We start from the raw sequence: 103,968 nt of genomic DNA, 5'->3' as shown, positions 1-103,968 counted from the left end.
GCACCAGATTGGGCGAAGCTGTTGTTCTCACTCCCTCCCTGTCACCTTTACATAGGGGTTGCCATAGTAGTGCACTTTCTTACACTCTCTTCCTAACAAGAAAGTAAAGGGAGCAGCAGCATCTTCAAGGCTTGTGTGGGTGCGGAGTTCTGCTTGCCCTTCTGTTCTTTTCCCCACAATCTGGAGAATTTCAAGGGCAGCATATTTAAAAATCATTGAAAGATGGGATAAGCAGTAGAACTTATTGGAGCGCATTTAGGTGATGGTTTTACAAGATTAAGTGTGGACTGAGTATCCTAGGATATGGAACTGGATGTTCAACAACTTTCATTTGGGATTGGCTATGTTCAAACTAGGAACCTAATAGCTAGCCAGCAATCTGATTCCTAAACCACTTCTGCTAACCCTTGATTGTCTTGAGTGAAGTTCTGCGCCTAGTGTGATCTTTCTCATTGGACCTAGTTGGGTTATTGGTAACTACAACTGTTTCCAGGTTTTCCCTTCTGTTCTTGCTTGAGCAACAACTCAACATCTCCAACTGGGGTCCAGGTTCCTGGCTCACTTCCCTTGAGTATTCCAGCTCCCTCCCTCAAATGAACCTGCCTAGCCCTATTGAGCTTACTTTGCCCATACCATTAACAGCTTTTAGCAGGCTGAAGGATTTTGAATCTGGATCCTCCTTTGGGCTGGTCGCCCTGCTCTTTCTCTCCTTAGGCTATCTTCCCAGCTTGGCTTACTATTCACCTCTGGAATGTATAAGCTGTTCTGGCCCTAACTCTGCAAATACTCACAGACCTTCCTTTCCATCAAAAAGGTAATTTGGTTTGCATTTGTACATCTTTCCCCAAGGGACTAACATCTCTAGAGTCAGAATAGTAATCCCTTCATAGAATGAAATTTATTTTATTCTTGGAAAGGGATGCGTGGATATCGTCGTAAGGCTGCGCTAGAAAATTTTCTCCTTTAGAACCAAAAGAGATTTTACAGTGTACTCCTATGCATCCTTGCTCTGAAGTAAGTCTCAATGCGTTCAAGAGGGCGTCTGCACTAGGGTGGCCATATCTCCTCTTTTACAGAGGACAGTCCTCTATTTGAAGGGCTGCCAGAGGACCATCCTCTATTTTGAAGGCGTCCTCTACTTGAAGGGCTGTTCAGTCCAAGTCCAGTTTAAAGATAAAGAACCATCAGAAGGAAGAGCCGGGCCTTGGAGCTGCCCATCAACAGCACCTGGACAGCAGACTGAACAGGCAGGCACCCAGGTCACCTGGTCACAGTCTTCTACACAATGGTGAAATGTACTGTACTTCTATTTAAATTATAATAATTATTTCCAAATCTGCATCTATATAAATTAGCACATGCAAATTTTATGCAAATCAGAGTCTTCTTTTGCCCTCTTTTTTTTAGTGATGCATTTTCTCTTTGGGGGCAGTTCATAAGAGCCCACCCTTCTTACAGTGAGGCAAGTATACATAGGATTGCAATCTGTTTATTAATTGCAGTCCTAAACAAACTTACCAGAGAGTAAGCTCCACTGGACACAATGGAACTGATCTCTGGGTAAATATGCACATGTAAACATGCACTATAAGCAATACTATGCACTTACTTGGGAGTAACATATTCCCAAGTAAATTCGCATGGTACAGATATTCCCAAGTAAATGCAGTTAGGGCAGCGTGTTCCTTTGGTATGTTTTGTGAGATAAGGGAACTCATTTCCCCTACCTGCAGAAATCTAGTACTTCTCAATCAGGGACAGGCAACCTTTTTAGGCCGTGGGCACATATGGCAATTTGAGAACCTGATGCGGGCACCGGCACAAAATGGCTGCCATGGGAGGCATGGTGAAGGACAAGTAACCTGCCCAAAAGACTGAGTACAAGGTGGTGGTGGGGTGTGAGCCCCTATAGTTCCATTTAACCCACCGTTCCCAGTACCAACAGAAACCTATTTCACAGCAGTCACAGCTGCTAGTAAGAAAATGTGTCAATTATTTTTTAAAAGTGGGGAGGGGGGAGGGGGAGGGCACCTGGGTGGGCACCGAGAAAGGTGTGCAGGGGCACATTAATGCTCACAGGCCCCATGTTGCCTATCCCTGTTCTAGATGCTACCGGCATTGGAGACCAACAAAATAAAATTACTTTTAAAAATGGGATTGGGAAATAATCCTGTCCAACCAGGAGCTCCTATGTAACCAAGGAGATTTTAGATCTGTCTGTAGCAATATGGAAGCAAAAACACCAACCTTTCAAAAGAATAAATAGTGTGAAGGATGGAACCTTCAGTCTTCTAAACAATGGCTAATTTATCCCTCCACCCTTTAGAAAAGAATGTGCCAGGGTTCAAGCCTAAATAGAGTCACCAAAAGCCACCCTCCCTCGTCCCTGATTTGTGAGGGTGGGCTGCAACCGCTCTCTGTTGCACTCTGCACACGCTAAGATCATTTCTTCTCTAGCATTATTGATTCTTTCCCATGACCCAGAACTGAGCTCTGGCACCAAAACCAGGTTGGCGGAGCCCTTACTTTGAGGCAGTATATCGCCTTTGCTTGACCCATGGAGGTCAAGGAGAACCCTGCATTTACCTTGAGGTGAAACTGCCTCACAGAGTGGAAAGGCTGAGATTAAGTACTGGAGGAACAGTCGGGCTGGAGAGGCCTCTGCTGGCGTCACAGCCTGTGGGTTTTCCAGCTGGCAAGGCCCACCGTAACTGCAGATGTGCTGGATGCCAGCCCAACTATCTGCGAGGGAGGGGGCAAAATGGTTGGGAAATATGTGGCCAGTTTGTTTTGGCTGGATGACAGTTTCTGTCCAGGCTAGGGGATGGGAGGCGCCTGTTTTGCAGCGACCCCAAATGGCGACTTCCAGGAATTGTAGTCTTTGGGGTATTTGAGGAGCTGGCCCTCCAGGGTTTGCGTGTGTGTGTCTGTGTGTGTTTTAAGGAGCCACTTTACTGTGAAACAGCAGCATCAGAAGCAAATGTGCCACTGTTTTTATTTAAACCGTCCTGCACAGCACTAAACGTGAGTCAATTCCAGTTAACAGAATCCACTCCAGGAGTTACCTGCTACTCTCTTAAAAGTTTATCATTGATTGTCTGAATTTATTTGGAGTAAGAGAGGAAAACCCAATGTGTGCGCCATAGTCTTGCCTGCGATGGACTTTCCAGGCAAATTCAAAAAGATGAAAACAAGCAAAGTGGCCAGCATAAAAAGCAATAATGATTCGTCTTTCAATACCTTTTTCACATCTTCAGCATAGAAGTAACATTATTTGTACATCATTTGCACTAAAATGATCTGAATGGTATCAAAATCTGGAACTACTGAATAGTTTCTGAATTGGGGGAGCGGGGAGAAAAGTTTCTTGGATTGACAAGTGGGGGGGCGGATCCAGTCTAGCCTGTTCTGGCACCTTTAAAAGCAGCTTCATGCACAAAAATCAGCAGCTGAAGCATAGAGGTCAATGTTAACACTAGCTAAGGTCTGCACATTAGACTGCTGTTAAAAGTTGGAGCTAGAAAGGTTGGTTGAACAGTTGTCAATTCTACTTGATTTAAAGGTGGTTTTTCTACTTTCCACCCCTTTCTAAAAGTGAATTAGAGCTGTTTGAGAATTCTAGATGTACTTCTATCAGGTTGTGGCCTGGAAATAAAGAACTGTGAGTTGTCCCTATTCCGGCAAGGAGGAGAAGCTAAAACTTAATGGGAGTAGGATTAGAGCCAGGACCACTGAGTTCTTCCATCCTTGTTCATGCTGTAAAGTCCCTTGATGGCTGGCCAGCTTCTCCGGTCACTGATTCTTCAATGCTATAGCAGCAGCAGCAGAAAGACTCATAGAATCATAGAACAGTAGGATTGGAAGGGGCCTACAAGACCATCGAGTCCAACCCCCTGCTCAGTGCAGGAATCCAATCCAGAGCATCCCTGACAGATGGCTGTCCAGCCTCATCTTGAAGGCCTCCAGTGTGGGAGAGCCCACTACCTCCTTAAGTAATTGGTTCCATTGTCGTATTGCTCTAACAGTCAGGAAGTTTTTCCTGATGTTCAGCCGGAATCTGGCTTCCTGTGACTTGAGCCTATTATTCCGTGTCCTGCACTCTGGGATGATCAAGGAGAGATCCTGGCCTTCCTCTCTGCAACACCCTTTCAAGTACTTGAAGAGCGCTATCATATCTCCCCTCAGTCTTCTCTTCTCAAGGCTAAACATGCCCAGTTCTTTCAGTCTCTCTTCACAGGGCTTTGTTTCCATTGCCCTGATCAACTTTGTTGCCCTCCTCTGAACCCTCTCTAGCTTGTCTGCACCTTCTTAAAGTGCAGTGCCCAGAACTGGACACAGTACTCCAGATGAGGCCTAACCAGTGCTGAGTAGAGGGGGACTAGTACTTCCTGGGATTTGGAAACTATGCTTCTATTAATGCAGCCCAAAATAGCATTTGCCTTTTTTGCAGCCACATCACATTGTTGGCTCATATTCAGCTTGTGATCTACAACAATTCCAAGATCCTTCTCGCTTGTAGTGTTGTTGAGCCATGCATCCCCCATCTTGTAACTGTGCATTTGGTTTCTTTTTCCTAGGTGCAGTACTTGGCATTTATCCCTATTAAATGTCATTCTGTTGTTTTCTGCCCAGTGCTCCAGTCTATCAAGATCACTTTGAATTTTGTTTCTGTCTTCCAAGGTATTAGCTATTCCGCCCAATTTTGTGTCATCTGCAAATCTGATCAGCATTCCCTGCACCTCCTTCTCCAAGTCATTAATAAAAATGTTGAAGAGCACTAAGTAGAACTCGGATCCTTCTACTCGGGGAAAGAATTTTCTTCTCAGCTTCTGTTAAGGGCAAACTTAATTATTAGCCAACAGTATTCAGCTTTACCTTTTAAAATATTTACATTTCTGACAATGTAATCCTATGCATGTTTATTCCCAAGTACATCTCTCTGTGTTCAATGGAGATAACTCTCTAGTAAGTACGTTTAGGATTGCAGCCTAAAGGTGCAATCCTATGCATGTTTGGCTGTGGATGCTGGGAGCATGGCTGTGGATGCTGGGAGTTGTAGTCCAACACATCTGGAAGGCCCCAAGTTGGGAAAGGCTAAACTAGGGTGTTCACTTGAACTTACTCACATGCTGAAAGAATATGTGAGGGGGTTGCACTATGTAGACCTGCCATCAGGATGTGTGCTGGATATATGCCCCTACCTGCTGGCTGCAAGTTCAACAACCGTGTGAAAGGGCCCTACACCTGACAGCAAGTAGCTGGCAGGGAACATGGCCAATGCATGCCTCAGAGATGAGTGCAGGGCTATGCCTAAGATTATAAGAAAAGCTGTGCTGAATCAGACCAAGGACCTATCTAGTCCGGCATCCTGTTTCCACAGTGGCCAACCAGATGCCCCAGTGGGAAGCCCAGGAGCAGAATACAAACAGGGCCGGCCTGCGGGGCAGAGGCGAGCTGGAGCTGGGCGGTCACCTGGGGCACCAAGCTGAAGGGGGCACCAAGCTGAGCTCAGTGGCGGTGTTTTTTTAATGTACTGACTGTACTGAGCTAGGATGGCAAAGAGCAAGTTTCTGTAAGCTTTCTTTCAAAGTTCTACAGGTTGTTTTGGTACTAACCAGAAAAATGGTCTTCCTTCAATTACCTTGAAAGTATGTTTCTTTTTCAGTTTCTACTTTGATGTCATATGCATGAGGTAAAAATCAGTGGAACATGGCTTGACTTTGAGGCAACGTTACTGAGCACTTGGCACTTCAAATACCATCAGCACTATAAGCGCTATATAAATAATAATACAATTAAGCCGTAAGCTGTAAGAGGTGAGCTGGATAGCCTTTTTTTGTTTTCTTTATTATTTTTAAAGATAAAAAATGGATATTCTAAGATAAAGCATGCTTACCAAAAGATAGGAACTGCTACAAAACAAAAAACATTATAAGTAAAACCTGTGATAGTTCAGTTGTGTTGCATAGCAAACTGCTCAGAATGTGGCTTTTCGCACTTGGGCTTGTGCAAACTGCAGCACAGTGGCTGAGAGATCAAGGTTTTGAGCAATGTCATTCTCAATGGCCATTAGACCTGCACCAAGCCCTATAAGTCCTCTGTGTGGCCCTGCAAAATTGACTACTGGGCGGGTGGCGGTAGAGAGAGGGACACCAAAGGCACTTCTCACCCAGGGCACTATTTATCCTAGGGCCAGCCCCGGATACAAGGCCAACAGCCTGTTCCCACTGTTTCCCAGAAACTGGTATTCAGCAGCATACTTTCTCTGATACTGGAAGTAATATACAGCCATCATGACTAGTTGCCATGGATTGCCTTCTCCTCCATGAATGTATGTAGTCCCCTTTTAAAGCTGCCCAAGTTGGTGGCCATCACTACATCCTGTGGTGGCAAATGCCATAGTTTGACTATACACTGCGTGAAGACATCCTTCCCTTTATCTGTCTTGAATCTTTCACCATTCAACATGGTTGGATGACCTGCCTAGTGTGGAGAGAAAAACTTTTCTCTATCCACTTTCTCCACACGATGCATAATTCTATACTCCTCTATATCCTCTCTTCCCCATGTTCGGGACCCCTGCCCTACTGGTTCTAGGGATTGGGGAAGAGATGTGATGTGATTAGCTCTAAAATGGCCAGTTTATCAGTTCATGCTGCAAACTTGCAGAACCGATTTTTCAGAGCTCACCCTTGAGAAGAAAAGACATGTTTGTTTTAGGCGTGGTCAGGGCACTTCCAAACCAGCCCCACAGCTTTAACAAAGTGACATCTGTCTTCACCCTAGAAAGTGCTTAAAGTAATACACAACCACATGAGACCTTACCATGAGATAAGGTGAGGTAGCCAGAGGCAGTGAATTATGAATGAAGTTAAGGGCAACAGAGCAGATCCACCAGGAAGTATTGCACCCTTATGATAATTTAGGTTGGGTGTTAGAATGCCAGTTGATTTTTCTCCCTCAGGCACCTAAAGATCTTAGACTGGCCCAGAATACAACAATTGATAAAACAACCCCTTTCCCTTCATCTCTGTCTTATCTCCCTTTCCCGTGAAATTGTTTCCTAACATTGCTCTCCTCAGTAGTATTTTTATTTAGTTATGTTTTTTGTATGCTCTGTGTGAGTGGTGGTCAGGGGGCGGGGAGATCTGCCTATTGCAAAGCCATTTGTAATATTCCATTCTGACATTCCAGTGTTTATTTTATTTTACTTTATTTTACAGTAAACATTTGTATCCTACCTTTCCACTGTCTAATCTTCAAGGGACTAAGGGTGCAATCCTATGCATGTTTAAACAGAAAAAAAGTCCTACAACTCCCAGGATGCCCCAGCGAGCATGGCTGGCTGGGGAATCCTGAGAGTTGTAGAACTTTTTTTCTGTCTAAACAGTCATAGGATTGTGCCCTAAAACAAAGTTGTTGTTGTTCAGTCGTTCAGTCGTGTCCAACTCTTCGTGACCCCATGGACCATAGCACGCCAGGCCTTCCTGTCCTGCGCTCTCTCCCGGAGCGTGCTCAAGTTCATATTCATTGCATCGGTGATGCTAGCTAGCCATCTCATCCTCTGCCGTCCCCTTCTCCTTTTGCCTTCAGTCTTTCCCAGCATCAGGGTCTTTTCCAGAGAGTTTTCTCTTCGCATTAGGTGGCCAAAATAGTTGAGCTTCAGCTTCAGGATCTGTCCTTCCAATGAGCACTCAGGGTTGATTTCCTTTAGGGTGGACTGATTTGACCTCCTTGCAGTCCAGGGGACTCGTAAGAGTCTTCTCCAGCACCACAGTTCGAAAGCATCAATTCTTCGGCGCTCAGCCTTCCTTATAGTCCAGCTCTCACAGCCATACATTACTACTGGGAAAACCATAGCTTTGATTAGACGGACCTTTGTCGGCAAGGTGATGTCTCTGCTTTTTACTATGCTGTCTAGGTTTGCCATAGCTTTCCTCCCAAGAAGCAAGCGTCTTTTAATTTCATGGCTACAGTCACCGTCTGCGGTGATCTTGGAGCCCAAGAAAGTAAAATCTGTCACTGCTTCCATTTCTTCCCCTTCTCTATGCCAGGAAGTGATGGGGCCAGATGCCATGATCTTAGTTTTGTTAATGTTGAGTTTCAAACCAGCTTTTGCACTCTCCTCTTTCACCCTCAACAAGAGGCTCTTTAGATCCTCTTCGCTTTCTGCCATTAGGGTAGTATCGTCTGCATATTGGAGGTTGTTGATAATTCTCCAAGCAATCTTAATTCCGACCTGTGATTCATCCAACCCGGCGTTTCTCATGATGTACTCTGCATATAAGTTAAATAAGCAGGGTGACAATATACAGCCTTGTCGTACTCCTTTCCCAATTTTGAACCACTCGGTTATTCCATGTCTGGTTCTTACTGTTGCTTCTTGACCCTCGTACAGGTTTCTCAGGAGACAGGTAAGGTGGTCTGGTACTCCCATCACTTTAAGACTTTGCCACAGTTTGTTGTGATCCACACAATCAAAGGCTTTAGCATAGTCAATGAAGGAGAAATAGACGTTTTTCTGGAATTCTCTTGCTTTCTCCATGATCCAGCGAATGTTGGCGATTTGATCTCTAGTTCCTCTGCCTCTTCGAAACCCAGCTTGTACTTCCGGTAGTTCTCGGTTCGCATACTGCTGAAGCCTAGCTTGTAGGATTTTGAGCATCACCTTGCTGGCATGTGAAATGAGCGCAATTGTGCGGTAGTTTGAACACTCTTTGGCCTTGCCCTTCTTTGGAATTGGAATGTAAACTGACCTTTTCCAGTCTTGCGGCCATTGTTGAGTGTTCCAAATTTGTTGGCATATTGAATGCAGCACTTTAACAGCATCATCTTTTAGGATTTTAAATAGCTCGGCTGGAAGACTGTCATCTCTGCTAGCTTTGTTGTTATTAATGCTTCCTAAGGCCCACTTGACTTCACTCTCGAGGATCAAGTTCAGTGACCGCACTATCATGGCTATCAGGGACATTCAGATCTTTCCTGTATAGTTCTTCTGTGTATTCTTGCCACCTCTTCTTAATCTCATCTGCTTCTGTGAGGTCCCTGCCTTCTTTGTCCTTTATCATGCCCATCTTTGCACAAAACGTTCCCTTGAGATCTCCAATTTTCTTGAAAAGATCTCTAGTCTTTCCCATTCTGTTGTTTTCCTCGATTTCTTTGCATTGTTCATTTAAGAAGGCCTTCTTGTCTCTCCTTGCTATTCTCTGGAACTCTGCATTCAGTTGGATATATCTTCCCCTTTCTCCCTTGCTTTTCGCTTCCCTTCTTTCCTCAGCTACTTGTAAAGCCTCATCAGAAAGCCACTTGACTTTCTTGTATTTCTTTTTCTTTGGGATGGATTTCGTTGCTGCCTCCTGAACAATGTTACGGACCTCCGTCCATAGTTCCTCAGGCACTCTGTCTATCAGGTCTAATCTCTTAAATCTATTCCTCACCTCCACTGTATATTCATAAGGGATATGATTGAGGTCATACCTGAATGGTTTAGTGGTTTTCCCTACGTTCTTCAATTTAAGCTGAAATTTTGCAACAAGAAGCTCATAATCTGAGCCACAGTCAGCTCCAGGTCTTGTTTTTATTGACTGTATAGAGCTTCTCCATCGTTGCCTGCAAAGGACATAATCAATCTGATTTCGATATTGACCATCCGGTGATGTCCATGTGTAGAGTCGCCTCTTGTGCTGTTGGAAAAGAGTGTTTGCTATGATCAGCGTTTTCTCTTGGCAAAACTCTATTAGCTTTTGTCCTGCTTCATTTTGTACACCAAGGCCATGCTTGCCTGTTATCCCGGTGATTTCTTGACTTCCTACTTTAGCATTCCAATCCCCTATGATGAAGAGGGCATCTTTTTTTGGTGTTAGTTCTAGGTGTTGTAGGTCTTCATAGAACCGATCAACCTCAGCTTCTTCGGCCTCAGTGGTTGGGGCATAGACTTGAATTACTGTGATGTTGAATGGTTTGCCTTGGATTCGTACTGAGATCATTCTATCGTTTTTAAGATTGTACCCCGGTACTGCTTTTCCCACCCTTTTGTTGACTATGAGTGCTACTCCATTTCTTCTAAGGGATTCTTGCCCACAGTAGTAGATATGATGGCCACCTGAATTAAATTCGCCCATGCCTGTCCATTTTAGTTCGCTGACTCCCAAGATGTCGATGTTCAATCTTGCCATCTCATGTTTGACCACCTCCAGCTTACCTTGATTCATTGATCTGACATTCCAGGTTCCTAAACAATATTGTTCTTTACAGCATCGGATTTTCTTTTCACCACCAGACACATCCACAGCTGAATGTCCTTTCGGTTTTGGCCCAGCCGCTTCACTCTTTCTGGTGCTACTTGGAAATTCCCTCTGCTCTTCCCCAGTAGTATATTGGACACCTTCCGACCTGAGGGGCTCATCTTCCGGCATCATATCTTTTAGCCTTGTGATACATTCCATGGGGTTTTCTTGGCAAGAATACTGGAGTGGGTTGCCATTTCCTTCTCCAGTGGACCACATTTTGTCAGAACTCTCTGCCATGACCTGTCCGTCTTGGGTGGCCCTGCACGGCATAGCTTATGGCTTCACTGAGTTACACAAGCCCCTTCGCCACAACAAGGCAGTGATCCATGATAAAACAAAGTAATAAAATACAAATGCAAATTTAAGTTGCAATCCTATACTAGTTTAGAAAGAAAAATGTCCTACAACTCCCAGCCTTCCCCAGCCAGCAGGGAGTTGTAGGACTTTTTTCTGTATAAACATGCATAGGATTGCACCTTTAAGGGAGCAATCCCATGGCCGCTAGTCAGCAGCTAGACAGCCATAGGATATCTGGTTTTCTGGGAACCGACCTCAGTGCCCGCGTTCCAAGGTTGGTTCTCAGAGAACCGACCTTTCCCCCCTTCCGCGCTGCCTAACAGCCCCGCGCTCTGAAGAGGAGCGCAGAGCAGCCAAAACAGGGCGTTCTGGGGCAGGGAAGGCGGAAATGCAGGTACGACACATCCTACGAGTCATCTGGCAGCCTCCTCCTCCGCTCCGCCTTTCCTCAGCTAGACAGCTGAAATTGGCTATCTAGCCGCAAATGCAGGGCAGGAGAAGCACGGAGGGAACAATCCCCTCTGTGCTTCTCCTGCTCTGCATTGGATAGGCGGTCGCCTCGAGTTCGGAGGCAGCTGCCTAACCCCATAGGATTGCACCCTCAAGCGTTAAAATAGCAGGGAGACAACAAGCAACAACTCCATCATCAAACATACAGGCAAATAAAACATGGAGCCTGTAAGATAAACATGTTGGCACCACATGAATATGCCTGCGGAAGCCAGTCCACACATTAAAGTCCTCTCCCCAATTGTTATCCACCTGAATTGTTATCTGAAAGTGGTGGCACCTAGAGCAGGGCCTTGAAAGCAGTTCTTAGAAGATCAGGCAGGGTGATATGGGAAAACATGTTCCATCTGAAACCTTGGTCCCAAGCCATTTACAACTTTGTCCATCAAAAACAGCACTCTGAATTATGCTCCAAAACAAGGTGAAAGTTAGTGAAGACTTTTCATCCCACTTATGCAATGTAGCCTTCTCCAACCTCGTGCCCTCTAGATTTTTGGACTACAACTCCCAGCATTTCTGATCATTGGCCATGCTGGTTGGAACTGATGGGATTTGAAGTCCAAAACATTGGAGGGCATCAGGTTGAGGAAGGCTGATGTAGTGGGACTTGTTCTTGTTGTTATTCCTACCCTGCCTTTTAGGGCAAGATCTCACAAGGCAGCTTACACTAAAAATGTTTAATGCAATATTTATTTATTTGAAGGATTTTTACCTCACTCTTCAGCCAAAAAAGGTTGCCACAGTGACTCACAAAGATCAATAGTAAGACAGTCCCTGTGCTCAGGTGTATAGTCTCAAAGATGCCACACAAAAGGAAAAGGGATTGGGAGGGAGGAGGAAAAAAGAAACAAACCCAGCTGCTACTTCTTAGTTACAAAGTTCTTGTAATTACCAGCCGGAGAATATGCAGTTGGGAGGTGGGGGGCAAAAGTTGCTGGCCTCTCCCTCTAGCCAATGGAGTGGCTCTACTTCTCTCTCTCTCTCTCTCTGTTGTAGCCTGATGGAATTTAGTTTATGGTGATAGTTGATGGAGTTGATGGAGGGAAGAGCTTGGTGGAGGTGAATTCTAAGCAAAGCTAATGGTGGCACTGCTTTCCTTCACTCTCTCTCCTACAGCCTAATGTAATGGCTGCTGCTGGATAATATATAATACAAACAGCACCAGAGCAAATGTTAGACAGGGGGATGGAGAAACAGATCCCAGGACAGGATAGGCAGATAGAAGCAAGGTTGATTCCCAGTGACTACGGTCACAAGAAGCAGTAAGCAAATTTCATTTCCATCCCAATGATGTCACTGAATACAGTGGCTGCCATTTGTTGATGTATATGGACGTACAATGGTGCACTCACTCATTTGTTCATTTTATGAAGCACTGCACAGAGGGAGCACTGCAGGGGAGCAAATCCTGCCCTATGACAAGGGGTAGTCCATCCTTCGCTGAGAGATGCCATGGGACGGAGTCAATGCCTCTCCTTTCCCACCTGAAGGGAATTCTGGGTTTCAGAAGCAGGAAGAAGGAATACAGCTCTTAGGCTGAGAGCAGGAATATCAGGGCTCAAAGTGAGTGGGATGCCACCTTTTTGCTTTTTAAAAGGCAACCCTGAAGACACCCTTCATCTTTTCAATAGTTGTAATAGGGTCTGGCTTAGTTTGAAATAAGCCGCCCATCCCACTTCCTTTTTTTCCATCCCACGTTGAGAACTGAGGGCGGGACAGTATTCCTCCCTCACTTGCTTTCTCAGGGCCTGGAGAACATGTTTGTTTGGGGGTACAGGGCCAGGTTTTGAAAAGCATGCCTGGCCCTGCCTCTTTGCTCCAGCCCCTAGCAGTTGCCTTTCCTTCCCTTCCTTCCTCCCCCATCATACCATTTGCTAGAGCTTAATGAACACTACTACACCATGGATCATTTCCAGCAGATGGCACCGTAAATATGAACCCCAGTCAGGCTGGACATGCGGTGAAACTAGAGATATGAAGGCCTGGGTTGGGAGAACAGAAAAAAGGGTGGGGGAGACAGAAAAATATGGAAACCCTCCCCTGCTTTTTCAATTTTTGCCCAGAAATTTCTTTTTGAAAATTGGAAGTGGGGGGATGGGGTTTTGCCCTGAACTCTTCTGGTTTCTTCCCTGTTTTTCCCCCAAGCCTTCACATCTCTAGGTGAAACTGACTTGCTGAGGTAAGGAAACACACGTGCTGAGTGTTCATATTTAAGTGCCTTGGGAAGGGCCTAGTGGCCTCTCCCTTCTGTAGCTCTGTAACTGGGGGCTTCTCCACATGGGGCTTTTATCTTGCAGTCGATATAAAATTATTCATGGAAGTTTGCGGGTCCTTTACATGATGTCATCACCCTCCAGGATCTCTCCTCTCCTTTCCAGCCATTTCTGCAGCGTTATTTGAAATGGAAACAATGAGCTAATAAAAAAATGCAATTTGAATTTGTCTGTGTAAAAAGGGAGTTGTGCTATAAGAGCAGTGCCATCTAGTGTCTGTATAATAAAACATATAGAACTTGCAGATAAAGGCAATGGGGGGGGAAAGAGGAAGTGCATGTCAAGGAGCCAATCCTAATCCTGCAAAGAATCTGGAAGCAGAAGCCCCAGTAAAGTAGTGGGATAAAAAGCCAGGTGTGGAGAAGCCCTAAGAGAGGCAATCAAGCCAGCTGGAAAAGCAGTCCCTAATTTTCTTGAAAAACAAGAGCCTGGATTAGAGTAAACACAACAGGACACATGTGTTTATTTTTTAGTAACAGTGCTTTCATTGTGAAGCACTAACAATGTCAGAAGAGTTCTGTTGGATCAGACCAAAAACCTATCTAGTCCAGCATTCTGCCCCCACAGTGGCCAACCAGATGCCCACGAGAAGCCAAAAAGCAGGACATGAGTGCAATAGCACTTGCCTGCTCATGTTCCCCATCAACTGGCATTCAGAGGCATACTACTGGTACTGGAGGTAATATATAGCCATCATGACTAATAGCAAATTTATTTTTATTGCTTTTTTATCATGCTCTTCAGCTGACAAGGCTCCCAGAGTGGCTTAGGTAAGGTCAACAAAAACAATACTCTGTCATTAATAGCTTTTCTATGTGAGGTTGTTAATCACTGTAGCTACTTTCAGTTTCTTTGCATAATTGAGGTCCAAGCTCTACACAAAGAGCTTTTCTTTTCCTGCTTTTCTGCTATGTAACCTCTAGGTGGCACTGTGCTATACTGGAATAACACAATAACACAAGCAGAAGAATACCTTTACTTTTGCTTTTGGAAACAATACTCCATTTTCCCTGCTCTAAAAACACCTGGGAAAGTGCTCTTTAAAATCATAAACAAAACTGGAGGATCACAACATTGTCTAAGGAACCCATAAACATCCATGAGTAAGGAATCACACATACACAATAAATGCCTTGTGTAGAAAAGCTCTAAAACAGTAGGCATTTTAAAAAGGTAGCAATGATGACAGTTGGCTTCTTCCTCTCCTGCTCGCTGGGCTGTTGGCAACTACTGATAGCCTTATCCTTCACGAAAATACCTTCTCTCATACACGCGTGCACACACACACACACACATGCAAGTCCCCTAATGGCCAGCACTATATACACTGCAATCTGGAGAGGTCACTTTTCTCAAAGCTGAGAAGCCAGGCCTTTAGCCAGGTAAGCTGTCTTATTCCAGGTTAGAATATTTGTCCATCTAAAGTAGTCTTGTCTACTCTGACAGGCAGAAATTCTCCAGCATATCAGGCAGAGAATCTTTCCTATCACTTGCTTGCTACTTGGTCCTTTTTACTGGAGATGGCAGGCAACGAACTAGGACCTTCCACATGCAAAGTGTGTGTTCTACCACTGTGCTAGGATCCCCTGCAGAGCAGCAAAGAATTAAAAACAAGTAGCCTAATAGGTTTAAAGTTATTTATTTAAAAAATAATTTTAATAAAATACATTATATTTAAAACTGATATCAAGCCCAAGTGCTTGTCTGTTATTCCAGTGCCTTTCTGTTAATTAGTCCAAATACTGGAAGTTAGTGGGAGGGTTTCCAACTCTTAAAGTGTTAAAATCTTGCTTTGTTGGGGCAGAGCCTTCTGGGTTAGGCAGCAGAGCCCAGACTGCATCCAAGGGTAGGAGGCCAGATGCAGAAGAGGGCCTGGCTATTGCACATTTAACTGTTGCGTGGAAGAGGGAATTTCAGCAGGTGTAGCTTGGCAAGCAAGCCATACCTGCTGATATGCCCTCTTTCACATAGCAATTAAGGGTGCATCTGACCACCCCAGGCTAGAGCCAGGGGACACCACGAGCCTTATCCTGGGGTCTCCAACGTGGTGCCTCTGAGTGCCAATGTATCCACAACCACCCCTCTTGGCCTCTGCCAGGCTCTCTGCCTCTCTGGATTTTTATTTTATTTCTTAAATTTTGTTTTAGTCAAAACATTAAAAAAAATGGAGTCTGGCTTGCTGCAAAGTGAAGTGCTGCCGTCCAGCATCATCCTTATTTGATCTGAAGAGTATTTGTTTCATTCTGGAGTGCAGACCCCACCTCTTCCTTGTACTTAGGTTCTTGGGCAAGTGACTTTTTAGTCTCACCAGTTTGGCTTCTGGGAAACAAGTGTTTTGTGACTGGCCGTGCGCACTAGGGCAGCCATTTTATGAATGGGCAAGCCCCACCTCTATGGCTGCACCCATGACATTCTCTCAAAATTCCAAATGTGCCCACTGACCCAAAAAGGTTGGGGACCTGTTAGGCTGGGCTTGGGGGAGGGGACTCAGCTGAGGCCTTGCGGGCTGGATGGGTTAACCTGGCAGGTCAAATTGGCCTGTGGGGCAGAGGTTCCCCAACCCTGTCCTAAAGCATGCTTACTCAGAACTGAGTGCCACAGTATTCAATGAACCTTACTCATGAGAGTAACCATGCATAGGACTGTCACCACAGATGTGTTTTCCCCCAGCCTTTAGGAACGATGCTTGTATTACCTTATATTTTTACAGAGCATACAAGGAATCACTGGGAAAAAGAGACAAAACTACACTTGGCCCAGGAATTTAGGCAATATCATCTTTGGGATGTTTAAAAATGTGCAAGGCCACACAGTATGTAATGTGCAGCCTGATCCTATGCAGAGTTAGCCATACTAAGCCTGTTGAAATCAATAGGCGTAAGCAGGCCTAACTCTGCATAGAACTAAGCTATTGGGTATCAATCGCAGAATTTATTGGCACTATCTTCTCTCCAAAAAGACAGAGAATCTGTTTTGTTTTTTAAGGAGGAAGTTTCTAGTCCTCATGAGTATCATGAGAAAGCAACATCTATAAAAGGACTCCCATTCTTACTTTCTGTTCAGTACCTGGAATTATGAGTTTGTGTATGAACAATGGTCTAAGCTGATTATTCCCCTGAGAAATCTCTTTGCGGAAAAATGTTGATTCTGTTGGGAAGGACGAGAACTATTGCCACCTAGTGGGATGTCTAAACATAATCCTTGTAGCTAATGACTTAAAAGCATGAGTTAAAAAAAAAAAAATCTAATCCAAGTGGTTTCAGAAAGTGATCTGTTTATTTTATTTATTTAAAATATTTGCATCCCATCCTACATGATTAAGATCTCAGGGTGGTTTACTCCCACTCCCTCCATTATTGTGACCAGTTGTCACAATATCTTTGGCTGATTTTCCTGCAATAGACGTATGACCTGCAGGAAAAAAGGATCGTAGCCTAGATCGACACAAGCAGAACAATTAGATGATTTTAGACAGAGATGATAGAATGATAAACTGCAACATGTCAGACTGAAGGTGGGGAATCACATTTTTTAATGCTTCTGGGTTTTTCTGTTTATTTGTTTTTGTTTTTTAAACAAGCATCTCCCTGCAAGTAGAAAACTAGCACAGTGGCAAGAGGCTTGGGCTAGAATCTTTCTTCTTGCAGAGGATTTTTTACATGGGGAGCATTCAAAAATTATTACCCTCATGCCTACAGCCTTCAGTAGTACACAACATCCTACTACTTCAGGACTCATTGTCTATCCTCAAAAGCTTATGCCATCATAAATCTGTGAATCTTTAAGGTACCACAAGTCTCCTTGTTGGTTTTACCACAACTGAAGAGTTAAAAATGCAGTGTCTTCTTTCAAAAAAGAATTCATCTGTAATGCCCTAGTACTGACCTACCTCTAGGTTGTTGTGATGTATAAGGAAATATTCACACTAACCCTTCATAAGAGCCTGAGTTATAAATTTCAACAAATAATGAAAGCATGTGCTTCCAAGTCATCCAGAAATCAAGAGCAGCCAGTTGGAGGATGGAGATGTGACTGGCACCTAGATGACTGAAACATTCCCTTGCAGCCTGTTCCTACAGATGTTTACTCAGAAGCAATCCGACTGAGTTCAGTGAGGCTGAATGCCAACTAGCAGCCTAATCCTATGCAGAGTTAGGTGCTCCTAAACCCAGTGATTTTCAGTGGGCTGAGGCACACCGAACTCTGCATAGGATTGGCCTGTGTGCATGGATAGGTTTGCAGCCTACGCAGGACTGAAGGAAGTTAGGAAACTGTAGAAATAAGGATAAACTGGAACCAGTCTTCCAGGAATCTCACATTTAAGCAAATGATATGTGGGAATGGGGGACTGGACTCCCTTTCCCAGGGTACTTCTAGATGAGGCTTTTATTGCACCATTCTCTTGCCTCATTCACAAAATGTTACTGGGATGGTAGTGTCCAGATGATGACATGTCCCACTCGTCCCTCACTGCGTCTTTCATCTTTTTTCTTAATGCAGAAACCCCATTAAGGAAAAAAAGATGAACAAGCTGCGCAATACCTTCTGATTGGTAGCATGAGGAGCCCTCTGTCTGGAGGCACCCATACTGAATTGCTACGTATTAAACTGGAGAGTCAAGGGTGGGTGGGTGAGGGATTCCTCTGGCCCTAGGTTCAAAAGCCGGCAAGTGATCAGTTCAGACATCTGGCAAGAGTGATCGGTCCCTTTCCCAGCAGCCCACTGGGTTTTGGCCTCGCCAACTGTCAGCATGCAGATTTATCCTCCCCACAGAAGGGAATGCTGCCCTACATGGAATCACCATTGGTTTAATGCAAAGATGGGGAACATTTTTTTTTCTGTCAAGGCTTCACATAGAAAATACTCCCCATCCCTGCATTAAACAAATAGTGATTACATGTCTTTAGAGAGTGGCCCCCGACCGGCCAGACAGAAAAGACTTTTGAATGGCCATTGCAAAGTATTGGCCTAGGTTGGATTTTACTAAATTACCCACAGGTTTCGCTGTCTGCCACGTAAATCAGCTGAGTTTCCAGATGCGGAATATGTCTCTTAAACAGGACAGCTAATTTAAGTTGGTGCCACATGACACCACTCAGATGGAGCTTCCTTTTCAATGCAAGCACAGTAAGGGTGCAATCCTATGCATGTTTAGACAGAAATAAGTCTTACAACTCCCAGCATTCCACAGCCAGCCTTGCTGGGAGTTGCAGGACTTTTTTTCTGTCTAAACATGGATAGGATTGTGCCCTAAGGAGAGTTTCATTAGAACCAACTATGGGTTTTGCTTCGTTTTAAAAAGACATATACTTTTTTAAAAGGAACCCCAGCCCATTGCACGTCAATATTTATGACTTTCAAAATACATATTTGTCTGCATTGCGCATTAAGTTTTTAGAGAATATGTGCTTAAAAATGCAATATGATAAGTCGCCCTAAGAAAGCAGGCCCCAATGTGAGGCCACATCGGCCTCTCTGCCTGCGGTATATTGGAAATTGAAAGGAATTATTTCCTTCCCCTCCCCCTGGCCTCTTTTCTCTTCCAAAATAAAGGGAGAAATTCCATTGGATTCTAGGAAATTGTAACACATACTTCACTGGAAAGCAATGAAGAAAAATTGGGTTTTGGCCCAGTAGAACGATGGAGTGGATGTTTTAGTATTCCCAGTTCATGAGTTTAATTCAGGGGAAAGAGCTAAGAACGAGTGGTGCTTCCAGACAGATGGCTGTTAGTGCCACCAATCAAAAGACGTGCAGCTATTCAGTCTCCTCCTTAACAGATTTTTTTTGTGGAAATAAACAAAGATGGAAGAAATGGTGGGAAAACATGAGACGGTTACAAATGAAGATAATATTGTCTGGATCACCCCTCCCCGGCCCCACATAAAGTCCTGGGAATGAGGCAAGGTGATTGCTCAAAAGACTTGTCCTGAAGTATAGAAAGACTCCATATAACAGCAGTGGGGAACCTGTAGCCTTCCAGATGTTGTTGGACTTCAGCCCCAGCCAGCATAGCTAATGGCCAGGGGTTGTGGGAGCCATAGTCCAACAACATCTGGATGACCACAGGTTCTGCCGTATAAGAAATAATTAGCTACCTGAAGAAGAATATTCTAAAATGAACCATACATTTATTGAATTACTTTAGCACACTCTTAACTATCAAGTATGCCTGGTAACAGGCTAAATGCTTAAGACTCAGAAATTTTACAGAGGAAGCTATTCCCGTATGTAGTTTTTAAAATGGTAGATAAAGCTTCATCAGCTACATTTTGGTATGTTTACTGCAAAGGATCCCTGCCAGAAACCAAGTTAACAACCCTATAATTACCCTCTTGAAAACACAAGCAGGATGATTAAACAGTGATTAAGGGGCAATTTTAAAGTTTTAAAGTGTGCCATTCTCCCGCCCCCATGTTTCTGAACAGAATAGTGATTCTCATCTGTGTCAGTGACCAGAATGATTCCATATTATTCCATATTCACTCAACCAGAGAGTGTTTTTTAAAGTGTGTTCTCACGGACGCAGATTGAGAAACTCAGATGCCTCTCAAAGCCGAAGCAGCCTTCTCCAACTTGTAGTGCAACACAGCTGGAGGGCTACAACTCCCACACCTGGAGGGCGCCAGGTTGGGGAAGGCTGGATCACAATAAAGCACCGTCTGCATCTCCTTATGACTCACCGAGAGGAACAAACTGGGAGAGCATACAAAGACCCACCCTCCCTTCCCCATTGGTTTTGTTCCCTTTTTTTCTTTTGCTGCTAGGCTAGGGTCGCTGTGCCTCACCCTTTCCCCACTCCCCGCCTTGTCACTCCTCCCGACCGTCTGAGGCTCTGCTTTTAAAGGGCCAAAAGGCTGCATCCTTGTTACTCGCCCCCGCCTCCCGCATCTCCACTGCTCTCTCCTGCTGGTTTCAGACGCCCTCAAGCCCCTGAGCCTTAAAAGAAGACACATTGTCTGCAGCCATGCACTCCATCAGGATTGTGCCAGGAGTTCTGCAGCCTCATGGAATTCAGGGCCAGTGGAGAAGAGGGGCAGGACACCATTTGGAGATGGTACTTGCCTTGGGCATTGGCAAAGCCAGCTACTCCGCTCAAGGCAGAGAGGCAGCAGCAGTGCTGAATGGCCGTCACCAGCAGCAGCAGACAGACCAGTAAGGGATGCATGAGCCATGTGTCATATCACTGTGGTGTGGTGATGTGCATCAGTAACCATGTCCATGTGGGGATTCGGTTCACCCAGGAACTGTGAATTGTGTAGATCACTTTAAGCCCCCCTCCCACAATTCATGGCCTTTCTCTACAATGCAACCCTTTGTTAGCAGCAGTGAACACTGCACATGTTACAGGCGCAGGTGATACTTGTTCCAGTGAGTACACGACTAGTCAATCTGACATCCATTATTTCTTTGCATAACCAGCCAGCAAATCTTACCATTTTTAAGTGAATTGGTAAGTCAAAGGAGGTGCAGTGAAAATAAAACCTGCACACACAGAGAGTGGAGCATCATGATTTTGAATTATGACACACTTAGGGTTTTGCACTACCTATGCCTTCCACACTCAAGAGTTTTCTGTCTGTGCAGAGGCAGAGAAAAGAAGATGCCAGGAGGGTTTCAAACTTTCAGGAACATACATTAAACCAGTCGCTCTCATTCAGTTAGTGTCCCTTGACATTTGTTGTTTTCTTGCTCCACACTGTTAGCATTGATGACTCTCCCCATTATGAGACACCTTAAGATGCTAACTATCTCCCTCCACCCATTTCAGTCTGAGGACAGGTTCTGATGCTGCTCCCAGCAGATATTCCCATAACAGCAGAATTGCATTCAACCTGGAATGCAAAGGAAGGGGAGGGGGATTAGGCTTTTTTGTTGTTACTTTGTGGGACAAAAATTGATTTGTGATACTTTGGGAATAAAATTATTCTAAGGCAGAAAATATCTGTCATTCCTAGATGGCTGTTCCACCACGCAAAGAATGCAAAATGATTACTAAAATGACTAATCCTTTTTCCAGATAGTGTAAAGCCGGGGATAGAAACACACATTTTCTCCATTTTGTGCCAACACAAAAACAGCAATTTGCTGTTGGTGGGAAGGATGGTACCTCCCTTGCCATTTGATGTACAAGGCTGCTATTGGCTCTTATTTCCCAGTTCCTTATTCCTAGATTCTTCATTTGACACTGAGCAGATGAACAGCCTGAATAAGGACCTGAAGTTTATATGCCTCTGCACTGTAAAGTAAGCTTTGGGCTTCCAAATGGTCTGATATGCCATTTGGAATATAGATACATGAGTGTCATGGGCATGTATTGGTTAGTGACTGAGTTCTCACTGTTGGCCCGCTGCATAGTCCTTTACCTCACAGTGTGTGTTGTGGAGAAAGATTTAGACAATGCAAAACTGCCAAGATATTACTTTACTCAGTAAAGTACTTTAAAGTGAAGGTACTGTGACTTATCTTCACTTCGATCAGGGATTTGGTACTGGTGAGTTAAGAAGTAGAATACCACTAAAGACAAGGTAGGCAGAGTGAGGCAGTTACCTCAGGCGGCAGTTGTGGGGTGGGTGGGGCAGCACAAGTGAAGCAATGAAACATCAACTGTTCTCTATGGTGATCCTCATCTCTCCCCAGGGATCTGTCAGAAAATGGGATGCTATCGCGTCTTGGTGACCTGCTCTTCTACACAGTCGCTGAGGGACAGGAATGCATTTCTGTTCATAAATTCACCAGTGTAAGAAGCTCTCCTACCAACAGCCCTAGGGGTGGGGTGGGGGTGGGCTTCTTGGCTTGCAGAACCCACTATTGCTTGGCATGAAAGAGTTATTGATGTCACTTCAAATGCCTTTCTCGTTTGCAATATAACCTTTTACATTCAGCCAAATATCCCTTTAAGTCAGGTGTGGGAATCATAAAACAGCCCCTTCCAGACAATTGGTTACGAACACTACCAATCAAAGAACATTGTGCAGTCATTCTGTTGTTTTCTCCTTAACAGATTTTCTGTGGTAAGAAAAAAGATTGGAGGGTTACAAATGGAAGATGATATTGGGTATTTCCAGATGGAGGGCTCCTAGCACTACCGATCAGGAGGCATTGTGCAGCTGCTCTGTCTTTTTCTCCTTAACGGGTTTTCTGCTGTAAGGAAAAAGACGGAAGAAGCGGTGAAAAAACACAGGAGGGTTACAAGTGGAAGACAACGATGTCTGGACCTTGCAGAACATTCCGTGAATGGGGCAGGGTGATGTCACAATAGAAGCCTCATCTGGAAGCACCCCCTCTCAGACCTTGTTCATACATGGAGCTGCCCACAACTGGTGACCACTTGAAATGTGACTATATGGGTAGAGTTCCACATAGTAAGCCACGTGCCTGAAATGTCTCTGTATGTGGCTGTGATAGTTTCAACCAATTATTAGTTAGCAGTTTGCTGGAAGAGAGGATTTGTAATGGATGTTTAAACTGCTGAAGCCGAAGGGGGAGAAACCCCAGAAAGCATAATTTGAAATGGCAGGGACATTCAAAATGGTGAAGATAAGTAAAAGAAGCACCTCCTATATTGTTGGAGGAATTAACTGGTTCTTTACAGAAAGCTAAGCCTACTACAATAGATGTTTATAGATATCTTTTGGAGTGTAGTAAAGTAGATGTGCGGAATGACAGAGAGAAATGGAAGAAGGACTTGGAATGCTCTATACAGCCTGACCAATGGAAAGTTGCCCTAGCTTCCATATCTACTATTTCTGTAGATTTGAAATTGAGGCTGATTCAACAAAAAATGATGGTTGGGGTATGTTGCACACCGCAGTGGCTTGTTAAGAAGAAGCTGGCTAGCTCTGCTAGATGCTGGTGAAGTAATGTGGACAAGTGAGGCACATGATGTGGGGATGACCTGTGGTGGATTCTTTCTGGTTGGAAGTCTTTGTTCATGTGGATTTTGTTCTTGAAAAATCTGTAATAATTGTGGAAGTTCATGCACTTTTAAATTAGGTTCCTGTGATGTGAGGATTAACAGATAGACAGCAAAAGTGGACTTTGAGAGCCCTTATGATTGCAAAGAGCCTCGTACTTCGAGCTTGGAATGATAAATACCCACCACCTATCATTCTGTGGTCTGAAGATCTTACTGCTCTTGCTGCATTCAGACATATAACACACAATCATCAATTTCATCTGGATACTTATTTAGATATAGGGACTGCTTATATTAATGTGTATATATGAAACAGAAGTGTCAAATCATAGAATCATAGAATAGTAGGGTTGGAAGGGGCCTACAAGGCCATCGAGTCCAACCCCCTGCTCGATGCAGGAATCCAAGTCAGAGCATCCCTGACAGATGGCTGTCCAGCCTCGTCTTGAACGCCTCCAGTGTGGGAGAGCCCACCACCTCCCCAGGTAATTGGTTCCATTGTCGTATTGCTCTAACAGTCAGGAAGTTTTTCCTGATGTTCAGCCAGAATCTGGCTTCCTGTAACTTGAGCCCATTATTCCGTGTCCTGCACTCTGGGATGATCAAGGAGAGATCCTGGCCTTCCTCTCTGCAACACCCTTTCAAGTACTTGAAGAGCGCTATCATATCTCCCCTCAGTCTTCTCTTCTCAAGGCTAAACATGCTCAGTTCTTTCAGTCTCTCTTCATAGGGCTTTGTTTCCAGTCCCCTGATCATCTTTGTTGCCCTCCTCTGAACCCTCTCCAGTTTGTCTGCATCCTTCTTAAAGTGTGGCACCTAGAACTGGACACAGTACTCCAGATGAGGCCTAACCAGTGCTGAGTAGAGGGGGACTAGTACTTCCCGGGATTTGGAAGCTATGCTTCTATTAATGCAGCCCAAAATAGCATTCGCCTTTTTTGCAGCCACATCACATTGTTGGCTCATATTCAGCTTGTGATCAACAACAATTCCAAGATCCTTCTCACTTGTAGTGTTGTTGAGCCATGTATCCGCCATCTTGTAAATGTGCGTTTGGTTTCTTTTTCCTAGGTGCAGAACTTGGCATTTATCCCTATTAAATGTCATTCTGTTGTTTTCTGCCCAGAGCTCCAGTCTATCCAGATCACTTTGAATTTTGTTTCTGTCTTCCAAAGTATTAGCTATCCCGTCCAGTTTTGTGTCATCTGCAAATTTGATCAGCATTCCCTGCACCTCCTCCTCCAAGTCATTAATAACAATGTTGAAGAGCACTGGGCCCAGGACTGAGCCCTGCGGTACCCCACTCGTTACCTCTCCCTAGTTTGAGAAGGTCCCATTGATAAGCACTCGAGTCCGATTCTGTAGCCAACTGTGGATCCACCGGATCGTTGTTTCACCTAGCCCACTTTGAGCTAGTTTGCTCATCAGGATATCATGGGGCACTTTGTCGAAAGCTTTGCTGAAGTCGAGGTATATTATGTCTATGGCATTCCCAGGGTCCACAAGGGAGGTGACTTGATCAAAAAATGAGATCAGATTCGTCTGGCAGGACTTGTTCTTGACAAATCCATGTTGGCTTGGAGTAATCACTGCATTGTTTTCAAGGTGCTTACAGATGGATTGCTTTATCATCTGCTCCAGAATTTCCCCAGGGATTGATGCCAGACTGACTGGTCTGTAGTTCCCAGGTTCCTCCTTTTTACCCTTTTTGAAGATAGGGACCACATTAGCCCTCCTCCAGTCATCTGGTACTTCACCCGTCCTCCATGATTTCTCAAAGATAATAGACAGCGGTTCTGAGTGCTCTTCTGCCAGTTCCTTTATTCCTCTAGAGTGCAGCTCATCTGGCCCTGGAGATTTGAACTCATTCAAAGTAATTAGGTGTTCCTTCACCATATGCCTATCAATCTCAAGCTGCAATCCTGCCCCTTCAGCCTGTACTTCGCCTTTGCCAGGAGGGTCATAGACCCTCTTTTGGGAGAAGACTGAGCCAAAGTAGGAATTGAGCACCTCTGCCTTTTCTTTGTCATTTGTTATCGTTCTGCCGTCCTTATTTAAGAGCTGAACAACCATTTCTTTCCTCTGCCTTTTACTATGCACGTAGCTGAAGAAAGCCATTTTGTTGTTTTTAGCATCCCTCACTAACCTCAGCTCGTTCTCAGCTTTAGCCTTCCTGACGCCATCCCTGCAATTCTGGGCTACCTGCCTGTACACTTCCTTTGTTACTTGGCCTTCTTTCCACTTCGTATATGTGTCCTTTTTTGTTTTCAGGTCATCTCTAAGCTTTTTGTGAAGCCACATTGGCTTCTTCTGTTGTCTTCCACCTTTTCTTCTTGTTGGAATTGCTTGTGATTGTGCCTTGAGAATTTCCTTTTTTAAAAGCTCCCACCCATCTTGGACTCCTTTTCTCGTTAGAGTCACTTGCCATGGGACCTTACTGATCATTGTTCTGAGTTTATTAAAATCAGCTTTCCTAAAATCCAGGGTATGCGTTTGACTACACTCGGCTTTTGCTTCCCTTAGAACCAAGAACTCAAGTACAACATGGTCGCTTTCCCCCAGAGTTCCTGTAACTGCTACTTGATCCACTAAGTCATCTCTGTTGGTTAGGATCAAGTCAAGGATAGCCGATCCTCTAGTTCCTTCCTCTACTTTCTGTAGGAGGAAGTTATCCGCCACACAAGTCAGGAATTTCCTGGAGGGGCCATGTTTTGCAGAATTTGTCTCCCAACAAATATCGGGGTAACTGAAGTACCCCATTACTACTACATCATGCTTCCTTAAAACATTGGCTATTTGTTTTTCAAAAGTTTCATCCTCATCTTCTCCTTGATTGGGTGGCCGGTAGTAGACTCCGACCACCAGGTTCCTTTTATTCTTTGCTCCATTTATTTTGATCCAGATGCTCTCGATGGGGCTACCAAGCTCATCCTCCTGTATTTCTGTGCAGAGATATGTATTTTTCACATACAGTGCAACCCCACCTCCCTTTCTGTTCTTCCTGTTCTTTTTGACCAAGTTACATCCTTCAATTGCTGTATCCCAGTCATGAGAGTCATCCCACCAAGTCTCAGTTATACCTATCAGGTCATAATTTCCCTCCTGTATTAAGAGTTCAAGTTCGTTCTGTTTGTTTCTCATACTCTGGGCATTAGTATATAGACATCAAAGACCATGTGCTTCATAGTCTGGCTTTCTTCCTACATGTGTCTAAAGACTATTATTGGGCGCTATTAGAGCTGTTCTCTCCGTTGCAATGCATGCACCCACATCCATTGTTACCCCCAACTTTACATCTCCCTTCCCCGTAGGATTCAGTTTAAAGCCCTCCTGATGAAGTTCTTCATGCTGTGGCCAAACACATCCTTCCCATCCTTTGTGAGGTGCAACCTGTCCCTTGCCAACAGCCCATCTTCCAGGAAGTATAGCCTGTGATCCCAGAATCCAAATCTCTCTCATCAACACCACCTTTGTAGCCAGTCATTCACCCGGAGTATTTTTCATTCCCTTTCTATCCCTCTTCTAACTACTGGAAGGATGAATGAGAAAACTATCTGGGCCGCAAAGTTCTTGAGTTTCCTTCCCAAAGCTTCAAAGTCTGACATGATTTCTTCATAGCTCTGCTTGGCGGTATCATTTGTTCCCACATGGATGAGAAGAAAAGGATACCTGTCAGTGGGCTTTATGAGTGCAGGCAACCTTTCAGTCATGTCTCTAATCCGTCCTCCCGGGAGACAACATACCTGGCAAGTCCACAGGTCTTCGCAACATACTTGGGTCTCAATCCCACGCAGCAAGGAGTCTCTCACTACTACCACTCTTCTTCTTGTTGTAGGCCTGGGTTTCATCGCCTCTGTTTGACTGACCTTCAGCCTCTTGCTCACTCTCATTGTCAGGGTGGACACTGAGCCCATAGAATCCCAGAGTAGTTCTGATTCTGAGGAAGAGGAGTCGCTCCTGGGAGAGGAGCGCGCTCCTCTTTCCCAGGGCCAACAGCTGACAGAGATTCCTCCCACCAGCATTCCTAGCTTAGATAGCAGTCCTGGGAGTGACAGAGCGCGGGAAGCAGACTTGATGGACGTGTGACGCCGACACAGAGAGCGGCGCCAAATGGAGGGCGCAGAAAGGAGGCGTAGTGCCCGGTTGGCGTGCAAACAACGGCTGCGCCCAGAGGATCCAAGGGAAAAGGGGAGGGACTCTCCCTAGTCCTTAAGTTCAGGGGTCTGCCAGTAATTCCCTTTCAAACAGGGACCAACTGTTCCAACGTAGGGCATAGGTACTCTGCTGCTCATATCTAGTTGCTAACAGTAGAGTTGTTAAGTTGTAAAAGAGGAATAAAGCTTTGAAAAGAATCCATTTGTCTGTGTCTGGACTTGGCTACTGGATTAGACTGAGAGAGGCCTCCAAGGAGCCCTTCACACTCATGTAGGTTCCCCTGTGATTCTTCCTCTGCAGGCTGTCCTCCAGTCTCATCCGCACGTACCTGGAATCGGTTCCACAGCTCCACTGCTTCCACTGATGCAGAGTGGCGTCTAGTTCTTCTTCTCCTAACTGTCACCCCTTTCCAAGGAGTATCCTCTTCTCCATTTTTCTTCTCCGCAGCATTTCCCACTTCTGCCTCATCTTGCTGTTGCTCTTCAAGCTTCTGGTCTTCCCTTTGCTGCTGTAGTTCCCCCATTCTGTCCAAGAACTCTTCGTGTTCTCTTATTTCCCAGAGGGTCGACAGTTGCCGCTCCAGTCCACTTTTTCTTCCAGCAGCGTGATCAACTTGCACTTGTTGCAGGTGTAGGCCATGTTGTTCTCAGGCAAGAAAACCAACATTGCACATACCTTGCAGGTCACCACCACTGGAGAGTCTTGTCCTTCCATTGCCTCTTTTCCCTTTTGTGTCTAGCTTTGTGATTGTTCTAGACTAGCCTGTGCCTGCTCCTCTACTCAGTAGAGGTTAAAAGCAGAGTCCCACTGGTGTGGAAGTGTGTGTTACAAGACAAATAAATGAAAAAAAGTTAGTTAAAAAAGAAAAAAATGTTAGGGGCCTCCCCCTTGACCTCCCCTGCTGAACTCCCCTGGCCAACTCCTGTTTGTTCCTCCTGTTTGCTTGCTCTGGTCGCTCGCTCTCTGGGAGCTTGCTTGCTTCTGTAGTCCCTGGACCAGCTGGAGCAGCTTGCTCTGCTCTGCTCTGTTCTGCTCTGCTCAGCTGGGAGGCACGAAACAGACCGAAGCTTCCCGCCCACTCAGCTGCTGGGAGTACTCAGGCCACCCCCCGCCCAATTCAGTTGGAGCTCTCAGAAGCACCTGGTGAGCTCACAGCCACTCAGAAGGATAAAGGGCAGCCCCCTGGGCTTCCTGCAGACCACTTACCTCTTAGCCTCTGTCTCCTTTGTCTCCTTTGTCTCTTCTACCACTGCAACTCCCCTGGCCAACTCCTGTTTGCTCACTCCCTGGGAGCTTGCCTGCTTCTGTAGTCCCTGGACCAGCTGGAGCAGCTTCCTCTGCTCTGCTCTGCTCTGCTCAGCTGGGAGGCGGGAAACAGAATGAAGCTTCCCACCCACTCAGCTGCTGGGAGTACTCAGGCCACCCCCCCCCCGCCCAATTCAGTTGGAGCTCTCAGAAGCACCTGGTGAGCTCACAGCCACTCAGAAGGATAAAGGGCAGCCCCCTGGGCTTCCTGCAGACCACTTACCTCTTAGCCTCTGTCTCCTTTGTCTCTTCAACCACTGCAACTCCCCTGGCCAACTCCTGTTTGCTCCCCCTGTCCACTCGCTCTCTGGGAGCTTGCCTGCTTCTGTAGTCCCTGGACCAGCTGGAGCAGCTTCCTCTGCTCTGCTCTGCTCAGCTGGGAGGCGGGAAACAGAATGAAGCTTCCCACCCACTCAGCTGCTGGGAGTACTCAGGCCACCCCCCCCGCCCAATTCAGTTGGAGCTCTCAGAAGCACCTAGTGAGCTCACAGCCACTCAGAAGGATAAAGGGCATATTAAAAAAATCTTTTTTTTTCCTTTTTATTTATGGTGTTGTGAATGGTTATTGTGAATGGAAATGCTGTTTTGGCATGTTTTTGCTCTCCCACCCCATTTGTCATTGCTCTTTTTGTCCCCCTGCCCTTTCTCCTTTTTGTTGTTGTTATAATTGCAAATAAAAAGGAATTAAAAAAAGAAAAAGGGCTTGTGGCATGACTTGCTGTGAAGCTCTAGGCGTCCTCCAAAGGGTGCTTCCTCTGTGACACTTTTACAATTGCTATCCCCATACAGTGAAGCATGACAGGAATTGGTGGTCATGCTTCACTGATAATACGGTTTTATACCACTTTAACTGTCATGGTTAAGAATCCTGGGAAATGTAGTTTGCTATGGGTGTTAATAATACTTTCTTGGAGATTCCTACCTCTCCTCACAAAATGACCGTTCCTTAGGGTCCACGGGGAGAGGGGATAACTATGGAACCATTTTAAGGCTGTGATGTAGCTATGCCCACAATTTCCCAGCAACTCCATGTAGTGTTTTGAGTGCTGACTAACAATAATTCCCTCACAGTGGAAATACTTGCTTGGACAATGTTGCCTGGGTAGATTAGTGGTAGCTGCATAGTCCCCCCTGGAAAAACAGTGCCTGGAAGTTACACACCCACCCACCCACCAAAATAATATGCAGTTCCAGCTTTCATAACCTCCTTCCCATGTGTTCATCCATGTCCTCCTCCTCTTAATTCAGGCCTTGCAAGGCACTGGCCTTTGGACATCAGATCCACGCCTTCGTGACTGTATGACTCTGATGCAGAAGGCAGTACAGGAGGCCAGCTCTGGAGGAACACTGAATCGAGAACTTTTCCGGAGGTAGGAATTCCAGTAAGGTGCATTGTGATGGGGGTAGGGTTCGAAGGATGGCCCTTCGCTGCTGGAATGTTTATTTAATAAAGCACATCAACAAAATTCAAAGTGATCTGGATAGACTGGAGCGCTGGGCAGAAAACAACAGAATGACATTTAATAGGGATAAATACCAAGTTCTGCACCTAGGAAAAAGAAACCAAATGCACAGTTACAAGATGGGGGATACGTGGCTCAACAACACTACAAGCGAGAAGGATCTTGGAACTGCAGATCGCAAGCTGATTATGAGCCAACAATGTGATGTGGCTGCAAAAAAGGCGAATGCTGTTTTGGGCTGCATTAATAGAAGCATAGCTTCCAAATCCCGGGAAGTACTAGTCCCCCTCTACTCAGCACTGGTTAGGCCTCATCTGGAGTACTGTGTCCAGTTCTGGGCACCACACTTTAAGAAGGATGCAGACAAACTGGACAGGGTTCAGAGGAGGGCAACAAAGATGATCAGGGGACTGGAAACAAAGTCCTATGAAGAGAGACTGAAAGAACTGGGCATGTTTAGCCTTGAGAAGAGAAGACTGAGGGGAGATATGATAGCGCTCTTCAAGTACTTGAAAGGTTGTCACAGAGAGGAAGCCAGGATCTCTTCTTGATCATCCCAGAGTGCAGGACACGGAATAATGGGCTCAAGTGACAGGAAGCCAGATTCCGGCTGAACATCAGGAAAAACTTCCTGACTGTTAGAGCAATACGACAATGGAACCAATTGCCTGAGGAGGTGGTGGGCTCTCCCACACTGGAGGCTTTCAAGATGAGGCTGGACAGCCATCTGTCAGGGATGCTCTGGATTGGATTCCTGCACTGAGCAGGGGGTTGGACTTGATGGCCTTGCAGGCCCCTTCCAACCCTACCATTCTATGATTCTATAGGCAAGCACAATTTCCCTCCCCCATCATCATGCGGTTTAGCAAGTTACACTTTGGGTGCTTCCATATGAAGCTTTTATCCTGCAATCATCCTGCCTCAAACACAGGACTTCAGGGGCTGGGGTGTCTAGATGGCGTTGTCTTATATTTGTAACCCTCCTGTGTTTTCCTAATGGTGTTTTTTTTTTGGCTGGGGTGGGGGGTGGTACTTCCTATGCTGACCCAAATGTCAGTAGAATTCATTTATAGGGAAAGGTGACTGCCCTGGTATTTTCCTTTTAGCTTCGCTTGTAGGGATGTCACAAATTGCAGGGGGCTATCTATGGAAAAACAACAACAGAGTACGCTTGAGTAGGTGATAAAGCAGCTATTGCTTAAAGAACTGGAAGCACGTTTTCCAGACTTCCTTAGGCACAGATGTTCAAAGTGCAAGAAAAAAAGGAAACTTTGTAGAGTCAGCTGCTTTCCAGGGCAAAGAAGCAGGAAGGAAATTAAAGTGCGCACTGTTTAATAGATTACAAATAGATGTTGCAGTTTCCTATTCCTGTCAACACATTACTCCACCATACACATCCATGTACAACACTTCATCTATCCCTTCTGCCCTCAGGTGTGTGAGCAGCAATATTGTCCTGCTGACTCAGGCCTTCCGGAAGAAATTTGTCATCCCTGACTTCCAGGAGTTCACAACTCATGTGGAGCAAATTTTTGAGAGCACCAAAGGACTCCAGGAGGGCAAGGTAGAAAGAAAGCACTAGCAGTGTGGGATAGAGGCTAAATAAAAGCAAGTCAGTCCTTCTATCATCTTCAAGAGATCCTCTGTGAACAGCAGCTGAAGCACTCAGGTTGAATAGGAGAGAGTGGGGAAGAGAGGAAAGCAGGTGGGCTAGCTAGCTGGCTGGCCAGCCTTACTGTTAGCCTTACCACTCTGTGGGCTACTGTTGTAGGTGACAAATTTTGACAATACTGAGCTAGATGGACCAATAATCTGACTCAGTATAAGACTCAGCTATGCCTACAACAGTGACAAATTTTGATACCATTAAAGGGTGTCAAATAGCCATTTGTTTGTTTGTTTATTTATTTAAAATCAGTGGGGGCACTTGGAATTTGGATACCTAACCCCAAGCACCGAAATGTCTTAAGGTGGTCCTGATAAAAGTTGTCATCATCTGTGTTTGTGAAACATTGATTGTCCCCTGGCCGTTTTATGTGGCATTCCAAAATGTCATCCACTGCAAATGGCTTAGCTCATCATTGCATTGTTTACAAACAGCACTTACTCTTGCAAGTACCAACCATATATAATAGACAGCGTGGGATGATACCCATGTTTCTCTTCTGCCCCTTTAAAAAACAAACAAATTCCTGACTAGATGTGTGTATTTCCACATAGCTGCAAGGAGTTTTTGAACGCCCTTCCCCAATGCTAAATAAGAGGTTCATAAAAGAACCAGGCATTGCTATGGTAGAAAGGGTGGCAGGAAAGGTTGCCTTATTTTTCCCTTGAAAATGGTAGACAGGCACTTGTGTGCTGGGATTGTACTGCAGGGAGAGTGCATAACCTAGGAAGCTGTCTTATACTGAGTCAGATCATTGGTCCATCTAGCTCAGTATTGTCGACACTGATTGGCAGCAATGGCTCTCCAGAGATTCAGGCAGGAGCCTTTCCCAGCCCTACTTGGAGTTGCCGGGGATCGAACCTGGGATCTTTTGCACACAAAGCAGGTGCTCTGCCACTGAGCTATGGCCCCTTGGTGGGGTTAATTTGTGGCTTTTGTTACTAATCGTGTTGCAAAAAATATTCACTGGGTGCCTGGGTAAGACACATGTGCAGCAACATCCAACATGACAATCCCAGAAGGAAAGAAAGTATTATTTGGAGGCATCCTATTTCTACAGGTGGAACATTGTTGAGTGTTGCAAAAATGCAAACACAGTGGAGCCATGAGGGAAGATGTAAAAACGATGTGAGCAACAAATGGTGAAGAAATGCACATCTGTGGCACTGAAAACTGGTTGTGTGGAAAGGCCCTAAAAGTCAAGCTTCACAGTCACCAGAATCATGTGGGTTAGCTCCTACTGGACTGTACCATTTCAGGCTACAGAAAGGGAAATCCCATGTTTGAATGTGAAAGTAAAACATTCTCTGCACATAGAAAACTAGAATGTCAAGAAGAAGAGTTCCGTCTGACATACTAATTTCCCAACGTGCTAGTTTTCTTTGTGAAAGGACTTTTTATGCAGAGGAACATTCAAACTTGCAATTCCTCTACTGTGGCTTGAAGTAGGACTAATCAGCAAGAGCAGCACCATGTTAATCTTTAGGTTGCTAGATATGCAAAATGACCTTCTCTCAAGACTTTTGAATATGGCCAAACTAGATGTGATTTTGTGTGGATGCAATTAACTTGCATGTTTTAAAAGTGCAAATAGCAGCTACAGCTGCTGCCCCCACACCCAGGAGTGACAGATGCAAGGAGGGTGGGGAGGGAGAGTTTAACCCTATACAGAGAGAGAGAGAAAGCTCCTGGAAAACTGCCATTTTCATCTGTGGGGAGGCCTCCATTGATGCCAATGGACAGTTTGCTCTCTGATAGTTTGATGGGCTTTGATGGCTGGTGGCCATTAGCTATCAAAACATATGGCACATCTCCAATTGCTGCAAGAAACAGTTCTGTAAGTTTTGAACGTAGCTACTGCAGGAGAAACAAATTTGAATGTCTGCAGCTGGCTGCCAAGGAACAGCTCTGAAAGCTGATTCTGCCTTTGGGGGAACTGATGCCTCTTTAAGGACTAGCCATGCTTCCCCATATTCTGTATGTTTGCTTGTAAGTGAACAGATATTACAAAAGCCACCACACATTTCCAATAGACTCTCCTCCCAAGAAGACTGACCCTGTAAAAATCCCCCCTTGGAACTTCCTGCTGCTTGGAGAAATAAGGAGTACAAAAAAGGAGACTCTTTGTTGTTGTTTTCAAAAAACATGGCCACTCCTGGGGCTGTTAAGGGCTTCCTCACACAGAGCTTTTATCCTGCGATTGAGATTGCTCCTTCATGGAAGTTTGCAGGCTTTTTACATGACGCCGTGATCATTCAAGGCATCTCCTGCACTAAATGCCCTTTGTTCCATTTTTAAATTGATCGCAGATAATGAGCTATCAAATTCCCCTGTTGTGTTGCGCTTCAGTTTCCTTGATGAAAAGAGGAAAAGTGGCAAGAAGAAGAGCAAGATCAATGAAAGATCATGGAAGACTCAGATAACTAGGAGAAGGACGGGGGAGGGGGTGGGGGAGAAGGAAGCACGTGAAAAAGGGAGTCATTGTGATCCTGCATTTAAAACAGAAGCAGAAAGCCCTGTTTTAAATGCAGGATTTTAGGCTGGTAATCAAGGGAAGCTGCCTGAGCTGTTCTCAAGTTGAATGGGCAGATAGTTGAGATGTGGACAGATGATTATTGCTCACTGGTGCATTTTCCCCTTCTATAGGTAGCAGACTACATCCCACAGCTGGCAAAGTGTAATCCAGACATCTGGGGTGTGTCCCTTTGCACAGTGGATGGACAACGGTGAGCAGAAGGGATCTGAGTCTAAGATGTGGGGCTAGAAATTAAAGGATCAGAAATCAAAGAGTACTGTGTCTCTTCTGCTGAACCTAAGCATGCAGAGAAAGACTTCTGTGGAAGGCTAATGTGTTTGTGGACCACAGGGTAAAGGTCATTGTATCCTACAGACCAGAGATGGTCAACTGGTGACCTGCAAACCAAAGAGAGCAGGGGTGGGCCAGATGTTTTGGCCTACAACTCCCATCATCCCTCAGCATTGGCTACACTGGCTGGGGCTGAGGAGAGCTGTAGGCCAAAACATCTGGAGGGTCACAAGTTGCCCACCCCAATATAGAGCCTGAGTTACCCACTTGCAGCATGGGTGCCACAGGTGTCACGGTCAGTTGTGGGTTTTGTGGCACTCCTGGAGAACTGTTGTGCCTGGTTGTGGCATGGAGTGTACAGGCCTATGCTCCTGCCTACTTTCCATTACTGGGCTGCTGCCTGCCCTTATTTGTTTTTATTTATTTATTTTAAATATTTCTGAATCACCCCTCCACTCTGTGAGGGGCTCGAGGCCATTACAATAAAATCATAAACACAGTAAAATACAACCATTTCAAACAAAGTAACATACCTAACCACAAAACAGGGAAACCTTCTCAAATCAAAGAGCAGCTTTAATCAGTAAACGCTTGGCGGAAGCAGAATAGTATAGGTTTACTAGCCATCTGAAGGTTTGCCAGCCATTAACAAAGGAGGCAACCTAACCTCCCTGCAAAGGGAGTTCCATAACTGGGATGCTGCTACACAGAAGGTCCTGTCTCGGGTCATAGCACTCCCATGATCCTAGATTGCCTAAAGATTGATCAGAAAACAAGTTTCTTTAGCTAGTGGGAAAATGAATGGCAAGGGAGGGAAAGCAACATTGTCCTTATATTACGATAGCCCCATAGAACATGACCCTTCACTCAGCAGACTAGAAGTAGAATTGCACAAGGCATGGGAAATGAACTATGTACTGTCTTCTACCTGGGACTTGGAGGAGGGCTGTAGCTCTGTGGCAGAGAACTTGCTTTGTCTGCAAAAGCTCCCTGGTTCAATCCCTGGCATCTCCAGCTAGTGCTGGGAAGGAGTCTTGTCTGAAAAATCTAGGGAGCTATTAGTCAGTGCAGACAATACAGAGCCAGATGGAGCTAGCTCAGAATAAGGCAGCTTCCTATGTTCCTATCGCTTATGGCACATTTGCCAAAAAAGTTTGACCACCCTGCCATAGAGCTTTATCACCAGATTACTGAAGGGCCGATGGGGTGGTATCCTCTCTCTTCATTCTTTCTTCTCGTCTCTGCCAGACATTCCATGGGCCACACCAATACCCCCTTCTGCCTGCAGTCGTGCGTCAAGCCCCTGAAATATGCCATCACTGTCAGTGAACTGGGTACCGAACAAGTGCATCAGTATGTGGGCAAAGAACCCAGCGGGCTGCGTTACAACAAGCTGTCCCTCAATGAGGAAGGTAAGAGGGGCAAATCTCCAGATAAAAAAGGATGGAGGAGTGGTGGAGAGGAGCCCTCGTGTATTTGTCTGTAAAAGACCAGGGTTCAAATCCTCCCTCATGAAGCTCACTGAGTGCCTTTGGGCAAGCCACTATCTCTTGCGGGGTCGCTTCACACATTACATTTTTAAGGTGTATGCTGCCAAAAATGTCATGTGCAAATGAGACCATCACATAGGTGAAAGCATATCTCTTGAAGAGGTACCCTCATCAGAAAGCCAAGATGCAACTATCTCTCAAGTGTACACTCAGTAGCAAACCCAGGTTTGCTGTCATGTTCATGCATGTGGAATGACTTGGGTTGTGATACACCTTGTATAACAGCCTTCCCCAACTTGATGCCCTCCAGATGTCCTGGACTGCAACTCCCATAATTCCCAGCCAGCATGGCCAATGGGAATTATGGGGGTTTCAGTCAAACCCTTATGGAGGGCACCAGGTTGGGGAAGGCTGTTGTATATTGAAAGATGCTGTAGAAATGATAGTAAAATCTCTCTCTTCAGAGATGACTACCATCCTCCGATAAACAATTCCCTCAGTTTTCCCCATATCCTCATGAAAAGTAGGCAGCCTTTCTTTGACTCTTGACCTATCACCAAGGAGAATGGTGCTCTGTGATCTACAGCAGCGGTCTCTCCCAATAATGCTTTGTATCTCCCACACTCCCCCTTAAACCGGGTTTTTTGAAATGCAATGCAGACCTTCGTGGGGATACATTAATGTCATTACAGAACAGTGTGTGTGTGTTTTTCCACCTTAGGCAAAGCCCCAGTAATTGTGGCCAAGCTGAGGCATGTTAAAAGGCAATGATCCAGGGTTGTGCTCCACAGTGTTTCTAACAGTTTGTCTGTATTGCACACTTGGACAGGCTATAAGTCAACCTCCCCCAGTCCGGTGCCCTGCAGGTGTTTTGGACTACAACTCCCATCACCTCCAGCCAGCATGGGAAATGGTGGGTATGATGGGAACTGAAGTCTAACACATCAGGAAGGCACTGGGTTGCGGGAGGCTGATATAAGTTTGGTCTTGACTTGGGTAGGCAAGGTTTGACTGACACTTCCCTAATAGATTTTTTTTTTTTTTGCATCCAGGGATTCCCCACAACCCTATGGTGAATGCGGGAGCTATTGTCATCAGCTCTCTCATCAAGGTAAGGTCCCTGCAGCTACAGTCCTGCTACCACAGATGGGCTTGAGTTGCACTGCACTGCATGGCTTAGATAGAAGGAGGCTCATCAGTCGTATTCCCCACTGAGCTTGGGGTGGCATCAAGGGTAGGCATAGTCAGGCACCTGCCAAGAGCCCACACCCCAGCAGGGGCCCACTGACAAGAGCCCCTTGGACTTGCTCCTCCTCATCGCCCTTGCAATCAGCTTGTTCACCTGCCTTTCGCTCTGGCCCAGACAACAGTGGTGGCAAGGAGGAGGATCAGCAGATGTCACTGCCTGTTTGCGCCCTAGCTCTAGGCCTGTCAAGCAAGCAAGCGGTCACAAGGATGAGAAAGAGCAATAACAGCTGGTGATGATGGTCGGGAGAAGGTAGTCTCACTGAGGGAGGGGGCCCAGTGAGGGTGTCTTGTCCAAGGGCCCTCCAGAACTGGAGCCTGCACTGGTCAGTTGTGAACTGTCTCATAAAAACACCAGTTATCAGAATTAGATGGATCCCCCCAAGAGGACTTCATTGTTTCTTGGGCTCACCACCTATCAGTTTCTCTCAACCCATTGGCCCAGAAGTGATTGCTCCACTATGCTGTGTCATTCCCAAGGAGACACTTTCAGCAGGCTGGAGACCCATGCACAAAGCTCCTGTGAGTATCAGCCCCACCACTGGAGAATCATTGACCAGGTTCGGATGATATCTGCAGCCCATTGTGGGTTATTTAATCCATGATGAGCTGTGGCTCGAACCTATAAGAGGCAGTGAATCTACCAAGTGCAGTCTTTCTTCCTCAGTATGGTCAAGCCAAAACCTTGAAGATTTGACTGGACTGGGCTCTCTCCGGCCCAAAGTGGGGATCCCTTCTTTCATGTTCAGAAGTGAAAGAACTCGTATGTCAGAACCATATATAGGGCCAGTTCTAAGCCACTACTCACCCACACCCAAATCCTCTCAAGGATACAAACCTCACACCATCCTTGAGTCCTTGCCTGCTACATAAGATCTCAGTCCAGCTTCATGGCTCCTTATGTCCATTTGAAGACTCAATCTGGAATCCCCATGGCTGACCTGAGTTGGAATTTGCCAAGAATACAGTTTTTCAGAACCCAGATGAGTCCTGTTTTCTTCATTTCAGATGGGGTGCAAGAAAGCTGAGAAGTTTGACTATGTGAGTGTGACCTTTACTTTTCCCTGCTTGAAGACTCCATTTTACACTTTCTCAGAGACCAGGGCCTGGGTTGGGGAGGCCTAGCATTCTTCCAGTTTAGATGAAGGGCTGCTAGGACTACCAATCAAAAGGCACTGTACACTTATTCCATCTTTTCCTCAACATATTTTTTTCTGGAAAGAAAAAAGATGGAAGTCGTGGTAGGAAAACATAGGATTACAAATGAAAGACAACGATGTTTGCACCCCCAGTAAAATTTTGTATTTGAGGCAGCGTGATTTCACAATAAAAGCTTTGTCTGGAAGAACCCCTAATTCACTGACAACATTGGCCAATCAAGCCATTTATTTTGCAATACAACTCTGACTTCTAATTAAGCCTGTGCTTCCAGAATCATGTAGAGGAATTAGTGCTGAAGAGGGGCAGGGGGGAATGAGCAGAACACAGTGCTGTCCCTTCAAACATCATTTGCCCCCACCTAAGAGCGCAACCCTATTGGATCCGCCCTTGATACTCATAAGCCTCCAAACCTGGAGGCTTACAAGGATTCAAAACAGAGCATGAGGTGGACGTGCCTCTGGCTCTGCAATTTAGCTCCACAGGTGTTTTCGCCTGCCTGAGGTGTCGTGGAAGGGGAACGAAGGAGACTGAGGAGGCCTGGGGATATGGCGTAAGCCATCCTCTCCCCTCCCACTGGCATGCCCCCTTTCCCTCCTCTCTGAGCTCGCATTTGTGAGCTCATAGAGGCAGCCGGTGTGGTTCTCTCTGTGCTGGCTGCAAGGGAGAGTGGGTGGGGAGTTCGGACTCCTGGGTCCAAGGTTGGAGCAGTCTCTGGCCTCAGATCCAGGAATCTGAAAAATCCCGTGGCCCCCTAGACACTGTCTAGGGGCTACAGGATTGCTCTCTAAATTGCAACGTGGCAAGACGGCCTTTTCAGTGGTGTCCCCACGCCGCTGGAATCAGCTTCCAGGAGGGGTTCATCATGCCCCTTCTTTACAGATCTTCAGAAAGGCTCTGACTCACCTGTTTTCGCTGGCCTTCTCATAATCTGTGGGCTGCAGGTTTTATTGGTGTAATGTTTTTATAGAATTTTATATTATTTTATTGCATAATTTATTGCCTGTTTGAATAGTTTTGTATGTTTTTTTTTTATTCTGTGCACCACCTTGAGAGGGTTCTACCCTTAGAAATTATTTTAAATAAAATAAATGTTTCTGAAAGATCCAGTTAGGGTTTGGCTTGAGGCAGCTGTGTGATCAATGAAAAATTATCTCTCTCTAATATGGCAAGCCACTAAAGATTTCTGTCACAGGAGACATCCCAATCTACCTGCTAGTACTTTATGAAGACATCATCATCATTATTCCTAAGTGCCCTAAAAATCAAGACACTGTATAATTAGATGTAACTCAAAGTTAACAATGACAAAACCGTGTTCGCAGGCTAAATCAGGGGTGCAGAACCGCAGGCCTGGAGGCCAAATCTGGCCCTCTTGGGGTCCCAATCCAGATCTCCAAGTTTCCCCAGATGGCTTTTGCTCAGCCACTGATCGTTTGGTGGTTTTTTGCCTTTGTGCAGTTTCCCCCTATTCTCAAAAGTTGAAACGCCTCCCCTAAGGCTTAGCTACTGGCAGGAAGAGCTTTAAACTAAAATATGCTAGTAGCTTTTGTATTTTGGCCCCACCCAGCACTGGAATGCGGCGGGCCCAGAGCTTCATCCAAATGGAATTCAGTCCTCAGGATGAAAGAGGTTCAACACCCCTAATCTAAATAAACAGATACAAGAGGAAAATTAAGGAAGAGAGGAGAAGGAAAGACTGGGAAGGACTGAATCATGTAGCATATCTGGAAGCCTTCTTTTTATTTTCTCTTCTAGGTGGTGGATTATTTGAAGAAGGTGGCAGGAAATGAGTATGTGGGATTCAGCAATACCACGTAAGACCAGTGCGGGGTCGGGGGCTGTCAATGTTGCTTTCATAAGACATGCTAATCATGCTTGTTTTGCCTGGAACGTGGTTTGCTTTGAACTTGTAAAGCTGATTAATGCAGCACGTAGGGCAGTGTCAGGCCAGACTTCCTGACACCGTCTGGCAACCTGTCACAGGACACAAATAACAGCAGAAGTCTTTATTGCAGCAGCTTCCAGAGCTCACGGCAAAGCTTACAGTGTTTATAGATCCCAATAAATCAGATAGCCTAGGGAGAGGCTATCAGCACATTGCTTTGTTCAAGAGAAAGTTCCAAGGCTAGAATCCACACAGAGTCGCAGTCAGAGTTCAAGTCCAGCAACAGATTCCAAGTCAAGATCTCAACAGTACAGGATTCAAGGCAAACAAGAGTGCAAGTTTCACAAAAGTCCAGACAAGAAAGAATTCTGGGCAATTAAGAAGTTGTTCCCATCAAAGACTCTTTGGTCTCTTAAATACAGGGCTTAAATACAAAGGAAGGGCTGCTAGAGCTTCCCTTCTGATGATTTATCCTGACAGGGGAATCTGGCCCGTAAGCATGCACTATGTCTCTGTTCTGCCCTCTTTAGTTGACGCCTTGACCTGGGCGACACCCCCAAGCCACCCTCCCCTGTGGAATCTTCCTCCTGCTCAGCTCGCTGTAAATCAGAGGCCTCTCTGAAGGCCAAATCTTGCAGCTGTGACTGATAGGGAGTATCCCCCTCCTTCGGCCTGCAATCAGCTGGGAAGCTAGGCAGAGCCAAGCTCCTGGGCCCCAAGCTTCCCATGACTATACTGGATTCTAAATCATCCTGGTCTAACTCTGAATCAGACTCTGGCTCCAAAGCTGTAGGGCCCACACCCTGTCCGAGGCTGATGTCCCTGTCCTGTGATTTGGGGCTAGGCCCGACAGGCAGGAATATTGCCATTTTTCATTTGAATTATAATTCTAGAAGTGAGTCTGGAGAGAAACAAGGGCGCATTCATGTCTTTTTGTAGGTTTCAGTCAGAGAAAGAAACGGGAGACCGGAATTATGCCATTGGCTACTATCTCAAAGACAAAAAGGTAACAAGGAAGGAGGGAGGGGAAATGGAAACATTGGCCTGGTTCACACATAACACTAACCCATGGTTTCTTTAACTCATGGTTTGTTGCGTTACATAGGCTTGTCTGGCAGACAGTTGAACAAATCATAGTTTGTTTTCTCAATCCCTGGGTTGTTTGTTTCCATCTACCTTTGCCTGCTCCCCCCTTCCCTGTATCCCAAATGCCTTTGTATCACTGTTGTACTGGCATGCAGAGCACCTGGTTTTTTTTTACTAGTCTTTCCCACTGTAGTCTGGCAAAACAACCCATGAACAACCTACAGTTATGGGTTTCACATATAATGACAAACCATGGTTTAAACAAGTCAAAGTTCACAACCCAACAACAAACCATGGGTTATTTGCTGACCCAATTCGCACATAGCAACAATCCATGGTTTAAACAACCCATTGTCGTGCATAAGTGGGAGAGAGTGAGCGTGTTGCCTCCCACATGCCCATCACTTCCATTTTTATACTCAACAACCTACAATTGGCTCTTTTGTAGATTGTTGAGCATGACATGTGAACCCAGAGTGATGGGTTGTTTAGGGGCTAAACAACCCCACACTTAACCCAGCAGTCCGGGTTTGTACATCACACTCATCAACCTACGAACAAGCCAATTGTAGGTTGTTGATTAAAAGTGGCTCTCCTGCTCAGCCCTGACAGCCCACGTGAGCTGGCATTATGTGCAAACTGCCCTCTGGGTTGTTTGTGGTTAACAAACCATGGTTTCTAAGTGCAGCCGCATTCACACTTTGTGATAATCCAGAATTCAACAACTCATACCAAGGATTAGTGTTACATGCAAGCCAGGCCATTGTTCCATCCAGCAGACAAGAGACTGCTGGAAGCCATTTTTAGTCACCATCTTGGGTCACTGGATAAAATGTCCCAACTTGGGATAAAATATATCGGTCCATCCTTGCCAGGGTCTGACGTGGCTTTCCTCTTTTTCATCCTTGCACCACAGTGCTTTCCGCGTGGTGTGGACATGATGTCAGCCCTTGACTTGTATTTCCAGGTGAGCTGCTTTTTCGACCCCATCTCAGCTAGAGGTAATCTTCTGAGTTGGTAGGATTGAACCAAGAAGAGAGTAACCCATCTGAGGATGAATAATTGAAATCTTTCCACTAAACTTGGCAGGGCTGGACTTGAATGCAGTCATGTCCGAGGCTGGTGTCCCTGTCCTGTGATTCTTCTTCTATGAAAGTCTGGATCTGTTCATTGAGATGTTTAGCCTGTATCTCAAAGCTTCAGGGAAACTAACAATATATTTAAACAATTTCCAGAGGGGTGGCTGTGTTAGTCCACTGCAGCAAAAACAACAAAGAGTCTTGAGGTATTTTAAAGGCCAAGGGTCCAATCCAATGCATGTTTAGACAACTCCCCGCAAGCTTCAGTCAGCATGGCTGGCTGGAGGAATGCTGGGAGTTGTAGGACTTTTTTTTCTGTCTCACTACGCATAGGATTGCACTCTAACAGATCTATTATGGCATCAGCTTTCATGGCCTGTAGTCACTGGCAGTGATGGTCCCAACTTGGGATAATGCTTTTTTTCCCCCTATGTTAAATCCGCTCTGAGTATGGACCCTCCAGTGCTAACCCAAAGCAGAGTCCAGGCTCCATTTCTGGGTTTTATTCATAGTCCTGGATCCTGATTCTCAGGCTGTTCTGATTGTGATATGATGGCAACCATATTAATCTCTCTCTCTCTCTTTCTTTTCCCTCCCTCCCTCTGTCCCGCAAAGCTGTGCTCTGTCGAAGTGACTTGTGAATCCAGCAGCGTCATGGCAGCCACACTGGCCAATGGCGGCCTCTGCCCCATCACTGGCGAGTGTGTGCTGAGTGATGAAGCCGTCCGCAACACTCTCAGCCTCATGCACTCTTGTGGCATGTATGACTTCTCGGGGCAGTTTGCCTTCCATGTAAGTTTCTGCTGTATCTCCTGGTTGGCTGGGAGTGGCAGACGGCGGTGTGCTTCAGTTCTGGGGGAAGAGCTGCGATCAGTGGCGGCGGCAGAGGGACCTCTTTCGTTAAAGGACTGCTGGACTCCTTAGATCAGGAGTCAGCAACCGAGTGCCCTCCAGATGTTTTGGACTACAACTCCAACCAGCCCCAGCCAGCAAGGCCAATGGTCAGGAGTTATGGGAAGTGTAATCCAAAACATCAGGAGGGCACCAGGTTGCCTACTCCTGCCTAGGATGAGCAAGATCCCCATTGCCTTCTGGAATAATACTGAGGGTTACAAAACAAAGCTTAGCATGCCTACATGCGCGAAACAGGTTAAAATCTATGTGCTGGGTAGCTTAGACACTTGCAAGCGCATACCTCACATACTACATGTGCTAGCCTGCAAGCCAGCGCATAGTCAATTTATGTGATCCATTGATGGCCACCAATTTGGATGGCTTTAAAAGGGGGTTGGACAAATTCCTGGAGAAGAAGGCTACCAATGGCTACTAGTCCTGATGGCTCTGTGCTCCCTGCAGTACCAGAGGTAGTATGCCTGTGCATGCTAGTTGCTGGGGAATGTGGGCGGGAGGGTGCTGTTGCCCTCATGTCCTGCTTGTGGGTTTCCTGTGGGCAGCTGGTTGGCCACTGCATGAGCAGAATGCTGGACTAGATGGACCTTGGTCTGATCCAGCAGGGCTCTTCTTCTGTTCTTATCCTACACTGTAATTTGGATGTTCAAGCAAAGCAGGAGATGGAGATGGCAGTCTTCCAATCCGGTATGGTTAATGTTCATGCTGAGCACTTGGGGCTAGAGGAAGACATTTTGCTATCCCACACTGCTGAGAGGCACACCAAAGGGCCCCTTCCGACATTGCGTAGGATGCTAGAGAGCACTTCTTGGCTTGCAAGTTGTGTCTTCCAATGCCAGCACATGAGCTGGGAGTTCAACCACATCATTCTCTGTGTGACATCACATGATTCCCATAACCAAGCGCATTTCTCAGATGTGTGCAATGTATCCTCTGCCCTTGGCCACCTCTTTCTGAAGGGCAAGTACCGGCTGGGCCACGTTCTTCAGCTACTGAAGAACATGAGGAGGATGCAATCGAATGTGAGAACTGAGAACATGCCATCCATAAGAATACGCAGCCCAGAAACCCTGCTTGGAGTACTTGCACAGATGGGACAGCCCAGTCCTGTGGCTACTGTTGTGCAAAGCCACTCTTGCCCTCAGAGATGCAATGCATATCTTGTGATCCCTTTTTCCTGCTGCATCTGAGTGGCAGTAGCTGAAGATGCAGACACAGTTCCATCAATCTGCTTCTCTCCCAGTCTACCCCAGTGCAACTTGTGTTTTTTTGCACTGGGCACAATCTACTCTTGATTAGTCTGCAACGAACTTCCTGCACTATGATCTTAAGATGTTAATATAGTGCAGACGGGGTTTCCACCATGCCCTTTCCCAGGATCCATTTTCTCCTCCCCCTCACCAAACTCCGTTTCTTTTTTTTGGTTTAGCACGGAGCCTGTAGAGTTCTGTGATACTCAATAGCTGGTTTGCTGCACCCTTCGGCTAATCCCCACCCTTCCTCATCCCCAGGTTGGTCTACCTGCCAAATCCGCAGTTTCTGGGGCTATCCTGCTAGTGGTGCCCAATGTCATGGGTGTGATGTGTCTGTCACCTCCCCTGGATAAAGGTGGCAACAGCACAAGAGGGACTGGGTTTTGCCAGGTACGTTTCCTAGGTTCATAATGTGGTCTTGCTGATAGGAGCCAGTATAAAAAAGCCAGGGAGAACCACTGCTCTGAATGGGGGTGGGGGGCACTTTGTGCAAGTCACTCCCTTAACCTCATATCCTCCTTATGAGTAGAATAACAGTAAACTTTCCTCACAAATAAGGATGAATGAGGCAAGAATGGTCATGCGCTTTGCACATTATAAGTGTTGCAATCTGAATGTGACCAAAAAGCAAATTTGACAACAGAACCGTTCCAAATTCTCCCTTCTTGAATCTGCTGATCTTAAGAAAACAAAAAATTGGCATAGGGGCTCTTTTATACACATTTGCATGTAATATGTAGTTAGCCCCTGAGGTGGTAAGAGGCAGAATAAATTGGGAGATCAATAATGCCATTTGCTGGTGGCACATTTGTCCTCTGCCTCATGAGGCAGGCAGTTAATGCTACTCAAGTTTTGTTCAGGTTACCTGGGGGTGGGGGATTGTTTTCACAATAACAGAAGGAGAAGTGAATGGAAGAGTCCCAGATTTTTTTTAAAAGGAATTAGCTTTGCTGCGCTTTGGTCCGTGCAGGGCTTCACGAGTGAGTGCTCCGCACCAGTAAAAATCGCTTCACAGAACATACACCCGGGTGAGGGTTGGAGTGAACATCATCTGACTGGCAGGGGCTGCTCAACCAATAGCGAGTCTCTCCCCCGCCCTGCTCTCCCACCCTTTCTCCTTTCCCCTGAAGCTCCAGATGCACCTGCATTTCAGGAGCAAGCCCCATTGAGCACAATGGGAGTTACTTCTGAGTAAATGCACATATGCTTGTGGTGGGAAAGTGGGAGGGGAAACCAGCCCCCTTTCTAACCCAATGCTGTGCAGGAGCTCTATAACAAAGGCGTAAAGTAGTTACTTCCTAAGGCAATAAACCAAACAATGGAGAATCAGAGCCTCAAGTTCGGCACTTTAGAGCATTTAGGGCATTTGAGCTTTAAACTGCCGTTTCAGTTGAGGGGAATCTCTATAAATTCTGATGTGGGCATTCAGGGGAAAGCCTCATTGAGCACACTGGGAGTTAGTTCTGAGGAGGCACTAATTGTGCAGGGATAGGAACCACACAGGAAACATCCCTTGACAGGGGTCACGGTGAAAGGCACACCCCTGGGCAAGGCTAGCGTACCTGAGGTCAATGCGGGGTTGGGGCACACAGCAACTATACCAGGGAGAATCCGACCTAAGGAAAAGAATCGGACTTTAAGTGGTCTCAAGAAATTCATTTTTCCCCCGATAAGCTCTGGGGTGGCTGCTAGATGGCCAGGACATCATATACCCCTAACAACCTCCAAACACAGCCAGCTCGGAGCAAATCACTCGTGGAGACGCTCCCCTGGTCAGCTACAATGTGAACTTCCTCCGTTAAAGTAATTAATCCCAGTTCCTTTTTATCTTGTGATCTTCAGGCTCTCTCTGTAGCATATATTTTTAGCTGTGTATTACTTTATATCATAGATTCTACAAAGAGAGAAACTTATTTTGAACACAAACATGTGAGCACAGTGAGAATCTCAGCTTGCATTAAAAACAATGTAAGTCTCTAGGCCTTAAGGCTGTGAACATCTCCATACACTTTTCAGATAGTGTCTGGGGAAATCTCAAAAGCAAGTGCAGAATACAATTTCCAAGTCGTAAGTCTTCAGTGCTCTCCATAGCTCTTTGCCAACCCATGACTAGAAAAAGCAGGAGAAATTGTGCAAAAGAAGCAAATGTCCATAATCCATACATGTCTGGAAGTCAGCTTTTTCTGGCGCAGGATTTGGATTTTATTTTTTTCTGCAAAGTATACAGAAGCTGTGGGAGTAATGCTATGTTTAACCCTTATGGTGTCCATTTTGAGACTCCTCACTTCTATCTTCTTTGCCCTGCCGCCGCCCCCCCCGCTTCCCCTGTGCTTTCTCACTCAGCCTGCTACTTTTCAATTCTAATTTCCCCAGGAATTGGTCTCGCTCTTCAACTTCCACAACTATGACAACTTGCTGCACTGTGCCCGCAAAATGGACCCCCGCCGTGAAGGCGACGAAGTTAGAGTAAGGAAACAAAGTGTTGCCAAGACTGAAAGACCCTCGCAGATTTGGGTAGAGGAGATGGTAGAGAAGTTCAGGGGAGGAATAAAGAAAACGGCAGGTGGAGTTAGAATGGCTGGAATGACATAGCTGGGAGAATAGTCCAAGACTGCAGGTCTGGATTGCAATGAACTGGCAGAAGTATGTGGGGGTAGTGCTTGAGTTAAGAGAGAGGGGACAGAGAAACATTGACAGACCTGAAGTGCCCAATATATGTAATATAATATAATATAATATAATATAATATAATATAATAAATATAATATAGTGTGTTCTGCATTCTAAACCCAATACTGGAGTATTTTTGTGTTAGTGTATGCCATGTTTTTCATATGAGTGTTTTTAATCACCTCCAAAATCAGGACTAGAAACCATACAGCAGATAAAGCATTCTGAGTACTTTTCAGGTGAAACACAATATGAACAACCTTAGCTGTAGGGAAGACCACACAGACACCTCTCCGGTTCCATATTTTTCAGAACAAGACAGTCGTGAACCTCCTGTTTGCTGCCTACAGTGGCGATGTCTCTGCCCTTCAAAGGTATGAGCCTACTTGCCCTGGAAAAAGACACTGCTGGGGAGAGACTTCTGGAGGTGATACTCATCAACTAATCTGAGCATAATTGGCATTACCCTGCACCAACTTTGACTTCCCTTTCCTTGGCTTCCCTCTAGATTTGCTCTGTCAGCCATGGACATGGAGCAGAAAGACTATGACTCCCGCACATATAGCCACAGCTGAAGGTAGCATGCTGGGGGCACAACTGTGTCCCAATTCCTATACACCTGAATGAGGACCACATTTGCACCTGTAGGGTTGTCCACCCCTAATGCACATCAGACTTTCTGCAATGGGTACTGTGCCATGCATCTCTCTGGTGTCCATCTGCACTGGAACTGCGGTGGTGATGCTACAATGGGCGTGATGAAGTGTGGCTTTGGTACAACATGCCGCAGCATTTCTGTTAGGTACAACATCATGTTCCTCTGTAATGATCACACCCAGTGTGCACTTGGAGACAGAATGGCATCATTGTAACCAAAAGCTGACAAGGGTTTTGGATCTAGAGGGGAATTGATGGAGAGGGATTTGGCATGGGGACAGTTAAAACTGCAAGTCAAAGATGGGAGGCATCCAACATACGAACAACAGAAGCGTGTGGTTTGCGGCTGAAGGGGAGTTGGGAATTTCAGAGCCCTAAACTTTCTCTGAAATCCCAATACAAACTACGTCCCCAGCACACAAATTCTTGAGCTCGAAGACAATTTTAATGCCCAAGGTTTTGACTAAGGAGGAGGTCTAAATATTTGTTCCACCTCTTGGCTGGAAAAAAAACACCAGGCATTAATGCAGCACAAGGTGTTTTGTTTTGTTTTTTAAGAGTCTGGCCTGGTTTGCATGTAACACATCTCCAGAGTATATGTTGAGTATGGATTGTCATTCAAGGGGCTGTCATTGAATAACCCAGATTTTACATCCCAACAACAAAGCATGGGTTCTCTTCCTGGACTGTTCATGGTTAACAACCCATAGTTAAACCATAGTGCAGGATTTGCATGTAACAACCCACAATTCAACAACAACCAAACTCAACCCGTACTCTGGGTTGTCGTTACATATGAACCCGGTCTCTGTCTTAACAACAAGTTTAAATCAGTTTTATACAAGTCTCACTGTCAACAACTTCCAAACAAGCAACTCTTTTTAATTCAATATTGCATGCTTGCCATGAATCCAATCACATTATACTCCCCAAATTATAGTTTCTAGTGGGGTGATTTTGGAAGAAACTATGATAATTAGCCAGTTTAAATACTGTTTAGGTGTGTCTATCTTTGGCAATACAGCAACTCATGCACAAGGCTCCTGCATTCCACTGGTGGGAACCAGATTATTTGCAAATATGTGCCCTAGCATTTGGGTTTATATAGTTCAACCACACACACACCTTTCTGTTTCTCAGATAATTCAACATTGCTCTTAGTGTGCTACTTGCTCTGTAATAACTTTTCGGCAACCCACCTACATTCTGCTTAAAGATTTCTGTGATCTAGGTTGCATAGAGTAATCCATTGAGGGTGGGGTGGGTTGCAGACCTGTCTCTGGGAAGAGGTTGGGATAGTCCTTTTGAATCCTTCCAATTATATGATTCTCCCTCAGGACATCTGGAAGTCGTGAAGTTTCTGGTGAAGGCCTGCAGAGTCAATCCCTTTGTCAAAGACAGGTGAGGAGTGGTAGGCTGAGGAACAATTGCAGGGAGGGAGTGGGTCCTGCTCACCCCCATCAATGGCCAGTATTTCAAAGACATGGTCACAAAACTACAAAAGCCTCAGCCATGCCAACACAGCCCACCAGCTGTGTATATTACCCTGAGGATTAAATAAGTCATTTTCCTGCCTGCTGGGAACTACAAGAGGATCTTGTTATGGTGATACTCAGAGAAAGGCATGGGCAGTTGCTATCCCCTTTCCTCGGACATCAGGGATTGGCACAGCTAGAGACAAGATGTTAAAGTGGCCTGGACAGGTGCTGCATCCCAATCGAGTTTGCTTTCAGTTTAGGAAGACTGTGATCAGTTTTGTTCCACAGATCCGATAGTGGCTCTGAGAAAGATTTCTATTCAGTTAAATCAGCCTTCCCCAACCTGGTGCCTTCCAAATGTTTTGGAATACAACACCCAGAATTCCTGATCATTGGCCATGCTCGCTGGGGCTGATGGGTGTTAAATTCCAAAACATGTAAAAGGCACCTGGTTGGGGAAGGCTGGGTTAGGTTTTCCAGTGATCCCCAGGAGTTCCCTTCGCCTACAGCACGTGGGGTGGTTTGGTGTGACGTGCCTGCACCATCTAACATGGCTTCTTCCATAGGCCCGTTCTCAGTTTGTAGTGCAGTAGACTAGATTGTCTAGATTGTTTTCATCTTTAGCCTTGGTGAGCATTTGGAGAAATGGCCTACGAACATTTAAAATATAGAGGTTGATCTCTCTGGTGTTGATGGTGGGTGATTCTCTAGTCTCCCATTGTCCCCCAACCCCCTAGATAGTAGCTATAGGTGGCTTCACGACTTGTCTTCTCTGCGGGTGGGGGAACATTGCCTTGGATGATGCTGTCCAGTTTAACCACCTGGAGGTGATGAAGTTGCTCAAGGATTACCAAGATGCCTGCAAACTGGGAGCCAGACAGGCTGAGGAAGCAGCTGAAGACCTCTCCAAGGAGAACTTAGAAAGCATGGTGTGAGGATGATGCAGAAAGAGTGGAAAGTTGCTATATCACCTGCATTTTCCCCCACAGATTTAACTAGTCACTTGCTCACATGTCTGAAAGGAGATAGGCATAATGATAGACTTACTGCTGCTTAGGACTTGAACTGAAATGGGGCGGAGGGAGAGATTACATCCCAATTCTTCCAGGCTCCTACTTCATGTTGAACCAGTGTTTGGTCATATTCTCACACCTCTCTTGTGCAAAACGCCCCCCCCCCCCCGCCCGGTTAGTTCCATGCACAAGCTCACTCAGTTTTCATTCAGTAACACAACAGAAACATGATCAAGTCAACAGCCACTGAACTAGTAGCCCTTGGAAAGAGACCAATGAGGGGGAGCTCAAGTCTCTCTCACCTACCATTTCAGGCTGCCTAGGTCAAAGGCATTTAACGGCCAAAGTAATGAAGACACATGATCTCCAGTTCAATTATCTGTCCTGGGTTTTGGCTAAAACTGACTGGGACCACTGCATGGGTCCCCAAGACACATCTTCCCAATGAAAATCCCAACCCCCCAAGCAGCTATTTGGTCCATTAAGAAAAATATACATGCACACTTCCCTGGTGCTGCAATTTCTGCTATGTGACTGTTGAGCTGCTCCCTACCTTTATATATTAGAAACTGTAACACGCTTTCCAAGTATTTATGTAACCGGGAAAAAATGCTTCCAGGACGAGGCTGTGCAATTTACCTACCTGACTTTTTTTTTAGTAGCATCATTCAATATACAACAGTCAGGGCAGTTTACAAAAGCTGAATAAAAATACACTACAACATAAACAATGAAGGGCAAACAGACACCCACTTCAAGCAATTTCTTCTATGCTGGTGAAGAGACTGAGGGTGCTTCTAGAACAGGCTATGGGGTCATGGTATTATAGTGGAAATTGTTTTAGCTGTTTTAAATTTTGTATGTTTTAATCTTGTTGTAAGTCACCTTGAGGCTTTTTTTAAAGGCAACTAAAAATCCTAATAATGATAATTGTATGATGCAATCACACAGCCTCATTTGCAGAATTTATGGGGAGTCTTTGTCTTCTATTTTAGCCCTCCCTTCCTTGTAGCCCTATCACCTCTAAAGCAAGGATGGAAAACTTTGCCCTAACTTTCAAGGTGAGTCTAGGGATAAATATGGTAAAGAAAAGGAGACAGTTGAATGATATGGCTAATGAGGTGGACCATTACATCACAAATACTAAGCACATTTACTCAGTGCTTAGGAACTCCCCTTCATTTCCATGGGCCTGATGTGTGTGTACTCAGAATTGCAACCTGGAATGAATAGTCTGCAAGAGGGGAAGAAGTTGCCTCAGACTCCCAAGTGGCATTGACTTCTCCCTCAAGCCTTCTCTCCTTTCAGAAGCAACTCTGTTGCTCCGAAAGAACATCCACACTGTTACAGTAAATGCTCAAACCCTGAAGCAGTGCAATGCTACATAGCTGCTGTACAGCTACATGGATACCATTGCAGGCTTTGTATGTCAATCTGTACATCGAGACACCGTGTTTTTATTTTTACCCAAGAGCCCCTTCCCAACCATGGATGTTCTCTAGAAAAGGACCGGTGAGTCCAAGCAACCTAGGAGAGAACCAATCGACAGGACATCGTTTTAAATAAATACATTTTTATTTATTGTAATAGTTGCACAGCTGCCAGCACAATACCTGGAGCTGCTCTTCCTGGATTCAAAAACAGCGCCTTGTGTCTCAATTATATTCCATAAAATAAAACCTCTCTCTAGAGAATTTGCCAGTGTGCTATATCTCAGATAACTGTGACTCAGGTGACTGTGGTTCATTATGTCAAACCCCTTCATCTGCCAGCCGCCTTCCCCTCAAGTCTCCTTGGTTGGATGTAGCAGGAGACCAGAATTGGGTTGACCCTTATTTCTGCTCTACTAAATATTTTAAAAGACTGTATATACAGCTTCTTGCCAAGCCAGGGAATCACAGAATGAGATGGATTCTTGGGCTGTATGCTAAGAAAGTAATTCCTATGAAACTTATGTACAGCAACATTTGTGATTGCAGGAGGGTTAGATCTCCACTGGGCCTGTCAATTAAATGCCATCTGCTTAGCTGTAGCTCCCACTGGACCAGCAGGGGGCAATGGTGGCTATGTATTATATGCAGAGGATCGGATCCTATCAAAATGGAAATTTCCTGTCTTCAGACATCTGAAGGCGTAGGCAGATACTTCTGATGGGAAGGGAGTCTCTTCACATAATCAAAAGACATGGGATAAAAGCACCAGAGGGTGCAATTAATCTCACGCACTCAAAATAGCTGTCAAGAAACAAACTTGCTTCTTTCAAGCCACCATGGGGCAACTTTCTCCCCAGCGTATTTCCCTGTAAAGAAAAACCCACAAAACAAATGTAACCCAGATGTGTCCCAATTCTGTGGACAGCAAACCTCATTTGCAACAGGAGACGAGGGAGCAGAGGCAGAAAGACAGAATGGGGTCCGGCCACTGAGTGCTTTGAGTAAAATCTTCATTGCAAACTGGGGTAGGTTTCGACTGACCTTTTCCTAAGGCTGGACAGTGGAAACCTCAGGCTCCTAACATGGCAAAGGTCAGTCCTCTTGATTCCAGGTCGATTCCACTGTTCAACCTGCTTCCAACTGCTATGTACTCTGATCCCCCAGGTAGAGAATCCATCTGAAGAAGCAAACTGGGCTTAAGAAGTTCTCAGTTTTTGTTGAGCTTCTCAGGCACATCGAGTCCTGAATGAGTTAGCAGTTCACCATCCCAGAGGGCAAAGGCAGGCACCACAGGCCCTTGGAACTCCGCAGACATGCTGTGAATGAACGCGTGTTCGCTTATATCCACCAAGCTGAGTTTCTTGCTGTCAAAGTCCAAGAGCAGACCCACTCTCTCCGGCTTGCCCATGCCTCTGATGGGAGCGGTCTCACTGGCAAACATGGCATTCCAACACCGGTTAGCATAGGTAAAGACCCAGGAATGAGCATCCATTCCAATGCAGACTTCCCGGGAGACATCCACATCCGCCACCCCAATGCGGAACTGCTGCGATCGCTTGACAGTCACTTCCCAGTAATGGCAGCCACTGGACATGGCAGCGTCACCCAGTACTACAGCCCAGTCCCTGAAGCGTTCAGGGTTCTGGGGAACTCTGGAGGGGTCAATCCCCAGCACACGGTAAATGACACCAGTGTCCTTTTTGAACAAATCCAAGGTGCTGTGGGCTGTTTTCTCATCTAGTTTGAAACTGATCTCTGCAATAAGAAATATATATATATCTATACACAAGCAATGACATTTTGCTGCTCTTCAGAAATGAACCCAGAACGTTAACAGAAATGTTTTACTTTGGAATATCCAAGGAATTCCACCCGCTACATACATACACACACACACACACACACCTGAACCCTTTGCTGTTGCACTAAGAGGTAGATACATGCAGTTTACAAGATGCAATAAATACCTCTATCACAACAGGAACAGATGGTATGTATACTGGCATAAATGGTACAAACACATGAGGCCCTAAGACATTCACTTTGGGGCATAGGGCTGTCACCAAATTAAGGATATCTTAGGTGATAGCTTAAATCTGCATCTGTTTGTATAAGAATAAAAAGCAGTTCTATAAACAAAACATTATCTTTTTTCAGATTATACATGTACATGTTATAGGAGGCACTATTTTAAAAAAGGTGTTCCCCTCTGTATGAGAGGAGAAGGAAGATGCCTATTAAGATGCTGTTTCTACCCAAGGTGTTTTGTAAAATTTCATATTTAAAATACTTCAATTTTTTTTAAAAATGCTGTCTAGTTAATTGGGGATACTGTTTTAGTTTAACAGCATAATCGTATGTCTACTCAGAAGTAAGCTCTATTCAATTCAATGGGACTTACTCCCAGGTAAGTGTGTATAGGATTGCACCCTAATTGATCTGACAAATCACTTAAATACAGTAGACTTAGTAGGAAGCTATTCTTAAAGACAAAGTGAACATTTCAAGTCCTTTCTTTGTTGATTCACTAAAATTGCTGGATAGATATGCAAGTTTTATGTAGGTAAGCAAAACAGAGCAAACAACAGTAATTAGCTGTGTACCTGGAATCAACATTAAGGCTTAGTGACAGTATGCTTCGATCTGGGCCTCATATATGAAGGATGCAATCCTACAGACACTTACCCAGAATTAAATCCCATTAAACTCAGCAGCGCTTATTTCTGAACTGATACATAAAGGATTGCACTGTAAGTCACAGAGATGAACTAGCCGGGACTCTGAGGAAATCAGTGATGATGTTAAAAAGATGGAATGGAAACCTCAGTTCTTCAGATTTCCTGTGCCAGCCTATAAGTGTTTATGATGGGAGCCTTTGCCAGCATGTCATCCCCAAACATGACAATACTCCAGCTTTATAATAATGTTACAGAAAGATAGTTGGGTACAAAATGTAGGAGACATTTGTTAAGAAGCAACACCTACCTGGCTACTGCTTGTGCTGTTACTGCCTCTTGAGGGAAGTAAAACAGACACTAGATAGAAGTTGTAGCAGTATAGATTTAGATTAACTATTAGGACAAGTACAGTTGAAGAATGGATCCAGTTTCCTCCTCTGTATAATATTTTGAAGAACTTTCTGAATGAACATTTGTCAGAGAGAACTGCGGCTTAAAAATCCTTCAGTGGAAAATATGGGGTGGGGGTTGACTTAAACAAAAAAGCACAAAGATTCATCTTTATGAATCTACAGTTCTGGCTCTAACTTCAAAGAGAAAAGGACCATGGGAAACATTCCAATAAATTACAAGCATTACAGCAGGCATTTATAGGTTAGCTTGTAATGCATCAGGGTAAGCACTGGCTAAAGTGTATCTTTTTGAGTAAAGAATATGGAGGATCTCCTCTGTTGAATACTTCTGTTGCAGGCATATTATGTTTTCTCAGCACTCCAACCACAGCATATTTTCTACTGGAAAATTGATTCCCACAAGTTCTATAGTTGCTAACACAATAATTTGAAAGGTAGTTGGGTAGTGCTCAACTGTGCCATATTGTAATTGGTTAAAAATATTTTGCTGCATGAGCACCTTCCCACTTTATAGCCAAGTGTCAGACAGCAATTCTTCCCCACAGGTTCCTCCAGTAGCTATGCACTCCCCTGTCCAGCACAGAGAGGGAGATGAGCAGGAGCAAAGCTGTGCCTCCCCAGTCAAGTCCACACTACATAGCATAGTATCAAGAGTTTGTGGAAATACAACTCTATTGGCAAATCATGGTAGGGCATTCATTAACTGATCATCTGGACAAGCTCTTACTGTTAAATGTGGCGTTTGTTTTATGTCTTACTCGATTTTCACTTTCTACTTTTCTTCACTAGATAAAATACTCCTTTGGTTGTCATCAGTACTTCTCTAAGACAGTTTATATATAGCAGTGAGTTCAAGGACACTCTGGAGCAGATTTGGAGGTGGGAAACTGGGAGAGGATGACCCATTGTGTGAGTGTAAGTCTGCTTCTGTGACATTGATGGAGTCCTAGGTGGATAAAGAGTGAGCACTAAGTAAAAAGAAAAACATACGTCAGACATGAAGGTACGTAACCCTGGGAAGGAGAACGATGCCTATATATGTAGCTGCAAATGCCTGTAAGCTGCTTCCAGGGAATTACAAAGTACAACTTGCAAGCAATGCCAATGTTGTATGCCTTTCAATATCTGTCAAGTGAAAATAGTTATACCAGTTATTATTGATTTAGATTTAAATTTATGTCCCATCTTTCTAGGCAAATTGCCACTCAAGACAGTGTACAAGATCTTAAAATATATAACAATACAAGAAACTGTACAATCAAACAAACCATCCATTAAAAACAGCAGGAAGTGAAGTGCAAAACCAGAGGAAAACTCACTAAAGATGTCGACCAAAATAATAGTTTTCAATGCCTGCTTAAAAGCTATCTGAGAAAAGTTATGTGAGAATGTGGCTGTCATCCTGAAGAAGTCTTCGGTATGAATAAGCCACTTCTGCTGCACTAAATTGCTGGCAGACCTGACTAAAGAATTTTGGAAGTACTGAGTACCTAGGTATCTGAAATACCTTTCCTCCCCCCAGCTGTATATTTCTCAGTGTATATTACACAGATTTTGTTTAAATACTGTAATATTATTGCTACCAATCTAAGTAAATTTGGAAGTAAGCCTCACTGAAATATGAGATGTTTATGATCAAACATAGTTAAGATCTGGCAGAGGCTTTCCACATATACTTCCAAATTAGGCACAGGCCAAAAGCTACCATTGTCCCTGCTAGGAACAGCTGCAGATATTGAATTCCTGCCTGTTTAATTACAGCGCTCTGCGAAACCCATAATACTCTCTACTACTACAAGAAGAAAACTAGTATTCACCAAATCAAATAGATACTGTTGGCCCAGAAGCTTTAGCCTCCGATACATACTAGGTTCATGATGTGGCTGATTCCAGGGCGAAAAGAGGAAAGGATCAGATTAGGTAGAACCCCGGCACCTTTCACAACAACGTAACAGACAGAAATTTAACCGATGCAGCTTTTCCTGCTGTAGAGATGGGAAAGCCTTTACCGACTTAATTTATTCTTGTCACTGCAGCTACCAAAGGCGCAGAAGCCTGGCCAAAACAAAGCTAGCACTCCTAGAGAGGTTACCAAACCCTCGGCTAAAAAACCTCGTGGAGGAAGGAAGAAATATCCATGGCAGCCCAGGGGTATTTGGTTGCTGTAGTGGCCTTTCGTTGCGATGCTTTCTCTTCTACTGAATTCCAAAGAGCCCTACCTCTCCGAGGTACTTCGCCCACGAAACGATGTCCAATGCTGCACAAGGTCCAACCTTGCCGCCGTACACCCCTCAGTATGGGCGCCGCCATCTTAGAATAGGACGCTTGCGTCACGTGAACCGATTCCGCCTAAAGACAGCTGAGGCCGCCATCTTGGAGAAGGGCATAACGGCCCCAACCCATGGGGGCTTCCGCCATCTTGAAGCCAGGAGGTTCGCGTTGCTGCCAGCGAATGCAACTTCAGAGCCGCCATCTTATCGTAGGGCGCGTTTCCTTCGGAAAGTCCCCCCCTTTCGCCGCTGGAGCCATCTTGAAGTGAAGTAAAGCTTCTCGCGTGGTTGGACCGTCATTTTGTACGCTTGAGGCAGAATATGAATAGGTAGGACCCTGAGGGCGTTGAATGTGATCTGGATTGGAAACCCAAACTGCTGGTGCATGCGCGCGCGCGCCATCTTTTCAATATCTATATAGCTATGCGACAGGCAAACACTCAACCGGTTAATCTAATCTCCCGTCGTGCATCGCCATGCTGGATTTTGCAAGGTGGATTTTTACCTGCCTTACATTTCTGAAACTTCGGCGCAAGAATCTTCCTGTTTGGAAGGTGGCAACCCTATTCCCTAGTGTTGTCTGAATACCTATTCACATAACTGCCTGGCTCTAATGTCTGGCTGTCCATACGGACTTTTTGGTGTACTGCATGGTTAATGTGGTCCGCTGGGCTGATTTAAACAAGCAGGGAAATTAAGAGTTAAAGCTTTTCCTGGGATGTAGCATTTCAAACAGCAGGGGCGACGTTGCAAGCTAATGCTCTATGCCCTCCCACCAGACAAATAAATAATCCTGTATGTAGGAAGCTAATATATTGGCAGAATTCAAGCTAGCTCCCCACCCTTTTTTTTTTTAATGCAAGGAGTTTCTTTAATGGGGAGCATTCCAACTCCATTCTTCATTTGCCAACTAAAGTAGTACAGTCCAGGAAAGGCTTTACCACAGTTTTGTGGCATATATAAAGCACACACACACCCCTCCATAACTGCCTACCAGCATATGCAGAACTCTTTATAGATTGGCTTTTATTGCTTGGAATACCTGAAAATTGCAGTAGTGATCAAAATTCAATACACAGAGAAATTACTGGGACAACACAAAAAAGTCACATAGCTACCAGAGAAGCCATAGGCATTGAGAACCACTGGTTGATTGACCGAACTTCAGACTGATAGCTAAAAATACATAATCCAATACCTCAATTTCCCCTTTGTAACAGGGTTCAGGGGTGAGCAATAAACTAATCTGGGATTGGGGGAAAGTTGTTGTTCAGTCGTGTCCGACTCTTCGTGACCCCATGGACCATAGCACGCCAGGCCTTCCTGTCCTATTGGGGGAAAGAGGAGGGTCAATTTTCCTTCCCCTAAAATACATTCTATTCATAGAGTTAGCATTTGGGATAAATTACATATGTACTGGGAAATCCAGGATCAGGTTTTCTGAACTTATTTATTTAAAATATTTATATACTGCCCTTTATCAATTCACAGAACAGTGTATTATTGCTTAGAAGCAGCTGCAACAGGGTCTGAATTGAATAAGAGCAGCAGTGCTGAGGGAGAGTTTTTAACTGTCTCCTGTACTTTCTCTCAATATGAATCCCCACTCCCTCTCAAAGTTGCTCACAACCAAAAAAAATATATAGATATCTGCATTTCCCCCCATCATGTGACAATTGGAGCTGGGATGGGTGATCAGGAGTGCTTCCGGAAGAGGCTTTTAACACGCTATCACATTGCCTCATTCACAGAATTTTATGGAGGGGTGGGGTTTCCAGACAACATCATCTATAGCCCTCCGGAATTTCTCCGTTACTTCTTCCAACTTTTTTCTTGCCACGGAATATCTGTTAAGGAAAAAAAGTAGGAATTGCTGCGCAGTGCCTTTTAACTGATAGCACTAGGAGTTCTCCTTCTGGAAGCACCCTTAGATTGGAAAAATTAGGTTTAAATTGAAAATATACACACATAGCACTGTTGGTTAAAGTCATTTTAGAACTCTCTCTGACTGTTTTTTCAAGTAAAAATAGAATAAATACGTCAAAATAAATTTTGGGAAATTCAATCACCAAATTTCCACATCATGTGCAGCTTCACCTTGTTAACTGTGCAGATGCTGATCTTTTTGAAAACGAACACCTTCCAGACTCTACATAATTTGTGCAAATTGTCTGCTTACGTTTAAGCTGCTATAAGCACTTCCTTTGCAGGTAAATTAAGATAAATCTATCAGTTGGCACACTGGAAATTCGGTCATGTGGGACACAATGAGCGAGTTCACATGTTAACAATAAGTGATTGGGAATGATTATCAGGAGTGAGCAAGCATGCAGGTGCACAGTTGTTCCCACTTGGCTCATCTTGCGGGAGCAGCTAAACAAACCAAGAAGCCTCCATCCATGGCTTGTTTAGTGTTATATGCGAACCAGGATCTCTGGCTTGTTGCTCTCCTAATAACCCAAGAACAAACCCTCGTTTATGACTCTGGCTTGTTAGGAGAGGAACAAACCTGAAATCCCGGTTTGGATATAATACTAAACAAGCCTTGGATGGAGGCTTCCTGATTTGTTTAGCTGCTCCCACTTGGCAGGAAGAGTCAAGCAGGAGTGACTGAGTAGCATGCACCAGCAGGCTTATCAGTACGTGTGATCCAAGCCAATGAAGCAATGTAGTCAAGAAGACAAAAACACCACTTTCTGCTTTCATACAGAAATCTTGCTGGATTCCAAGGATGCAATTGAACTGACAGTTTACGACTGATTTATTATGAGAACTAATGCTGGCTCTGGTGCCACCAGGGTGGAGTTTGCCCTTGACAAGCAGTTCTTCTGAGTTAAATTACTACTGAAAGATTCAGCAGTAGTTTATTGCTGTTCCGCCTGGGCTGCATGAAAGAAATAGTGCAAATAGATCAGGAATGAATTACTCTGTCATCTTGGGAAGAAATAGTTGGGTAGAGTGTCCTTTTCAAAAGGAGAGTTGCCCATACTTCATTACTCAGGGGATGGGAATATGGAATAGCAGGTAATTTACTTGTCAGTCTGGGGACAAAGCAGAGAGGAACAGCAGTAGTTCTACTCCCTACTGAATTCAGTGCAGACAACACAGATTGCGCTATCTACTGATTAAATGAATGTAGGAGTAAATTACTACCATTTGAAAAGGGAGGTGTAAAGATATCCCAGGGCAGGCCTACACTCAATATGCCAACAAATTTGGAACACTCAACAGTGGCCACAAGACTGGAAAAGGTCAGTTTACATTCCAATTCCAAAGAAGGGCAACGCCAAAGAGTGTTCAAACTACCATACAATTGCGCTCATTTCACATGCCAGCCAGGTTATGCCCAAAATCCTACAAGCTAGGCTTCAGCAGTATGTGAACCGAGAACTACCGGAAGTACAAGCTGGGTTTCGAAGAGGCAGAGGAACTAGAGATCAAATCGCCAACATTCGCTGGATCATTCGCTGGCAGAGAGCCAGTGTAGTGTAGTGGTGAGAGTGACGGACTGGGAGCCGGGAGATCCGGGTTCTAGTCCCCACTTGGCCATGGAAGCTCACTGGGTGACTTTGGGCCAGTCACAGACTCTCAGCCCAACCTACCTCACAGGGTTGTTGTTATGAGGATACAACGGTGAGGAGGAGGATAATGTAAGCCGCCTTGAGTTCCTTGCGAGAGGGAGAAAGGCGGGGTATAAATGCAATAAATAAATAAATCATGGAGAAAGCAAGAGAATTCCAGAAAAACGTCTATTTCTGCTTCATTGACTACACTAAAGCCTTTGATTGTGTGGATCACAACAAACTGTGGCAAATTCTTAAAGAGATGGGAGTACCAGACCACCTTACCTGTCTCCTGAGAAACCTGTACGAGGGTCAAGAAGCAACAGTAAGAACTAGACATGGAACAACCGAGTGGTTCAAAATTGGGAAAGGAGTACGACAAGGCTGCATATTGTCGCCCTGCTTATTTAACTTATATGCAGAGTACATCATGAGAAACGTGGGGCTGGATGAATCACAGGTCGGAATTAAGATTGCCAGGAGAATTAACAACAACCTCAGGTACGTAGATGATACCACCCTAATGGCAGAAAGCGAAGAGGATCTAAAGAGCCTCTTGTTGAGGGTGAAAGTGGAGAGTGCAAAAGCTGGTTTGAAACTCAACATTCAAAAAACGAAGATCATGGCATCTGGCCCCATCACTTCCTGGCATATAGAAGGGGAAGAAATGGAAGCAGTGACAGATTTTATTTTCTTGTGCTCCAAAATCACCACAGACGGTGACTGTAGCCATGAAATTAAAAGATGCTTGCTCCTTGGGGGGAAAGCTATGGCAAACCTAGACAGCATAGTAAGAAGCAGAGACATCACCTTGCCGACAAAGGTTCGTCTAATCAAAGCTGTGGTTTTCCCAGTAGTAATGTATGGCTGTGAGAGCTGGCCTATAAGGAAGGCTGAGCACCGAAGAATTGATGCTTTCGAACTGTGGTGCTGGAGAAGACTCTTACGAGTCCCCTGGACTCAAGGAGGTCAAATCTTGTCCTAAAGTCCTAAAGGAAATCAACCCTGAGTGCTCATTGGAAGGACAGATCCTGAAGCTGAAGCTCAACTATTTTGGCCACCTAATGCAAAGAGAAAACTCTCTGGAAAAGACCCTGATGCTAGGAAAGACTGAAGGCAAAAGGAGAAGGGGACGGCAGAGGATGAGATGGCTAGATAGCATCACCGATGCAATGAATATGAACCTGAGCACACTCTGGGAGAGAGCAGAGGACAGGAGGGCCTGGCGTGCTGTGGTCCATGGGGTCACGAAGAGTTGGACACGACTTAACGACTGAACAACAACAACAACATTTTCCCACTGAAGACAGTTTGAGGTGGTCAGGTTTACAAAGCCCAGTCTTTCGTTTCCAAAACTCAAATTCCAAGTAACTTCAAATGTTGACAGATTTCTCATGCACCAACTGCCACTTGCCCCTTGCCCCTGTGAATTCTGGATGCACACAAAAATTGCTGAATTTCAGGAAATCAGATGTTCATTACACAAGCTAGTTCATTTCACATCATTTACAGCAAGGGTAGGAACAATCAGGACCCAAATCAAAGGGAAGTGTTTGCAAAATACTTCTGTAGCTTTTCCAGTCTCACTTTATCCACTTGATTGCTTATCCTCAAATGAGGAATGGGTCAAGGTTTTTTGTCCCCATAAGCTGGGTGCGGTTATCCCCTTGTGAGTGTGCCCTAGAACAGGGGTGGGGAGAAGGTAGATCTCTAAATGATCTGGATTTCAACTCCCAGAAGCCCCTGCCAGCATAGCCAATGGTCAGGCCTGCTGGGAGTTGAAGGGCTCCTTCACATGGAGCTTTTATCCTGCGATTGAGATTGCTCCTTCATGGAAATTTGTAGGCTTTTTACATGATGCCGTGATCATTCAAGGCATCTCCTGCACTAAATGCCCTTTGTTCCATTTTTAAATAGATCGCAGATAATGAGCTATCAAATTCCCCTGTTGTGTTCCACTTCAGTTTCCTCTGTGAAAAGAGTAAAAGTGGCAAGAAGAGGAGCAAGATCAATGAAAGATCATGGAAGACTCAGATACACGGAGAAGGAGGGGGAAGGGGGAGAGGGAAAAGGAAGCACATGCAAGAGGGAGTTGTTGTGATCCTGCATTTAAAACGGAAGCAGAAAGCCCCGTTTTAAATGCAGGATTTTAGGCTGGTGTAGAGATGCCCAAGTCCAAAACATCTGGAGATTTACTGTCTGCCCACCCCTGCCCTAGAACTCCCTGTGCCATCGTAGAGGATTATGGGATGCACTACGCTTTGCACAGGGAACCTGTCATCCTGGAAATCAGATTTGCATGCTGCTTCAGACATGGCAAGTGTCCCTTGAATTGGGCCACCCCTTGGTGGTTGCCTAGCCTGCCTGTATGGTGAAGCCTGCTCTGTTCTAAAACTCAGTTTTGACCACCAGCTGTCAGTACAGAACTGTTTCCTTCTCTCTTCCCTACACACTCTGAGGCCTTTTTGATAAGATAAGTGTCACTCAAGGAATTGGCATGTGAGATGTGGATGATGGTGGTGTCATTGCTAACCCAATCCCTTGGGTGAGAGTTGGGTCCACCCAACATCCCAATCTAGCACAGGTCTTGTGAGCCCATTTCTGTCTTTCAGTAAAGCCAGTCCAATTGCAACCTACACTTTAGGAAACCCTACGCTTTGGATATTTATAAATAGGATTCATCCCCCCCGCCCCCCGCAACTATTTCCTCTGAGTTTATCTGTAATCCTCAGTGTAACCAAAGGGAAAATGGATATACTGTTCTGAGCTATCGTAATACATAGTATTTTGGGGTGGCTTGGTCTTCAATTGGTAATTTCATACCTGTTAGCTTTACAAAACACCTACAAAAGACATACATAAGCCTGCATTTTTGGACTCTATTAAAAGCTATGGGGACTGCCATGATGGGCACCTGTACTTCAAATGTTACCAGTACACCACTGTTTATAAGCCTATTAACAGAAACAGTGTGACTACCTATTGATGTTCCCTGCCCTGGTTTGAAAAGATGCCCTATAGATTTCAGGTTGAAGCGGGTTACACAAAAGCTCCCTCAACATTTTGGGAGTGGACAGTCAAAGATATTGCCTCCTTTTCCATTACCTGCTTCAAAATGGCTGCTGTGATGTTTGTTTTCTAATCTTCAGACCCAAAGGACTCCACTGGACACTAATTAAATGTGACAGGGACATATGACTGCTGCAGGGTGTTGGGAGGTGTCCTTTGTTACCACCTTTTCATTGGCAGGATTGTTCTGGCTCTTTGCAGCAAGTCAGCAAGCGCTGGCCAAAGAAAGGAGAGATGAACAGAGAGAGAGGGAGCATATGCCAGCGGAGAGGTCAGCAGAAGGCCTTGCTTTTGCTGAGCCAGGCGCTGACTTGACAGAAACCAGGAGAGGGGCTCTGCCGAGTGCTCAGAGGCATACAATGGATGGAGCCTCTCAAGGTCCTGTCACTTTTGAGGTAACTGGCCAGACCACGGTCTAAATCCCAGCATGGTCTTCCTTCAGTACTGAAACACACATTTCTGGTGATAGGAATGAAGGAAATAGAGCAATGGGTCCCACGCTTCTGATAGCTGAGGCGCATTATTTTTTTCCTCACTTAAAATTACAGGCACGCTTTACTCTTTACAATGGAAAAGGTTGCTTTTAGAGTGGGTTGTAAGAATAAGAATTATCCATCCCCAAAGGAGCTTATCCCGAGGCACATCCAGAGAAGTAACTTCTGCAGAGATGCATCAGGCAGCCTCCTCTGTGTTTCTGGTCTCTGCATTTGGAGTAATTAAAATGTTCCAGTCACCAGAAGCAGAGAAGTGGCACAATGACCCACCCCTAGCAGAGGCTGATAGGAAAGAACAGTGAACCTGCCAAGTCACAGTGGGGTAATTTCTGTATGCACAGGTACTGCAGACTAACAGGAGCCTTTAATTATTCAATTAATTTTGCATGGCACAGGACAAGTTCTCTCACAGCACATTATCATGCCGTAGCACACAGTCTGGGAATTCCTAGGATCGAGTCTGGAATTCTACATTCAGCTCCCAGCTCTTGGAGGGGTATGGATGAGAGGAAGGGCCTGGAGAAGAAGGCAGAAAGTTAAGACTCTTGCATTATGTTCCTTGCTCAATCAGTAAAAAATAACATCTTTGTATTTCCCGGTACCATGCCTGATAGTCCTCTTCTGTATAATGTATGGATTGTGACATCGGGCCAAACTAGACCTGATGTAAGCTTCTCATGGAAGTTTTCTCCATGCACCTGGTCATGTTTAAAATTGCCTTGTCATACAGTGCCTTGCATAAGTATTCACCCCCCCCCCCTTTGACTTTTCTACATTCTCTTGTGTTACAACCTGGGATTAAAATGGATTTAATTGGCATTTTTACCATTTGATTTAAACAATATACTTAACACTTTGAAGGTGCAAAATATTTGTATTGTGGCACAAAAGTTAATTAAAAACAAACTGGCATTTGTTGGTTGCATAAGTATTCACCCCCCTGAGTCACTACTGGGTAGAAGCATCTTTGGCAGCAATTACAGCTGTGAGTCTTTTGGGGTAAGTCTCTGCCAGCTTTGTGCATCTGGATCCTGCAATTCTTGCCCATTGTTCTTGGCAAATTGCTCAAGCCCTGTCAGGTTGGATGGGGACTGTTGGTGAACAGCAATTTTCAAGTCTTATTGCCACAGATTCTCAATTGCATTGACATCCGGGCTTTGAATGGGCCATTCTAAGACATTCAGGTTCTTGTTTTTAAACCACCCCAGTGTAACTTTGGCGGCTTGTTTAGGGTCACTGTCCTGCTGGAAGGTGAACCTCTGCCCCAGTCCCAGGTCCCTTGTAGACTGAAACAGGTTTTCCTCTAGAATTGCCCTGTATTTGGCTCCATCCATCTTGCCCAGCTTTGTGGAACGTCCGGGTGATAGTTAACTCATGGACAGTTTCTTCCATCTCAGCTGTGGATTTTTCCAGCTCCTTCAGAGTTACCATTGGCCTCTTGGTTGCTTCTCTGGCTACTGCTCTCCTTACCAGGTCACTGAGTTTTGATGGACAGCCTTCTTTAGGCAGAATCGCGGTTGTGCCATATTCTTACCATTTTGTAATAATGGATTTAATGGTGCTCTGCGGGATGTTCATAGTTTGGGATATTTTTTATAACCCAACCCTGATTGGTGCTTCTCCAGAACTTTATCCTAGACTTGTTTTGATAGCTCCTTGGTCTTCATGATGCTGTTTGTTTAGATATGCTCTCCAACAAACTCTGGGGCCTTCCAGAAACAGGTGTATTTATTTAATCTGAGATCATGTGACACTTGAATTGCACACAGGTGGACTCCGTTCAGCTAATTATGTGACTTCATTCATTCATTCATTCATTCATCACATTTCTATCCCACCTTTTTTCCTCTTTAAGAAACCCAAGGCGGGGAACATAATTTTCCTCCTCCTCCATTTTATCCTCACAACAACAACTCTGTGAGGTGGGTTGGGCTGAGAGTCTGTGACTGGCCCAAAGTCACCCAGTGAGCTTCATGGCCGAGTGGGGACTAGAACCCGGATCTCCCAGCTCCCAGTTCAACACTGTCATCACGACATGGCACTGGCTGTCTTCTAAAGGCAGATGGTTGCACCAGAGTTTATCTAGGGGTGTCACAGCAAAGGGGGTGAATACTTATGCAGTCAAGACTTTTCAGTTTTTTATTTGTAAATCATTTTGCAAAAATATGTAGTTTTTTCCCCCACATCAACATTATGGACTATTTTGTGTGGATCAGTGTCAAGAAATCCTAATTAAATCCATTTTAATTCCAGGTTGTAACACAACAAACTGTGGAAACGTCAAAGGGGGTGAATACTTATGTAAGGCACAATATGTGCTGGCCTATTCCTGTGTACAGTTAGCAGGCCAATGACACACTCACCAGGACTATCAATCGCCGGAGTGCTAAACAATAAGATGCCAACAGGCCAGCACCGATCATAAGTGAATATCAGTGTGACCAGGTACACATGGAAAACTTACAGAGACCTATCCTCTGTGGCACTCATCCTATATTAAACTACAGACAGAGGAAAACCTCAGAGGCATGCTAAAAATGATTGATTAGCTCAGCCTCCCTCAACCCGGTGCCCTCTAGATGTGTTAGCCTACAACTCCCATCACCCATAACTACTGGTCATGGTGGTTGGGGATGCTGGGAAATGTAGTCCAGCACATTTGGAGGGTGCCAGGTTGGGGAAGTCTGGATTAGCCTAATGTGCGTTAAACCTATAACTCTTCCTTGGGGGCAACTTTGCCTGTTTTAATCCATTCCAGTGATAACCAAAACATTTCCACCATATCACTACAAATGGAGAATACCAAATTTGAATGCTTCCATTTAAGAAAACTGCCTGGAAACAACCCTGGCACAGCAGGGTGACAGGTTCTATCCAACCCTTTACCTGTGCTGTCCTGATTTTCTGTTTACAAGGAGGTGTGTAAGCCACTTTGTTTTTATCTTTGATGCAGAAAAATATGGGATACAGATAATACTGCTGCTGATGTAGACCAGGGCTTACTCTTGAAATACATATTGATGGATAGAACAGACAACACAGGATAGTTGTGGTCAAGGACACTGCTGTTCTTCGCATACAGACGGAGTATGGTTCCACAATCCCTTTCCTCTACCCACATTGCAAAAGAACTGGGGATCAATACAGGCTCAGCACAGGACTGATTCTGCAAAAAAAAAAAAAATGGCCCACACAGACATGCCCACCCACATATACACTTACATGCACACTTGACATCCTTCTGTGCAGACTCAGACATTTAACCACATTTCTGCAATATTTGTGCTCACACTCACTGTTGGAAATTCAGCAGCATATTTAATTGCGTCATCTAGGATTTCCCCATCTTTGGACAAGGGGGGAAAAAAACCCTGTTATCCATTGCATATGTAGATTCATTGAAATGTGTGTGCAATCATCTCTGATCATACAAAAATTAATTCTAGCCTGGAGCCATCGTAACTGTGACAACCCCATTCAGATGAGCTCCTGAGTTAGGTTCAAAGGAAACTGTTGCCTTGACATCCCTGGTGTCAACATGTGCCTGAGACTCCTTACGCACGCGCACACGCACACACATTTGTTTTAAAGCTTTTTTAGGAAAAAAAATCATAGAGATTATTTTGTCTGAAGAGATTTCCCTCTTCTCCCCATGAACTTTGGAGCGGAAGGAACAAGGCTGATAGTAGGGTGTTCGTTGACTGAACACAGTAGACCTGTGTCAAGGACATTTGAAGAAACTGTGATATGACAGGGTATAACAAGTTGATGACGCCGATGATAAATAATGGGCTATTGGGATTTTGGGGGGCATCTAATGAACCCCTGTGTCCAATTTTACTTCTGACCATTTGGCTGTTCCTTGATACCTGTTCTTCATCTTCCTCTGGACTGTGTCTCTTTCATCATTAAGAGGATCCTAGCTGATGGTGAGGGAGGAAGAGGGAGGGGGGAATGTAGGGTTTGGTAAACCACTAGATGACAGCAACAACGCACCTTCTCTCACTCAGATCAGAATTGGCAAGCCAGACACCATGGGCATCAGGGAGGTAAGGATATCCCGCTTTGAGTGTTAGAGGCAGCCAAATTGGATGAATCCCCAATTCCCTTCCCATCCTTCTGTAGTTGCTGCTGTCCACCTGTCTTTCCCTATAGCAGTTCATCCACTTGTCTATCAGTCCACTTGTCTGACCAGTTTTCTGTACTCTCTCCCTATGATAATCCTTCCTTCCTTCCTAGCAGTAGGCTCTGTCCTCCTGTCCTTGTTTTTATCCTCCAATAATCCCTAAGCAGACTGACTTCCATTACTTTGAGCTTCAGCTCAACTGGCCAATTTTAATATGTTTGCCACAATATCCATAATGGCTGTCTCCATTTTACTCCTTTCAGAGTTGAACTACACTGGCTGGTATAGAGAGGAAATGTGGTTTGTTCCATTTTTATGTACTGAGACAATTACGAAGAGAAAAGAAATTGGTTATTCTTCATGGCCATTAGCAATGAAAACACGAGTCTTAACGTTGCAGAGAAGGTATATTTTTGTTGGTGTGCTCACTGCGCTGATATGTTCAGAATCAGAAAAGAAACACTTTGGGTAGTGGGCAGATGCTGTTCCTAAAGGGATGTTTTTAAAGGTAGGTATTTTAATCCTACCTCAATACATCTTGCTGAGCAAGAGTCTTCGGCTTTTCTAAGACCCCCTTTTTAAGCCCAATCTGCAACATGGGCCTCACTTTTATTATATAGAACACACACACTTTCTCTCCAGCCTTGGTGCAAGCCACTTTAGGTCAGGTCATGACCCAGCTGTATGTCCTGAGCCATTAGTTGGGCTAGGCAAATTGAGGGTGCAAGGATCAGCTCCGGATACCCCTAGTGCTGGGTTCTGAATTGGTTAAAAACTTAATCTATGCTAAACTTAGCTTCCAAATAAAGCTTTCACAGTGCCGTTCTCCTGCGTCATTCACAGAATTTTACCGAGAGGTCCAGACAATGACATCTTCCCCACCATTTCTTCTGTCATTTTTCTTACCGCAGAAAATCTGTTAAGAGGAAAGGAAAGGAAAGGAAAGGAAAGGAAAGGAAAGGAAAGGAAAAAAAGACAATTACTGCAGAATGCCTTCTGATTAGTAGTGTTAGGAGGCCTCCTTCTGGAAACACCCGATATGTGATTCCAGGTTGTGGTACCAAGTCTCTCAGTTTTTCTTGCACAACACACGCACACACACACACTGTCCTGATCATCAGAAATTCCACCAGCACAGGAAAACAACAGTTCAGGTGAGATTGCAAGAGGCGAGGCTGTAAGTCAGAGCCAGCCTGGAACAAGAGCACAGTCAGGACCCTGGACAAGATTTGAGATGCTGGACCAGTGGCTAGGTTTCAGGACCAGTGGCTAGCAACCCTGCATCTCAGGCAATGCAACACATCACATTTGGGCTGACTTGGGGCAACTGCCAAGGTTTGATGTTCTGGTCAAGAGAGTTAATCTGAAGCTCTAGCCCCTTAAATGACTGGTATTTTTTACACACTTGTTGGGTTCTACTAGGGGATGAGATTTGGAGCTGTGGCAACTGATTTGGGGAATGCTCCTCAAGCTCGTTCGGCTTGATTCCACTCCTTGGCATTCAGTGGCAGCAGTGGTACTTCCCCAAGTTCTGTGGGCTGAGTGGAGGATCTAGGGCAGGGGGCCCTACTCAGAACAGAGTGGGGGGGCAGGTCTGACTCTTCCTCAGAGCTGCTGCTGCTGCTGTTCAAGGATTCTACCTCCAAATGTTTTTGGTCCAGGTCATCTGGGCCCACCTCTCTCAGGCCTGTCAGGGGCTCAGTTTCTGGCAGAGGAGGGTGAGGAGGAACTGAGCATAGAATAGTTTCCCAAGGCAAGGTGTGTGCAGATGCCCAGCCAATTCCCGTGAGAATTCTTTGAGCTTGTAGCCCGCCCCCCTCGCAAGGTACAGTAGTTGGCCCCGTTTTCAGTCAAAGTCTATAGTATGATGTAGCTCAAATTCCTCCTCCCCATCTATTGTGCCCAGAGGGGGTGGCAGTTGGTGGTTATATGGGCTGGTGACCCAGGATACAGGGCCCAGGAGGGATCTGTGAAACAGGGTGGGTTTTCATAGGTAGGAGCAGGGCAACTGAAGGCAAAAGGCAACTGGATTGATTACCTGGGTTATGGGAAAGAGCCCCAGATAGTGATAATCCAGTTTCTTAAGCAGCCAGGTGTTCACCAGGTATCAGGTGGATAGCTATGCTTGGCATTTTTGGTCAGCCTGTTTTTTTATATGTAGGTTTGGCCCATTCCAGAACTTGGCATAGCTGTATATGCAGGGCTTGAAGTTCCTCCAACTGCAGGTACATCTGGCCATTTTAAAGGCCCAGGGCCTTTTTACTCACTTGTTGGCTTCTCCTAGGAGGTGAGGTTTGCTGTTGGGGCAAGTGAGTTGGGGTCAGGAATGCTCCTTAAAGCCTTTCTGCTCATCAGAGTCAGAAGTCCACTGCTCACAGTCCAAAGACAGCAGGACCTCCTCAGGGTTCATTGAACCGGCTACAAGATCTAGGGCAGGAGACCCTACTTGGGACAGAGCAGGGAGCAGGAAATTCATCATCTCTGAGCCCAGTTTCTCTCTACACTGCTTACATAGGCATGTTATCTCATGGACTTTTCAGACATAGCCTTAGTGGTCCACCTTGCAGGATTATGGTGAGAATGAATGAGATATGGGAAATGTTTGAGTGCGTTGTGCCTTGAGGGTTCATTAGGAAACAGCCTGTGTTAGCCAGAATCCTACCTCTATTCTTTTTCCTCCAGGACTGGGCTTGGATTTTTTTTCTGGATAATATCTTCTTCACAATATTCATTTATTTATATACATTTAAAAAAAAAATAACCCAGCATTTTTCCTTGCAGATATCAGGGTGATGAACCAGAATATGATTTTAAACATCTGGGGCAAAGAGATGTGATGATTTCCTAATTTTGGAGCACTGGGCCAAAGAGTGCTCCTCACTGGGTCATGATTTGAAAAAATCCACACAGTCATTGACTGGGGTTTTTCTTTTAAACTTTAGCCATGCCCAGGTGAGAGGTCTGATGTTAAGAGACTTAGATTAAGAGAGTCTAATGGCTTACATTAACTAGGAGGACAGGTTAGATTGCCGCAGTGGCATATCTCAACAACCTGTACGTCTTTGGTGTGTGGCATGCCCTTCCCTAGTGACTCTTACTTATTCCCTCCACACTCCAGGAACTGCGGAGCCGTCAGTTCTGGTGTTGCCTGTTGGCGGAAGCAGCTGGCACTCTGATCTTTGTCTGGGTCGTGCTGGGTGCCTCATCCCCTACTGGTCCTAAAGAGGTGCTCCCTTCCCCACTCCAACCAGCCCTTGCTGCAGGGCTGATTGCCATCAGCTTGGCTCACTGCTTTGGTGAGATCAGTGGTGCCCAAGTCAACCCAGCACTCACCATGGCCTTCCTGTGCACTCGCAAACTGGATGTTCTGCATGCTGCCAGCTATATCCTGGCCCAGTGTCTAGGCGCCATCTTAGCATCAGGGGTCTTCTACCTTGTGTTGCCCAGCTCAGCCATTGGGCAATTGGTCACAAAGGTAAGTAAGCTACACTCCTTCTCTTCCTTACAGTCTCTCCACCCCCCCCCCCAAGATATCCAAGGAGATTAAAATTAATTTTGTCCACCCTAGCCAGGAATAAAAATAAAATGATTTCAGTAGTAGTGCCCACAGTGGCTGCATCAGTCCTGATTCATGGTGTCTCATTGGGTCACTTAGGTCAGGAGCCCACAGTGAGTCTTGAATTGGTGACCTGAAGAATATCTGGCAAGGATTCAGCCCATGCCCCATCACCTGACCCTGGCCAAAGGAGGGAATTGGGGCCAAGGAAGTCTCCTTGCTCTCACTTGCCAGGTGCTGGTTCTGTCACTTTGTTGACCCTTTCCCAGCATTCCACTGCCCTCTTCTCTCCCTCTCATTGACTGCTCTGGATGCAGGGTGATTACCTGTCCAATTTTCATCCACCAACCTCTGGATAGGGTGGCAATATCTCTCAGAACAAAATATCTGTTTTGATTCTGCCTCCCCTTAGCCAACCCCCCTCCCCTTTATTTCACTCCATTCTGGACAGGAACATAACATTTAAAAAATATTTTCTTATCTTTTATCTGTAAATGTAAGATACGCATACATAGTTGTGAGGGCAACAATGCCTGAGTAAACTGTCATCTGACGTGAAATGGTGGCCATCTTGAAATTATAAACATAGAACATAACATAGCAACAACGTGATTTATATTTTCTCACACACACACACACACACACACATTCTATTTGTAACAATTAAAAGTAAATAAAAGTTAGCCATATAATGTTTTTGTTATTATTTGGACTCATGATATGTATGTACATGTATGTATATATAAAAATAACTCCTACTTTGCATTTGATATGTGAAAATCTGCATAGTTTAGCTTACCCAGAGTTGCAATTAAAATAGCAGGATCAAAAATTAGTACACAGAATTGATTTTCAAATATGGTTATTACAATACAAGACCTCTTTGAAGATGTATGTTAATATCAACTGGCAAAAGGCATTATATATTGACAAATTTCAACATCACTATTGAACACAATTTCAGTAGTGACAATCTGGACTGCACAATATTTGACTGCATAGTCAAAACATGATGTGTGTTACTGGAGGAAGAACTTCTATGACTTGAAGTCTCCACTCCTGGCCAGGGGAATCACAGCCTCCACACTCAATCCTTCCTCCTTCCCATTGTCTCTTTTGTGTCTCCATTTTAGGTCAGCAGTGAGGGGAATGCTGGACAGGCCTTGGGGATGGAGGCCTTTTCCACTTTCCAGCTGGCTCTCACCATCTTTGCTGTGGAAGATCATCGGAAGCGTGAGTTGGGTGAGCCTGGGATCTTGGCCATTGGCTTCTCTGTGATAGCAGGAGCACTCGCTGCGGTAAGATCCCATGCAGCTGAACAAGCTGTCCTTTTTAGGTGTTGGTTAGAAATTCTAGATCCATTGAATGGAAGCCCTGTGTCCTAGCAGCAGTCTGGACAAAGGAATTAGTACCTGTAACCTCAAGACACCTACACCATACAACTGAGAGCTGATCTGAACATTACTTTTTCCAGATGTGGCAGATGCCAGCATCTCTCATGCCTTTTGGTAACATTAAGGAAATTTCAGATATTATTATTTCAGTGGAGCAAGACCCTAGTCCTCATTACTTCAGAAAATAATATTTATAATTTTAAAAATACGCTACCCTCAGAAAGCAAAGTTGTTCTCACGTTGGTTTTATAACTGATGTACTTCCCGAAGTGCAATCATATAGTTTGTGTATCATGACTATACCCCTCAGTGTCAGCCCATTATTAGGGGAGCAAAACAGGGATTCTGGCTGAAAATGAGAGCCAGCGTGGTGTAGTGGCTAAAGGGTTGGACTGGGGGCCAGGAGATCCGGGCTCTAGTCTCCACTTGGCCATGGAAGCTGACTGGGTGATTTTGGGCCAGTCACATACTCTTAGCCCAGACTATCTCACAAGGTTGTTGTTGTGAGGCTGAAATGGAAAGGAGGAAGATTATGTACGCCGCCTTGGGTTCCTTAAAGAGGAAAAAAGGTGGGATATAAATTAGATAGATAGATAGATAGATAGATAGATGAAAGAAAGAAAGAAAGAAAGAAAGAAAGAAAGAAAGAAAGAAAGAAAGAAAGAGAAAGTGCAGAGCTCTACGAAAGGGTGATGCAATCTTGGCCAGAAGCAGGGAAGGGATTTTCCATCTACACACAGCATTGTATTTTGCACTGTTTGCGCAAAGGAAGACTAGCAAATCAGAAAGTATGCTGAAACCAAAATTTGCACGCAGAATAAGTTCATAAAGACATGTATACATATTTGCATCATTTATTCATATCACAGAATTGTGGGATTCTGGCTCCAGAATCAGGGTTTTGTTTTTATTTTTTTAGTGCAGAAACCTACATACCATACATATTACTGCTAAAGGATTCTTCAGAAGTGGAACAGATTGAATATCATTAGTTGGGAGTCAATTGTGAGCCTTTGGGCAGGGACGTGGGATTTTTACAAATATCTGTGCAGTACCTGGCACATAGGAGGGGCTTTATAAATAGCACATGACAATGATGAGCACTAATTAGAAAGAAGATGCTGTGTTGTTGTTGTTGTTTAAAAAAGAAGAAGAATGCAGACTACGTCTTGAAACAATCTGCTGAAGGCGGGAGAGGGAACCCCACCACTGAGCATACCAATTTGATGTTCCTGCAGGGCACATTCTCTGGAGGCAGTATGAACCCAGCCCGATCGCTGGGACCAGCAGTGGTAACAGGAATCTGGGAGCATCACTGGGTGAGTGGATGCTGGAGAGCCTGTTGAGAGGAGAACGGCACGCTGCCCTCCATCTTCCCCCACGTATTTTACTGGGCCCTCCGCTCCTCAGATTGATTGATTTAGGAGCCCGGGATGAAGATGGTGCAGAAGCCCTGGGTGCTGTAACTGTAGTTTGTTTGTTTGTTTGTTTGTTTATTTATTTCATTTCTATACTGCCCAATAGCCAAAGCTCTCTGGGCGGTTCACAAAAATTAAAACCAAACAACACACAATAAAACAATTTAAAATATATAGAACATTAAAACCACAATATAACAATACAACCACAATAAAACCTAGCAGCAGTGCAAGAGTTTAAAATACAGATTTAAAACAGCAAAGATAAAAATTTAGAAAGCTAAAAAGCCTGGGAAAATAAAAAGGTCTTCACCTGGCGCCGAAAAGAGTACAATGTAGGTGCCAGGCGAACCTCACTAGGGAGCTCATTCCAGAGCCAGGGTGCCACAGCAGAAAAAGCCCTCCTCCTAGTAGCCACCCGCCTCACTTCCTTTGGCAGGGGCTCACGGAGAAGGGCCGCTGATGATGATCTTAAGGTCCAGGCAGGCACATATGGGAGGAGGCGATCCTTCAGGTAACCTGGCCCCAAGCCGTTAAGGGCTTGGAATGTTAACACCAGCACTTTGAATCGGGCCCGGAAATGGACTGGCAGCCAGTGCAGCTGGAAAAGTACTGGCGTAATATGAGCTCGCAGGCCAGTCCCTGTTAACAATCTTGCTGCCCTATTTTGGACCAGCTGAAGTTTCCGGACCATTTTCAAAGGCAGCCCCACGTATAACGCATTGCAGTAATCCAGACGAGAAGTTATCAGAGCATGGATAACTGTAGCTAGGCTATCTCTGTCCAGATAAGGGCGTAGTTGGTATACCAGCCTAAGCTGATCAAAAGTGCTCCGTGCCACTGAGTTCACCTGTGCCTCAAGTGACAGTTCTGGATCCAAGAGCACCCCCAAACTACGAACCTGATCCTTTAGGGGGAGTGCAACCCCCTCCAGAACAGGTTGAATATCACCTAGCCGGGCAGACGAACCACCCACTAACCGTACCTCCGTCTTGTCTGGATTGAGTTTCTGTTTATTGGCCCTCATCCAGTCCATTACCGTGCCCAGGCCCTGATTCAGAACAGCCACTGCCTCACCTGGTTTTGATGAGAAAGAGAGGTAGAGCTGGGTGTCATCTGCATATTGATGGCACCTCAGCCCACACCTCCGGATAACCTCCCCCAGCGGTTTCATGTAGATGTTAAACAGCATGGGGGATAAAATAGAGCCCTGTGGAACCCCATGGCATAATTGCCATGGCACAGAGCAATAATCCCCCAGCACCACCTTCTGGAATCGGCCATCCAAGTAGGAGCGGAACCACTGTAGTGCAGTGCCTCCAGCTCCTAACCCAGACAACCTATCCAGAAGGATACCATGGTCGATGGTATCGAAAGCTGCTGAGAGGTCCAGGAGAATCAACAGGGTCGCACTCCCCCTGTCCCTCTCCCGGCAGAGGTCATCCCACAGGGCGACCAAGGCAGTTTCCGTTCCAAAACCAGGCCTGAAGCCCAATTGAAATGGATCTAGATAATCTGTTTCATTCAAGAGTGCCTGGAGCTGTCCTACAACCACCCGCTCAAGCACCTTGCCCAGGAAGGGGATGTTGGCCACTGGCCTATAATTGTTAACATCCTCTGGGTCCAGGAGTGGTCTAATTACCGCCTCTTTTAAAGCGGCAGGCACCACTCCCTCTCTCAAGGAGGAATTTACAACCTCCTGGACCCAGCCGGACAACCCCTCCTTGTTTGATTTAATAAGCCATGAAGGGCAAGGGTCAAGCACACAAGTGGTCCATCTAAGTTCCAACTAAGGCAGCCTTCCTCAACTTGGTGCCCTCCAGATGTGTCATTCCCAGATAGTATGGCATGGGGAGTTGCAGCCCAGCAGATCTGGAGGGCACCAGGTTGGGGAAAGTTGCTCCAAGGTGTGTTTGCCAGCACCTGGTCTGGGTACCGCCCCCCCGCCTTGCAAGTACATTGGCTGAGCCTCACCCTGGAAACTGTTTCCCCACATGCCTTCGCCCTGCACCAAGTTGATTCGATTCTCCCTGAACATGTTAAAAGTCTCTCTGGACCAACCTTCTCTGTCCCTCACACCTTTCCCAGGGATGATGCGCTGCTCACTCCTGTGCTTTCTTGCTTTTCTTACAGGTCTACTGGCTTGGCCCCATCCTGGGCGCCATCCTTGCTGGAGTATCCTATGAATTCTTCTTTGCCAACAGTGCTTCACGGGAGAAACTAGTTGCCTGCCTGACCTGCCGTGACATCGAGATTGTGGAGGCGGCCAGTGTGTCTCGTTCCTCACTCTCTGCCCCTGCCCATGTCAAACCACCTTGCAAGGGGGAACACGGCACCGAATAGGAAACAGCAACAACTTCCCATCTCATTGCCTTCCTGGAAAGCCCCCTCTATCCATGCTTTTTTTGCCACCTTACTCAGTTGTGTTCTCTTTCATACACATTACCAGCTGGGCCCTGGCACTAAGGTGGGCCTGGGATCTGAACCTCTAAAGACAACGCAGGCTGATAATCATGGCACTGAGCAATTGCCAGGAATCTGTCCCCAGCTTAGCGAGTATGGAGGACTAATAGGCTAACACAAGGAAAAGCTGGAAGCCAGGATTCCTGGGCTCTCTTTGTCCCTGGATAGGACCTAGTGAGGTAGCACAAGAGCAAGCAGGCCCAGGCGTTCTGGTTTTTGTTCCCAGGACTGATGCAGCAACTAGTGTGCTGAAAGATTGGAAACTAGGCCCGCTGGGTTCTGTTCCATGCTCTGCCACTGGTTTTATCTTGTGACCTTAGGCATGTCCCTTCCCCAGGCCTGTGTCTCATTTGCCCCTCACTGTAGCACTCATTAGGGAACATCTCGAAACAACCACCGCACCCCTTTGCTCTGTTTGCCACGTGGGTAGAGTTCAACAACAGGCTTCTCTCTGAACCTGGTGCACAATAAAGTGGGAGAGTGCAACAGCGTGAGTGACATGCGTATCTTGATTCCCCTCCCCGTGTGCCTCGAACAAGCTGGGCCTGGTTAAGCGCTGAGCCCAGCAAGTCCTATTGTCCTTGTCTCTTTCAGGCCTGGCAGTTTCCCCCTGCCGCCCAATCACCAAGCAGGCTGATAAATCCCTAGGAGGCGCCCAGAGAGAATTAGAGCCTGTTGAACAGCTCTGAGTAAACCTCTGCTCCAAAATGCTGTGGTGACAAATATCCCAGAGGCCTTGTTCCAAGCGCAGAGGGGCCTGCTTCTATCCTCATTCCTTTTGCTGAGTAGTTAACCCCTAAGACTCCAGCCCCAGGGAGGGATTTATGTCTAGTTGGCATCCTTGTCTCCTTTGTACCTCTCAATTTGGCTCCTTATTTAAAGTCTACCCCTCATTTAAAGTCTGCCCCACATTGCACAGGACTGAGGAAGCATTAGGCAAAAGAGCTGGACTGTTTGGGGGTGCTTCCAGATAAATCCTTTATTCTACAAACACTCTGCCTCAAACACAGAAATTTACCTGGATGGGTGGGTGCCCAGAAAACGTCGTCTTCCATTTGTAAACCTCCCACGTTTTTAGGGTGGCCACTTATGAATCACCAAAAAAAAGAGGACAAAGGAAGACACCAATTTGCATAACATTTGCATATGCTAGTTTATATGAATAGATAGAAATTAAGAAATAATTATTATAATTTAAATAGAAACATAGTACATCTCACCATAGTGTGGAAGACTGTGGCCAGGTGACCTGTGTGCCTTGCTCAGTCTGCTGTCCAGGTGCTTTTTATGGGCAGCTCCAAGGCCCAGCTCCTCCTTCTGATGGTTCTTTATCTTTAAACCAGGCTTGGACAGGATAGTCCTTCAAATAGAGGGCAGTCCTCTGGCAGCCCTTCAAATAGAAGACTGTCCTCTGTAAAAGAGGACACATAGAATCATAGATTAGTAGGGTTGGAAGGGGCCTATAAGATCATCAAGTCCAACCCCCGGCTCAGTGCAGGAATCCAAGTCAAAGCATCCCTGACAGATGGCTGTCCAGCCTCGTCTTGAATGCCTCCAGTTTGGGAGAGCCCACTACCTCCCTAGGTCATTGGATCCATTGTCGTATTGCTCTAACAGTCAGGACATGTTTCCTGACGTTCAGCCGGAATCTGGCTTCCTGTAACTTGAGCCCATGATTCCGTGTCCTGCACTCTGGGATGATCGAGAAGAGATCCTGGCCTTCCTCTCTGCAACACCCTTTCAAGTACTTGAACTGCACTATCATGGCCACGCTAAGTTTCTCACAGCTTCTTCCACCTTTCTTCTTACCAGAAAAAAATCTGTTAAGGAAAATATGGAATAGATGCACAATGCCATTTAACTGGTAGCACTAGGAGTCCTGTGTTGGAAGCACCCTTGTATGGTAGTTTTACACCAGGGATGGTGATGAGGTGGAGCATAGAGTGAAGAGGGCTTTTACTCCTCTGAACTAATTTCTGTAAATCCATTGCATTTTGCCTAGCAAATTTTCATAGCTTGCTTTCAAAGTACTCACCCTGACCGCACAGTACACTGAGCTTTGCAGAATTTGGAATGTTTTTTTAAGGTGTCATGTGGTGGCAGAAAGACAGTTTAAGATTACTGGAGGACAATTGTAGATAAAAGGGCAGTGAAACATGATGCCTAGAGGCCTTGAAGGACAACTGGGTAACCCTGCAAAACTCAGAAGCTCCATCACCTGAGTGGTACCATTGTTTGCCGAAGCTTGCATATTTTCAGACATACAGGACGAGAAACTTGGAGGTATGAGCACCAGTGGTGATGAGCTGATGTTCCCCTTCCCTGCACCATTTCACAACAGCTCTTGATCAGCTCCAGTCCTAGTGGCCTCAGCATATGGTACACGGCCACTGGGAAATGCTGGGGTTCAGCCACTTGTACTGGTGCTAGGGAAGTTGACAGTACCCTCAGCACAGCTTGGCCATTTGTGGGTTGTGCCCCTGTTTGTTATTGTTTTAAAAAAATTCCCAAGAACCCAAATTCCACATTTGTCAACTTGATTGTGTATAGATTTCCAGACATCTGGACTCACAGATGTCTGGACTCATACCCTTGGCTGGATATGAGTGGCAGCACAGCCAGAAATTACCCAAGACATGTTGATGCCTGAGGCAGAAAATCCAAATAATGTTGCATGATGATAAATATATATACAGTCACCATTGTCACTGAGAGTTTGCTGCTCTTTAATGGTACACCTGAATCTGCCGCCTGAGGCATTAGGTCTCACCCTGCCCAAGGACAGGGCTGGCCCTGGGCACATTTTTTGGTGAGAAATGATGGAGAACAAATAGGAGATCTATGAACTGGACAGAACTGGGGAAATCTCTGGGATAAGGTAACGTGTGTGTGTGTGTGTTCAAATTCACAAAGGGCTACTGTAGAACCCGGGAATGTGAATGAATGAATGCATGGTTTCAGATGAAAAGCATTATCAGAACTGGAGGGAACCCCTTTGCAGTGGCACATTAGACAGTATAAATTAGGCATAGCAACTGGTCAAATGTGTCTGATACTTCAGTCCTAAGCACATGACGTGCAAATAAAGGCAGGTTCTCATGGCTGTTTTCAACATGCTGAAGTCAACACAGCTTGTGTTTTTCCCCCATACAGATTTACACATCTTGAATCAAGCTTTTGAATGGTCCTGATCTCAGCACAGCACAACTTGGTCTAACCTGCTTTTTGGAAACTTTCTGTCTTTCTGTCTGTCTTTCTTTCTTTCTTTCTTTCTTTCTTTCTTTCTTTCTTGACTTGGATTCCTGCATTGAGCAGGGGGTTGGACTCGATGGTCTTATAGGCCCCTTCCAACCCTGCTATTCTATGATATCTGTCTGTCTGTCTGTCTTTCTTCTTTCTCTCTCTCTCTCTCTCTCTCTTTCTTTCTTTTTTCCTTCTTCTAATCAGGGTTGAACGATTAAGGCAGTTTCAAGATGTACAAATCCACTGAGAAGAAAATGTCCAATGATATCCATAGAAATTCATCAGTATTGCTTTTGACTTGCTAATTGTGTATTTGAAGAGCAATCCTATACTTCAGTTTTGCTTGCTGTGCACGTGTGTGCACGCGTGCGAAGAGATACACCTCCGCTTTGTTGGTGGAATGGCCTCTGTAGCCTATGCATGCTCAGTCCAGGAAGGGAGGGGAAAAACACCACCAGAAAAGAACAGACATGGCTTCAATGCCCCTGGAAATACCAACATAGCCTACTCTGCCAACAATGTTGCCAACATACCATGCAGACATGGAGGCAGCCACATGTGTGGCTGAGCTGGGGATATGTTTGTCATGTCTCCTTACCCTCAACAGACAAGAAATGCAGAGGCATCAATAGTAGCCACAGGCATAGCCAAGGGAGCCCTGTGGTGTTGTCTGTTGAAGCAGGAACAAACACACTCAGGAGGTTGCTGATTTGAATCCCCTCATGGAAAGACATTTCACCTTCCCACAAAGGATGAGAGCCATGATAAAACCAGGCAGCAGCAACCAGTAAGGGAATGCTGTGGGGCAGTCTGTCAAGCAGCCACAAATGTGTTCTGGAGGTCATTGGTTCAAATTCACATACAAGAAGTCCCCCCCGCCCCCATTTCCCAGTAGCTTGGTTTATTGAAAAAGGGATCATCAGCAGAGTTCTGGAGACACATGAACGCACCCCATCCCCCAGTATTGGTCAGGAAAGTCCAGGATAACGGCGGGGGATAAGGGCAGAGGGAAGCAGGCAAGGAGCACACAGCTCTCAAACCTCAAAAATCTTACCAAGGGAATGCCTTTCCCCCCACCAGCTAGAAACCACGCAGGAATATACTTCTGCCCCTCCCCCTTATGGCTGTGAAGGACTGAGACTAGAGTGAGGGGAGCCAAATACATGCACGTCAATACAAAAGCGGGAGGCACAACGTAAGTGCAGGAGGCTGTAGCTTACATGCCACGGGAAACCATTTGCCGCATAGCGGAATAGGGGGGACCTACACACTACCACAGCCACCATACTGGTCCTGAGTTTGGTGTTGGGGCCTAACCAACACATTAGGTGGGACACACGGTGATGGGATGTGCATTCAGGATGCTGAAGATGCCTTTCTGGTGACTCCTCCACATCGGTGCATCTGAGGTGCTCTTCCGATGTATTGTCTGTGGTGGCAGCATATCTTGCATTCTGCTGGCGTGGCGGGGGTTCTGTTGACTCCGATAGCCCCTCAGTATATCTTCAGTATAGAATTGCACCTTCAATCAGTTAGAAATAAATATGACACTATCTCAATAAAGATCTTTTTAGAATACTTAAAAAAGAGGCAACCTTTTTGGTTGATTAGGTAACACATCCAAATATTTTGTTGCTTGGAAAATCATCTCAAATTCATCGCTTGAACGTGCACAAAGTTTGGGGTGCATTTTAGCCAAGCTAGGTGTTTTAGCTTCAATGGGAGGGTTATATATGTGTTTAAATGGTCTCCTGCTGAAATCAATGGGATTTAAAAATGCTTAAGTTTTGATGGATTATGCCCATTATTTATAACAGTACCATGGCATTAGCCTATAAAGAGGTTAATTCAGTTTAAAAGTCCAGTTTTAAATATATGAGTCAGTTCAAAGAATAATGATTTCAGTCATAGCTAAAATTCAGATCAGAGGTGGGCAGATTTCAGGCTTGTGGGGTCTACTTTGTTTCTTACTACAACTCTGAGATCCATCAGCAGGAGCCTGGTGCAAAAGACACACTTAGAATTAAAGAATTCGGAGCCTAGGAATTTGTTTTGAGTACCAGAACTGAATGGCGCTCACAGTCCTTTCAGACAAAAATCCATTCCTAGTTACTCCCACGCTTTCTTCATTTCAGCAGTATAATTTGGGGAGTGGAGAGGAATCATTTTGTTGTTGCTGTTGTTAAAAAATTGGGAGTCAGACGTACTTGCCAACCTACCACAAGACCCACAGATCTACCAGGAGATCCAGATTTCCCTTCTGCCCTGACATGGATCATACCCACCTTCCAAGGAGCGTCTCTTTCTGCAATAGAATGTTCCAGGATTCCTGTTGTGGGGAGAAAAGAACTCAGGTTGGTTGCAGTCATCTGAAGGCCATTGCCTTGCTAAGAAAAAAGGGTGTGATGTAATCAAATCAGGGGTATCGGCCATCACAGTCGATTGGAAATCTCCAGCACAAAAGCTCCAACCCCCTTTACTTGGAAATAAGTCCCGTAGCTTTCAATAACAATTAGAGCTGCGTCTCAAGTTGCAGTTTTAACAGATAACATGTTACAGGCTCATGTTGTGTAAGTGCTAAAACAGCAGTGCTTGAAGCATATACACATGCCTTATTAGTCTTGCATACACTGTAGAAATGCATGGAGGCTGTTGACTCCAATTGACCCTAGAGCATTTCCATAGTGTGAGGAAACACACAAAAGACACATTATGCGTAATAAAGGATTTTTTTAAGCAGGTACACAGCAGAGATCTGCAACTATCTGTTAAAATCGCCATGTGTACAATGTACATCCTGGGTTGGATACAGATGGGACAAGTCTGTCATGACTAAGTTAGGTCCCATTTACTGCAGTGGATCTGCTCTAAACATGACTAAGTCTGAATCCAACCCGATGTGTTTACTAGAATGAAGTTACTAGCCTCTCTCTTACCAGTTAGATTTGCTTATCAGCCTGCCTTTCCATTGTTGAACCAACGCTACAAGGCCTAAGCATGACCTCCTCCCTAACAGCATATTCCTCAGAGTTAGGATTGCTTGGGCAACTTGAGGAGGGCTAGGGGTGCCAGGGTTGGCTGAAAGTGCATGGCTTGCATTCTGAACCATATTTGAGTGCCTGCACATCTATAACTCATTAGCCACACTGTCCACGATGATAGCACTCATGCATTGGAGCAGCTCCCTCCCTCCTGCATTCTGCCCAGAATGTTGGCTGCAGTGCAGACAGACGGCATCTGTCTTGAATTCCTTGCCTGGGGAAGGATAATGGCATGGCATACAGAGGAGCTTTGGAGGCATTTCCACAAGGCCATGGGACAGTTTGCCACTTGTGGAAGTCCCTTTTTGAAATTGTCCTAGGACGGGGAGCAGGGCAGATGCCTTCCTCCACACCAAGGAGCACCGCAAATACTGACACTCCAGAGAACACTCACAAATCTGTTCCCCCCTGTTATGCGAAAGCATACTTGTTGAGAATAATGATTGATTCTTCCCCTGCAGTTGCTAACAAGAAACCCCCATAATGAAGCCTCTTAGCTGAGAGATGGGTGACCCTAGGGGAAAGGGGGAAAGTGGAAATACAGGCAAGGCTTGGCTTATTAGGGATCAAAGTTCTGATGGCAGGATTTGGGAACTTCCTTGCACCCAGAGCCTTTATAAGGGCCATCACAGATTCCTCAGCCAGGCAGTGAAGAGTTACAAGACCCCAGTCAGACAGAGTTCCCACCTCCTGGGCTGGGCTGGGCTAGGGAGCCTTATAAAGCTCCCAGCTGCAGCAGAAAGCGGTGGGCTTAGGTGGTGGGGGGAGCAGCAGTGAGCTTGAAGATCGTCCTGCTGCCACTGCACGCCACCCTCTCATGCCTCCCGCCTCATCATGTGGGAGGCACGCTCATCCTCCTTTTGGAGGGCTGTCTTTGCCGAGTTCTTTGGCACCATGTTCTATGTCTTTTTCGGCCTGGGAGCCTCACTGCGCTGGGTCATCGGCCCCCTTAACGTTCTCCAGGTGGCCCTGGCCTTCGGTTTGGTGGCAGCCACCATGGTGCAGTCTCTAGGCCACGTGAGCGGAGCTCACATCAATCCAGCTGTCACAGTGGCCTTCCTGCTGGGGTCTCAGCTCTCCCTCTTCCGTGCTGTCTTCTACGTGGTTGCCCAGATGTTCGGAGGAGTGGCTGGCGCCGCTGTGCTTTACGGAGTCACGCCAGCAGCGCTGCGGGGTAACCTGGCACTCAACACGGTAAACTGGAACATGCAAAACTGCCTGGGAGCGTGTTTGAGGAGGGTGACATCCTTAGAGCTAGGAACAGATAGTATTGCTATGTGTGAGGGGTCCACTAAAGGGCAATACAGGCTGGCTTTTAAAATCTGAATTATTAGGGACAATTCCAGGAGTGCTGGAAGAAGGAGAGTGTTTTTTAGCATCCCATGTAAGGAGGCCTCTTTAATTTCAAGATCTAGGAGAGCAGAGTTACTACCTAGGGTCTGGGGTGAGGATCTATATGCTTTCATAAGAAATGCAAATGATTTCTGTCTCAGCTATTCTCTTGGACTGAGAGCTAGTTTATCAACATGAATTTGGGTTCATCAGTGAGGGAGAGCCAGATTGCACGGAACAGTCTTTGCCTGCCTATGTCTATGTGTACTTCGAGAGAAGAGAGGGAGAGTACAAAGGAACACGGGAGGATTTGATAAGAATTACAGAGTGTCTGCTGGACAGGATGATGAGTGACAGAAAAGGAGGGAGAGACACGCAGAGAAAGGTGCTTGCGAGAAGGGGGAGGAAAGTCAGGGGGGGCTGCGGGGTATCCAAGGCATTTTGTGTGAGATCATTGTGGTACTAGTTCTATTACTTTGAATCAACAGATGTACAGATAGGGCTAATGTAAATCAATCCAACTGACATCTGAAAGAAAGGCTCCTGTTGTATTTATTGCAGGAACCTTGCCTCTAAAGGTGCAATCCTATGCATATTTAGAAAGAAAAAAGTCTTTTTCTTTCTAAACATGCATACAATTGTGCCCTAAAGGGGTTTTCACACATGCAGCTGACAAGCGCCTTTGAGGCTTCTTGCCTGCTGGTTTTGCCATGTGTGAGAACACTGCCATTGTCAGACGGAATGTGGAAGAGCAATCCTGTAGCCAGCGGAGGTTTTACATTTACATCATAGATTGATTTAGGAAGCATCCCCATTAACCTTTTCAGTACAAAAATGCCCCTCATCTCTTGATGAAAGCCCAACCGCTGATGTAAAGCAGTGGACGCTGGTGGGTCTGATTTTGGTGATGCTATCAATCCATTCTGGGTTTCGGTCAGAGCCAGCCAGAACTTGGGGGGCTGTCCAGGGTGCTGAAACTATTTTGGAGATAGGGTTCAGCACCTTGGATGGCTTCTTTGGAGTTCTGGATGGTTCTGGCTGGAGCCCGGAGTGGATTCACAGCCCTACCAAGATTGGGGCCACCAGCCTCCACTGTTGTAAAATAAGCATACATGATACACATTGGGACAAAAAATCCTAACCAGATATCTACTGATGGGATCTGAACCAGCGGTAATTAACCTGGAAAGAGATCTTGCGGTTGTAACGGATAGCATAATGAAAATGTCAACTCACTGTGCACTGGAGATGAAAAAGCCAGGCAAATGCCAAGCTAGGCAGTATTAGGAAAATGACTGAAAATAGAATGATAGCAAGTGTCATAAATCAATGACACTTGATCAATGACATAAATCAGTGTTGCTGCACTTGTAATACTGTGCACGGGCCTGGTGAAACTAACTCCAAAAGATATCAAGAAGATGCAGAACAGGACATCCAACATTATCAAGGGATTGGAGCACTTGCCCTATGAGGAAAGGCTCTAAGCATCTGAGGCTTTTTAGTGTAGAAAAAGACGACTCAGGGATTAAAGGTTTATAAAATCATCTGTGATGTGTAAAAAGTAGATGAAGATACTTTTTCTTCCTGTCTCATACCATTAGAACTCAGGTTCACCCAATGACATTGATTTCCAGCCGATTCAGGACTGCACTTAATGGAAAAACTCGTTCTCTGTATAATAAAGACAACATCCAGGGAAGTGTCTATTATAGCAGATAAACAATAGAGTCCTACAGTGCCTTACAGTGCCTATATTAACAGTGCAACCTTATAATGCCTACTTGAAAATAAGTCCCATTGAATTCAACTGAATATAGCAGTGCAGCCTTATTGTGGCATACGTTTTTCTAGGCAAGATTCTACTTCATGTGCTACAGAAGGGGTATCGAACCTCTTACAGTGCAAAGGCCGCATTCAGTTTTGGAGAAGCTCTCTGGGGCCACATTCCAGTGCTGGGAAGGGCCAAAGGCAAGAGGGGAGGGGCCAAATTATCAATATATTTTAGCGTGAAGCTCAGGAGGGGATGTAGTTCAATGTGACAGAGCACATGATTTGCATGCAATAGGTCCCAGGTTCGATCCCTAGCTTCTCCAGGTAGGGCAAGGAAAGAATCCTGCCTGAAACCCTGGAGAGCCGCTGCCAGTCAGTGTCGACAGTACTGGGCTAGATGGGCCAGTGGTCTGACCCAGTATAAGGTAGCTTCCTATGTTCCTATGTGGTGGCCTGCTTTATAGTTCTGTCTCTGTTTCAAGACCAGGGGTGTGACTTAACTTCTAGATAGGATGTCTTACAGATTCTAGTTAACGAACAGCACACTCCTGAATACGTTAAGCTTGCATAGGACTGCAGCCTAAAGGCTTCACAATATTTTGAAAAATGAAACAGAAAGCCACCTGTCATGAATACCTCCTCTGGTTTCATGGGCTGGGTGGTAGTTCCTCTGACACCTGTTCTGAACTATGCACTCAGCCACATATGCTCTGATGCCTCAGTTCATTCTACTAACTCATCAGAATGCCATTTAGGGAAGCAAGCCACATTTACTAGGAGTTACAGTTTTGTGTAATAATACCTGACTTTTCATCTTATGGATTGACTGCAGTTACCAAAGGTGCTGGCAATGAAGCAACTGACCATAGCTCCCCCCCTCCCCCTGAGTTGGGATCTCAATATGATGGGATTATTTTTCTAGTGTAACCACTTTAGGGTGGCCATATGCCCTCTTTTATTTGAAAGCCTCCTCTATTTCAGGGATAGGAACCATGGTGCCCATGGGCACCAATGCACCCCTGGACACCTTTCTTGGTGCCTGCCAAAGTGCTCTACCCCTCCCACTTTAAAACAACAACACATTTTCTTACTGGCAGCTAGGATTGCTGTGAAATAGGTTTCTGTTGGTGTTGGAAACTGTGGGTTCAAAGCAGTTGTTTAGTGTGTTGGGGCTCAGACCCAAACATCTGCCTTGTACTCAGCCTTTTGGGCAGGTGACTTGTCCTTTTCCAAGCCTCCTGTGGCAGCCATTTTGTGCTGGTGCCCATGACAAGTTCTCAAATTGCCAGATGTGCCCACAGCCCAAAAGGTTTGCCTGCCCCTGTTCTATTTGATGGGCTGTCCAGCCCAAGTCCAGTTTAAAGACAAAGAAGCATAAGAAGAGAGAGCAGAGCCTTGACCATCATCAGCTAGCACCTACACAGCAGACTGAGCATTCAGACAGGTGACCTGCTCGTAGCCTTCCCCACTGTGGTGGGATGTATTGTATTTCTATTTAAATTGTTATAAGCATGTCTAAATTTGCATATATATATTAGCATACACATTTATACAAATCTGTGCCCTCTTTTGTCCTCTTTTTAAGTGATGCATACATGGCCATCCTACTATCCATAGAAAGGCAGGGTTTGTAGAAACAAACTTTAGACATGCCCACTGGTACAGGAGGGATATGTATCATTAGGTAGGAAGCACAACAATGCTTATAGCGATAAAGGAGAAACACAGCTTTTCAGCTGAGCTGGAAAGCCTTTGAATTAGACAGGTTGAATCTGCAAATCCTGCATTTGAGCTGCATATTTTAAATATTCAAATGTCAGTTATCTGGGTGAACATTCTAATTTTCAAGGGATGAGGAATGTATTTTGAAAATTTGAATTCCATCACAGGTTGAGTGGATTCAAATTTTCTAAATCAGTTTTCCATCAGTGTGCCTTAGAATCCCTCTCCTTACCTTAGTTCAGATGTCATGTTTCCACATTTGAGGAGTTGGTTTGATACCAAATGTCAGATCTGTGGGTATGCCTGTTGATGGATCTTAGAATCCCTTGGAAGCATGTCATGACACCCACACAGTCCTGTTCCAGACCAGTGGGGTTGCCTATGCTCACACTTCCCTCAGAAACAATGTTGGGGCTATTCTAGCCATTCTTAAGGATTTGGGCTGTATCATACACTAATATGTGTCATACACTGTACTAGCGTTTGACTTCTTCAGTTTGGGAGATGTTCAATTCAGGATAGTTGTGCTGAAGATTGGGACAGCTGAGCCAAAGAAATAAAGACCTATTCTGCCTTAATTCCTTAATGGAGAAAGGTGTATAGCCAGTTTGGGCTTCTAAATAAAGAAGTGAAAGAAACCAGTATAGAGAAGACCAAGAAAGATAGTAACCAGTCTGGGGATACAAGATTTACATTGTCTAGGATTATGATCAAAATAAGGGTGGGTACAAACATAAAATCAGAGCAGAAGCCTCTGTGTTTTCCACTAGCTTGAGCCTGGCTTCCTCCTACTTCTAATATGAAAAAGGCTGATGCACATTCCCAGCAATTCTAATGTTGATACAGTCTTAATCTGGGCATGTCATTTTAAGGGGGCAGTGTAGTGTAGTGGTTGGACTAGGACCTGGGTTCAAATCTTCATTCAGCCATGAAGCTCACAAGGTGACCATGGTGAGGGGGATGGAGACCAAGTCCTGTGGGAAAAGGTTGAAGGAGTTGGGTGTGTTTGGCCTGGAGAAGAGATTATTAAGAGGGGATATGACAGCAGTCTTCAAATATCTGAAGGGCTGCCACATAGATGATGCAGCAAATGTATTGTCTGTTGCTCATAGGGTTCAAATTATAAGGAAAGGGATTTCAATTAATATTAAGAAGAGCTTCCTGATGGTATGAGCTGTTCAAGAGTGGGTCAGATTGCCTCAGAAGGTGGTGGACTCTCCTTCGTCAGAGATTTTTAAGCACTTATCTGTTGCAGCAGCAAATTTCCTGCATTGGCAGTGGGGAGGATTAGATGGCCTTTGTGGTCCCTTCCAACTCTAAAACGTTGCAATTCTACATTCACTTCCTACTTGTGTCACACAGCAGTCTGAATTGCATAGGCTGAGCTCTGTTGGGGTAGAAAGTGGATCCTGCTTTTTGGTGGGAATAGGGAAGGCAAACTATATGGCTTTTGGGGGTCCCCAAACTGAATTATTCTATGGAAATATGGATTTGCCTAGGGTGCCTAAAGACAAGTTAGTATGATTCATATAGTCCATGAAGATTAAAGGCTCATTCATCAATTTTAATTGAGTGAATTAGTTTCATAAATTAGATGAAATTTAATAGATGGGAGGTCTAAAGTGGTAAGACAATGTCATGACTTGAGCCTCTGGTGGATCTGTTCTTGGGGATTGCCAAGTGGGGTTTCACTCACCACTCACCTGTGGCTAAAGGAGACCACCCACACCGTGAGAGAGACTCTTTACACCAATAGGCCGGAGCAAGTCAGGTGATACTCCCTGACAGGCTTTCTTATTGGTCTAAGGATCCCAGGGATTCTACTCCTGGCTACAGGCATCCTGGTGTTGTTGTTTTTACCTTCTGGCTTTTCCTCCCCCCCCCCCGCCCCACTCCCTTACCCCACTCCCTTACCCCACTGCCTTACCCCGCTCTACCTCTGCCTTGCCCAGCCTCTAATGTGACTAGAGCCAAGTCTAGCAGACAGTGGCCACCTATTAAATGCTTTACCAAAATCTCCACATCCAAATTTGGTTTAGCTTCATAAACATCTGCTATGCATGGGATAGGTGCAATTAATGCTGCCTTCAATACGGAGCGTTGACAAGCAAGGCGAACCTCTCTGGGCACAATGTCAGTAACTCTGTTGTACTATTTTGAGAGGTCAGACGAGTAGGGGATGAAAGGAGGCATTGGCTTCTGTCATTCCCTCACAGTTCTATCCTTTTCTGTGTCTTCTTGGCTGCAGATGCATCCCAGTTTAAATGTAGGCCAAGCTACCGTTGTGGAGATCTTCTTGACCCTACAGTTTGTCCTCTGCATCTTCGCCACCTATGACGAGAGACGGAATGGGCGCATGGGATCTGTGGCACTAGCTGTGGGCTTCTCCCTCACACTTGGACACCTCTTTGGGGTAATGACTCAGTGTGTGAGAAGCACAGATGTGGTACCAGCTATAAGACAAGGAAGGGCGGGGCTAAACAGTCTCCGTCCTGACCGCCCTCATTCTACCTTGCTTGTAGGATCAGCCCCATGCAGCACTGCCTGCTCCATACTTACCACCAGCCTACTTGGTTATTCTTCCATCTGTTTGCAACACAAGAAATAATTTCAGCTCCTTTGCTGTAGAGGTCCCTGGAGCAGGCATTTGGAACCTGTAAAACAACATCAAAATGATTTCCAGCTTGCGTCTCGGGGTGGCCCCTAGCTGGGAGTAAAACTAGAGAAGTGGTGTGAAAACACTCATAGAATGAATTATGGCTGCCAACCAAAGTGTCTACAGTCCCTCCATGTGGCTGCAGTTTTGCAGGGCTGTGACAACCTATGAGAGTGTTCTGAATTGAGAGGGCTAGACTATTTCATAGGAATCCCAGCAATCCTTTAGGAAGGGCTTTGGACTGGCTTGAGGTTTAGGGACATGTGGATGGCCTGAGATACAGGGAGAAACAGTTTCTCCATCCTAACCCTACTCTCTTGCAGATGTACTACACAGGAGCTGGCATGAATCCCGCCCGGTCCTTCGCCCCTGCTGTCATCACCCGCAACTTCACCAACCACTGGGTAAGGAGACGGTTTCTAGGGGTAAGAAAGTAGGCTGACATGACCGGGTGTGTACCAGCATATCAAGCCAAGGGTTGTGGAGAAAGCTCCAGGCTGACTAAGCCTGCACCCACAAAGGCTCTAGTCCATACCTTCTGGGACAGCCCCCTCCCCGCCCCCAGAACACCAAGGACACCCATCTGCCATTGTGGCCCCACTCATCCAGGCAGTGCTGGGCAGGACAGCTTGCAGGTCTCTCTGTAGATGCAAAGTTCAGATTGGGCATGAGGGTGAAATGATTGGGTCCGCTTCAGGGGAGTGCTTGTGTCAATGGTGATATGCAGGGCCAGTCCTAGGATAAATAGTGCCCTGGGCGAGGAGTGCCTTTGGTGCTCCCCCCTCCCCCACAGTCAGTTTTGCAGGGCCACCCAGAGGATTTATGGGCCCTGGTGCAGGTGTGATGCCCATCAAGAATGACATTGCTCAAAACCTTGATCCCTCAGCCACTGTGCTTCAGTTTGCACAAGCCAAAATTCGAAAAGCCACATTCGGTGCAGTGGCAGTCCACTGTGCAGCACACCAGAACTATCACAGGTTATACTTATTTAAAAAAATTGTTTTGTAGCAGTTCCTATCTTTTGGTAAGTATCCTTTATTTTAGAATATCCACTATTTCATCTTTAAACATAATAAAGAATAATTATAAATATAAAAAGGTATCCAGCTGGCCTCTTAAAGCTTACAGCATTATTTTATTATTATTATTTATATAGCGCTTATAGCATTTACGGTATTTGAAGTGCTAAATGCTCAGTAACGTTGCTGCAAAGTCAAGTTGTGTTCCACTAATTTTACCTAGCGCAAATGACATCAAAGTGGACATTTAAAAAGAAACATACTTTGAAGCTAATTGAAGGAAGGTCATTTTTGTAGTTAGTACCCAAACAACCTGTAGAACCTTGAAAACAAGCTTATGGACACTTGCTTTTTGCCATCCTAGTTCACTGCAGACAGTACATTAAAAAAAACAAAGCCACTGAGCTCATCTTGGCAACCCCTCAGCTCAGCACCCCAGGCAACCACCCAGCTCGCCCTCCCGTAAGGCCAGCCCTGGTGATATGGAAGCACCCTATACATCTGTGTTACCCCAGATAGAAGATGATACTAGCAGAAGATTCCCATATTGGTAGGATAACATGGTCTGACAGGAGAGCAGAGCTGCTAACATTTGAACAGAGCTTCTGACATTTAAAAGTAGAATAAACAAAGCCATGAACTGCCTGTTCTAGCTCTGTATTGACTCTGTACCAGATATTTTTCCTAGTATATGTGCCAGGACAGCCTAGAATAGCTGGTATAGCCCTTACCAAGTCCTGGGTGATATCCTCCGCAATGTCTATCCCTTCAAGGTTTCCCTTGAAATGTCAGGATGGAACATTTACTGGCAAGTAATTCCTGTATATCTCCTTACACACGTGAACTGCACACACATGAAGAGGGGCACATAAACATAAGACAAGGCGGGGCATACTGAAAAGACAAGACAAGAAAAGCAAAAAGCAAAAGCAAACAGTATTGGTACAAACACTGCCTAGGATGAGGACAGACAGTAATATCTTAAGAGAGCTGAGAGGCATTTGACAGAGGCTTTATGCGTACGCCTGCCCCATTGTCACCTCTGAACAAACAGTTGTTACGGATTTTGGAAACAATGACCCAGTTTGCACAACACAACAACCGACGGTTGTTTGCCATCATGTGCGAATCAGGAACTCTGGCTTGTCTCTCCCCTGACAAGCCAGAGTGGGAACCCACAGCCAGAGGAGAGACAAACCAGAGTTCCTGGTTTGCAGTCGTGGCAAACAGCTCAGGGAATGAGTGTCGCTGGGTTCTTTAGCCGCTCCCACTTGCAGTGGTAGCGATCGGGCAGCATGCACCAGCACACATCGCACAAGACAACATCTCATGCGACATGTGAACCAGGCCAATTTTTTAAAACCTGCAAAATATGTTTAGAAGTGGGAAGATTGTGCACACCACAAGATAGTGACCATTCTTTTAAACTACCTTCACCACTCTGGCTGCTTCCAGATGAGTCTTTTATTGGACCTACCTCATTCATGGAATTTTACAGGGGGTCCAGACATCATCATCTTCCACTCATAACCTCCTATGCTTTTCTACCACTTCTTCCCTCTTTTCTCTTGCCGAAGAAAATCTGTTATGGAGAAAAAGTCAGAATAGCTACACAATGCCTTCTAATTGGTAGTGCTTAGGGGCCCTCTGGCTGGAAATGGCATGCTCTGAAAAAAGTGTCCCCAGTCTTAGGGTGCTCCCAACAAGGCTTTTATTGTGCAGTTGCCTCATTCACAGAATTTTTCGGTGGAGGGGCCTGTGTGTGGCCAGACAACGATGTTTTCCCACTGCTTTTCCTGTCTTTTTTCTTTCCACAAAAAATCCATTGAGGAAAAGACGGAATAGCTGCGCCGTGCCTTTTGACTGGTAGCGCTAGGAGCCCTCAGATCTAGAAGCACGCTTAGTGCAGAATGTGGGAATAGACCCTAGTTTCCACACTGGCCTTTTTCTCTGGAATTGCCATCCTTTTTTCACTCCCCTGGAGAATCCAGGGGATGCCATTGTTAGCCCATTGTATCCCAGTGTTTTTTTGTGTGTTGTCCTTTGTGCTTTTTAAGTTTTGATTCTTGGTGACTTTCGGTAATAAAATGCAATGACAAGCGCCGGCCTATCTAGTGTAGACAACAAAGTGTTATTGAGGTTTTTAAGTGCTCCTTTGCTGACAATTAAAACACTTCCTGATTTCTGGTTCAGCCTGTTTTAATTGCTTCTTGGTCAGTGCAGGTGGTGGACTAATAATGGATATCTATTTGTTGCCCTTTCAACAGCCTCTCTTAATTTGTCAATTTCTGTTCAGGGGTGGAGGCTGGGCTTTGATTGCTAATTTCCTTTGATTATTTGTTTTTCTTTTCATTTTTATAGGGAAATAGTGCTATTCCACTACTGAAATCTGCAGTTTAATTGCACTTTTAGCTAGTTGTGGAAAAGCAAAGCCTCAGCAGCACTAAAAGGGCTCTAGTGTGGAAACAACCTGAGTTGGTAGAATTCTGGACTTTACCACTACGGACTGCATGGGGTCCAGGCATGAGAACATATTTTTGGCTACTCCCCAGTGTAAAAGGCTCTCTTTTATGTAGTAAACTAGCACAGCAGGGAGTGCGCTAAACTTATAAGAACATAAGAATATAAGAAGAGCCCTGCTGCATCAGACCAAGGGTCCATCTAGTCCAGCATTCTGTTCACACAGTGGCCAACTGCTGCCCATGGGAAACCCACAACCAGGACATGAGTGCAACAGCACCCTCCTGCCCATTTCCCCCAACATCTGGTGTACATAGGTATACTGCTTCTGGCACTGGAGGCAGCATATAGCCATCAGGACTAGTAGCCATTGATAGCCTTATCCTCCATGAATTTGCCTAACCCCTTTTTAAATCCATCCAAATTGGTGGCCATCACCATGTCTTGTGGTAGCCAATTCCATCATTTACCTACATGCTGTGTGACGAAGTCCTTCCTTTTATCTGTCCTGAATCTCCCACCAATCAGCTTCATGGGATGACCCTAGGCCCTAGTATTATAAGAGAGGGAGAAAAATGTCTCCCTGTCTACCTTCTCCACACCATGCGTAATTTTGCACACCTCCTCATGTCTCCCCTTACTCACTTTTTCTCCAAGCTAAACAATCCCAGCTATGTCACCTTCCCTCACAGGGGAGTTGCTCCAGCTCCTTGATCATTCTAGTTGCCCTTTTCTGCACTTTTTCCAACTCTATATCTTTTTTAGTGCACAGTATTGCAAGTGTCGTCGCACTATAGATGTGATAAGGGTGGTATGATATTGGCAATTTTATTCTCAATTTCTTCCTAATTATGCCTAGCATGGAGTTTGTCTTTTCACAGCTGCCACACATCGGTTTGCCATTTTCATCGAGCCGTCCACCGCAACACCAAGATCTCTTTCAGTCACCATTAACTCCGATCCCATCAGCTTATACTTTATTTATTTATTTATTTATTTCATTTCTATACCGCCCAATAGCCAAAGCTCTCTGGGCGGTTCACAAAAATTAAATCCAAGCAACACACAATAAATCAATTTAAAATATATAGAACATTAAAACCACAATATAACAATACAACCACAATAAAACCTAGCAGCAGTGCAGGAGTTTAAAATACAGATTTAAAACAGCAAAGATAAAAATTTAGAAAGCTAAAATGCTAAAATGCCTGGGAAAATAAAAAGGTCTTCACCTGGCGCCGAAAGGAATACAATGTAGGCGCCAGGCGGACCTCACTAGGGAGCTCATTCCAGAGCCGGGGTGCCACAGCAGAAAAAGCCCTCCTCCTAGTAGCCACCCGCCTCACTTCCTTTGGCAGGGGCTCACGGAGAAGGGCCGCTGATGATGACCTTAAGGTCCGGGCAGGCACATATGGGAGGAGGCGATCCTTCAGGTAACCTGGCCCCAAGCCGTTAAGGGCTTGGAATGTTAACACCAGCACTTTGAATCGGGCCTGGAAATGGACTTGAAGCTGGGATTTTTTGCCCCAACATGCATCACTCTACACTTGCCTACATTGAACCTCATTTGCAATTTTGATGCCCATTCTCCCAGTTTGGAGAGACCCTTATCTCTCTGCTGTTCTAGTTGCTTTTACACACAATCCTCCTGCAGTCTGAAGTGGTCCCAGCGATGGCCCAAGACATTTTGCTGACTGAGACAAAGGACAAGGTGGTGCTCCTCCCATTTCCATGCAGAGACACTGACTACATTGGCAGTTGAATCTGACCCCAGTGTGGCAGCATCTTCCACTGCACTTGAGGGCAGCAGGCAGGCAACATGGCACACAAAGCCCTACCATCCAACACCATGTTTCCACTTTCCGCCACCCAGCATCTGCTACCCGAGGTGGCCGCCTCATTCTGCTTAATAATAGGGCAGCCCTGAATGTTGCCACCTCCAAACTTCCCCAACTTATTCTACCACCTTTTTAACATAAGCTGAAAGACAGCCTGAAGTTTTTCTGCAATGTTATTTCCAAGCCCCTCATATCTCATTGCTTCCGTTTTCCATGAGTTTTTCTACACGAGGCATTTACTATGCATTCATGATTCCTTGCTCATGGTTGTTTGTGGGTTCTTTAGACTTAAGTCATGATCCTCCAGTTTCACTTTTTTTTTAAGAGCACTCTTCCAGGTTTTTTCTAGAGTGGGGGAAATGCGGTATTATTTCTGAAAGCAGAAGGTATTTTACTACTTGTGTGATTGCAATATTCCACTATAGCATAGTGCCACCTAGAGATTATGTAGTGGAAAGGCAGGAAAGGAAAAACTCTGTGTATTGCTCAGATCTCAATTCTGCAATGAAACCAAAAGTAGAGACAGTAATTAACAGCTTCATGTAGAAAAGCTCCATGTGTTTTTTCTTCTCCTTTTTAGGTGTATTGGGTTGGACCAATCATTGGCGGTGTGATAGGTGGCTTCGTATACGACTTCATCCTCTTCCCCCGGATGCGTGGCATCTCAGAGCGCCTGTCTATCCTCAAAGGTGACCAGCTGGCTGAAACTAGTGGTCCCCCAGAGCCTCCTGAGGAACCTGTTGAGCTGAAGACGCAAGCACTATAAACAGTGGCCTTAGGGTAACAATACCATAGCACACAATCACACCCCTTCTCTGGGGAGAGAGGGGGCAGAAACAACTGGCCCAGTATACAGACTGTTATTGCTCCTGGCCAGTAGGAAGTGGTGTCTTAGGAGACACAGATCCAAAGGGACAGTTTGTTATCCAGTCTCTCTGTCTCTCTCTTAAAAAACAGCAACAACACCCTGGGACAATAAAATGGGAAGAGTGGGTGGGATGGGCAGCGGAGGGGAATGACGTCATTGCCTGATTTTTAAACAATTTATTTTGCGGTGAGAAATCTTGGAAACAGTTCTATGGAAAAAGTTGTCAGAGAATAATTCTGCCTGATCTTCTCCTTTTAATTCCTGCAAAACTCCAAAGTTGCCTCTGTGTGTGTAATTACACGTGTGGAGTCCTTGCCAGTTAGGTGCTGGGGGTGTGTGTGTAAAGGAAGACTTTGGACATCAGCATCTGTATTCCCTTGACATCTCTCCAATTACGTCCCCTGCTGCATCTCACTGCTCTACAGACTGCTCATGAGTTGTGTTCTGCTGCTAACTTTGCTGGAGGAGGTTTGTCCAAAGTGCAGGACTGAAAGACCAAATCCAACTCCTTCATGCTTTGTCACTGGCCTCTTTCATCTTCCCTCTGATCCTAATAATCTGGCCCCAGCTCCATCTCTGTGGGCTATGTGAGCATGATATAAAGGCTTAGCTCAAGAGGGTTTGAGGACTGGATGGTGGGGAGCAGTGGTAAAAAGGACATATGCCCCTTTCCTTTCCACTCCCAGTGCACAGCTTCCTCGGAAGAGGAGGAGGAGTTGTGTACAGGTAACCAACTAATGGTGATGGAAAGGGTGAAGGGAAGAGAACCTGTTTCCATGTGGCAGAGTGAGTGTATTTGCATGCATGCATATGAGCGTAAATGTGCCCATGTGCAAAAGAATTGCTGGGGAAGGGAGCAAGGCCAACATCCGCACATCAACATGGCCAGCTGCTGATGCCTGCCTTGGGACATCCTGAAAAATAATACTTTTCCTGGCCCAGGATTCTGAGCGGCATGAGGTAGCTGGCTCTAGCCGCCATTTTAATTTTCCACAGTGCCCCTGATGTTTTATCACTCTGGGGCATTGTGGGACATTAAAATGGCGATTTGATGACCCAGCCACCTGGCACTGCTGCTGCCACTGCTGCCAGCTTCTGCCACCAAGTAAGCCTAACCAGGTCCACTGATGGAGAAGCAGGCCCATGACTGCGCATTTTGCCCAGGGCCCCCTCAGACCTGGAGCTGACCCTGGGGAAGAGGGAATCATGCATAGGTAAAGGCCTGAGCTTCACCCAGGGACCATTTTAAAACTGACATGTGGCCTCAGCCAGAAAAGAAAAGTGTTCCAAGTGCTTGATGTATTGACTGGAGTTAGGAATTAAAACACCAGTGGCTCTAACTCAACTGGGATGATTACAGCAGGAGCCAGAGTGATCCTGGGATATAAAATTCCTGAGCTCAGCAATAAACTATTTTTAATTTCTAAAGTTTACACCCAGCACATGCAATGCCAGTCAGCATTCCCAGGGAGGTTTACAAACAAAACAAAAGTAGAGGCTCACAAAATAATGATGAAAGTTAAGAGCAGGGTTCACTGTTTAGGAACTGGAAGATAAGACTGGTGGAGATAGCGCTTCTATCTGGCAGGTAAGTGTAGTATTTGGAGCTCAAATCCACTCCTGGATTTTATTTCCTTCTTTTCTGTGCAACCTCAATGATAGATTGGTGGAAGTATCCAGGGCCAAGCTTATGTTGTGTGGGGCCATAGGCCCAGGACTTGTGAGGCCTCCCCCCCCCCTCCCGCGCTCCCCACCCCACATGACTTGGCCGGAGGTTCAGTGAAACTGAGTAGGGCTGGTGTCAGGCTTGAGTGGGCCCTGGTCATAGTGCTGCCATCCCAAAAGTGCCACTGCCACACTAGGCATGCATATTTGGGGAGTGATTGATAGCTCCATGGCTGACCCTATCTGCCATTGCTGCTAGTGGTGGCAGACACTAGCAGGCAGCAAAGCCAGGTAGGGGGTCCGATGGTGGCAAGGCTGCAGGCAGGGTAGAATCATAGAATAGTGATAGAATAGTAGGATCGGAAGGGGCCTATAAGACCATCAAGTCCAACCCTGATTTCAGCCCTGGCGGGGATGCTGGTGCTGGGCCTGGTGCTGATGCCAGCCCTAGGCTTTCTGTGGCAGGCAGCTGGGGCTGGCCATTTCCCACTGTTTTAAATTGCCCACAATGCCCTGGCGTGATGCTACATTGGGAATTTGGGGCATTGTGGGGAATTTAAAATGGCAGCCGGGGACCCACCAGTGTGTATATATGTGGGGGAGGTGGGGACACCTTGCCAAAGAACCCTTGAACAGTGAGGCAGCATTAAAACCAAGCCAAGTTCCTGGGAAACGAATAGTTCCTCAACCCTTATTAAAGGTATGTATTTACAGGTTTAATCCTGCCTTTTCATCCGATGGTGCTGTTTCATTTCCCTCACACTGTCTCTAATAATCTGGCCCAGTGCTCCAGATTTTAGGCATCTTTTAGGCAGACCTAAACCTTCCAGCTTCTTTTCAACAGACATATTTGAATTTGGCCTAATGTGAAATGAAACTATCCTATTTCCTTCCCCTTCCTATGGTGAATTGTTGGCTCAAGTGGGGGGGGGGGGGCTCGGGGAGGGAGGCAGCAGTTGAGGGCAGGGCTGAGGAGCAGCAACTTGTCTTAATACCATACAAAGAGTTCATTGCTGAGGTGGTATTTGAACCAGGACCATCCAAGCTCCTACTCTCAGCCACTACATTGCATAAAATCCATGAGCTGCATCTAGCCCACCACCATGTCTCCTCTGACACCCCCCTCCACTGCTGCTTCCACGTGGCTACTCAAGTCAGCCATTCCAGGTGTGGGCAAAAGGCATTCTGCAGGCCGTATGTTGCCTACTTCTGGTTCTAAGTAACACCGATCGTCCTGGGATCATTGATCTCCAAGCCATGACGGAGGGAGGGCTCTCCACCATGTACTCTGCCATCGCTCTACCTAGCACTGAGGCTTGATCCTTGAGGGCAAACCTTGAGTGGGTGGCAGACCTGACCAATTGGCTGCAAGGCAGACATGATGTTGAGGAAGCCACATCCATTCCACCTCTCTCCTGTCAGCTAGTTGGTGCGAGCTCTTTTAAACTGCAAGGCCTGAGGCAGCTGTCTGCATTGAGGCTCAGGCTCGTTCCAGAAATCCAGATCCAGAGGTAGCTTGTGAAGCTCTGGAGGCCAGAACTTCATGCTGCTACCTCAGGCTCCTCCACACTCAGCAGTGTGTGACATCATTTCACATCCCTTTCTCCGTCTACTACAGAGACTGCATGGGAATGGCTATTTTCACCTTGCCTTGCTTCAGGTATCCCCTAGGGCAGCCTTCCCCAATCTGCCCCCTCCCCAGATGTGTTGGTTTGCAACTTCCATCATCCCCAGCCAGCATGGCTGGTTGACTACATGGCTGTCTACAGCCAGACCTGTTTAACTTCAGCAAGGATGCCTAATCCTTTACTTTTACATAAGAACTGATCAAAACTCTGCAAAGTGTGGGGAACTCATGGGATCTGTCTGCTCTTTGTGGCAGGCAGAATTGTCTACCTGCTCCAAAGCTGAGCAAAACGTGCAACTTCCCTCCCACTCTCCTGAGTCCTCTAGCATGTTCAGAGGACCTGGCGGGGATGATTTCTTACACCATGCCAGTCTCCCCTCCCCAAGTTCTCTAGCATGCTCCCAGGTAAGTGTGTACAGCGGGGGTGGGCAACTTGTTGCTCTCCAGATGTTTTTGCCTACAACTTCCATCATCCCTCACCATTGGCTATGCTGGCTAGGGCTGATAGGAGTTGCAAGCCAAAACATCTGGAGGGCCACAAGTTGCCCACCCCTGGTGTATAGGATTGCAGCCATGAAACTTCCATGTTCAGAGAGGCAGCATATCTCTGCATGCCAGCTTTTTTTTGGAGGGAATGCAGGGTGCTGTCTTTATGCTCTGCTTTGTAGGCTTCGCAGAAGCTTCTGGCTGATGTATGTTGAAAACATAATGCTGGACTAGATGGACCCTTTGTCTGATCCAGCAGGTTTCTTCTCACCTTATGGGACTAGATGGAGCTCTTTATCTCTAAGGGGGAGACAATACGCAAGACAGATTGGTCTGTCTACGAGGTAGACAATTCCAAAAGGAACTGTGCTGTATGAAGCCTGTACTGGAAGGTTTGAGGGAAAGACCTACTGGAGTGAGAGCTGGTGACTGATGATTTCAAAAAAGAAAAGGGGGAGCAGGAATGGTGAGCAGTGGGGTTGCAGATGTTTCCCTCTGAAGTGATGTTTGGAGCATGCTTATGTTTTATGCAGTGTTGATATATCTAGGGGTAGATCCTTTTTTTCAGATATACTGGTGTGAATTGATTTTAGTGTCTCTCTCTACCACAACTGCTATAGTATAAACTGGTGTGAATTCACATCCCATCAATGGAGTCAACCTGGAGTCAATCCATTGAGGTCCATGGGATTATATTGATCATCAGTCCACATGGGTTATAAACCAACATCAACAGGATGAAATCACATGATTACAGAACCTCTCCATTACAATAGATTCACTTCATTAGGGTCAATAGAGGTACATCTATTGAATCTGGAGTCACTTGACAGCAAAAAGGGGCTGCAACTGGTGCCAATGGAACTGAAACCGGCGTCACTGAGATGAAGCCAGTGGTAAAACAAGACCAGTGACCTCTCCTCCAAAACCAACAGGTTGACACTAAAGGCAATGGAATGACACCAGAGATCACCCCATTCGCTTTCCTGGATTTACATTGAAATCAAAAACTGACCTATCCAGATTATTTGCTGTGCATGAGATGCCAATAATTTATTTGTTGTTCCTAGCTTTTATATTTTCCTGCTGGATGGCAGCAGGATGAGTCATATTTTTCAATGAACAGATTAACTTTCTCTTTCACAGGTATAAAGAACTTCTTTAGTTTTGTGTTGGAATTGATTGATTGATTTAATTGAAAGCTGTAATTTATTTTTGGTAATAGCTCTGCATCAGGGAACTCTAGCAACTTGACGTGATTACAAGGATGCTTTTACAGCAAGGATGAAATAGGCTTCAAGATGCATAGTACATGAAAGAAAAAGAACTCTGGGTTGTATGTACTCAGGCCTCAGCCACAGAAGTCCCTACCTGTCCAAGGAATAAATGCCACTTGCCTATTGGACTTTTCGATACAGAGATTTAGGCTGCAGTACTAAACACACTTGGGGGCAAGCCCCACTGAACATAGTGGAACTCACTTCCAAAATAAACATGCATTAGATTGCACTATTAGAGATATATAGGGCACGGAAAAGGAAGGCTGTGCAATCCTATCAGAGTTACCTGGGAATGAGCCCCACTGAGTTCATTGGGGCTGTTTGCACAACATGACAGCTCACTGTGGGTTATTCAACCCACGGTGAGGCTGTGGTGCACGTGGGTACCATTTTGAATATGCAACTCCCGCTTGGGGGTTGTGTCATGTGAACCCGGCAAGCATGGGTTATGTGAGGGTTAAACAATGGTCTGTTTTAGGGTAATGTGAGGGTGGTTTAATCCTAGCATAACCTGCGCTCACCAGGTTCACATGACAAAACAACCTCCAAGCAGGGTTTGCATATTCAAAATGGCGCCTGCAGGTGCTGCAGCTCATCCAAACCTGGTCAATGGGACTTTCTTCTGGGTAGACATATATAGCATTGTGCTGCAAGTCCGTCAATGGCTATGTGCCACCTCTAGATTTCAGAGGCAGTATGCTTCACAGTAGCAGTTGCAAGAGCTAGAGAGGATTCTTGCCTTCATATCCTGCTTGTGGGCTTCCCAGAGCTTTTGGGTTGGCCACTGTATGTTCTGCTAAATGAGCTTTTGGTCTTATCCAGCAGGGCTCTTCATAATATTTAGGATGGGAAAGTCAGTCTTTTTCTAGCTTCAGAAGTGGAGTCAAGATCAATTTTTACAATTGATGTGAAGTTTATGTCTCAGTCTGCACTGTGTGAATGTTGATAATAAGATGTGAAAGGGAGCCACAATAAATTGAGTATACATTCATGTCAAGGTAGGTTTTTCATTTGCTTGAAACACTTAAGCAATGCAAAACATGAAACATTGGTTCCAACTCTGAGACTGAGCAACCCAGTCTGTAAAATGTTGACTGGGTAAAAACAGCTAACACTTTGACAAGAAGCATCAGCTTTTCCTTTCTTCTACATCCAAGTAGAAACTCTTCGAAACACTGCCATCAGTCTATTGTATTGTGACTTGAGATGGTTTCCCGGGCTGCATAATTCCTGAAATTAAGGATTAAAAAGCAATAACCAAAGGAATGGGAAAGGTGTGCTTTTCTCAGTGTTCTGCTTTCCATATTATTTCAAAGGCACCCAAAGTCTTTGCTTATTGGCATTGCAAAGTTCCATCCACCTCCGTGTGTCTCATGTCTGGAGAACAGGCCAAAGACAGGATGTCCCTTACAGGTATGCATGAGCAGTATCCTCATGTTTACCACCATGCTGCTGCTGCTCTGGAAGTT

At 45.4% G+C, this 103,968-nt stretch overlaps 4 protein-coding genes across 4 annotated transcripts; 3 read left to right on the top strand and 1 right to left on the bottom strand.

Annotated features, from left to right (window-relative positions):
- The first annotated feature begins 20,336 nt into the window (after positions 1–20,336).
- Positions 20,337–50,531, top strand: GLS2 (glutaminase 2). Its single transcript, XM_084837117.1, is given in 19 exon segments — positions 20,337–20,524; positions 22,010–22,109; positions 29,997–30,118; positions 31,646–31,775; positions 34,524–34,603; positions 35,932–36,095; positions 37,226–37,284; positions 38,427–38,459; positions 40,335–40,393; positions 41,404–41,470; positions 42,467–42,517; positions 43,245–43,421; positions 45,050–45,181; positions 47,165–47,257; positions 47,774–47,835; positions 47,970–48,017; positions 48,019–48,038; positions 49,456–49,518; positions 50,374–50,531. Coding segments are annotated over 19 exon segments (1,806 nt in total).
- On the bottom strand, positions 47,508–57,451 carry SPRYD4 (SPRY domain containing 4). The gene is made up of 2 exons (XM_084837118.1): positions 57,353–57,451; positions 47,508–53,797 (listed from the first exon to the last, which is right to left on the bottom strand). The coding sequence occupies exons 1-2, from the start codon at positions 57,441–57,443 to the stop codon at positions 53,250–53,252; spliced, it is 639 nt and encodes a 212-aa protein (XP_084693244.1). The 5' UTR covers positions 57,444–57,451; the 3' UTR covers positions 47,508–53,249.
- Positions 57,452–57,641: 190 nt separating this feature from the next.
- LOC146353696 (aquaporin AQPAe.a-like) lies at positions 57,642–80,193 on the top strand. The gene is made up of 6 exons (XM_084837115.1): positions 57,642–57,732; positions 64,237–64,430; positions 71,774–72,130; positions 73,345–73,509; positions 74,844–74,924; positions 77,157–80,193. Exons 2-6 carry the CDS (start codon positions 64,293–64,295, stop codon positions 77,364–77,366), a joined length of 951 nt encoding a protein of 316 aa, XP_084693241.1. The 5' UTR covers positions 57,642–57,732; positions 64,237–64,292; the 3' UTR covers positions 77,367–80,193.
- A 4,220-nt stretch (positions 80,194–84,413) lies between these two features.
- Positions 84,414–97,670, top strand: MIP (major intrinsic protein of lens fiber). Its single transcript, XM_084837114.1, has 4 exons — positions 84,414–84,964; positions 90,846–91,010; positions 91,577–91,657; positions 97,154–97,670. Exons 1-4 carry the CDS (start codon positions 84,605–84,607, stop codon positions 97,337–97,339), a joined length of 792 nt encoding a protein of 263 aa, XP_084693240.1. The 5' UTR covers positions 84,414–84,604; the 3' UTR covers positions 97,340–97,670.
- The last annotated feature ends 6,298 nt before the right edge of the window (positions 97,671–103,968 follow it).

This window comes from Heloderma suspectum, chromosome 2 (genome assembly GCF_057233095.1).
Source record: "Heloderma suspectum isolate Gila_16-S chromosome 2, 16-S_ref, whole genome shotgun sequence".
Lineage (NCBI taxonomy): Eukaryota > Metazoa > Chordata > Lepidosauria > Squamata > Helodermatidae > Heloderma > Heloderma suspectum.
Note: the sequence above shows the minus strand (reverse complement) of the source record. Positions and strands in the feature narration are given on the sequence as shown.

What these genes read in the sequence shown, in the direction of transcription:
- MIP (XM_084837114.1), top strand. Translation starts at nt 84,605, where the DNA reads ATGTGGGAGGCACGCTCATCCTCCTTTTGGAGGGCTGTCTTTGCCGAG. An exon ending in CACTTGGACACCTCTTTGGG is followed by an intron (nt 91,011 to 91,576) that starts GTAATGACTCAG and finishes ACTCTCTTGCAG; the next exon opens with ATGTACTACACAGGAGCTGG. An exon ending in GCAACTTCACCAACCACTGG is followed by an intron (nt 91,658 to 97,153) that starts GTAAGGAGACGG and finishes TCTCCTTTTTAG; the next exon opens with GTGTATTGGGTTGGACCAAT.
- SPRYD4 (XM_084837118.1), bottom strand. Translation starts at nt 57,443, where the DNA reads ATGGCGGCGCCCATACTGAGGGGTGTACGGCGGCAAGGTTGGACCTTG. An exon ending in GGGCGAAGTACCTCGGAGAG is followed by an intron (nt 53,798 to 57,352) that starts GTAGGGCTCTTT and finishes TTCTTATTGCAG; the next exon opens with AGATCAGTTTCAAACTAGAT.
- LOC146353696 (XM_084837115.1), top strand. Translation starts at nt 64,293, where the DNA reads ATGCCAGCGGAGAGGTCAGCAGAAGGCCTTGCTTTTGCTGAGCCAGGC. An exon ending in TAGCAGGAGCACTCGCTGCG is followed by an intron (nt 73,510 to 74,843) that starts GTAAGATCCCAT and finishes ATGTTCCTGCAG; the next exon opens with GGCACATTCTCTGGAGGCAG. An exon ending in GAATCTGGGAGCATCACTGG is followed by an intron (nt 74,925 to 77,156) that starts GTGAGTGGATGC and finishes CTTTTCTTACAG; the next exon opens with GTCTACTGGCTTGGCCCCAT.